At 44.6% G+C, this 142,456-nt stretch overlaps 7 protein-coding genes across 10 annotated transcripts; 5 read left to right on the top strand and 2 right to left on the bottom strand.

Annotated features, from left to right (window-relative positions):
• Positions 1–11,523: 11,523 nt before the first annotated feature.
• Positions 11,524–13,298, bottom strand: her6 (hairy-related 6). Its single transcript, XM_077014765.1, has 4 exons — positions 13,002–13,298; positions 12,800–12,895; positions 12,572–12,659; positions 11,524–12,326 (listed from the first exon to the last, which is right to left on the bottom strand). The coding sequence occupies exons 1-4, from the start codon at positions 13,107–13,109 to the stop codon at positions 11,806–11,808; spliced, it is 813 nt and encodes a 270-aa protein (XP_076870880.1). The 5' UTR covers positions 13,110–13,298; the 3' UTR covers positions 11,524–11,805.
• Positions 13,299–71,329: 58,031 nt separating this feature from the next.
• opa1 (OPA1 mitochondrial dynamin like GTPase) lies at positions 71,330–97,668 on the bottom strand. Of its 2 annotated transcripts, XM_077014763.1 has the most exons (30): positions 97,500–97,668; positions 95,798–96,116; positions 94,978–95,074; positions 94,731–94,838; positions 93,888–93,935; positions 92,923–93,011; positions 90,082–90,135; positions 89,898–90,002; positions 89,697–89,783; positions 89,471–89,584; positions 89,115–89,195; positions 88,926–89,000; positions 88,732–88,803; positions 88,554–88,653; positions 88,326–88,456; positions 88,018–88,090; positions 87,856–87,928; positions 87,663–87,778; positions 86,528–86,592; positions 86,232–86,312; positions 85,309–85,470; positions 84,745–84,897; positions 84,355–84,463; positions 84,161–84,240; positions 83,911–84,051; positions 83,645–83,761; positions 83,385–83,478; positions 83,091–83,201; positions 73,876–73,948; positions 71,330–73,664 (listed from the first exon to the last, which is right to left on the bottom strand). In XM_077014763.1, exons 1-29 carry the CDS (start codon positions 97,526–97,528, stop codon positions 73,884–73,886), a joined length of 2,949 nt encoding a protein of 982 aa, XP_076870878.1. In that variant the 5' UTR covers positions 97,529–97,668; the 3' UTR covers positions 71,330–73,664; positions 73,876–73,883. The 2 variants fall into 2 exon arrangements, with proteins under 2 accessions (XP_076870878.1, XP_076870879.1); XM_077014764.1 differs by lacking the exon at positions 93,888–93,935.
• A 6,523-nt stretch (positions 97,669–104,191) lies between these two features.
• lnp1 (leukemia NUP98 fusion partner 1) lies at positions 104,192–107,603 on the top strand. The gene is made up of 4 exons (XM_077013634.1): positions 104,192–104,590; positions 106,154–106,360; positions 106,475–106,579; positions 106,944–107,603. The coding sequence occupies exons 1-4, from the start codon at positions 104,435–104,437 to the stop codon at positions 107,070–107,072; spliced, it is 597 nt and encodes a 198-aa protein (XP_076869749.1). The 5' UTR covers positions 104,192–104,434; the 3' UTR covers positions 107,073–107,603.
• Positions 107,604–108,359: 756 nt separating this feature from the next.
• tmem45a (transmembrane protein 45a) lies at positions 108,360–112,962 on the top strand. The gene is made up of 6 exons (XM_077014761.1): positions 108,360–108,618; positions 110,314–110,524; positions 110,824–111,036; positions 111,132–111,316; positions 111,879–112,021; positions 112,287–112,962. The coding sequence occupies exons 2-6, from the start codon at positions 110,329–110,331 to the stop codon at positions 112,381–112,383; spliced, it is 834 nt and encodes a 277-aa protein (XP_076870876.1). The 5' UTR covers positions 108,360–108,618; positions 110,314–110,328; the 3' UTR covers positions 112,384–112,962.
• Positions 112,963–113,483: 521 nt separating this feature from the next.
• Positions 113,484–116,053, top strand: sft2d2a (SFT2 domain containing 2a). The gene is made up of 8 exons (XM_077013633.1): positions 113,484–113,655; positions 113,877–113,966; positions 114,276–114,361; positions 114,473–114,554; positions 114,975–115,010; positions 115,161–115,219; positions 115,336–115,365; positions 115,550–116,053. The coding sequence occupies exons 1-8, from the start codon at positions 113,590–113,592 to the stop codon at positions 115,599–115,601; spliced, it is 501 nt and encodes a 166-aa protein (XP_076869748.1). The 5' UTR covers positions 113,484–113,589; the 3' UTR covers positions 115,602–116,053.
• Positions 116,054–116,147: 94 nt separating this feature from the next.
• Positions 116,148–131,898, top strand: chd1l (chromodomain helicase DNA binding protein 1-like). Its single transcript, XM_077014760.1, has 25 exons — positions 116,148–116,335; positions 117,386–117,498; positions 117,679–117,785; positions 118,045–118,159; positions 118,478–118,509; positions 118,598–118,679; positions 118,778–118,940; positions 119,484–119,639; positions 119,816–119,908; positions 120,421–120,517; positions 120,633–120,706; positions 124,800–124,910; positions 125,840–125,954; positions 126,414–126,570; positions 126,711–126,882; positions 126,983–127,128; positions 127,816–127,979; positions 128,249–128,448; positions 128,616–128,714; positions 128,823–128,893; positions 129,149–129,263; positions 130,250–130,358; positions 130,530–130,814; positions 131,432–131,513; positions 131,633–131,898. The coding sequence occupies exons 1-25, from the start codon at positions 116,242–116,244 to the stop codon at positions 131,753–131,755; spliced, it is 3,075 nt and encodes a 1,024-aa protein (XP_076870875.1). The 5' UTR covers positions 116,148–116,241; the 3' UTR covers positions 131,756–131,898.
• Positions 131,899–133,063: 1,165 nt separating this feature from the next.
• traf3ip2l (TRAF3 interacting protein 2-like) lies at positions 133,064–140,777 on the top strand. Of its 3 annotated transcripts, none has more exons than XM_077014757.1 (10): positions 133,064–133,216; positions 134,298–134,393; positions 134,717–135,366; positions 136,705–136,747; positions 136,894–136,955; positions 137,439–137,536; positions 137,811–137,879; positions 138,213–138,326; positions 138,419–138,493; positions 138,814–140,777. In XM_077014757.1, the coding sequence occupies exons 2-10, from the start codon at positions 134,356–134,358 to the stop codon at positions 138,958–138,960; spliced, it is 1,296 nt and encodes a 431-aa protein (XP_076870872.1). In that variant the 5' UTR covers positions 133,064–133,216; positions 134,298–134,355; the 3' UTR covers positions 138,961–140,777. The 3 variants fall into 3 exon arrangements, with proteins under 3 accessions (XP_076870872.1, XP_076870873.1, XP_076870874.1); XM_077014758.1 differs by lacking the exon at positions 133,064–133,216 and adding an exon at positions 133,968–134,059; XM_077014759.1 differs by lacking the exon at positions 133,064–133,216 and having other exon boundaries at positions 134,689–135,366.
• The last annotated feature ends 1,679 nt before the right edge of the window (positions 140,778–142,456 follow it).

The raw sequence follows: 142,456 nt of genomic DNA, 5'->3' as shown, positions 1-142,456 counted from the left end.
GATAAAATATGAGAACTATGACAGCATATTTTTAAAGTATACAATCACACCAAAATAATTAATATGATATCAATGATATCAACCTAAATATATAAACCCTGCCAACATTTTCATATTCACTCCCCATGCTGCTCTGTAATATAGCCTCAAGTCAGGGCTTTGGAGATTGAAATACATTTTTCTACCTCCATTATCATCTGTTTTAATCCCATTTGCGGCACTCTCTTGGGGCACAAAGAGAGCTGGGCCTGCCAGAAGCTCTGGCCAGCATTCTCCTCAGAACACCCATGGAATTGGGGTTATGATTAGAACGTCAGTGATGTCGTTGAAAGCAGAGCTGGTGCCCAGTGGGTACCTGGAATACTGTGACTGCTTAGCCAGCGATCCTCAGTCTAAACAGGACACAAAGACACCCCCCCCCCCAAAAAAAAAATTAGACCACAATGAATATTTAAGGGAAAAAAAACAAGACTATTCAGTTCTATTTTAAGAAACTGTTCAGCTTTTTTTCTCCTTTTCTTTAGTTGTATTATCCAGCTTGGTTTCAAATGTGCCGAGGTCTGTAATTCTGCCACTTTGAAAAGGTCAGTGTAAATGGATTGGCATACGCTTGTGAAAAAGAACTGGCCACAGAGGACATATAGAGGTGCTCCATCAATCGGTGGTCCAACTTAGGCTTGGAACAAAATGTTTGCAGCTATTCCCTAATGAGCTGAATCAGCAGAAAAACAAAACGGCAACAATTATTAGTTTACAGACTTAGCAGGGGTGAATAGAGAAGTCCAAATAGAAGTCATTACACATTGACACAGTAGCAGAAGGTCAGATGTGGTTCAGCATTTAACAAATAGAAAGAGCTAAAATAATTAACCAGGACAAACTATTAATCTCAAAATTAGACAAGCAGGGTAAAGAAGAGCCTGCCGAACCACAGGTGATCCATCACAATTAGTTCACTAGGTTGTACAGACTTTACTTCAGTTCCATCCTCTTCTCCATTCAAAGTTTAGGCTGTTTATCCAAAGATACACCTAAATAATAATAACATAAATAAAAGTACATCACACATACAGTGCTTTAATATTAGATTAAACCATGTGGCTACTAAACAAGCACAGTTGCACAAGCAAATGATTTAAGTTCTTCTTTCCCTTGTTGATAGTCCTACATCAAACTGAATACCAAACTTGATCCTAAATTGGTTATATTTTATATCAGTGTGGGTGGGCACTTGGTTAAAAATAATAAACTATACATTTATGCACATGATGCTATTGTTTTTTCCATAATCATCACTGAATTTGTGAATTTGCATAGATTCTCTCTCTGATTTATGACAATCTGTGCAATTTCTCTAATGGATAAACACTGATTTGAACACATATACTGTAGCTCTCAATGTTCAAGGCTCTTTCACAAAATTTCATAATAAATAAAATATAGTAAATTAATAGTAAAAAGAAAACTATTGTATAGATTGTTTCTAAGATGTTAAAAATGTTTAAGATTAAAGGTGAAGATGTTTACTCTTTCTGAATGTTGTCATAGCACTCGACTGTTTTGTCCTGTGTTCCATAGAAATAAGGACACAGCATTTGAGTTCGAATGGTCACTGAGGTCTTGTCAAACAGATCGCACTTATCACTTTAACAAATAGAAGCTCAAGGGCCCTCGACTCTCACGGATTCCAACCACAAAGCCTTGGAATGTACCCGTCCTGAGCATCAGCTATCTTACAGACATCAGCTAGCTTACTCACATTAATATATAAGCATACGTACTGGACTGCTGGTGGGAAAGCTATGCCTAGCTTGGCGTGGGGCAAGAGGGGGTGAGCAGAGGCCCTTTGAGCCTTTGTGTTCGACGGCAGGGTAACTCAGTAAGGCTGTTTTGAATGAGAAAGAGCACCCACCTCGGAGGGACAGCCCAGGCAGCCGGTCCATGAAAGATGGGTTGGCAGGCGAGCGGCGCGGCCGGGACCCAAAGCGGCCACAGAGGGAGCAGCGTGGGGACAGCGCGATACATGGCAGAGCCCCCCTGGCACCTCACGCCAGCTCAGCTTTCCACGCCACTCACTCTCTGCCCCGGGTCTGCCACCGGCGCTCCTCCAACGCCCCTCCGCACACCCGGGATAATCCTGCGGAGAAAATGAAGCCTACACAGGTGGTCCCCCCGGCCAAAGCACCCCTGCCTCTGGCTGCACCAGGCGTCTTTAACCGCCATCCCATCTATAGTTCTCCAGCCTCCAGGCCACAAATGGTTAGATAAAACTGGGCTACAAGTGGATAGATTAAACAGATTTTTAATGATATGTGGGGGTAATGTGAGGGTAACTTAGCTGCACTGTCCCAGAGCTTCTGCTGCTCTTCAAGTTCCGCTACATTCGAGGCTTCTTCTCGTGGTGGTGGCTGTGACGTTGACATGAGCGTTCAGCTTTACATTCGTGGCCTTCTCTCTCTTATCCAATAGGTCTGATAGGGCTTTCAAAGGCCTCTACAGTTATCTTATGGATTCCAAACCATTGTATCTCTGTCATAGCTTACATAAAGCTGTGAATGCTGTCTACGTTGTTGCATTAGCTTAGCTCTTAAGACTGTTACGATAGCCTACAAGCCCTTTTTAATCAATTATAAACACACACACACACACACACACACACAGACCCACATATCACCCACAGTCAAAAAAGTCTCAAATTCTCTCTAATGTGGACAACTCAATCAGAACTTCAAAGTCAGACTGGAAACATGCCAAAATGGGAACCATTAGATGGAATTAACCAGCTACCTACACAGAGAGACTGTGGCATGAGCAAGCATGTGTAACATGTGCGTGTGTCTTCACTTCACTCCGAGGGACATTTGTTGGGACACAGGGAGAGACAGTAGACCTGCATCTATTTTACAGCTTCCTGTGTGTGAGAGACATGGCATGATCGAAGTGATGAAAGGGCCTCATTCTACCAGTTCAGACTCCACATGCATTCTTCAGGCTCACTTGAGCAGAACCTCACACACAACCGCACACACTCTCTCGTCTCTTGTGTCTGCCCCAGCCTAATAAAACTAACAAACACCCCCGCACATTTATCTTGCACCTGAATCATACACTCCAGCCACCATCTTATAGCCTGGCAATCTGTCATCATGAATCTATGGTTACCAAACTACTAGGTTGCCCATGTGCACACACACTCAGAAGCACACGCACAAACACACACACACACACACACACACACACACACACACACACACACACACACACACACACACACACACACACACACACACACACACACACACCCCTTCTCAAGTGGCCCTCTCTTCACTCTATGGGTCTTCACTTTGCTCTATTTCAAGTCACTGTCACTGTGGCCTAGAGGACCTGTGAGAGTCTGAACTGTGTGTCTTTCGTCACCTCACAGCCCACATTTAATGTGCTGCTCCTGCCTGTCTGCTGTCTGCTATTCAAGTGCTGAAAAGACAATAAATGAAAGAACATTCGAGAGAAATCCTGGCATCTGCTCCACTCACAGCGCGCCATTCCCAGCTCACCACATTGTGGGTTCTTAATTGAAAATGACCTGTGGACAGCTATGTGTTGGACAAAACCACAAAGACTACACAATAGACATGTGGCATAATTCTGATCAAGATTTCGTGTTTCTTTGACAAATGTTTTAAAAATAGCATTTTTTTTCTGAAAACCATTTCTGTGGCATTGTGATGTGTTTCTAGTTGGGTTATCAGAAAGTTTTTTTTAAGCTCAGTTCGAGGTAGGAACAGCTCCTCCACAGACGTCTCCTTCACAAGAGAGCTGCTGAGTGAGCTCTTCTGAGCAGTGGAATTTTCCCTCCTGGTGTCCACCCCAAGGTCATACAGGCACGAGTCACGCAGCTATGGAATCTTTTCACGCTTCCCCGGAACTAGACGGCAAAACAACCTATTGGCTCCTATCAGCGAAATCAACACCACCGGATGATTTCATCTCGGTGCGTGTGCGATGACCACCTGTTCAGTGCTCTCCTGCTCTGGACTGGCTCACTATTTTATGACCCTTTCTTCACATGCTTTACTCCGATTGCAGCCCAAGAACCTAACCTTTTACCAGTTTACCTCCCTGCGTTATGCAGCACTATACACTTATCTTGCCCATGGCTGCCTGTCTGTCTTCACCAGTCTCCTGGATGAACATCTCAATGGAATCCAATTCTATATGTCTGGCCTGGTCTCATATAGCACAGTGTAAAACCAAATATATTCACAGGAACTGGTTAGGGAGCTTCCACTATAACAAAAGATTTGAATTTACAAGGTGCTCTTTTTTTAAAGAACCAAATTAACTGTAACATTGGAATGTTTATGAAAAGGGCCTGTCATTTAACAGGTTGGTGTAAAAAAGGAAAGCAGATTCCCCTGAACATCTATAAATCTAGAACTATAGAACTCTTTAGTGAACAGCACATTTACATTTTTACAGCACATTGCATTGAAAGACAGCAGTTAAGTTTTTTATACTTATTAAAACAAAGAATGTACATATTTTCTGTGTCTGTGTGTTGGTGTGTGTGTTAGAATTGAGACAATTGTCAATAACAAGCATTTCAAACATACTGTATATAAGAGATTTCAAAAAATTATAACTCTACCAAATCCACTTTTGGTAGAGAAAATGCACAAATAGTCATGAATCAGAATGATGACATGTAAGAAAGCAATACAATTGCCGGAATCAGAGATGCGGGCATGGTTGATAGATCATCTCTTTGCACATAACAGTGCCTGAAAAAGCACTTTGTGCATGAGTAAAGACATGTTATTCACAAACACACCAAATAGACATGTTATTCACAAACACATCATCTATGTTTACCTTTCAGAATAAAGTTGCTTCATCATGTCACTCCGCATGTGACGTCGATAACTGGCATTGTATAACAGATAATGATGTGATGCATATGAAACTGGATACATTGGTAAAGTGCCCAAACTAGTTTTACTTTGCCATAGAATAAAACATATGGGCTTTAATAATAATGATTATGTCATCTAGAACTGAAGAAGTACACATTTGTATTTTTAGTAAGTTATATTAACCTGCACTCTAACCTTTACAGTTGAACTTAATGTGACCTTCTCTAAACCTTTAAATGACATGTTCAACTGGTCGATGTTTCAGTACTTTTTACACTGTTTTGCTGTTGCTGTTCTCTAACAAGGAGCTTAACGGCAACATTCACAATGGGTGTTTGATCCAGGAATTGACCACTAAATTTCCTGAGTCACAGAAAGGCATAGAAGTGGAAGTCCTGTGACCACATGCCACACTGATCACCACTTCATTGTGAACGGTGCCCTGTAGAACCGGATGATGAATGCCACACAATTCCAGGCACATTTAAGGGAGAAGAGAGGCACCTAAGTGTCATGTCAGACCATTCAAACCATTAATATCAGAGTGGTCTGTGTGCTAGATGACCTGTACGTGTACCTGACCACAACACCAGACACAGACGTCATCGTCTCGCACGGGCCAGGGAGCATTTACGCTGGACGAGGGACCAGTGGCCTCAGTGCTGTTCACTGATGAAAGCTGATTCACACTGAGCAGAAATGATGGCTGCCAACAATGGAATATTCAAGGGAATATTAAAAGTTATTGAGACATTGACAATTTTTATTGGGGTACACCCAACACTGTTGTTGGCTTTTGTTTCAGTAAATCGTGTGTGTGTGTGTGTGTGTGTGTGTGTGTGTGTGTTCAGCACCTTCTATTTAGCAGTAACCAATAGGTTGTGCACTTTGCTAACATATTCTGAACAATAATCTTCACAAATCGCTTATACGTCAAGAGGATACAGGCACATCAGCATTTAAACTATGTAAACAATAGAAACTGTTGATAAATGATGAGTTTCCCATGCTTAATGTATTCAAATTCAAATGGACACTGCCATCAAAAGGATAAAATGCACAATGACTAAATCTGACAGCACCTTAACACAAGAGACACCTTAAAGGGAGAAAGTCATTAGTCACAGGGTCTGAGTTTCAGTAATGCTGCATATCTCCAGTCATCAATGTGAGACTATTTGTTACAAGAAAACAGTTCCACCTCAGTTCACATTTCTGTACTTCTGTGCTCCTCAACTTTCTCAGGGACGATAATTTTACAGTCCAACTTAACATAAACTTTGATAGCTACCATGTATTTATACCTCACTGAAATACAATGAATGACAACAAACAGTGATGAAAGATCAATGTGAGGTAAAATACTTCTGCTACTTCATTAGGGAAACTGTTACGGATGTTTACTCAAATGTACCCCAGTTTCTCGTGACATTCCTTAATAAAACTAGAAAAACCAGATACAGTAGTGGCGCTATCTTAAGGCAACAGGTACAACTATAATTCCATGTGAAGAACTGCCCATGAGTCACTTCCTGCAGAAAGAGGGTTCTGTATTGTGTAAAACTGTTCCTTTGGGGGATAACATGAGACAGAGATCAGAGAAGCTGTCCCAAAGACAGACTAAGAAAGAGAGGTAAACTGTCAGGACAGAAAACACCGGACCATCTGTGATAGCAAACCTCAGGTGATCTACAACCAGATTATGGACTGAAGGATATTTGTGTGTTATTGAAGGGCTTGACGCCTCTGTGGTCTCTCAGAAACAATGAGCACAGGCAAGCGAGCGGACATACAATTCTGTAAACATAGCTTACCACAGCCAAACAAAGTGACTTGCAAGTGATACCACAAGACAAAATGATTTATCTCAGAGTACAGACACAAAATATACAAAACAATCTGTTTATCTGCGTTTATCTGTTCAACACCTGATTTCAACCTATACCTATATGCATAATTAGACTGCAACTGACGTCTCTACAATAAAATGAATTAAGCAGATTTTATAGACTACCACCAGGGGGCAACCACCAAACGTTGGCCTACACGCTGAATCTCTGCAAATGGTTAAACGGTACAATTTGCATTTAACTTAAAACAATATAAAGGTTCGTCTTTACAAATAAAGAATCAGTCTGCTGTTTACAAATGAACTATTCTCAGTGTTCTTAGTGTTCTTTCACACTGAGCTTCAGGACTCCATGTAGGTTAATGGACGGAGCCTTAATTTCTTCCCGCAGTTCTTATGGTATGATATGGTAGCCTTTAAAAAAAAACATCTTTACATGATGGACCCAACACTTAAAACACAACTTACCAAGACAAAGAGACGCTGCATTTTTTTTTTCAAGATGACTACAAGACGTCACACTTTCTCTACATAAATGGTTAGCCTGCTTTTGAGGCCCATGAATGACTGTACTGAACTCCAGAAAAGACTGAGATTTCTAAGCAGCGACACACATGACAGGCTTGGCATGTTCTCTCCGCATCAAAATGCACAGGCCCATTTCATCACGTCTGATGTAAAAGACTACCGCGATAACACCGCACGCGGTGGGCGTGAGACGAAATACCTCCACGGTGGTAAGAGTGGGCAAGGGCGGGAGCTTCTCTCTGCCAGCTCCGAAACACGAGGACGCGCACACCCTCACGCGCACGCACAAAGCTAGCATGCGCGGCACTTTAGCGCTCGTCACAGTGGGGCATTATCGCGCTGCCCAGCGATGTAGCAGTCCCGCCACTGGCTTTCCTCGGGAAAGTGGATTAAAGCAGTGGCCCACGGAAGGCACGGCGCAGTTTAAGCCGTTTCGTGAACGGTGTGAGAGGGAAGGAGATAATACCGTTTCACATCGCGGTGTCTCAGAGACTCACGGAACCTTTGCAATTGAACGCATCGCTGTCAGGGGCTGCAGAGTCCAGCGAAACAACAATGAAACCCTAAAATTAAGGGTGTCTTGGGTTGCAGACAAACGTTACAAAGAATGCGTAACAGCTACCCGTTGTAACCGAGTGTGGAGTGCTCTAACGGTCTACTACCCACACTCCATTACCTAACAGTAAAATATATACCCCAGTTCGCTTGTTTAATTGTTGGTTTTAACACATTCTTATCTGAATATTGTACAAGCTGGAAATTATGAAAACAGAAAATAAGAAAAAAAGAGTACTCCAGTGAGCTCCACATCTTTAGTTAGAATAGACAATCCAGTGCCTCTTAGTTCAGTGCCTCAGGCGATCAACAATGATCAATATAAACGGTGTTATAAGTAGGCCTAGCTATATAGCCATTAGAAATAATAACAATTAAACCATGTTTCCCTAATCACCACTCATCCCAGCCCATTCCTTCTTACAGAGGAGAAAGAGTTTGGATAAAAATTTCGATTAGATTTTTATTACTTCGTTTTGTTTTTATTTTGTTTACTCTTCCTACACTTCTCTGACCAGTCACTGCTCTATCAGTTTCTGCCCATCCTGATCAGGATGAAAACACTGGAACATATGGCCTTCTTCATTTTAATTATGGAGAGAGAACCTGTTCTCTAACTATAGGCTGGGAGAGGAGTGAGGACTGATGGGAGGTTCACCTCTCCAGAGGGGTGTGTGGTCTCTACGATGGTGGGGTGCTCGACATCGGTTGATGTTCATTTACATAGCATCTCTGGGAACTTGAAAGGTGTGATTATTGCTGTGTTGGGCAGATGTGCCTATGCCAAAGCCTTGCAGCACCCTTGTTATGTTTTGCTATAGAAAGAGATTAGATTGTTGAAACAGAACTGCCTAGCAACAAAAGCATCACTAGTAATACCTTGAAGAGTGAATATTCCCAGTGATACACATTCCTATTGTTTATTGCTCTCCAAACCGTCCTACCCATGTGTATTTTACTTCTGGTGAGAAGGATAGTAAGATGTGTAGTAAGTTCTGAAAGTCTTGATGAGAACATGTGGTGGAGGCCAAAATCCATGAGCTTCCACCTCCCTCTGAAATGAAACATGCGTGTATGCAAGTGTGTGTTTGTGAGAATTGTGTGCTAACTGCTTCTTGTCCTCTGCATCCGTGTGCACGCATAATCCTCCATAAAGCTTCCCACACGGCTCCGGTGCGCCCGGCCCAGCCTCGCTCAGCACAGCCCGGCCCCGTCTGTCAGCGTGCGCGGGCGGTCAGGCGGGCGGTCAGGCGGGCGGCAGGGCGGCGGGGCGGCAGGCCACTCGGGCAGGCAGCAGGAGAGCCGGTGCGTGTGTCAGCGAGGCGCTCTCCCACATTCCCCTGGCGGCTGGCAACGCGCCGGCCACGGGAGGGGGGTTCGCCTCGTTCTCACGACCTCTCAGGTTCCTCTGCTCATCTGGGAGCTATTCATTTCCTGCCAGAAAACAGCCTTTCCCCTGCAACTGCAGGAGGGTGTGTGTGTGTGTGTGTGTGTGTGTGTGTGTGTGTGTGTGTGTGTGTGTGTGTGTGTGTGAGAGAGAGAGAGAGAGAGAGAGAGAGAGAGAGAGAGAGAGAAGTGGAGTAGAGTGGAGTGGAGTGGAGTCTAGGCGGGGGCTTGGGATGCAGAGGGTCCAGGCCTTCGTGCTGCAAGCCCTGGGTTTAAATCATAAAGCTCTGGCTTGTCTGGGCTGCAATCAAAGACAGAGTAGTAGTGACTGTGAGCTGGGGGAGAATGAGAGGCAGAGAGAGAGCAAGATTAGACCATATGGTAGCACTTAAGATCCGCAGAGGAAGCAAAGAGGGGTCTTTCGTTTAAGGCCCCCCCTTTCTTTTTTTCCCTTTTCTCTACTGATCCTTGCATGCGCGTGGAGTGTGGGAAAAGTTAATTGACACGCATGGCGGCTAACCCCGCAGTCATGTTGTGACATGTGCACGCGGGCAGCCCAGCAGAGTGGTCACCGGGCCAGTAACCTGAGACGCTCGTAAAGCTGTCCTCCATGGGTGGAGCAGTGGGGGCTTGCTGCTGTCAGCAGAGCCAAGGCGTGGGGAGGTTGGGGGGACGGGAGGTGGGGGTGGACTCAGGCGGGCTAAACATGGCTCAGGTCTCGCCGCGTGCCTCGGGATCCAGCTGTGACCCTGGATAAACAGGAAAAGGACAAACGGGCGGCGCCTGGTGCGAGCGCCGGGCTTCCGACCACATTAGGCAGGTTGGTCCGGTCTTGTGCGTCTGCTCGCCGTGTCCAGGATGCAGACGCCCTCGCCTCCGTCCAGCATGAGCCTCACAGATTTCCCTCTCGCATCTGCTTTCAATCTCACTAGCTACTCTGGCACCACTACAAGGTGTGATGGAAATCCAGAATGAACGCACTTATCCACTCGTTGTGCCTCTTAGCGGATTGGTAATTGCAAACAACTGGAATGCAGCCTCCTAAGGAGGGCCACACTGGAATGGCTGAAGGCAACGAACACCTGGCCAACTCAGCATCAGAAATGCGATTTCCTCAAAATGTGCTTCTTTCATATAGTTCTTTACACCTAATTACACAACATCTGCCCATGGTTAAAATGGTAAACAGGTTCCCCATATACCACCTATAAAAGGCTGCATAATAAAATGTGCACCTATGTAGAGAATTTATTAAGGGAAGCAATTAACAGACATTATGAGATCAGCAAGTAAAACTGATAATATAAACACATCTCTCAGAAGATCTTTTTGCTTCTTAAACTGTTACTTTACCGTTACTTTGTTGTTTACCTAAAAGTGTTTTAAAGTTGTATTACTGTAAATGAGAACTTTACAAACTTATATAGAACATATTAATAATAAAAACATGCCAAATTTTTTTTTTAAGATTATAAAAACAAAACAACAAAATTACTCGTTTTCAGACTTCAGAAAAAGTGTTTCCATTTATCTCACCAGGTAGAGCAGATAATAAGGTGTTAGTAACACAAATATACTGTCATACTAATAAAAATATTCGTTTCTCTAGACAGGAGTGTCCTCCAAATGCGAACTTAATAATAAAAGAACTACAGACGACTACAATGTATTTACTGTGATGTAATATGCGGTATAGCTGCTAGATGGCGCTACGTGGTCATATAATAAAATCATTTCCGTGGGGAGACCAAACGTGTTCAAATCGGCGCAGTCACTTTGTAAAGTTTTTAGGATGTTTTGGTTTTTGTCTCCTCTTTAATATCATTAAATATTATTGTACGTTTGTCTGCGATTTAAAAACCCGCAGGATTTGTCAATCTGTGAGGATCTTTTAAAGATTGGTTTTTTTTGCTTTTGGGTTAGTGACATTCGTATTAGTTACATATAACGCTCAAACGGGACATGAGTCAAGACAAATACGTGTGTTTATTTGCACGACACGTCCTCGGTAAACAATGTTATAGCCTACTGTGTATACTTAGTATGCATCTAAGATTCAGACTGGCACACATACGAACACATTCGTACGTTTTGATAGCTTTAACACTCGTTTAGGTAAGAATACTTTGATTTTAAGGCCGCGTTAGAGTGGATGACTGACCAGTCTATATGTTACTACAGACACCGGAGTATTACATATACTCTAATTAGGCCTATGTTTAGCGTTTTCAGGTTTTGCCAAATAGATTTAAAAGTGCAGTGCGTTAAAATGGCATCATCAAGACAAAGGCAAACTATTTCAATACAAATTTATTAGTCTTCCAAAAAGAAGAATAGTGTGAATGCATTCAACATATCTTTGGCATCAACGTTAGAAAAGATACCGCAAATATAAAAATGCAATGAACGGACATCAACAATACAAATCTTATTTCAATATGAACTTCTCTCAATTTTGAGCTATACAAATATAGTGCATAAATCTCTTCTTAAAACACATTTCCATACAAAAAAAGTAAATCTGAAACGTTTAGTGAACAGAAGAAGCGTCAATGATATTTAAGAGTCTTGTCTCTACCAAGGCCGCCAGACGGAGTCCGAGGTGAGCGATGGTGCGCCTGGAGACACCGCCGCTGGAATGGGTGTACTGGCGTTGTTGGCATAAACTGGGATTACGGGGCCGTTCGGTGCAAATGCAGCGTTGGGGATTAAAAACGCGAACTGTCCATCTGTTGCAGGTACAAGTTGGAAGCCTCCGTATACTTTAGTTGATTCGGGTGACAAGTTGGAGGAGGACCCGTTTTTGCAGGGTACTCCGCTGAGAGGCAGCACGCCGGCTTGAGGAGCTGCGCTGGGGATCTGGACCATAGGCTGAGCGAAAGGTGGGTGAGGGGGGCCAGCAGCTATCTGGTGCTGTGTGGGGTAGTTCATGGCGTTGATCTGGGTCATACAGTTGGCCAAGTGACCCAGCAGCCGTGTCCTGACCTCGGTGTTAACCCCTTCACAGGTGGACAGGAATCGGGTGACTTCATTCATACATTCACTGAATCCTGCTCTGTATTTTCCAAGAACGGTGGGATCTGTGTTCAAAGCGGCTGTTGAGGAAACGAGATTGAGTTTGATTAGTCAACCGAACAAGCGTTTTAGCGCACTTTAAAACATTGGATTTAACTATAAAACCTATGGCAGGCCTAGATCGTTTCAGTGGGGGGGAGCTAAAAAGATACAGTTAATCATCCAGACAACAGGATCTAGTACCGTGCTCAAAACCGCAAGCGAGTGGAAGATCGCCTGAAGTAATGGCACGACGCCTAATTAGTGACTAGAAGCGAGGACTCACCAGTCATCTGCGCACGCTGCATATTTCTGAGGTGCTTCACAGTCATCTCCAGGATATCCGCCTTCTCAAGTTTAGAGTGTCTGGAGCTCTGAAGGAAATTAAAATTGAAGACGATCAGTATATCAGAAGATCTGTATGATCGCCGCGACCTATATACGTTGTATTTATTATCGCGCACTTATAGGCCTAATAATTATGCACCAGTTCTGAGGATTGCTAGATACTTACATCTTTCTTCAAAGCATCCAAGATGAGCGTTTTCAACTGTCCCAAGCTTTCGTTTATTCTGGCTCGTCTTCTTTTCTCCATAATTGGTTTAGACGACTAAAAGCAAAAGAAGCGTGTCAAAATGGTTTTCGGTATTTCGATTGATGTCCAATTTGTTGAAGCATGAATAAACCACAAAAAAACACCATCAGATAAAACATACCTTTCTATGTTCTGAAGCTGTCTTGGGTTTATCGGGTGTCGTGTTCATGCTTGCCGGGGTTGCGGCAACCGGGGAAGATGAGTTTTTTTCCATCATATCAGCAGGCATTTTTTTGCTGAAATTATCCCCGAAAACCTATAAGAAAAATCCTCCTTGAAATGTTCTGAGTGTGCGCTTTAGAATTCCACACTGCGGAATAAAAATCCTGCCGGAGCGTCCTGAGTTTAACAGTTGTGGTAATGATGCCACAGTCTCTGATGTAGCGACTGGCCGCCTGCGCGTCGCGCTACTCTTATTTATATCTCAGACTGCACGCGAACGGCTCGTGTGAAACTTCCCAAACTTTCTTTCCCACAGTAACTTTCCACCAATCAGCGTGAGGGACACGCGGCCTGGAGGGAGGATGGCTCGTGGTCGGCGCCACGCCATTGGTCGTTTGGCGTTTGAGCGGGTGGCCAATGGCGCGCGGCCGGGTTTAGGGCACAACCGAGACTGCCTTCAATCATTCCGTTTACATATTAACACTTAAAACCCAACCACCCAGCAGAAATCGCACACTCAGTAATTATAATCCAATACGCGTTCTAAAACCACTAAAACAAAGTGAATAAATCACAATCACTTCATGTGAAATCATTTGAAAGAGTGTTTTTTGTGTAATTAGTCCAAATGCCAACAAACATGGGTTGTTGAACAAATTGAATTAGGACACACACAGTAAAACATTAAACGATTCAAAACAGGGAACGTAGCGATTTATATTCGATAATGGTGAAAGAAATAAGCTAAAATATTTTACTTAGTTGATTTTTTATGTGGTTAACAGTACTACCAAAACATTTGACTGAACAACCCTTTAAACGCAACCTTTCTATAGATTGTTCTTAAATCACACGTTATTTAACACGACTGCTCTGTAGTGTTCTTCTGTGCTGAAGCTTGGCGTTTTGACATCTGTCGGCATGCGCGCGCTATTGTGAATGTGGAGCACGTGCCAGGATGTTTTATTAGCGTGGTGGTTGAGGTTTGGCTGGCGGGCTGGGGGTGGCGGTGGTGGTTTACATTAGAGGGAAGGTAAATAGCAGCTGCTGTTCTAAAAGCCTGGGAAAACCACGCCTACCGAGGGCTCGATCGGGCTTATCGGAATGCGAGGCAGTGCAAAGATATTTCTGAGTGAGAGCGCACTGTTCGGATAACGTCCTTGACTGTGCCGGACAGGAGAAGTTCTCATTTAGTTTATCATTTCGTATTATAATGGGTTGATGATCCGTTGTCAACCTTATAAATACATGCTCGTATAATACAGTTGCATTTGGCGTATGATAAAACTGAAAATCGTGTTTTAAAATGTTTAATGACTACATAAAACGTTGAGGATGAATATAGTTGAGGCGCTGAATAGCCATAAAAGAAACATAGCCACAAATGGCTATTGTGGGAAGTAACAGAAGCTCCCATCTTTACTCTGTTATCTGTACTATCATAAACTAACGAACTTGTCAGCGTAATGGGGCCGCCATAATCCGAATGAAATACGCTGGAGACGGCGGGGGATGGTGAGCCGTCTCGGGTCGTGGCGCGCGCTCGCCACCCCTCTGATACGCGCAGCTACGGCGTGATCTCCAGCTGCTGCGGAGCTCGCGACACGTGGCGCGCGAACGACGGAAGGAAGGCGCTGCTCCTGCCGGCCTGCTGCCTGCTGCCTGCGTCCTGCAGCACGTCGCGCTCGAGCTCGCCTGCTGATTATGAGTGTGATAGAACAGAAATGAGCTTTCAAAAAGATTTTCTCTCAAGTGGTTAACCGCAAAAAGTTGTAAGGATAAACACAGAGTAACGGAGATCTTGCTGAAGTCCATTCATTTGTTTTTTTTTTTTTAAGTTAACACGTTATTTTTTCTGTGGTATGTATAACGGTAATTTTAGAAAACGTAATATATTTCTAGCAAGAACACTATCAGTTCAGATGAATATGGGGTGCTTACGTTTCATCAGCGCGACAAAATAACAAAACGGAGGAGTCCAATTTCTTACTTTTAATATTCAATGTGTTTACAGAGCAGCCCTTTAAAATTTCTTTGCAGACAAATATACGTGGTGACAAAGACCAGAAGATTTAGAAAACTTTGTTCTACGCATGAGTGACTTTCTCATGCTCGGATTGCAGGTAAATCTAAATTGGGCACCGAGTTGCCAAACTCTAAAAAGAGGTATTACACAGGGGGTTATGGAATTGTCATAACCATGATTGTTTCCTGGATCTGTTAGAAATCATTTATACGTGCCTCCATAAAAACTAAAGTATTAGTGGGTATTAAACAATGAAGTAGAATGTATACATGTATAATTACACTAATTTATCATATTTAGCTTAGGAGACTTTTAATTGCTCACACAGTGTCTCTCAGGCATACACTTACATATACATACTCACACATTGCTAACAGTCTTCCTAGAGCCCCATCACAATGTCCCAGTCATTCGTATCTTTATTGAAGCTTTTTAACTGTGGACCGCCACACTGCAATAACACAATCAAAGCTCCTGATTGCAGGGCTAAAGTACGTGAGAAAGGTGGAAAAGGTGCACTCACGACCGGCCGAGACCGCTATCACGGGCTTGGGGATTGGACGTGGTGTAAACTTAATGTGTAACCTATTGGTCAGTGCTGGTGGCGATGAGAGAATGAGATCACTTGTTGACATCTCAGCTATGGCTCAGGGAGGGGTTGAGCCCTGAGCAACACGAGACTCATGGCGTCATGCAGGGATGGTGAGATGATAAGGCAACCATTTTGAAGCCCCTCTTGAGAATGCAAATCAAATCATGTTAATGTGAAGGTACAAACTTCTGTTAGATGGCAGGAGCCCACTGTACTTTTTAAAGATAAGGATAGTTTTTAGGATAGTTTGATTGCTAAAATTATCAGCTTTTAAACTGTAAACACAAATTCAGATTAAATTAGGTGTTCTATTTGCATATGCTTTTGTCTCTACGGGGTCTTCCTCCAGAGTACTGTACATGCACGCACTAGATCTGGTCACGAGAGAGAACTAGTTGAACAGGTGAAATCGAGAGCAAACTCTCAGAACCAACCGATCCTTTAAAAACACAGAGAGAAAGAAAGAGAGAGTGAAAGAGGGAGTGAGAGAGTGAGAGAGAGAGGAACGAGTGTGGCTTTGGAGGCCCTCCAGTCGTGTTCCCACGAAGCAGACGCAGTGCCCCCCCCCCCCCCCCCCCCCCCACACACACACACACACACACACACACAAATACACTATGAGTCCAGCTCACAGAGAGCCTGGGGGGGATCGGAGGTAGGGGAATGCTAAAGTGTTGATTCATAGTCTACTTCTCTCACACACACACACATGCGCGCGTTCACAACACACAAACACAGATCACTCAGGGTCACCACCAGCCTAGCAGACATTACCGCTCAGTGTATGTTTTACTCAATAGCGGCTGGGGAGCTTTTCAAAACAGGCGCCTACCGCGCTGGTGATTCAAGCCTTTCTGGGCCTGCCGCGGCTCTCGCTGCTCTCGGAGGCTAGGGAGAAGCGCGTGCCCTGGGGGGACTCTATTGAAGTGAAGCTAAGCTCTTTCTCTCCGCTGTGCCCTCCTGTGAAGCTGGGGCTACCAGGGGCTGTGTGCTCATGTGGAGGAGGCTGCCGAGACTGGGTCACAGGTCACCGAGGATGTGCATCCGGCTGCCAGACTCAGCTGGTTTGGGTGGTTTGTGAGTTAACAAGCCTGAGGCCTTATATTTTTAAGTAGCCAGATGCTAACAACAAGACTTGGTGTTCTTCTCAGATAGATAAGATGTTCTTCTTTTCTTAAATTTTTTACACTAAAGGTATATAATTCTGTGTGTGTGTGTGTGTGTGTGTGTGTCTGTGTGTGCGTGTGTGTTGAGGCTCACAATTTATCGATAGTTTATCAATAAATTTAATTGCATTTCAAATCAATGGGAACTGACTAATTTAAACACAATAGCCCATAAATGCTTAAAAACTCTTTATTATATCATCGTACGATGTTTGATATTCTGACTTTCTGAAAAAGAAGAATAATGTATTTCAGAAGATTCACAGGTAAGAGTGTTGCTGTTCCAGTATTAACAAAACTGTAAAGACATGGAATATCTTTCCATCTCTGCTGCCAGTTCCTATTTAGGTAAAGGATCTTCATCCTTCTACATTTGAATTACAGGTGCAAAACCCCACCCGTTTCCTTCTTATGGGACCACCTTGTTTACAGAAGATAAGGGTTGTTGTTTGAAGATGTGGATCTGTTACAACTGTCAGTAGTGTCTAATAATTATCTCCTAGTTTGGTGTGAGCAAACAAACAGCATCTTTGAACATGCGATTGCATCCCATCTGATCTCACAGGTGGATAATGGCGTACACATCTGAAGTAACTGCATCAGTGCTTTGCGATCATTTGCAAAAAAACAATGAGGCAATAGATATAAATCAAAACGAATGTTTAAAATATATGAAAGTTGATATCTGTATTATCATCCCTATTCAGTGTTTTATAAGCTACTAGCTATGTGGTGTAGCCTTGGAGGAGCTTCCAGCTATAACAGGTTTCTATCCAAGCCCCGCCCCAAACACACACACACACCCACACACACACACACACCCACACACACACACACACACACACACACACTTTTTTATTTATTTTAAGTATTATCTTGAGCGTTCCTTGAAGACAAAACCATTTGTTTAATGTGTTCTGTGAAAACTGTAAGGTCAAAGGGTCAATGCCAGGGCAAAATGACAGATTTTGAAAATTTGTAAAATCAATTACCATTGTTCCCATCTACCTGCTTTCTGGAGATTGTTACCATGCCACAATCCAGGTTACATGTCCAGTGCATGAGCTCTGATCCTGAAAAGAACTGTGGCCTGCCCCCCCTTACTAAACCTCCACCCGGGCCAACCATCTTCTCTCTTCCCGTGGGAGTTTGTGAAGCCAGGATAACCTTGGGACCTTGCCTGAGTCTCTGCCAGGAACATTAAAGGAGTGTTTCTCTTCCCCCCCTCTCTCTCTCTCTCTCTCTCTCTCTCTCTCTCTCTCTCTCTCTCTCTCTCTCTCTCTCTCTCTCTTCTCACCTCACCCACCCATCCACTTCTACATCTAACATTATTCTATTATACCTTTTCCCCTTTTCACTTAGCCTCATTTTGTAGACGTTTTGTAACCAATTATGCATGTCTCCTCTCTCTGTCAAACACACACACACACACACACACTTGCTCATCTTGTGCATCCTGCTACGAAAGGGGGGTAAAAAAAGCACCATTCACATGATCTCCCATGCAGCACACTATTATCTGTAGATTGTTGAGCTGCCAATTTCAATTTTGCTGCCCTATTATCAACCCCCGAAATAAATGCCTCATTTGAAAAGCAGAAATCAAACTGTCTCTATAGGAGAGATGACTGACGTTGATTGCAAACTAACTATTTAGTGCCAGGCTGCACTTTGTGTGGCTTTTGTCTCTCTCTCTCCCTTTTTTTCCCCAGGCTTTCACGCCTGTCATATTCCTTTAGTGGCGGGTAAGGTCAAGTGTGGCTGCCTGAGATCTAAAGCATTGGAAATGATGCAGCCTCCCACATTACAGCAACAATGCTGCTCACCCCTCCGCCCCACTGCTAGCAGAGCACACTCTTAATACATTTGGTTCCTTATTCTTTTACAGTTACTTTTTTACCGTTACCCCCACTCAAATAAATATCACATTTTTTTAACCGGCGGATCAGAGCAACTTAACAAGATGTGTTAAATGTGTACTTATGTGTGAAGGCATTGGTGAAAAGTTTAAACAGAAGACACAGTTAGTACTGGAACAGGCTGTGTAGACTTGAGAGGGGTTGGCCCATTATTCGTGTGCATCTTTATCAGGTAACAAACAAGCCTCCTTTCTTTGCTCTTCCATAAGCAGGGAGACATAGTCTTCTCATACATCCTCCTGCTTTTTCTCTTCTGGGCGTTTATTCTGAAATTCCCATGACATCATATGCCGCCCCGGCTGTCTTGTCTGCCGTTCTTTGTGGCACAGGCCATTCACACACACAAACACACACTCATGACCTCATCGCCGCCACATTCTCCGCGGGTTTCACCTTGCACCTGCCATGTATCCCCTGTCCCCGTCGGACATGTTACCAGCGAATCCGGCCTCTCTCTCTCCCACCCCACCCATTCACAGCTCATTGTTCCCCGCTGAACACGCCGACTGGCTCACTGAACGAGCATCGACTTTCACCCTCGGTGCTTGACACAGAGACACCCAGCCTGCACTACACTAATGGTCCAGCTTACACTGGGTTTCACTCTATGGTTTCACCCGTTAGTCTGTGGAGACACCTGGTTGTAAGTAGATGGAACTTATATAATTTGATCAACCAAAGGACTATTCAGGCTACAACTGTTATGTTAATTTGGAGCACTGAGAGAGACATGGGCAAGGTCGTTTCTAAAGCAATAAAAAGTTTCCTAAAGTAAGAACTAAATACTTGCATTGGAAGTGTTGAGTTTGGGCTTCAGTGTCCATGGTGCCCCCTACTGTTCTGGGGTGCCTGGCTGTCAGCTAATCTGCTACTTCTTTACATGACAATAAGATCAATATCCGATGATCGCTTCTTCCTTTAGACGTCCTTTAGATTTATTAGATATTTACATATCTCACAGTCTGTCGTTTGTAATTACAAAGTGCAGAGCCCTGTGCATTTGTTCAGTAGTGGCAAATCCATGAGCACTGAGAAACATGCAACAGTCTTAAAGGTGGATGTCACTGAGAGGAACAGTCATGCCTCTATGTGAAGTGGCAAGGGTCAAAGGTTCATTGTGGATACTCCCGCTCTTGTGCTCGGGGTCCCTCGACACATCTCCTTAACTGGATTACAGAGCAGGTCTGACAACATCAGGTCCTTTGATGATTAGGAGGCGTCCCGTATCTCAAAGACCATCAGAGTCCCAACCCGGACCCCACCACCTACCCCCCCTCCTCCATTCTACACACATCACACCTTCCCTAGTAGGTTGCCATAGGCACTCCAGGATTTGAATTGGTGATTGTTCCATTGTGGGAGAAAGAGAGGTCAGGAGGACACCTGAGAGAGGAGGCCCAGAAGCTCTAATCACAAACCAGGCTCGTCCCCATATGACGGCCCACTTTCCTGACCCCAGGTATCCTTGGGTCATGCTTGGCACCGGATCTAGGGGCTTGTCAGGCAGGATGTAGCAAACCGGCGGTCTGCTAAATCAAGCGGACCACAGAGGAGCTTCGCTGGGGATTATTCTGTGGGAGCAAAAATACAGCAGGGGTTGATTTTTTCCCACAGATCAGCCAATTAGTCCCCTAAGAACACAAACGAGCCGTCTCCGTCCACCGGCCCCACCGCCTTCACCCTGGCAGAGAGCGGAGAAACCTTGGCATCCGCTCCTTCCTCTGTCTCTCTCTCCCATTCAGATGCTCCCTTTCTTTGAGTTTCCCAGTCAGCCCACCTCTCCTCCAGAGCTAAGTAACTTAAATTGTCCTGGGAAAGTCAAGGCTGCCCCTCAGGACACAAAGCCAGAGCTGCTAATGAATGTTCCAGCGAAGAGATTAGGTGCAGGCGGGGCGGCCATGATGAGAGGGGATGAGAGAGTGTGTGATCTTCCTGTCCTGAGTTTATCTTTTTTTACTTTATGGCTGACATATATTGAACAATTCTAAAATAAAATGTAATTGGTTAAAATAAGAAATGTATATACTGTAATGTTTATGTGTAAGTAATACTATATTCAGCTGTACTGTGTAACTGCACCACATCCTGACTTTATTTTCATTAGGGTCACTGATGCTGCCATCACCAATTTTGGCACGACGGAGAGAAAGTTAGTATGTACCGATAACGCTGCAGAAGCTTACACTGGAGACAGAGGATGATGGATGGAGAGAGAGAAGGGTGTGATGGGATAAGGAGAGAGGTTAGATAAGGAAGACACTGGGCCTTGAGCAGACCAGGTGCAGGCCCATAGGCCCATAGGCACAGACTCAATCCTACAGAACTTTTGAAATAGAATTCCTATGGTCAATTCAGGATAGAGAATTAAACTCAAATACAGTGAGATGTCTTGACATGAGATCTCATGGCATCTCAAACATTGCCTTATCTATCTAAAACATATCACATCAGGCTAGACCTCACTCAATCTCTCTCTCTCTCTCTCTCTCTCTCTCTCTCTCTGTCTCTCTCTCTCTCTCTCCTCTCTCTCTCCTCTCTCTCTCTCTCTCTCTCTCTCTCTCTCTCTTGCTCCTACCCCTCACACTCAGGGCCCTTAGAGTAGACAAGCTTTTTAGCTCAAACTTCTGTGATTATGAGTTTATCTGAATCTAGACACATGTATCTTTCTGTCTGTGTTTGCATGCATCTGTGTCTCTTTGTACTTGGGTTTGAGTTTGACAGTCTACTCTATTGTTAGTGAATGAGTCAGATGACCCAGGCATCTCTCTAATGCTTGTTCTTATTAGCATCTCTGCTTCTCTCTCTCTCTCCCCCCCCCCCCTCTCTCTCTCTCTTTCTCTCTCTCTCTCTCTGTGAGGTAAAGTGGGAAGGTTTGAAGCAGAGGGAGGGGGAGAATGAAAACAATATTGATCCTCTCGGGCTGCAGAGGCAGTCACTCTCCCAGGAGAAACTGAGGGGCACAGTATGTTTGACCCTAAGACTACCCTGTATTCTCTTCCCCTTCTCTCTCTCTCTCTCTCTCCTCTCTCTCTCTCTCTCTCTCTCTCTCTCTCTCTCTCTCTCTCTCTCTCTCTCTCTCTCTCACTCACTCTCTATCCCTCACACTCTCTTTGTTTCTCTATCTCTCCCTCAGTCTCTCCATGCAAGACATCCTATCTCACCTCCTACCCCCCAAAACCACCCACACACACACACACACACACACACACACACACACACACACACACACACACACACACACACACACACACACACACACACACACACACACACACACATACACACACACGCACACATTCCACAATTCCACCCCCGCCTCTTTCTTTCCCTACCGTTACCTGCAGGCTCTCACTCTCCTATACTCTGTCGGCAAAGAGCGTGGTGTGTTATGGTGTGCTCTGGGTGAAAGCTACGTTTGCATGGTAAATGACAGAAATTGTAGGTGCAGCCGTATGGGGATGCAGGTCGGTAGATCTACGGTGATAGGAGGAGAGGTGCTGCTGAATATCATTTACTATACATTCAAAACATTCTGCCTTGAACTTGTGGACTTGCGGCCAAACATTCTCAAACACGGGTGTGACTATATCTGTGTGAAATGAGTTTGTGTGAGTCACTGCATACAAAAGAGCACACATAGACACACACACACACACACACACACACACACACACACACACACACACACACACACACACAGATGTACTCTAGAGTTCTAGAGTGAAGTGTTCTTTTCAAAGTAGCCTCTCTTTGGCCCTTTGGTTCTATCATAGGGGCCAGGCTCAGCGTGACACCACTCTCAAGCCTGCATTCACCCACAGGATGGGCCACCATTTGATCTCCCAAATATGTCAGAAATGTTTTCATACCTCCTATTCATGAGAGCAGCGGGCCAGGGGACCTAATCGCATAAGACATGGAATTAAACGGAGGAGCACAAGGACGTGAAGAGGTGCTTTTCCTTGGAGGAGCTAATGGAATGAGGATGGGGGGCGTCGGGGGGGGGGGGGGGGGCATGGACAAGAAAGTGGCAGGGAGGAGGGGTGGGGGGGGTCAGTGAAAAGCTTCAAAACGGCCTTAGCGCAGGGACTCTGTGTGAGAGACAAACTGTATTGACGGGTGGCGAGTGGGGGGAGTTAAAAGGGCGGGGGCCGTTATGTCACGGCTGTCAAGCCCGTGTAATGCTGACAGGCCGGCGCTTTCTGCTGCACTCTCCAACCCCCCCGACTTCCCCCCCCCCCCACCACCACCACCACCACCACCACCGCCGGCCGCTTGGCAGGGCGTCGTGCAGAGTGTGGGAACGGACGGCCCAGGCACGCGCCAGATAAGATCGCACAACAAACCACCGGGGCCTCTCTGGGGAGCACCACGCATGCTTCTCCAGGCAAACAGGCCCCTACTGGCACGCAGAGAAGCCCCCCCCCCACCCTCACCCTCACCCTCACCCCCCTCCGGGCCTGGACACGCTCACCCACACCACACACGCACGTGCAGACACACACATGCACACACACAAGCCTGCTACTGTGGAGGAGGCCAGGGAAGAGCAATGAGTGTGTCATCCCCAGTTTTCTCTCTCTCTCTCTCTCTCTCTCTCTCTCTCTCTCTCTCTCTCTCTCTCTCTCTATCTCTCTCTCTCTCTCTGAATCAGTGTGGTGAGCTTGCTGCTCTGTTTTCAGCTGCTCTTTAGACTGTGCCTATTGCTTTTTGGGCCAATTTTATTTTCGTTCACTCGCACTGCATTATTTACCACCTTCACATATTCATCAGTAGTTTTGGGTGATCTCATTTGTCCTTGTTACCATCGCTTGTGTGAGCCATTACCCTGACTCTCTCTCTCTCTCTCTCTCTCTATCTCTCTCTCTATCTCTCTCTCTCTCTTTCTCCATTCAGTTGATCTCTTCAGTGAATAATGCCATTTTTCTCAAAGTATGATCCATATCTTCAAAAAACAAAAATCACACATTATTGACATTTGCCAAAAGGTTTTTGCTCAGCTAGTATATTTTATTGAGAACATGCTAAATGCACATTGTTCAAGCAAACGTCCCATTAAAACATATTCCCACTTCAACCTGTTGCCTCTGAAGACAGCAGCAGCACTTGCTTGAAGATACTTACGCACAGGAAAAAAGCCCCACAGCGCGGTATCTGGGAGCCGTGCTGCAGACGCGAGACCCGCACTCACGTGTGCTCGCGAGCGATCCACCACGCTTCTCGCGTGTGGCTGCACTTGAGGAGTCACCGTGGTATGGCGTGAATGTGTGGCGCACTCGACAGAGAGAGAAATCAGCCCATCTGGGCCGGCAAGCCTCCCGCCGACGCTCAGACGCGCCGCGGACACCTCACGCACCAGTCGTGTTGCCATGGCGCGGATGTGCCGCGTGTGTCAGAGGGTTTTGTCATGTGGCCTCGCCGTCCATCTCCACTTTGCGTGAGCAACACGGTAGCTGAGAAACTTCCCAGCAGGCCACACTTCTTTCTTTTTTTTTGCCTTTTTCGAAAAATGACATTTTGCTTCAGAAACACAGCTCTCTGAGATAGCAGTGGTGTGTGCGCAGTAATGGAGTGGAACCCCATTATTTTTGTGAATATTGAACATTTTGAAAACTGAGATACTGAAATGAAGCTGAGGTCAAGAAACACCCCTAACTCCCTCACTCGCTCTCTCTCCCACTAACCTCCTCCTCCTCACACACAGAAGCAGCACACACACACACACACACACACACACCCAAAGGAGGTATGAGTTGCAATTCTCTCAGGTACCATGTCCTTATGGCAAACACAGAACACCCACACACATGCCTCCTTGCTTAGACACACACAGCCAGAGAAGTACTGACAGATGTGTAAACACACATACACACACTCACTCATGTGTAAACACACATACACACACTCACTCATAAACACAGGGAGCAATATGGAAGCAGTTCAGCTTTAAGGAAGGTGAACAGGAGGACTGAGCAAACGTGTTGCTGTAGCCAAGGTACCACAGTGCAGCTCCTTGGGGCAGATCCTGGGTCAGTGGTACGGCCATCCTGATTGGTGATCCTGTGCAGGGTAATTGGGGCAGATCAAACGGAGGCCATCATTAGCAGCTCTCGAGCAGCCGCTAATCCACCGCGTTCTCACACAAAGAAGAGGGGGGGTGGTGGTGCTGACAAGGATGTGTATGTGTGTGTGTTTGTGCACGCGCATGGGTGCGTGTGTGTTTGTGTGTTCGTGTGCTTGCGTGTCTGTGTGGGGGAGGGTTGGGTGCACCGCCAGGCGCCCGCCAAGCCGAGCAAAATATCTCACCCGCAGATCAAAGGGCCTCAGCATCTCTGAGCCATCCGAGGAGAGAAAAAGAAGCAGAGAAGGAGGGATAGGGTGGAGGAGGCTGGCGGGGGCTGGCGGGGGCTGGCGGAGGCTGGCGGAGGCTGGCGGAGGCGGAGGAGGTCGGGGTGAACTTCACGAGACTGGCACAGGGTAACTCACCTCATGTCTGCACCAGGACTTTGGACTGGTGAGTCAGTGAGCGTGGCAGGGTCTCAAAGCAGCACGGGCAGAAGGTCTAAAGTACTGGCCTGCTGGTGCTGGAGTCAGTGATCCCTGTAAGTGTAGGCACAGGCCTTACAGGTAGGAGAACTACCCCACAGAAAGAGCATGTTGGAGTTTGTTCAGATCACTTCAAGTGTTGCCTGTTTAATGGTGTAATCGTATCATGTGTCAAGAGTGGGGATTGCTGAATGAAAGGAGGAACATGGCAGGAGTGGATCTCCTGAAGGGAGTGTGTGTGTGTGTGTGTGTGGGGGGGGGGGGCCCTAATGCTTCCGGAAGCTTCTGAGTCAGGGTTGACACAAGGAGCCAGGTCCAACCCCTTTATGGCTTTCCTGCCTTTGTTGCTGTTCTGGGTAGATCTGGATTAGCACTGGGAAGGTTTTCAGCTTATTTCATACATTTTCTCCCAAGGCCAACGTTCGTGGTCATCTGGAGATGTTTTCATCTTGACCCTCAGCAGACGTGTAGGTTTCGGGGCTCCTCCTATAATTGCAGCTTTGCAGTTCAGTCATCGCTGTCATCAGCCACGCCCCTCGCGGATGAGATGATGGCGCCTGCTTTCATCAGTCCCTCCCACCTCTGATCTGCTTCTGCTTCCTCGGGTGTCTCGTGCTGGTCCTTTCCTTTCCTCGTGTCCCGAGACTTCTCCCCAGCCCCCCGAGGTCTAGATCAAATATGTATGGGTGGTCTGTCGCATGTGGAGGCAGGTCAGGTTTCCTGAGCACCGCCTGCCCAAGCCGAGGTTTTCATTGCCAGAAGGGTGACCTCCCGGTTCCTCTAAAATCACATCATGCGGAACGTTTATTTAGGGAAGTGCAGGGGAGAGGAAGAGGCAGGGCCACGTGGCCTTGGCCACCACATCAAAGAGAGAGAGAGAGAGAGAGAGAGAGAGAGAGAGAGAGAGAGAGAGAGAGAGAGAGTGAGAAGAAAGAAGCACTGTGCAATAATAGATTGAGAAAGATCAACAATAGAGTGCCAACAAAACTGCCCACTTCACTTCGAATGTGATGCCATGGGAGCCATGTTCTCCTCAGACTGTGGCACCTCAGATGGTTTGGCGGAAAGCTACGTCAAACGAGATGAAAGCGAACAAGTGCACACACTCTTCATGCAGAAGACCCAGTTCCAGACAGCCACCTGTTGCCCACAGTTTCACACACAGGATGAAGCAAGCAGCCCCCTGATGCTAATACCAGACAACCTCAACAGATGAGGAGAAAAGACACAGGATGTGGAATTCAGTGATCAGTGAAAGGGGTCAAAGACAGACTTCAATGGCACATTCAGTCTGGAGAAGTGATCATGGCAGCAACTGTGCACATCCAGAAAACGGCAAATGGCAGTGATTATTCATACAGTTCACTGCATAAACAGTGTCTAATGTAATGTGTCCACACATTAGACAAATCAGGTAGTCAAATTCAGGTAGTTTGACCGGAAAAACACACACACACACACACACACACACACACACACACACACACACACACACACACACACACACACACACACACACACACACACACACACACACACACACACACACGGTCACTGTGGTGAGGAGAGGGTTAACAGCATTACATGGGGATACACGTACGCCCCGCCCTCCATGACTCCACACCGGTGCGAGTGCCAAGGGTGGACCCAACCCCCTCATACACCTCCTTTCTGCCCCCCTCTACCCCTCATCTCTCCTCTCCCCTCTCATCTCCTCTCCTTTCTCCTCTCCTCGGCCAGGCTGCACCCCTGACGCAGGCTCCTGGCTTGGGCCCCGTCGGCCACGGGCTGTGGAATGTGTGAGAGCCATGTGTCAGATCCCCAGACTGTGGGAAAGTGTTGCTCTCTGCTGAACTCTCCCCCCCCTCCTCCTCCTCCTCCCTGCAGGCCTACTCACTGCTGCTCTCTTCCACACTCCCTCCCTCGCCCCCTCGCCCCCTCGCCCCCTCGCCCCCTCGCCCCCTCCCTCTCCCTCTGTCTCACTCTGGCACTCTCCCGGCGGCTGCCCTGCCCTGCGTCGGCCGCACACAGGAAACAGAGGGGGCTGCCAGAAGCGCGTCGCCTGGAACTACGACTTCCGAAGAACATTTTCACGCCAATAACCCCCCCCACCCCCACCCCCCCATCTCCTATTTTTCTCCCTCCCGCCCACTCGCTCCTCTTGCTGAGGACATCAACTGTGGAAAAGAGCCTCGTCTATTTCTCTCAAATACAGATAAGCACAGTAGACTCATTTTATGTTTTTGGGACTCCAAAGACGTTGTAAGAGTTGTACTGAAAGCACTGGCATGTCCGTGGGACATTATGATCAATTCTATCCTTTGTCTAATGCAACGTTTTAAAACTTGAGAATCACAGATCCTAATCAGTGGACATCTTGTGTTCTAATGAACACAATGGTCAAGATATCAGGAAGTGTGTAGAAAAGGCTTCTGAGTCTCTTTGAGGCCATGCGGTTACACTCCCACTTGCATTCCAAGTAAACAAAAAGTCATTACAGTGTAAGTGGGTGCCTTTTGTTTTAGGTCAACAGTTCTGACGAACGCGTGACTCAGAACTTGTGTGAGGGTTTGGAGGTGGACTTTCTGTCCTGGTCATCTGACCTAAGTAATGCTGACCGGGCGACAGATGCAACAGATGAACTGCAAAAAAGTCTGCTTATGCCTGGCCCCTTCCAGATAGTTCTGAGCACCATCTAAAAATATCACCACACACCAGTCAGGAGCCAGGCAGACACTCTCGTCTTAAACACACGCACATGCACACACAGAGCTAATAACATCAGCAGTCGCTGTGTATGTATTGGAAGTCCCTAATAACTCCTCCAGCTGTGGGTGTGTGGGAGTGTCTGTGGGAGGGTTTGTGTGTGTGTGTGTGTGTGTGTGTGTGAGAGAGAGAGAGAGTGAGAGAGAGAGAGAGAGAGAGAGAGAGAGAGACATACAGGGGGAGCAGTAACTGACTTTTTTTTAGATAACCCCACAGTTAGCAACCTGAAACACCTGATTCCATCAGGTACTGCATGAAAACTGAAACCAAAGTTTTTTATTGTCGGTTCTAAACGCAAACGCTTGGCAGCATGTGACTTTTAGGGACGCGTCTGACTGGCGGAATGTTTGGACGGTGGCCACCTTCCTGCCTGGCAGTGTGGTATTTCAAAGGCTGTTGAATTGGCACAGTAAGAATTGACTCTCTGTATGCGGTTTGAACAGAAAACCAGCAGTCTAAAGTTAGCCACTGACCCCAGGGTTCATGCTGGTAACTTCATCACCACTCCCTCAGCGTGGGAAAACCTCAACGCCAGTGACCCCTATGTATTGTGCAGTGGAGTGACACCTAACATCTGCTGAGTGGTGACCCTTCTTAATGTCTGCTGTACACCTGGGCTTATACATGGGGTCAAGATTTGATTGGCTGAATCAGGTGTGTTTCTGATCCCTGAGTATATTATTACAAAGAACACATGAGAACTAGGCTAATGTAAAATATTGTCATATATAGTTTGAAACAGTAAGTAAATATGATTTCATTATGCAGACGATCTGCTGTGCAAACCCACAATGATTTCAAATTCAAATTTCAGATCCATTGTAATTATTATACCACCGACAAGACTGCATGAAGCATTTGAGAATAAGGGCCATGTTAGCCAGCAACTGACAGCTTTGATGGGACTGTGTGACTCCTGCTTTTTGACTTAGCCACATAAGCACTGAGGACCACTTTGCCTTGCTGATCTCCAGGGACATGAGCAGATGACATCTGGCTTGAGCGTGAGCTCCATAAAACCTTCCTGTGCTTCAGGAAGGAAGGAGATTGGATGGAAGAATGTCTGAATGGACAGGGAGTCTGACAGAAGATGATCTGGTTCAGAGGTCTATCTCCAGGGTGGGAACATTTCAAGTGGAGTTAAGGAACCAGCAACAAGCAGCTGGTCTGACCACAAGAACATGCAACACAAACGAGTCCTGATGAGTGCCACTCTTTTGTGGTCAGGCCACCAAATCTGGACCTTGTGCTCCGTGTGGAAATCCTGATTCATCTACTGTAACAATAATCACTAGGCATTCTGCTGTGGCTTTGCAGGAGAGCGTTTCTAATCCCTGTTCTTTTTATGTGTAATTAATGCCGTATTTGATGGATTGCCTGGTTATGTTTAATTAATCTGAGGCATAACAGTGACATTGTGACATCAGGACTGACATTAACATTTCGCAACCCTGCTTTTACTGATTTTGACCCACAAATTTAAAATAATTGTTTTTGTATTGAAGTTGCCGAGTTATTCTCTTTGCAATATACTGCAGAACCTGCACTGCTTGAAGGTGTATTTAGTTTATAATAAGCCTAATTGATCAATCTATATCACTGATTGATCTTCAGCTTCTTCGTATTCTCCACCAGCCGGCTCTATTCAGGCACTGGAAAGAAAGGAAATTGCCACCATCTGACTAGCAGAGCTTTCAAAATCAAGTATTTTATCCAGTTCTGTGATGTCTCAAAAGCAGTTGTTTCAAATGAAGAGATTTGTGGTCAAGCTCACCTGTAGCTAAGCGTCCGGCCTAAGCTGCCATCTGCTGTGCTGGGCTGAGGCCAGTGAGTGGAGGATGGGGAGAGAGGGTTTGGGGGGGGGGGGGGGGGGGGGATGTGGGGGGGTCCAGGCCGGGGAGCAGCGTGAGTCCTTCACATGCGCCTGGGAGCTTGAATAAGCACCATGCGCCCCACACTGGCTTGGCATTCTGTCACCAGTTCGGGCCTCTCTGCTGTGTGCCAGCTCTCTTTCCCTTTTCCCACACTCTCTCCCAGGAGTGGGGCCAGTGGGTATTCCCATAGGTCACCCGCCTGGTCCACCACCAACTGACACCCCCTCCAGAACCAACGCCTCCTGGTGTAATTCCCTTCAGCGCCCCTGGCAGGGCGCAATTCAGCCGCAGAGACAGCCTCTGAAAATGGGCCAGGCTGTCCGGTGCCTCGCTGCCAAGGGGCGAACCATTGAACGCTCCGCACTGAGGGCGAGCGCCTGTCACACAATGGCTGAGGGACAGAGAGCAATGAAACGCCCGTCTGAGGCCTTCAGCCTTCACTAGGGACTGCTGGGAATGAGCGCATGCATGTGCGTGTGTGTGTGTGTGTGTGTGTGTGTGTGTGTGTGTGTGTGTGTGTGTGTGTGTGTGTGTGTGTGTGTGTGTGTGTGTGTGTGTGTGAGTGTGTGTGTGTGTGCGTGTGTGTGTGAGTGTGTGTGTGTGGGTGTGTGTGTGTGTGTGTGTGTGTGTGTGTGAGTGTGTGTGTGTGTGCGTGTGTGTCAGTGTATCTGCATGTTTGACAGAGCAGTGTAGTATACAGTGACAGCATACTGAAAGCTCTTCTAATGCAAAGCGCTGTATCCAAGGACGTGTGCTGGCAAGCTCAGTGTCTGTTTTGGAATTACACTGTAGATGTAAAACTGTCTCTTAACTTAATTGCAGTAATAACACTGACAATAATGTACAGCTAGTGATTGAATGAAGTAGTGTGTGTGCGTGTGTGTGTGTGTGTGTGTGTGTGTGCATTCTTCCATATGGTATATATGTGTGTGTGCTCCCCATGTACATATGTATGCATGTACTTGGGGTGTGTGCGTGTGTGTGTGTCTGTGTGTATGTGTGCGTGCATGCGTGCTTGTCTTGCTTATACACTATTCTTTATCTCATGGGTTTGCTTCTGTGCCATGACTGAAATCTGTGTTCTCAGCAAGACACTAGCTGAAGCTCCCACTAAAACAGATAAATAAACAGTTAAGGCTAATCGTTCCCCAGTGGGTCTGGAGCACAGACAAAGTGGTGGTTTCAAATCCCGGAAACCACAGAACAACATTAGGACCGTAAGACCGGTTGGAGCAGGGGTGCGCTGAGGATCAGGTGGAACGGGAGGCTCACGAGGAGCGCCTAGAGGGCAGTGTTGGGGTGAGCCTCGGGGGGTGGCGTCACGCCGGCCGGGCCTCACTGCCACGCAGGCCTGGCTGGTGAGCAGGTCATCTGAGAGAGGAGGGCCTTTGTTGTGTGCTCCGATCTACAGCTACCCTTTATGGCACACTCCAGATCCTTATCAGTGTGGGAAAGACTCCGCAGAAGGCGGGCACGCACGCGCATGTGTGTGTGTGTGTGTGTGTATGTGTGTGTGTGTGTGTGTCAGAAAGAGAGACAGGAGCCTGCCACTCCTGATAATGGCATAAACAACTGCCAACTCCAGGGAGCCGGGGACGTGGGTTGACAATAATAGTGACCTTTGACCTCCCATTTCCAGCAGTCACAAAAGCAAAGCCCAGGACAGAATTACAGCCAAGAGATCTCTTATCTCTACATTAATTAGATCATGAGAATACTTGCTTGTTTGCTTTACGTATTTTCATTTCTGAAAATCAAAGGTTCCATGCTTATCTAATCTGTCGAATCTTTAAGGGAAACTTCACCTTTCTCACATCCCCTTCATGTATTGGATAAATGACTTGTATTGTAATAAAGTTAATTCAGTGACATTTCCCTCAACCATACCCATCCATCCCCACTTTGTCCAGTAGTGAAATGCATGGTTTACACAATGTTCACAGGAACACAAATGTGCTTTCTTATTTCTTTGTCTAGATTATTTTTCAGATTAACCATTCTATAAGGCAAAAGGTTTTAGATGTGTTTTCTGCCTTTGCACTTTAGTGAACAATTGTATTCGTCAGCAGCCAGAACTGTTTCCCACACACATTTTTTAAATTTTGCCTATAGAGGTGCTATAGAGTAAAGAATGTTCATAGAAATGTTTGTACAAGTGCATGAATGTGAGGTGACGTCCATGCTGATATCATTCATTAACACGCATAACACTGACAAATCAGTGTAGAGGAGTAATTCATTTGATTGTGATTTAGTTTGCCTTGAGTTTGAGTTTTTAACTTGAAACTGTCAATATGTATACAAAAACTGTTTGACACATCTAGAAAATATCCTAGGCGAATATCTGAGGTAACTTCCCCTTTAAGACCAGATGACAGAGGACGTCTAGCCTCATGACTCAACCTCCTGAAGCTCTTCACCTGCGCTGGCGAGCGATTAAATGGAGGTTTAATAACTAATGAGAGACTAAAAGCCAGGGTCAAGGGTCATGAGGGCGAAGCTGCCCTTGCCCTCTGTGCCAAGCCTTGCGGCAAATGCTGATTTTGTGTTAATAGAAACTATGGAGCCAAAACAAAACAGGTTAGTGTTTCAGAGAACTGTGCAGCGCAACAAGGCTAACGCTCAATGTACATTCAGCACAGGCACATATCAACTCTTGATGATATAATCGATCCCAAGGAGAAGCTGGAGTCTGAATGAAATTTTATGGATCTCGACTTCATCATTTCTATGTGCAAATATATATTTAAAAAGCGCTATAATTTAGAGCCTTTTTGAACTTGTAGCAAAAAATACCCCTAAGGTCCTGACGTAAAGCAGGGTTGCTCTGCACACAGCAGCATGTGGGAATTGTATCGGGCCAGTGTTTTACAAGGTGAGCTGGGCTGGGGTGCTCTCTCTCTCTCTCCCAGCCTATAAAACCATGGCTCTGAGGTCATCAGCTAATCTATGGCAACTCAGGCTGTTAGCTGAGTCATGGATGAGTTCATGGAGACACTGGGAGTGGGTCTCCCTAAATCAGTCCCCACTCGAGCCCTCTGACGCCTCCTCCACTCAATTAGAGACCTAACGAGTCAGCCAGGTTAGGTGCTCAGTGAATTAACACAGCAGACTGGCCAAGGGTCTGGCACCGGTGAAATCACACCCATTAGAAAACAGAATGGAGTCATAGAACAAGCGGAGGAGCAAAAGAACGGGCGCACTTCTCCTTTGACCCTCACGGAGGAGCAGCAGGGGAAGAGGCCTGAAGCCTCAGAGCTGTGGTGGCCCCCTTTACTCTCCCCCGTTGCTCAGCGGTTTGCTGCCGTATTCAGACTTTTAAACGGCACTCGGGAGGCCCCAGCATGGCCTGCAGAGGAAATTTACAACCACACCCGATCTGCAGGGTGGGAGTCATAGAGAAGATAAAATATGCCTCGTCCAACAGTATATGGGATTTTCATCGGTCTCGTATGAGCTGAGCTAAACTAACCTCAGGCAGAGGCGAAGCATAAATATGGATCTTCAGACACAACAGGGATGACACAATTGATTAAACATACCAAGATTTTCTTCTACCTTTTTTGGACACATTTATTTTAGTCTAAGACTCCTTGAACCTGGAATGTGGGTATCTTCTCTTTATTATAATCAGCAGGGGGGACATTTTCATGCTCATTACACCCTTTCCACCTCTGTTGAAGTTTGGAAAATTATCCACTCAGGCTCTTATTCAGGCAAAATGTGCAGTTCTTAGTAGGTAATAAAATGCTGTATAAAATGTGGTTTCAGGATGGTGCTGGAGTTGGACTCTAACTGCCGGTGAAGCACACAGACCTTCAGATGAGCTGGTTCAGCCATGTGACAACCATAGCCATCAAAAGGGAGGGATGATGTATGGAAGCTGTATTTCCTGAAGTTTCACTCAGAAAGAGGAATGATGGTATGTGACAAAGCCTGGACACTCACATCAGGAGGCTATCTAGTTCAGTCATTGAAGTGTTGGGTGAATAAACACTAACTTGCACATCTGTACACACAGAGAGAGAGAGAGAAAGAGAGAGAGAGAGAGAGAGAGAGATAGAGAGAGAGAGAGCTTTTACCTCAACACCTCAATATGCTGGGAATTGATTTATTTACTTCTGAATGTGAATAACTCGTCAGCAATGTAAAACACAGCAAATGAGCCCCAAATTCCCACAAGTGTGTCATAAATCTCCAGGCTAAGTAGTGCAGGCCTTCACTTTAGAGGGTGTTAACATGTTTCACACCTTGGGGCCAGTGACTGTGGAGAAGCAGCTTCCTTTCACAAACACACACTCCTGTCTCCTCGGGCTTCATTAGGAGACCCTGCGTTCAGCAGGGTAAAGAGAATGGAGCTCTCCATCAAATTACAATCCACCCTTCTCTCCACTTTTGTTTAGTTTTCCAATCACACTATAAGTCACACTTTTTATCAGGTGGTCAGGGCAATAACTTTGGTTTCTATTGAAATATTTTGATAATGTGATAAGCCACGTTGAAAGTCATATCACCAGTGTGGAGATGTGTGATCTCTGTAAGATCTCCATGACAGACACGTTCCTGCCACTGCTGTTGACTACAGACTTGTCTTTGTGTTTTTGGTGCTGAAACAGACCTGAGACTGATGATTCTGCTTTAGGCCAGCAGCCATCTCAGTGGTAGGACAGCCGTAATCAGAAGGAACAGGTCTCAGATGGAAGTCATTTCATATCTGTTTTGCCTTAACAAGCTTAAAGGTGTGAAAGAGAAGTTTTGTTGAAAAAAGGCAGCTTCGAGGTTATGTAAATATTAAAGAAAATATTATACTCATACTCATATATAGAAAATTATGTTGAAAGAAGAAAATTCATGATAAATATTATGATAATTAATAATTACAGTGGTGTTCTTTTACCTTTTGTTTAACTAATCCTAAAGTTAGCATCTTTCCTGTTTTTTTTTTACTTTTAAACTATGTTTGAACCAATTCCAAGTGTATGGAGAATAAAAACCCTCTACAACTGAACTCTACAACCTGAAGCCAGACAACCTTTGGCCTTGTCTCGTCTGGCTTCAGGTCATCTTTAAGAACAAGAGTACTGAATTCACCACAACTTAGGATCAGGAGGTACTGAATTCACCACATCTTACTGCCCTGAAAATTTCTAGCTCTTTTTCTTTTGTGGCAATCTCCCACTGCTGAGTGAATCATCATCCACTGGGTCTTAAGCAATTTGGTTGCATGTGAGAAGTTAAGATGCTCCTGTGTGCTCCATTAAACTGCTTTCTCCTAGATTGGACCACAGGGATGATTTGGGCCAGTCTCATACTTGAGTTTTGAGTCATATTCTGCAGATGTTATATTGCAACCCTTGTCTTTCACCCACCTTCTCACTTCGTTTCAGTGAGCTTGCGCGCTCCTAACATGCTGATCTTCTCCTGTTCGTTTTTAATTAAGCGAGGCCGTGTTGGACCAGCTTCAGTGTACACATGGGCAGCCTGCAACAGTTCCTCACCCAATACAAATCCAAGGCATAGAGAGTTAAGCAGGGCACAAATACAACCAATACGCAAACATCATCTCCCGTCAAATGTGAGAAGATGGAGTGTGCAGTCTTCATCAGACACAATGGCCCGTGCCTGCCTCAAAGGGAGTTCGATAGGGAAGAACAGAGCTGCGTGTTGACCAAGAGGATCGGGATGGCAAACAGAGAGCAGCTTGGCCCTGATCCCACATCTGTCTCTCACGCTCCAGCCACTGGGCCACCAGATTTGAGGGATTGGCCTCCCTCAAGTGGGCCGAAGCTGGCCTTTAGCCTGCGCCAACACAATGTGATAAAAGGTTGTAATTAGCAATGCAGCCAGCATCAAAACCGGAGCTTAGCATAGTGGAGCCCTGGCTTTTTGGGGAATGAGAAAGACAGATTAGATGTGTGTGTGTGTGTGTGTGTGTGTGTGTGTGTGTGTGTGTGTGTGTGTGTGTGTTTACGTTCTTATGTATGTGTATGTGTGTATGTGTCAGTCTCCTCGACTTAGATCTCACTGCTAACCTGAAACACTAAGGAACACAACACATACACAGTCTCTGAGTGCAGGCATGTGTGTGTGTGTGTGTGTGTGTGTGTGTGTGTGTGTGTGTGTGTGTGTGTGTGTGTGTGTGTGTGTGTGTGTGTGTGTGTGTGTGTGACATAAAGAGAGAAAAAGATATAGTATAGTAATGAGTAAAGGGCTACACAGGGTGCAATAATACCTCAAATTTGTCAATATGATTATTTCATGTTAAAGAAGTATTAGGACATTGTTATCTCAACTAGCTTGATAAGTAAATGAGACAGCTATATTATTGTAAAACAATAGGTTCAACACTTCAACAATTACTGATTACTGATCACTGTGTTGTGCACTAGATCTGAAATCCAAAACATTCTTAGTGCAGCTTTTTTCTGACGTCTATTCTGAGCTATGAAATATGACATAATTTTTAACAAACAAACAAAAGAAAACCTTCATATAAATCCTGTGGCTAATTAAAAATTTCTCAAACATTTAATATGGAAAGTTTAATATTTGTGAATAAAGCCTGAACTATTAAATGTCACAGGTCAACATTATTTATTTCCATATTTAAAATATGTCATTACCATATTACCCCTTGAAATGCTAAAACGTAAAAAAAAAAAAAAACTTGATTCATCATAAATTCATGAGGTCGTGCATAATTGTACCTATACTGTTTTAAATTTAAATCAGACCCAATCAGATGTTTAACCTCTTGTTCCTAGTTGAAATCACATTATATTGTTTTTCTATATAAAACGTGTGTTTTGAAAACAAAGATGAAAAAGTTCAAAAATTTTTGCATCCAACAAGACAATTCAAGAAGTAGATATATTTCTAGCAGTCATTCTTTAAATGTTATGTGACATTAATTGCAAATAACAGTCTAGAAAACCATATAATGTGTAGTGTTTATAATGCATTGCATGCATTTTACATATATATGTGTAGATGCTCTTTTAAGGTGAACTGAAGGATGTACTCTTTAATTGTTTGCCCACTTTTCTGGAAGATGAGTTTAAAGTATTTACATCAAGCAACATGTTTAAGAGGCGCTCTTGTAGCCTAAGGTTCTGTGAGTGCATTGGCTACCACCACTACCAGCCACTGAAGGTTTCTTGAGTGAAGGAGCTCTTTGAAACCAAAAACCTAAAAAGGGGCAATATCAACAAAAGCTCTTTCTCTCAATAGCCTGATCGAAACATTGCCTTGTAATGACGGGATCTCGGTCTACAATAACCTGCCCCTGAAAAGCGACTGTCCCCAGGCTGAATTTGCATTCCAACAATAGTTCGCCAGTGTACAGCGTGAGTTTCACCCACTTTACAGTCTATCAGGTCCAACCAGAGGGGCAATAGCTTTGCCTAAAGACCCACCTCTTTACATCTCTATGGGACAACTCATTAGCTAAGTAGAATCCCTTCTTTTCTCTTTGCACCTTGGCCTTTTGTGCCAAAGTCAGTCTTTGTCTCTTTTAATGATCCCAAACAAGGCTCATTTTCTGGTTAATACATATTTACAACCATGTAAGGTTTTTGTGGGGACCCTGTAGTTTTATGTTGCGAGGCATCATTTCTCCTGCCATATAATCATTACCACGTTGTTAGGGAACTATTGTTCCATTATTTGAGATGTTGCTTTTCCAAACTTCAATGAGTCAGTCATTTTCAAGTAGACAGATGGCTGGACAACACATGTCATTTTTTCAGTATCAATCCCCACCCAGATTTTCCAGCTAGGGTGCATGAAGACACTTTCATTTACTGTTCAAGCTAAAGCACTGGCCACCAGGACTAAAGTATCCTGGATGTATGGACATCGCTTGAAGCAGAATACGCAAATGTTGGTCGACAATGGCAAAACATGGGATTTACAAATAAATGGCTGTGCTTCACCATAAAGAAGCACCACTCTGTCAACACAGCCAAAATACGATGGATAAAGAATGTTTCATGACCTTAGCATATAGTGAACCACAAAGGTCTTTCCAGTAAAGAGAATTACAAATGGTGTTCACCATGGGTCACATTCGCATGTACAAGCTTGGACACCAGGGTTGTGCCTGCTCTGATGAAACTGTATTGTATGTGTCAGTGTTCTCCTCCCTCCCCTCCTCTTTACAGTAAACTCCTGGGTGAGGGGTCAGGGGCTGAATGAAAAGGGCATCTGTGGTGATCCATGAAAAAAGACAAGACAAAAACAAAAGATGGAATCCCCATGCCGCCAAAGACAAAGGAGCCAGGCACAAGACCCAAGAGATTGCCCAATCATCTCCTGTCGACAATGACAAGCTCCTGAGAACAAGACAGGATAAGGAGGGGGATCGGCGGGAGATAAGCCAGGGTCTCTGCTCCAGAGCTTTGAGCACGAGTCGCTAATTCCACTCTGCTTAGCACGCAATTAATATCCCTCTCTGCCCACGGCATCAGGGCCCAGATCAGGCCTTGGAGTATCAGCACCAGCTTAAATGATGAAGAGGTGGAAATAAGTCCTGAACAGGTGCTAGAAGAAGGCTGGCAATGAAGAGGGCAAAGATGAGAAAGAGACCCTGAAATACACATCACAGAAGGAAAGGGGCTGTTCACACTGACTTGGAAGTAAATAATTAGATTTGATAATGAAAGTGAGAGCTATGATCACGCCCATTTTGCCCCATACCAATGCTAATAGGAGGGACAAGAAGGACAGTTATTCTAACTTTAGAACTTTAGAACCCCATGGAATTTTAGGATTTAATGTAAACTTGTTCTGCCTCCTAGAACGTCAGAAGCCCATGCTTGGACCTCGGTCCAAAACGTAAATTTTATGGAAAGTATCATTGTGCATTGTTGACTTCTCTGCAATTTTGACTAGCTCTCTTATAGGTAGGTATAGTAACTCAACATGAGTGAGTCAACATCATTTTGTTATATATAGGGACAGGGCCGGAGTGGGCCATTTTTTCAGCCCGGGAGTTTCGTGCCCAAATCCGGCCCAAAATTATTTTTCCATCTCAATCGGCCCAAACATGAGCCGGCCCATCGGGAATCCTCCCGAATCTCCCGATTAACCTCTCCGGCTCTGTATAGGGATCATGATGTTGAGCTACTATCATAATGTATAATTAACGTAGAAACTAAATTCATTACATTTATATGTTTACTTTTGTTTTGATTTTGACAATTAGTCCACAACACCATTTCCAAGCCAGTCAAACATGGATCATTTAGTGATTATTAAATTAGATTGGCAGCCCAATCAGTAAAAAAAAGTTTAAGCTCTGTTACGTATCCTTTCCTCTATAGATAATTAACAGGATGGCTGAGCTTTGCCAGTGGGGTTTGTGAGATTGTGTGTAAGTCTACACAATACATGCACGTAGCGTAATAATGGTACTTTTGTTCAACTGTTTTGTTGACATGGACTGGGATTATATCCTGGACCTAAATCCAAACTTTCAGGAAGACAGGAAAAGAGGAAATTCTTTCCCACAAAAAGGAACAATATAGCTATCCAACCCGAAAACGACGTTCCTGCTGACTTTTACATTACAACCAATGTAGCAAGAAGCTAATGCCCGAATAGGCTTAGCTAGTAACAAAAGTATCCAACCTCTGGGAGAGCCAGACTCTGTTCTGGTCCCATTAGAGCACCTGCCAGATAGCTCAGGAACTCCTCTTTTCCGGTGGACAGCTCAGGAGTCTAGATTAGGCTCCTGAAGGGCAGCCGTCCCCCAGACTCCCCTAGTGTTGTTCTATAATGGCCGCCCCACAGGGCACCAGGCCCTGTGTCCACAGCCCTGCAGCTATGCTCAAAGCCAAAGAGGATCTGTCCCTTCAACCCCTCAATTACCTCACCCTGGGGCCTGGTGCCCAGAGCTTACCAGTTTCCAAAGAAGAGCTGGTAGTTCCCATAGCTGAACACAAATGTAAGAGTACTCTTTAGTGGGAAAGATTTAAAATTCAATTGGCGAACCCATCAATTGAATGTTTTTATTCAAAACTACATTTAATTTTCCAGACATTCTTGTGGATCTTTTCAGTGCAAGTGCATACTTCATGAAAGGAATACCATATTAATACAATGCATCTGATCCTGTAGCCTGTGATTCAGGCCAATTTTCTGAGTGATAACCTAAAGCAAATCGATTGGCCACTGGGGTCACAGATAAGTTAGTGCCACTTTTAGCAGGTGACAGAAATGACCCGATCTACATCAATCTCTGTCCTTTCAAGCCTTCGCAAGACACACACTGCTTGATTCCCCCATCAAACTCTCCTCACACAACAAAGACAACAGATGCTGCCATCAGCACTCTCATTGAGAGGGGCCCCTCAGCGCGAGACACCAGCCCTTTCTTCAGCGTCACTCTAGGTCAACGCTGCTCCTGTGTGCTGAACTCCGCAAACATCTGACAAAAATATAGATAGCGACTGACTCTAGAAACCTTAAGGGTTTATATTATCTCAGCAGGAAATGACAGTTCATATATTGAACTGACTTTTACTACATTTGCAACATTAGAATTACAAATACAAATACAAATACACTCAAAATGCCTTCAATCTTATTATGACTTTTGTGTAGTTTTGATTGAGGAATGAACTAACACAATACTGATTACATGTATATTAAACAGGTGGTCGTCTTAACTGTATTTCACAGTCCATGATGAGTTGAGGCCTTTCAAACATTTTACCATATTTAGTGTTAAACAAGCCACATAATAGGAAAAAGTGAGAACTAAGGGTTTGCTTAGCTTGTTCCCTGTAGTTGTCATTCACACATTTGCATTTAAGTTTATCTTTTCTATTGGCTAAGTGGAATGCAATTCTGATAACAAGGCAGGAGCCCATCACATGGGTGTGGAAGAGCACCTGCGTGCATGCACACACACACACACACACACACACACACACACACACACACACACACACACACACACACACACTCCTTACCTTAAGGACAGGAAGCAGGGGGTGAGCCCCATGCTGGTGAGGTCCTGCAGGGCCATTCACAATCAGATTTAATGTTAGCAATTATGCTGCCAGCATGCAACTATGGCCACAAACAACACTTAACTGACAGTTAAGTACAGAATTTAATTGCAGCACAGATGAATAGCTTTGCTTTCTGTGAGGAGAAATTGTGAATCAGGTGATTTTTTAATGTGTTTTCTTTCACTACAAAAAAAGTAAAATAAATAAATGAATAAGCAATGCTTGTGCCTTTTGAGTTTAGGTTTGATTATTTGTTGTAATTTCATTTAGGGGAGTCAGTTTCCTGCCTCCTTACTGCATGTTATTGCTTCCAACCTGGGAACACTCATTTGACTTGAGTGCATACCTACCGCCATCCACTACAATGTACTAATTACCTCTACTTACCAGTCAAGCAGCATCACATAGTCATTAAGGAACTCGGAGGTAAAGAGTAGCTCTTGACATATGCTCACATAAATGCCAATTAGGTACATAGGCACCCCTGAACATGGTAGGCACAGAACTGAAACTGCTACTGCTGGAATTTGCTCCTGTACTTTCATCAGAGGTATTTCTGGGAAGATTTAATGAAATTTTGAAAAAGTGCCGAACAAGAAATCCAGGTTGATGAAGCAAAAATTGGTCACTAAGATGGCAGATGCGTTCAAATACAAAAGCTTGATCTTGTGGCCTTGTAAGAAAATGGAATCCCACTACCTTAGCATTAGAAATGAAACCACAATATGCGCCATGAAAATAACAAAAAGGAGCATCTCTTTTTGGTCCTTCTGCCAGCCAGCATCTATTGGAGAACACGACGGAGTGGTCAGCGTGGCAAATCTGCCATCTTCCATCATCTTGAAGGCTGCATCCAATCGCATTCATGCACAGCAGCAGGTAGCCCACTTGCTTTGGCCAGTGCGCTGACCACCTCCTTCCACTGGCCAAGGTTCCCTGACCAAGGCCATGGGTCAGCAGCCTGGCCGGACAGAGGCCGTGCTCTTGACTAATGGGGTCCAGAGTGGTCAGCGGAGTGATTAATGACTGGTCAAGCACGAGGCAGCGCCATGCCATGACAGACCCGCTGGGCATGGGACACTAAAACAGCAAAGCTTTTGTCAGGCGACATTCTCCCTATTCCTCGTGTGCAGTATTTTCTTGCCAACCTCACCCAAATGCTCCACTTGAACTTTACATTCAAGTTAGAAGGCACTGATTTGATTTTTTTTTTAGCTGAAAGCAGCTCAAGTGAAATTTGTATGTTAAAAGCATATGTTTTTCACTGAAACATGTCGGCTTTGATGTTTGCATATTGCATTTACATCAATCATAGATGTGGTATCCAAAAACTATCCAAGGGCTAGGTTAAGCAATAGCATTGTCTCTCGTCCTGTTAAGCATCGTTCATCTAATGCCAAGCCAGCTAAGTGAATCCATGGTATTGGGGCACTTCAGAAGTAAGTGTGAGGCCTTCCTTTCTCTGCTAGTTGAAGGCGAGTAAACTGTGATTGCCCTAAAGGGCATTTTGTTCTTGTTAGGCTATTATGAACAGATGGGATTTCTTTTCTATTTCTTTTTTCATACTGCATGTAAATGTTAAGACATGCAGGCTACAAAGTGAATCTTTTTCCAATTATCTCACATGAAAATCAAATCACAGAGGCCACTCTGCCATTGAGGACAGTGTGATGAGTGTTTTTAGTTTTATTTACTCTGCTGAAATCAAGAGCACGCTGGTTTTTGACAGGGCAACCTATATCTCAGAGAAGGTCCTCCTCTGGAAAGATCTGGAAACAAATGCAGCTCATGCAATGAATACAATGATCACAGATTACAAACTTTCCAGGCTCATCTGAAGGACGCCCAGCTGTCCCTTCGTGTGGGTGGACAGTTTGTCTCCTGTGGCCCTTGGAGACGGGCCTCAAAAGCCCTTAGCCCCTTTAAGCTAATTGGCCGTGGGCTGGGCCTAAAAATTATTGACAGTTGTGTGATATACTGCCTGCATTGTGTCTTTTTCCCCATTGTGTGTCACGGTAAATAATGCCGGCAGATATGGAGAGCGCCCTGGTAGAAGATCAGCATGGTTCCTCGGGTGATCCTCTCTGCAGGTAGCAAGTTCTTCTGCAGTGTCCCGCTGCTGGAATTAGTAGATGGCCAGTCTCTCATTCAGCTAGTGTCAGGCGCGGGCCCCTGATGAGAGATTTGTTGATAACTCGATTAGGGCCTTGGATACAGGGCATGGTAGCAGAGCGAGAGAGCAGAGGGAGGCCCCCACTCCTGTTCCTTAAACTCCCCTTGCAGTATGTTGTAAACCCAACACAATCTCACAAGCTTGACACAAACTTTCCTTAGCCAGGCCAGGTGAGTGAGCTTAGCACAAAGCCGAGTGTCAGTGAGAAGCAGAGATCCTAATTAAAGCTGTGCTAAAATTCCTTAATTAATTTGGAACCTTCAAAAGCAGCTTCTTGATCCTAGGTAGAGCGAGGTATTATTCACAATTCCAGCCTGGATATATCTCAATACCCAGCTCCACTCCTGGAATAATCCGGTTTTGTTAGTGTCAGGACGAGGACCGTTTTCCTTCTTAGCCTCCTCATTAAGTTGGATTTCTATCAAAAGGACCAATCCCACAGGAAATTGCCATGCTGAAGCTCCTATGCACTTATGCAGGTAAGGTCAATCACAAATCCGCTTGGGCATTAATTAAACAAAGAAGAAAGAAATAAGAGTTAATGTGTTTTGCTGTGTAATCAAACTGTCATAACTTGGGCCATCAGCTCTAAAGCATCTAGAACAACTGTGTTTAAAAACAACTTCAACCAACATAAAATCACAATTCACAACTCATATTACACATAAGTTGATTAAATTCATATGAACACGATCATAAACAACTCTACTTTTTAAGTTGTTACAGAACTAACACATAATAGTACAAGAATCTGTGTGTGATTCTCTCTGCATTGCACTGATCTGCTTTTTAATGCAGCCTGCCTCTTAACTGTCTGTCATGTTTTTCCCATACCACGGGGGGGGCCACAGGGCCACGTCCCAGCTGTCCAGGCACACACACGTGCTAACTCGACCCCCCCCACCCGCACGCTCGCCGCTGCACGGCAGCCCCAGACAGGATGTAGCACATGTGTATCATATTAAGGACGTCTCTTCCGAGGACCCATGGGTGGTATTGGATAAACAGCTGCCCTGATCCGGGGGGCCCCCAGCCTCCCCGAGCTGATATTTCACACGTCTGTACCAGGCCCCGCGCAGGTGGGAATGCCTTCACGGAGACCACGCACAAGACGCCGCTGTCGTCCCCCCACCCCAGTGGGTGAAGACAGGGGAAGCTATTCAGCTAGTGAAGCCAAACACGGTCGCACCGGGTCAGGAGACAGAGGCGGACCGGGTAGCCCAGCTCTGGCCCTCAAAGGTGCATGACTGAATGCAAGACAGGGGATACACCAAGGGGAACGTTGGACGCTATCTTAAGAGAGCCGTATGGAAAAGAAACATTATAAACAATAGGCAGAGCCAAGACTGCTAAAAAGTACAAATCAATGCACAGGTCCCTCTAGGCATGTTACTACAATGAACCAGTGTTTTTTTTTAACACACTGTTTTGCCTTTGAACATGCACACTACACGCTGATAGTTTTATCAGTAAACACAGCTGTAGAGCTCTATACACACTTAAGGATCTATTTGCATGGACGGACTCTCATGGGATTTTGACAAGAATGGGTGGGTTGTGGGCTCTATCAGCAGGGACGTGTGCAGCAGATGAGGGCATCTAACATGTCTATGGGTATTTATGTTCTTCTTTTCAACACTTTGGTGTGGTGCGATGAAAGGTCTTGCTTCAGCGGTGACTGCAATAGGCTGACCTAATGTAGCCCTAGAATTTTTTGTTTTGAAATAAGCTGCCAATCATGTTGCAATTTGATAAATATGGGCTTCAAGGAATGTCATAAATAAGGGCCTTGGTAACATTGCTTAAAAAGACCAAATGGGGAAAACAATGATTAAGATTTTATTTTTTGTGTGATGAAAAGATAAAACAGCACAAAGGCAACATCTGGTCAGCAGTGACATGCTAATCATGTCACATGTTATGACGCAGTTTCACACCACACTAATCACGAAAGAAAATTAATAATCACAGAATTGCCAAACCAGGCTAGGTCCAAACTGGTACCCGGAACAAACACTGTGGTTATGGGAACTCAGTCTACACTTGGGAGATTTTCTTGCTTTCTGACTGGAGCAGAGGAGCCATATTGGTGCTTTCTGAAGCTGTATTACTTTCTTTTGTGAACGTCTTGTTAGAAGTGGGCTGGCAATAACCTAATAGTCACATGGAAGTGATGAAAATGTCATGGAGCAACTAAATCAGAGACAGGTGCTGATGAGCTGTGCGCTCCAATAGCTCGAGACGCGTCCAGAATAGTTAATACTTGTACTCATGTAACTGTCCAATCAGATTTAGTCTATTCTGTGCATCACGTAAGATTGACAGACTTTTCTGATAAGACATACATGTACATGCTTACAACAGACCAGGGAGTAAAATCATAATAACAGAAAAATAGGTCTCTGTCCTGGAAATCTCACTTGTGTTTTTTTAGTCCTTGCAGCTGTAAGTTGTTATACAGCATGACACTGATAATGAGTGGAGCACCACGGCCGCTCCGAACGGCAGCGGTAGTGCTGAGCCCGGTAGGAGGGGGAACACCGGGGAGAGAGCATAGTTCATCTCTCCCAGCTCATCCTGCAGCACCTAAGATCATGAACGTTTTGTAGGTAAACTCTAATCACAAGATACTGTGATATATTGGAGAGCTCTAGGTTGAATACCAAGATATATTTTTACATACATTTAGAATGCAGTAGGAACTAAAGAAATGTTTGATAGGACACAGAATAATTAAATAAATAACAAAGTCGAATTCATGTTAATTCCACCACGGTACCCACATATATATATGTCAACAAATCTTTCAGGGAACCTGTATTACTTTCCTGTTTTTTTTTTTTTTTCTCTGATCAGTTATGACCAACAAACATACAACTGTAGCCATGACTCAAGCCTTGGCAGAATATATAAAATACACAACATGTTTCGAGTGATCAGACAAAACACAGATTTTTGTGTGCTACCATGTCCTGCACCACAGAACAGCACAATCATTAACCAAATCATAGCAGTAAATTTAATGGTCCTGCTCAGAAGTTTGCACACCCTTAGTTCTTAACACCGTGTACTGCCCCTTTCTGCAACAATGACAGATCGCAGCCTATTGTGATAGTGAAAGAACCCCTTTATTTCTCATGTGGTGAAGCTGCCCGTTCCTCTTGGCAAAAAAGCCTCCAGAGCCTGTAAATTCTTTGGTTGTCCATTACTAACTGCATGTTGGGTTCTCTGGAAACGTGGCCGAGTGACACTGAGGTCAGGAGACAGCTGACCCCTCCTGCTCTGCTCTCTTCTACTGCAGCCTCATGTTTCAGATCATTGTTATATCTGAAAGTGCATGTACCCCTATATCCAGCTTCCTCGCCTAACAAATGCAAAATCTCTTCCAATATTTTCTTCTGAGATGCAGTGGAGATCCACCTCTAAAGTTCAGGGCAGAGATGATGGCCTCCTCCCGGGCCTTGTTGACTCCTCTACGATTACAGCGTTTGGGTTTGTGACTGTAAAGTTCAACTTTGGCTTAAAATCTCCAAATTGCTTTTTTACAGAAGCTTTCAAGCTTCTCTCAGTGCTGTGTCATATTGTGCACAGGCTGAGCGTTGCATAGGTGAAGCAAAGGTTTGTTTCTGATAACTCTGTTATTCTAGGTGCTGATCACACCACGTTTGTTTCAGAGAACCCCGTACTGTAGTAACATTAGGATTTCTTTGCATCCTTACATGTTTATTATTAATAGAACCCCTGATTTTTTATTACGTTTAATTAGCATTTTCAAATCTTCAGAAATATCTATCAAATCCTTTTCCTGAGGTATGAAGTTGATCTCCTTCAGTTTAAACACAGTTCTTTTGTGTGCCCCATGCTTTAGTAAGCAGAGTCTACACTGCCCTGGGGGGAAATGGACAAGACCTTTGAAGAGTTCAGAAATCCATTGACTATTTATACATAAACACTAATTACACTCAAACAAGGCACATGTGTGGATACTTACGCTTCATTTCCACCTCACCCCATGTGTGTCAACTTGAGTGTATTATCTCCACCCAAACATTCAAGGGTGTGTAAACCCTTGATCAGAGCAATGGTGTGATATCAGTTATCATTGTGATTACTAAAGGATATACATGATTCTCCATCTGATAAATATTACTAAAATAATGAATAGTGCTTTATGGTATCACTCATATTTTTCTATAATACCATGAATTAGGGATCAGGTGGAGACTGGAGAAATGGCACTAAATGGTTTACTGATATAGTTTTCTGCCAGGAGTGTGTAAACACATGACCACAATTGTATAGAATCATTCATATTGTACCATGTTTTGCATTCTAATGTAAACATTGATTGTGCAGTTATATTATCTGATATTTCATAGATGACTGAGCCCTTTGAAAACATCACAGTATTAAAAAAAGCACTAACCATGTCAAAAAATCTTGTCATTAAAACACTTGCTCATATCAAATGAATTAATGACAAAAGAAATTGAATCCCGTTGTATTATTCTTTGATCCAATTTCAGGACTAAAAATAAGTAGTGAGACAAGTTGAAACATGTCCAGACTAGGACACATGTCCTCTATTGTCCCATCAAGCTCCTTTCTCAGCAGTTGAGTTCAATACAGATTGCCAGCAGTTCACCAGTTGCTGTCACACCCAAAATAACAAAAGGGATGAAGGAGAGGTTGGCAGGGGGACTTTCCACAGGGGCTCCGCTTTACATCCCAGTGGAGATCACAACACACATCCCTTATTGAGAACACACAGTAAACAAGGCCTTAGAGAAGATGGCACACCATGTAATAGGCATCTAATTCCCTTTCCAAGGGCATCAATCCCACTTGCAGTAGTGATAGATAGAACTAGTACTTTTTATGAGAAAAATGGGTTGCCATGGGCATCACGCTGGTTCAAAAAAGCAGATTAATAACTTTTCCTGCACTCTATGTGTAGAGTGTCACAATACTGAACTTAGTTCATGTAAATGTAAATACGTCTGAGGTGGACAGATGTCCATCCTGCTCAGTCCTGCTGGTAAGTTGGTGACACGTCTTTTTTGTGTCTCCACCCAGGAGTGTAGGATCGTGGGAAGATAAGTGATGTCATGGGGGTAAGTTGGCGGGGCAGCACTGGTAGTCAGGGGGAGGCGGAGAAGCCGGGGGGGGGGGGGGGGGGTAGACAGTTACATCTGTTTCATCACCCTCAGTATGTCCACCTGTTTCTCTCCATTAGAGGAAAATCTCACCCTATCATGTAGAATGATTAAAATAACTAAAATCTTAAAGCCATACAAAATGGCTCATTAATTCATTCTGGCAATATGTCTGGTAGACTATTCCATCAACACTCAGTTGTATATACTGTTTCAGAGACTCAGACAATATTTAAAGTAAAAATTCAACACACCTACTTTACCTACTCCAAACTTTAATTGGAAACCAATGCGAGTAATATATGAGCCTGCTTTTACTAGCCCTGGGGGATGGGAGGGGACTGGGTCCATTTTACAACCTGCAGCAGATGAGCGTAGCTTTGAGGAGGGGAGTTCACCATGTGTGGGAGTGATTGACAGCGAGGGGGAGCAGGAAGGCGGGACCCATCAGTCACTGCAGCGCCCTCATAGGTCCCCAGGCTCACCTGGGTGTTTGGGAATTTTTATGCAATTACCCACATAATAGGAGGTCAACATACTACATTGGCATGAGAAAAACCTGGGGCTGCTTTGGCTAGATCTTTACTGCACCTAACAGCACTTGCTAATTGTGGCCACCTCCTTAGGCACACGATGAATATTATCCTAGGCTGCAGTGCTCAAACATCAGAGAGATGACATCATTAACCTGGACCATCAAATGAAACTGGTGATGACTGCAATTAGAAAGATGAGTAATGATTACACTGCAGGATCACACAGCAGAATTGATAACAAAAAAGAATGCAAGTTCTGTATTGCTAAAGTGAGATGCGTTATGATTGTGTAGTTCATGAATTTAACATCGAGCTTCCAGCGGTAGATCTTCTTCCCGTTTCTGAGAATCACATTTTTCAGTTTTTTTCACAGCTCAGAAAGAGAAGCTAAAACATGACCATTTGTGGTGCGTGGACCCAACGGCACCAGAACCCTGAGCCAGCTGCTTAGACATGACTGGATAAGCAACACCCAGCGTGCCGTCAGTCCGACGTCCGCTGCAGTTCTAGACCCAGTCCGGTCCTCAAAAGCAGCTGTTTCAATAGGAACCTCTCACCTCCGCAGAGCACGTTTCCGCCACAGAACCAGAGCAGAGCCGAGTTGCTGTGGAACAGATCCTGACAGGATTTATTTGGGTTTGCATTAACCAAATAAACAGCAGCCTCCACAGCTGCGGGGGGGCTCTCCCCGCCTGACCTCAGCAGCACCGTGCTTCTCAGCCCCACGGGACCATGGGATGGGTCCAGCAAAGCATGCTGGGGTAGGGCTGCTTATTGTCAGCCACGGGCCTTTCCCACGGCTGGCTGAGCTCTGACTCAGAACTTGCACAGCGCCGAGTGCTGAATAGAACCACCACTGGACCCCTCCCTCCCTGCACATAAAGCAGAGCTCAAGCAAAAGGTTCCTAGAAATTGTTTAGCAGTTGATGCACCACAGGGTTCACTACTTATGTCACTCACATTCGCCGGTGCAGAAGAATTTAGCTGCTGAGGCAAGAATGAATTCTTTAAGGCTATAAAACCATGCATACATATATCAATTTAAAAGCAGAACAGAACAAGAATGCCACACATACAAAAGCACATTAGAGCAAGACGCCAAACGGCATCAACGTTTCATTTCCGAGGCCTCTCTCTTCTGGCTGTATGGGGCTGTGTGGATCGCAGGGCTGGCCCACACAATGCCGGGCCCTGCCTTCAGCCAGCGGTCTCATTAAAAGTGATTTAAACCTGCAGCTCAGTGAGCCACCACTCCCTCTCATTTCTCCCCTGCCTTCCTTCCTTCCTGCCAGAGCCCCAGTGAGTGCACCAGCACCACCACTCCCCCTAAACTGGACAGATGGGGCGAGGGGGGTCCCGGGGCAGGTAGGCATCTCTAGAATGCGTGGGTGTCTGGGGGGTCTTAGCGTGGGGCTGAATTGTGAATGGGTGACTCCCACCCACACCCACAGAGAGAAGCTGGATGGGGTTATTGTCCCCACTCCACCCACGACCCCTCCTTCTCCGGCTTCAGGGCCCAGCCCACCATGCTGAGTGGGTGAATCTTGGGGGCCCTGACGCCTACACACACCTGCAGATACAGAGGCAAATGTGTATTGTTCCCCCCACCCCAAACTCATCTCATTGGTTTCATGTTTGAATCCCAAAGGTAATGCAAACTTACAGAAACAAAAGCTTCAGGACAGATGTCGAACACAAATTCTGGATGCGCACTCAGAACCGAACACTTCAACAAGAAAACAGAAATTTCTTTAAAAGTCCCACAATTTTGATATCAGGATTCACACTTCAACTAAAAGAGGTACCACTCCAATATGTTTCAGGAGAAAGAAGCTGTTTCACAACTATTAAAATGCTTACAGAATAAGACAGCTTGCTGAGGTTGTAAGTGCACAAACAGCACTCGGTCTTAGCTGCTCCGTCCAGACTAAGTGCGTTTCCAAGAGTGCAATTTCCTGCCTATAAAGAATCTTCACCACCCATCTGACATCGGACTGTGTCGGCTCACAAAGACCAGAACTCCCAGGGTGTTTGAACATGTTGTGAGAGGTCACTCATAAGCACATATGATTAGGTGGGAAGAAATGGAGGTGTTCTAAATCTTCGTCTGAATGGCCCGTCGTCACCCCAGAGCCAGTTGAATGTGGGTCCAAATTACACGGCTGGGCCGCAAGCGGGCAATCACAGGGGTGTTAGTGGGGTTATGAGCGACAGAATGGAGCATGCACGAGTGTGTCGGAGAGTGTGCGAGCGCGCGTGTGTGTGTGTATGTGTGTGTGCGACTGGGCTCAAGCATGCTGTGAAGTACTTGGTAATTTGCACCTTTTCCTTTTCTTTCATAGATCAAGAAAGATCATGGCCACACACCCTTGGAGAACTGGTATGTTCTCAAGCCCAAATTGGGAGTAATTGCATAAACCGGACTGTATCCAAGATCATGGGTACTGGCTTCTCCATGGCAGGCTGCTGGGAGTGAGGCCGAGGGCGACTGCCAGCGGCTCCGTCTGGGCGCGGAGGCTGGGCTGCTTTGCGCGACAGACAGTGCCGTTATGTGGGCGATTCCCAGGAACCAGGCTGGGCTCCCCTTCGCCAGGCCAGACGGCTCGAGAGATGTGATTTGGGGGGGAAGGGGGGTGGGGGGTGCGCGCCCACGCGTGACACGAGTTTGTCATGGGAACGGGAGAAGGAGTGAGGTTACACCTCTGAGCCTTCGAGGCACATGCCACACACAGGAACGAGAGGCAAGACGAGGAGAGACAAAGTGTCTCACTCTTACGCTTCACCCTCCCTTCTGACTATCTCACTTTTGATCAAAAGAGGCTTTCTCACCAGATACATGTCAGGCCAAGTGTCTCTTGAAACGGCTCTGTCTGGAACATCACTGCCATGCCATCACTGATTCATGGTCGGGCTTAAGGCAGTCTCACTAAGTGGACTATTAGCTCACTTTCTCTGATTGTGTTTCCAACCTATTTGAAAAATTATTGCTTTGCAGTGACAGAATAACTTTCTTCATTTACTCCTAAACCAGGCTTGTCAGGGCAAGATGAGTAGTGTAGTGTGTGGCGTGTGTGTAGTTATTTTTCCACATTTGTGGCTAAGAAGCTCCAGGAAAGAGATTAGACCCCTTTTGAAAAATATGATAAATCCTGGTGTGTCTAGCTCAAGAAATTGCAGGTAAACTAAAATGAATCAAATCAACTATGAAATCAAATCCATTATAAAATTCTCATTTCAAAACAGACAAATGTCATCATAAACATCAGAGAACACCTCCACCCTCGAGCTCAGGTAAAACATGTCACCCACAGTCCCACTGCCTTGGTCCCCCTGGCCATGCCCAGACCTGTGCCCTAGAGTGACGTGACAAATGGGATTATCCCCCGTCGACAAGACGCTGATCCGGGTCCGGCCAAGCCCCCCACTCCCGCCTTGTGTACTGGGGGATCCCCCGCCACAGTCAGACTCTCCCCCACCTTGACCAGAGCCCTAATCTGTCAGACAGGGCCAAGGATCTGCATTAGGCTAATCCACTGGGGGCGTAGGCCATGCCAGAGAGGCTCCTGCAGGACCCGGCCGGTCCTGTTTACTCCGCACATCTGAGTCAACAGCAGCACTGAGCCACACAGCGCTCATCTCTTTAGGACTTGGCCAGGTTTGTCTTTGACATTAACAAGGCTGCACCTCCATAACAGACTTCCAGTGGGATAATCCACATGGTAAACATAGTACGAAAACACATAAGTCGTCTGGACTCGGGGGTGGAGCTCTGTCCCACATCAGCGTCTGAGACTTACAGTATGTTAATGTCACTGGACATCTGTGGTTGGGTCCTGAGGTGTGTGCCTGAGTCTTCCATAAATTAATTAATAAGCACACTGATATTTTTATTGCAGTTATTATGATATGGTTAGGGTACTGCTGGGGCTGTGGTTTGTTAAGAAAAGAGTTAAGAGAAGCAGAGAAAGTGAACTTCAACAAAACAATAAAAAAATAAAATAAAATACTGATTGTAATATTGTATTCATTGTACATTTAATGAATTTTGTTGAACTGAATTGAAATTAAATGAGCTAAATTAAAAACTACACCTAAAAATGGCTTAAATGGTGCATTTTCCATGCATGCATTAAACAAGACTTTTGAACTAGTTCTTGTTTACTAAAATGGTTTGACTGTTTTCAAGAGTGACTGATCCCATAATTTCCCTGAAGGAACCTGTTAAAGGAATTAATAAAGTATAAATCAATCAATCTCTGGTGGTGGTCAAATTGATAAATTGATTTTCTTTATTGTCATCTTAGGTTATCCAAACTGAATGCAAATGTTCAGAGAAGAAAACAGCTAGTTTAATTTGTAAATGATCAAGTGTACTTTTTATCTTTTCTCTGTTATGGTACATTCTCCATACATGTTCTATTATTTTTAGCCTTGAATGGGCAATAGCTCCCTCTTGTGGTAGAATTTTGCAAAGTCATATTTCTACATGAAGTAGATTAAAAAAAATGGTTGTTGAATGGTTGTTGGGCATCCAACAAAGAGTCAATATGCAGTCAAGTTTATGATAAATTCAATTGTGTTTGGCAGAAGCACAATTTAACCTGCTGGATCAGTTAACAAAAAATTCGATCATTAATAATAATTGAGACTAGAAAAACTGCCAATTCATTGGTTTCAAGAAGTGTAATATGACACCCAGATCAATGGGATTGGAAAGGAGCCGGTAGCAGGTCCCGCACTGCTCGTGTCATAGACAGTGCCTCCTCACCCCAGGGCCAAGGAGCTTTGACTGCAGCTCACGTTGCCCCTCTCAGTGCCTGGATTGGGTTGCCTTCCCTGTGGAGTCCTGCAAGCTGATCCAAGGACCAGTACCTGCCTCCAGAGACTTCTTGGACTGCAGACACAGCCATTCACATGGAAACAATGTCTGTCAGGACCAAACATTATGTCAGAATACCAGCTTTACCAAAGAGGGGACGGGGGTTTCCAGAAAGAAAGGCAGATATTTCGGGAACTATAGTGAAATTTACAGCTATATGAATAAGGTCAAGAATAAAAAGGGGGCATTAATTTTAATGCATTTGAAAAAAAAAAGAAAAGAAAAGAGGTTCCCAGAGTAGCGTGTCACCTACAGGTCTTTGTTTGGAGGTTTCTGAAGAGTGCTATATACCCCGAGGAGCACACTGAAGACAGGGAACAATGCGTCTGACTGCCCTTGAGGACTTTCACCCATGAAACCAAGCGGGTCGAGTCAAGGATCAGCTTACAAACTCAGCTACCACGACAACAAGTTAGCGGGCACACAAGGCTCTCTATAATGCAACGTGCTGTGTAAATGCTGAATCTGCTGTTGGAGAGACACAGAGGACAGAACAGGGCCACAAAATGCATCAGAATGGAAAACATCAAAACACACACAACTGTAAGGAAGGAATATGCTGATATATATGCAAATTAATGTTATATTATTTCATAAGAAGAATAATGAATCTGCCATCATCATAATATCTGGTGATGAATCATTCAGGAACTCGTATGAGTCTTTGTCTGCCTAATTTCCCTCCAGTGAACATTCAAACATTCCTGTGTGAGGTTATACAGATTAATGTTCTCTATCACTCACATTCTGAAATATCTCCACAGTAACTAGTAATTATTTTTTTGGGTATGTGGCATAACTATCTTTCACTCTTCTTTTTGCTTGTGCAACATGTAACAACATGTAACTTTTAGGCAAAAATATTTTTTGTCAGTGTTGGGGGACAGCCGTTCAGTGTGTCAGTGTTGGGGGACAGCCGTTCAGTGTGTCAGTGTTGGGGGACAACCGTTCAGTGTGTCAGTGTTGGGGGACAGCCGTTCAGTGTGTCAGTGTTGGGGGACAGCCGTTAAGTGTGTCAGTGTTGGGGGACAGCCATTCAGTGTGTCAGTGTTGGGGGACAGCCGTTCAGTGTGTCAGTGTTGGGGGACAGAAGTTCAGTGTGTAAGTGTTGGGGACAGGCGTTCAGTGTGTAAATGTTGGGGACAGGCGTTCAATTACTCAGCATGGATCTCATTTCCCCTTCTCTATGTCTCTCACTCATTCCTCATTTGTAGAGCATCTAAGAGTCATAATCGAAGCAGCCATGCTGTGTGTGCTATTCCAGGGGCCACAAAGTCTTTAATCCCTTCATACATATCCCATGAAGCCATCTTACGTGAAGTGTGTGTGTGTGTTTGTGTGTGTGTGTGAGAGAGAGAGAGAGAGAGAGAGAGAGAGAGAGAGAGAGAGAGAGAGAGAGAGAGAGAGAGAGAGAAGACTGCCCCAACTACCCTTACTACGCTGGGGTGGGGGCAAAATTAAAAAGATTACTTCAGTGATACTAACTGGGGGTCCTCTTTTCTTCTTTCCCAACATACCAGGCCTTCACCCCAGCTCCCCTGAGCTCCTGAACCCAGTGAGCATAAGACATCAGAGGTCTCCTCTTTTGTTGATTTTCGTGAATGAATTTTTGCATGCTGAATATCTTTAAGCCAACTTGGTGAGGATTCACTCTGATGTTACTCTCATTGTGGACAGGGTGTCCCACTTGTTCTATGTAACAGTGTCTGCTCATTTATGGCCAGCAACAAAGGGCCAAAATACACATGCTTATGTTCAAGAGTCTGTTTGTCCCTCATATTAACTGAAAAAAAAGATCATATAAATGAATAATGAATAAAAGTTCTGGGTCAGAGCCTTTATTCAACCATAGATTTACGTTTTTGAATGCATCTTTATTATATCCACAAATGCATTACAATCACTTTCTGAATATGCCCATGAACATTTTAAGGCTTAAAAACAATGGCAGGTGATGAAATCATGTGTTCTTTGACTTTTTCTATACGTCAACATCATTACAAAAAGGAAAGTGTAGTCTTCTTCCTGCTAATTTCTTAAATAGTGCCTGAGATTCCACTTCCCCTAAAGGACTTCTTACAAATGAAGGGGAAGGTTAACCAAGTCAAGTGAAGAAGCTGAAGTCACGCTGCCAAACGCCAGAGTGACCCCTCACTCTGGCACACACACCACAGCCGCCATGGACAGCCTGAGAGGCAGACAATGGGAAGAGCCTCTCTGGTTGAAATGCCTCTCAGGGCTCCAGAACAGTTCCGAGAGGGCCCATCACGGGGGGCCCCACGGGCTTCAGTGTCCTCCATACATTCCCCCTCTCCAGTCTCAGCCGCTTCCAAGGCTGCTGGCTTCCGCCTCCTTACCCCCCCCCCCCCCCCACCCAAAAAATCGCCCCAATCGACATTGTGGCCGCGCAGAAAAGACAGGCCCAGACAGCTTCCACTAGGACACCCAGAAGAGAAAGAAAGCCTGTCTTCTAAGGCCCTTGAAAAGCCAGTAGGACAGTCGATAGGCCAGATGTTGGTTGCAGGCGAGATAGAGGAAGAAGGAGAAACAGGAGAAGATGGAGGATGAAAGCAGGGAAGCCTTGGGCAGGACTTCAGAGGGACAACCTCTCTCAAACCACACTGCTTCCTTTTCAGGGGGTCTCTCCGAAATCTGTCCTCCCATAGCAACCTCTGCTGTGTCCCTGCAGTAGCTCTGAGGATTCTGGGATTTTTTTTTCTTTCACCCTTACGCAAACCTCCCTGGTAGCCCAAGATCCCTGCTCTGGCTAGCTAAAGTTTCTGGTCCAGTGGTCATGGATAAGGCCACCATTAACTGCGTCCCTGTATGAGGAGCACGCGGGACAAAAGACGCAACACGGTGTCCCAACCCTCAGACAAGGCTGGAAACAAACGGTACAGGGCCGGCACAGAATAGAATCATCCGGCCGGTGTCACTGAATACATTTACCTACCTCAGAGAGCTTTCAGCAGCTCGCCTTTGTTTTACGCCGGGAAGAGGGGAGCGATGAATGGATTGTGGGAAGGGGCGGGGCTATCGGCATGTGATGCGGAATTGCGGGGATCTCCACAGCGACCATCCACGACGCCTCCGAAAAAAGGAAAAAAAAAAAAGTCCACCCCACAGTTTGTTCTCAGGACACAAGAGGGAGGGTTTTCCCGAAAACAATACAGCATTCTTTTGCACACCATCTCTTCTTTGAGATTTGTTTTTACTTGTTTTTCTCCCTTGACTTTGTTTCATCCGATTTCCTCAGCGTGCTGGCTTTACGGTAATGAAATGTTTTAAGAGGGAGTGTAAACTCACCATCTCTGACTCGAGCGTTGTTGAAGAGTTTATACAAATCATTAAGATCTGTAAGACTCATCCCGTCAACAAACTGATGAAAAGCTCACCACATAAGCTCCCTGAATAAATAAACACGCTCTTGTGCAGGTCTTGTCTAATACAGAGCCAGTTTCTCATTTCATGAATGTGCATTTTCAAAGGTAAAAATAAAGAAAGAAATATTTCATATGAGTCATACAGCTGTTTAACATGTAATTATGAATTGTGAGCATAATGCTTATCTTTTTAGTATTGAGAACATTCGGAAGTTAAAAGAATCAGTTCTACTTATGTGTCTGGATCAGAAATGCACATGAATTAAATTCCAATTATCAATCCACTGGAACGTAATTACTTTGTAGTTTCTGGTGTGAGCTTTTTGCCTTGATAATCCCCACAATCCACTGGGTTTGATTCAGTCATCTTTTCAGTGATATTCTAATCCATTTGCTCTTTGAGGTTTTGTAGAAGTCACAGTCTGTGGTCGCAAGCACAAAGACGACTTGCTGGTGTATGACATTAAAGGTATTGTGAGCTGCTCCATACTTGAACAGTTCTCTATACTGCTCTGTAGCCTGTGAAAGTGTGTGTTTTCATCCTTGTTGTCATGGCAATTTTGTTTCCTCCTCTCAGCCATCTCGTCCTCCCATGTACCCATTTAAGGTGGAGATGAATTCTGCCTTCTGGGCTTTGTGTTCTACACAACTGTATATCCAGCAGAGCTGCTTGTGTCACCACCTGCGCTTTGAAATATGAGCTGTAAAAAGAGCACGGCGTTACTTTAATAGGAGGTGACTTGACTGAAATACGCTTTAATGGCCCAGAGAACAGGAGAAGGTCTGAAGTATAACTCAACAGCCACATCAGAACGCATTAAAAGTGTTCAATCAGCGTCTCAACATGAGTTAGCAAGGCGCAGATGGGAGCATCACGCCACCTGTATGCTCCAACAGATACTTTCAGGGTCGTGTAACATAAGCCATGTCTAACTTTATAGAGACCTCAGCCAAGACAACGATACCTCAAATCAAAGGGTGCAACAGGTAGCACATCACATTTCACATGGTCTTTTAATCTTGTCCTTCCCAAACTCACAAGAACTAAAAGAGAAGTGTGTATTACAGGAGAACATTTGTACCAACAGTGATCTCACTGTACAACTGTTCTTCACCATGTCAGGGCATCATTGTGTCCTGAGCCACTAACTGAAGACTCTCATTGATTATCATTTACACCACTAAACACTCCCACTTTGTCCTTTATAGTGATACATAATGCACATCTTCTTAAATGTAATATAGTTTAAGGACCGTCTACAAAAAGCCGACACCTTGACCTATATGTATGTATATCACACAAGACATCCTACTTTATTCTGTGAACATAGACAATATGTGGTTTATTGTTATTCTATGGACTTTGTCTTCATTTCCATAATTATTCTATTATAATACACATACTGTATATCCATCTCTATATCCAATTATTTTCTTAAAGCCAATCAAGAGTCTACAGCATGTATGAACACACCTCTCCAGGAAAACATGCTATAAACTGAAGGCTCCTTCTGGGTGGTTCATTTCTTATTTTGGTTTTTTTTTCCAGATATAATATTCTTTAGTCAGATGGACTAAATTTACAATTACGCTGTTGCATATTTAGTTTGCAGTCAACTAACTTGTGTGAAAGAGATTTCTCAGACTGTCACTGATCTGTCTAGGATTGGGGGGGGGGAAGTAATGGGGTTTGAGGGAACCCCATTCTAGATTAAGGAATAAATCAAGGATAATTTACATGTTCAACTAGATGCCTTTTATTAAATGTGGCACTTGTATTGTACCCAGATGCTGCCTAACTAGATTTGCTTGTAGATTTTTCGAGTTTTCTTGACACACAAAAAGTTGGGCCCATGTATCCAGAAGCCACCCCCACACATGCCCCGCGTCAACAAAAGGCAGACAGTTCCTGGCCTCTTGTGACGGCAGAGAGAAAGAGCCCAAGACTCCAGCAGACGACATCCTGTCTTTCTTCAATGGGCCTGTGTCACTTATGACAAATTGGGCCCTTTAGCCAGACTACCTGCGTGTGTTCTGAATTCAGTCCTTCACTGACGTTACGCACCCCCCCCCCCCCCACACACACACACACAATTGCCCCTCCCTTTTTTGTTTTCTTTTTAGGCCGTCTCTCCTCTCTACTCTCTCTTTCTGTCTCTCTCTCTGTCTCAAGTGGTTTTGGAGGTGTCCTGGGAACCTGGCAAGCAGCCCCGCAGTGTACTGAAGACAGCTCGTGAATTAGCCCTTATTAGTCTCCTGCCTGACATCCAGACCAGCAGTGACTTGTCAGAGAAGCCATCGCCCACAATGGGAACCTCCTTAAGCAGCTGAGTGAAGCAGGCAGGCGGAGGACCAGGGGGAGGCAGCCGCTCACCCAAGCAAGTGGAGTTAAGTGACCCCTAACACAAACTCTCTCTTTCAGTGTCTCGCAATTCTGGCAAATCCATGAGAATCTTTCCTTGTACCCTGTGATACATCATACTCAAAGCGTTAACTACAGACCTGGAAATTGGGATTATTCGATTCAAAATGATGGGCTTGTGATTTTCCTGGTACACACCCAGGCCCCCTCTGAGCTGCAGGAACGTGCCCACGCTGTGAACTCTTTCCAGTCAGGTTCCCACAGGTCAGCCGCATACCTGGGAGAGTCTGTGGGCTGGGAGCAGGCTGAGCTGCGATAAATCACCCTGGAGGGCATGCACCAGACACAGCTCCCCCTCATACCAGTGCCCTCATTACCCAGAGGTCATAGCCCACTCCCCTCCCTCGCCACAACCCCCGCCCACTTCCTGCCCCCCCCCCCCCCCCCCCCCCTCCGCACGCCACGCTGAGACGCAGCCCCGGGTGGACGAAGGCGGCCGGCCCACATCCTGTAGGCCACAGCCGAGGCCGCGCGAGACAGCCCGCACCCTCCGTGGACCTCTCCGGGCCATTCATTAACCGCCGGCTCCTTCATTCAGGCAGGAGCAGCCGCAGCCTGGGAGTGGTGGCGGCATCCTGCCCCACTCCCCCCTGGGTGTGTCTCCTGAGGAGGCCCAGAGTTTAATCTCACATGAGTCACTCGCTCATAAAGCATGCCACCCGCCTGGAGATGTGACACCTCCTTCCCAGGGAAGGGATGATGTCACAGACTCGGTCCATCAGCACAGTACACTTGGCCCTCGCCCTGTGACCACTCCTACATTAGGGTGAAATAGTTTAAAATCTCCACTGGAGTTGAGGAGCATCTTTGTTGACCCCCCCCCCCCCCCTCTTCCCCCAGAAGAAAAATCAAAAACAAGAAACAAACCAAAAAAAAAAAAAAACTAAAACCACCGACCTTATGTGTTTGGTTCAGGCCGACTGAGATGTCAGCACCACAGTCTGAGTCACATCCAGAACACATGGCCCACTTACGAGAGAAGACGTCTCTAGGACTCTAGCAAGGCAGACGGAATGGAATTCCAGCTCTCCTCGTCTGCCTCCGCATGGCCAACAGGTCGTCCTGATCACGCTCAGCACCGACGTCCTTCACAGGCCTGGCTCGCTTCCTCAGCCACCTGCATCGTGTTAGCGGATCACCGTCTTTAATCTGGCTCTGCCCTGCATAGAGCAGGCCTGGCTTACATCCGCTGGCACACACGTTCCTTCTTTTCCATCTGTTCTATTAGCTAAAGCACACAGAAAGCAGCACAGCTCAGAGCAGCAGCAGAACACAGCGTGCGTCGCACCAGCCAAACTACAAACCTACAAGCACGATCTGAAGATCAGCTATTAAACATTTTCCTGCAGTTTTTGTAAAGCAACTGATAATTGTTGTAGGATTATAACTTAAAGTGAGGAAGCACTTGTTCGTGTGAGGTTACTTTTTCCCCTTTGGTCAGTGCAGCTAAAAGAAAACTCAAGCATTCCCTCATTCAACATGAGAGTTGCTTCTTAAAAAGCAAGAGAAGTGATAACTGTGATAAACACTGTTCAGTCCCTCTCAGTCTAATTTTTGTCACCTATAGTGAAGATTTAATGGAATTATAATTTGTAAAATAATGTAACTATTTGATCTGTCTTTACGTACATGACACAATGTGTCACTAGTTTTTTTCCTCCACAACATATCCCTACAGTCAGTGGAAGTTCCGCAACGAGATTACTACGCACTAGACCAAATATTCATAATATTCAAAAACCAAGAACAGAAAAACCAATAAACAAATGTTGAAACAAATTTTAAAAATCAAGGAAACAACCATTTCCCTTTGCCCATGGCTCTTTTTCTTGGATCAACTTTAGTAAATATGGTCCAAACAAGGCTCAAGACAACAACTTGAGCATGACCTTGATATATGCAGCCAAATCCATCTGTGTGTACCACTGTTTAATTCAGTGGGGTGCACTGGTCTGAAATGATCAGAAAATCTAGCTGATCTAGTGTTGTTATCACAGATGCCCCGATAAGGGCAACTGACAAAGAGTGTTTCTAGGATCTAAGAGCTGGTGGTAGTGGGGCAGTGGGGGGGTATGTGGATGTTGATCTGGGGCAGATGGCGGCTGAAGAAGCCTCAGTGACTGCAGGAAAGCTCAGCACAAACAGCATTGTGCAGAAGTTCTCCTTCATGCCTGCGTGTGTTTCGGAGAAGAGCGGGCCGGCATCCTGCCAAATTAGCCTGGAACTGCGGGGAGAGCGCATTCTCGTCTTTCACTCCTGTGCTTTCTCGTCCTGACCACTCGCCCACATGGGGTCTTTTGTCAGTGGTCAGCAACGCACACAATAACTACCCAGGGGCCCCGGGGCCCAGACCCGCAAGAGACCGGTGCTGACGACAGAGCCGAGCGCTGAAGCCTCTCGGTGGGTTGTTGACACCAGGCCTGACCCCGGCCTGAGGCTCAGGGGGTCAGCGCTAGTCTGTCCAGAAGAGAGAAAGGACGGCTCAGCCCAGACGCCCGTGGACTGACCACCCAGGGAAAGACAGGGCAGCTGGGTTAGAATTCAGATTCTCTTTGATGCTATAGTGCTTAGGAAAGTGTGCGTTCTATAAAACAAGTCAAAGTGAAACATTCAACCTGCACAGATTCATATGGTCCTGTTGAAGCTTCGCAGATCAAGGAAATAAAATTTATCCACCTGACTTCAAAGTGTACTTAGAAATAATGTGTTCAAAATGTAAACTCACAATAATCAGAATCCCCACCATTTCACTAAAAATCCTCTCTATGTTCTATTTAATTTATATTCATTTAAAAGATGGACCAGTGATCCATCAATCAAACGTGTGTTCTTCGGGCGATGAATGACATCCTTCCTGTTTATCTAAGCTCAGCAGTCTCATCACCTCAGCATGTGACTGATAACGGGCCCTGACACGAGAAACCTGCCCTTCCTCATAATCAGGCGGTGTCCTGGTCAAAATGGCCGTGTGATAAGAGCACGGAGGACAGCTGATTATCTTTAGCCCGCCCCATCAATCCTTCTCTCATCCATCCCAGCCGACAGTGTTTGACTGCCCTCAAACGTTTGAGGAAGCCCTGCTGGAGATAGGCCTTATCAGGGCCACGCCATCCTGCCTTCGTCTACCCATCCATTCATCAGCTGCTCACCAGCCTGGAAGAGCACCTCACTCACTCCGGCTCTGGCCTTCTCCCCTGCACACGCCATCCTTGTGCTGTTTAACAAACGCACCTACCTTTCCTGTATTCACGCTCAATTTCTATGTAGTTTAAGATTTTTACGTATTTTTTAAATAAAAAGCTGCCTCTACTCTCAAAGCAAAATGTTGAGGGAAAAAAAAACAGCAAAACACTGCTGTGCAAAAATCTATTTTCTTAATGGATCTCTAAAGACAGCGGGTAAGGCGTTTTTTGCTGTATGTACAAAAAGTCCAGTGGAGATCACATGGTCCTCAGGGAGGAAGCAGGCCGGTCCCTCTTGTTTTTTTATCTTCAAAGCAGACGTGAGGAGAGACTCATAGATCCATGTGCCTCCCACCTCCTCCCTCTGTGTTCCTTACAGTTAAAGCTAACACAACTGGCCAATTAACACTGAATCGTAGCATACTTCTCTGCTGATCTGGCCCAGATTAATGGCTGGCCACTGGTTCCTCTCCCTCAGGCCATTCATCAGACTACACAAGTAGGTCACTTCACAGCCAAGCATGTGGCCAAGTCCACTGGGGCCCGGTCCTTACCCAAGGTTCCACTTGCATTTAATTGCCACTTTTGGTCTGTGACCTGAAATAGCTCCAACGGCGGCGGGACTCGGCGATGCCAAGGTTTACGACATCGCTCCGAATTATAGCTAAGATGCTGTGAATGGCTGAGAATTCACTGCTTCTTAACTTTAGAGTCAAAAATGTTTGTTTTCTTAACATTAATCACTGACCTTCACATATAGAAGAAAGCCTTCTATGGAATCTCATGACAAATAAAAATAAAAGTGTTCAACTGTACTGTATTATTCCTGTAATGTCTCAGGATCTGATTTCCATGAGTTAATGCCCTCTTATCACAGACAGAATGCAAAACCTCACTTCAAATTAAGCTGCATTTTCAATAGCTTTCAAGAAATGTTGTTTTTTAATATACTGTATACTGTGGGCCATGCTTAAGAGGTAGTGTCAAGTATCCAGTTGTACCAAAATGAGAAAATGTCATTACTGGAGTAACATGTCTTCTATTTTCTTTTGACCAACATTAGTTCAGCCAAAATGTGATTAGTGGGTGTATGTTCACTCAGAAGCCATGATGAAATTATGAGTGGTCTGGGGCCAACAGTTCAAACAGAATTAGTGGCTTGCAACTCCTCTGAGAAGGAGTCTAACAACATTAGCTGCACTTGTTAACTCACTCGGCCCAGACATTTATTGGCCCTAATTGAGCACTGTGTCCACATCTCGAGACTCTAGTGAATATGAAACTGCTTCACCTAACTGTGTTGACAGGATACCATCCCTCTATCTCGGATAGACATGCACTATTCCACAAGACAGGTCTTGATATAACGCATGAATAGCTAGGCGCATTTTAGTGGTACGAATCAAATAATATATAGGCTAATGACACATATTTCAATTCCTTAGATAAATTGAAATAGTGCAGTTTTGTAAGCAATCTCCAGTCCTGACATCTACAGGAAAACGATGCAGCATCACCCGACGCTTAGATCAAACCGTACTTTTAACAATCTGTCCTTAAACAGCCATTTCTGAAGACAGATATAGCGAGCGGTAGGGGTCGCATTTCAAAGGTGCGGCCAGTCTGACCTTTGGGCTCCTCCGTCTTTCAGCGTTGGCCTTTGTCAGACCGCCGGACAAAGCGCAGGGAGCTCAGACTAGCAGCTGAGCTGATTAGTGGAGTGGACCCTGCAGCGACCTCCTCCCCACGAGTCACCGGGGGTCCTGAGGGGCCAAGGTCAGCGTCCAGCGTGACCCCTCTGGACTCCAGCCATGTTTGGACATGTCCAAGCACAAAGCGCGGCCAGCTCTAATCCAGCAGATTAGCATACGGCCAGAACAGAAGAGGGCAGAGGGCCCCCGTACCAGCACACCCACTGGAGTGAACACTGAAGCAGTGGAGGGTGTTGGCATGGAGATGGGACACACGGTCCGAGGACAGACACGGTCTCCATGTCACTCTTAATGATGGATTTGTAGACCTACATTATGACAAGTAGGGATGATCTTTTTTGTGGTGCTTGTTGCTGCAGGTTAAGCTGGATTTGGTGGGTCTTTTCAGATGTGCAGTCTGCTCTCTCAGACCTGGAGACTCTCCTTTCACCTACTGCTCACCAGATAGGATGGTGAAAACCAGAATTTGTTTTTTTTGCCACCCACGAATTTCACCCTCAATCCTGCTTCTGATGTAATCCCACATCACACAGTATACATACATATTTTATCATGTATCTGCAGTGCATAGGTCATGAGCAATGCTGCAAACATGTTCCATCCGAGTCTACCATGAGCACAGCCCCTTACCATATGGAAAGTAGACATTTTACACTTACAAATAATAACTAGAAGTAGAAAATATGTGTAATTTCAATACCACCTTGTTTACAACGCTTAAAATGTGCTTCAGTTAAATTACTATTTTCATAAGAATACAAATAGTATTGATGAGTGATTTTAAGTTGCTAGGTCATAATGGAAGCTTTCGTATGATTGAGCCCAGAATCAAGCCTAGTCACACCTCCCACTCATAGCAGGCAGTTTGCCCAGCTGGGTTTGGGCCAGGGCCATCAATCCCACATGCCTCCCCTGCTGCCTCAGTGGCCCACAAGCTCATTTCCTATCAGGCATGTGGGGCAGGAGGGGCGGGTGTCACGCCGTGTAACGCTCTGTCGCTCCTGCGTGTTCTCATTCAGCACAGAGGTCGTGTGTCAGGGGTTAGAGGTCATGTTTGAGGGTGTGGAGGGGTTAGGGTGGCCTCAGGCAGGTAGACTCTTAATTGGTCTGCAGAGAATTTTTGTGGCTTTGACAGGCTGGTTTACGACAGGCTTGGAAGGACTTGCAGCAAATGAGGATATAGAATGAAGGGGTGTGAACTGTCGTCGGGTTAAGATTTTAGAATAAAAGCCTGCATACAGCTGTGCCTGCGTGTACGTGTAATAAGGTTTCAATAAAGTTTTCAAAGCCTCATACAGGGCTCTACAGCCAACATTTCCCATCAGACTGAACTCATCATAAAACATGACATTTTGGAATGAAAGTAAACAATAATCGCTGTTAGTTCACAATTTAAACAATATGAGCAGAACCAAATTCGCACTAATAAAATCAACCCTGAAAGCAAGTCACAAGAACACGACGAGGAAACATTACCACGATGCCTATAGCAGCAGCCACGGTGGGAGCCCCCAACTTTGTCTAGCCTAACAATGAGCTAGCTCTAACATCCCTACAAAACCCCTCCCTCCCCAGAGACACACGCACGCATGCACACACACACACACACACACACACACACACACACACACACACACACACACACACACACACACACTGCCTCCCACAGTTCTCTCCCATGCATCCCTGGAAAGCCTCCTTATCCATCCTTGCCAATTTGTTGACATAACTCTGCCATTACCTCAGCGGAGAGCCATCACAGAGCGCAGGATAATTTCATTAACAAGAGAAGGACTGCAGCTGCATGAGGATGGGGAGACAGAGGGAGCGCAAGTGGGAGAAAGTGTGTGGGGGGGGGGGGGTGTTGGTGGGTGGAGGGGGGGTTTCACCCCCTTTTTCCTCAGTGAATGACAGGAATGCAGCGAGTAGTGTGTGTGTGTGTGTGTGTGTGTGTGTGTGTGTGTGTGTGAAAGGCAGCATATGCAGCTGTGTAGAAACAGCGCTGAGAGGGAGAGTAATAAATACTGTCACACTGCTCCAGTGTTCTGTAACCCGCTGAGTGCTCAATAAGAGCAGGCCTCTCTCAGGTCGTTAACCACCCAACGTCAGCCCCTGCACGGGGCCGGAGAGCCAACGGGTCAGGGCCGGGCTGCAGCGATGACGTGCCATGCCTAATCCCTGGGAACAGAGCACGTCTTCACCCCGAGTCAATTCACTATTACACAAGCGCTGCTGTGATGATCATGTGTGGTCGTGAAACGTTTTTTATTTCTTTAGCATTTACTACTAGCCCGTTTACGTAACACAAGACCTGAAAGCTACAACACACTGCTTTCTACATCACTTTGGCTACACAAAATACTAATAGCCAAAAAGGGGGATAGTAATTTGTTGCTACTTAGACCTGGAATCTATCACAATGTGTTGTGGTAGTGGATTGGCCTGTTTGCTCAGGGTGAGTCCAGGCACCCATGGAGCACATTATCCACCTATTAAAGCCCTGTAATTATTTACCTTCTTCCTCTAAAAAAGGGCAACGTCACCCAGATAAAGAAGAGCCTCTCGCCTTGCAAGTGCTATTTGATTTGAGGCTGGAGTGGGCTCAGGCCAGAATGACTACAGTTGCTCCGTATTGTCAGAGCAAACATTCCTGAGCATAGGATCACAGCAATGGGTGCACACACACACACGTACACACACAAACACAACCCCCAACACGCTCCCACACACACACACCCACCCGCGTTTGCAGAGGCCCATTCGAGTCCCCTGGTTGCAGAGGGCAGGTCCTGGTCTGGCAGGGGCCAAACAGTCACCGTGGACAATGAGCACAATGCCCATTAGACAGCGTCTGTCAAAGGCTGCAGGGCGTGTTCCAGCCAGCCCCCAAGGCCTTGAGCCAATATTTGAGCAGTGCTGGGCACATGAGGGGCAACCTGGGAGGCAGGATAGGGTGACGGAAGTGCCCTTGCGGGGCCAAACATGTAGGCTGTTCCTTCCGAGAGGCAGGTGAGCAAACACAGATGCAGTCACAGAAAACGACATTTATATAGTGTGTACGCTGGACGTCAATGGCGAGCGTAGAGGAGTCGGCTCCGTGCCTCCATGTCTGAGTTTCTGCATCTCGTGAGCACTTGGCTTAATCTCATGTTGTCTCACTGGAATCAGGCACACTGTGACTACGGTTTGAGAAAGCGTGACTCTGCAGGCAGTCAAAAGGAAAGAAATTCCTGACCCAAAGCATTTTATATTTTCATACTACATTTACTATTATTGGTTAATAAGTTGTTTAATTGTAGGTAAAGGAGATGTCCTAACCAGGCAGGATTTAATGCATTTCCACATTCTGCAACTTTGTGACCAACAGCCCCAAACAATTAAGAAAACAACTCGAGATTGTTCCCTTTAATTCAATGCCAATGCAGCTACACAACAGATGCAGTGTAACAAGCGTGCAGGCCAGTCCAAAGCACCATGCAAGCTTAGCGGTGTTTGCAAAGGGTTTTAGACTCTGCTAAGACACCATTCTTGCCTGTCAAGTAATGTCACCAGACTGCGTTTGGTGCAGCCACGCTATAGCACTTACGGCGTCAATGCGGCCCTCAGATTCCACCATGCTGGAACAAGTGGCCGGGGCCCCGGAGGAGAGGCCACACTGGGAGGGACCTCCAGCCCCGTGGATACACTTTCATCCTGGCAACGAATCCCCTCAACGCTCCCTTCCCCATCCCAAACAGCAGTGTTTATCTAAAGGATAAGCGAGCTGAGCCAGGACCTCACCTGCTGGCCCGGAGGTTGCCATGAATACCCCAATAATCTCCCTAAGTCCATGCAAACTCACCCAGGCCAGAGTTGGTAGTAACCACGCCCCCCTTCCACCACAACCCAAAAAAAAAAGGAACACTGTTGCGGATCCGTTTTCCATGGCGACGGCCCTTATCTTCACATAAGAGTGGGTGTCATGATGCGAGGCCCCCCCCCCTCCCCTCCAGCAAACTGCTGTGTTTACCGCCCCATTACAGGATGGCCAGCATGGTGAATAAAACTCCCAACAGTAAGCGTTAGAATGCGTGTCCGCTTCGCAATCAACATGACGGGACCGCTTTGTCTCGCGCATGGAAAACAGAGATTAGTGAGACGAATTATAGATTTGCCATCGGGAAGCCATTAAATGCCCCCCGCTCTGCAAACAAAGGGGTTAATTCATTTATAGCATTCCAGGCCTTAAGACGGTGACATCATCTTAGTGATTTTCCCACTTTTTCCATCGAGATGAACGGTGGTGAGGAAAAGAACACGGGAGCCGACGCATGAGGAAGTTCATCAGGACCACGATCAACTTCTCCCTTACGTATCGAGGCTGAGAGCGGCATGTTGGGGGTAATATCAGTGCTAAATGCGTATAGTAATTTATAGCTTGTGCAGTCGTACACTAGGGGGATGGGATGGAGATAACTGACCTTTGTGACTTGGCCAAAATCCCCATGGGCCTAATTCAGTGGGGGAACGGACCCCACAGCAGCAATGGGAAGATGCCTCAAACATAATGAACACAATGGACAATTGTACTATGGGTTCCTCCTGCCTTTAGAGCATCAGGGACAGTGAAGGGAGAATACAGCCTGTTGCTTTCTCAGGAAGGACTTCAGTGTGGACACAAAAGTGTTGGATCAGTCATTAGAGAATTTCATTAGTACACACCTTTCGTTTTCCTTAATAGGTTAAACACCTTATTGACATGTTGGTTGTGTTAATCATATGAAATATGGCTCCAAAACAATGTAAACATACCAGACAGTTAAGTGTAATTCTATTTATTTGTTAAGGGCAATTTGACAGGTAAACTAAACACAACATTTTAAAAAGCCCCCTTAAAATCCTGGAGATTTTACGCACCCTCAATTTTGTAATTTTCAATAACAAATAAAGGTTCGTTTACAGTGGTCATGGATAATTACATAAATCTTCATTAACATTACAAACTTAAAGTTAAGCCCGAAATGCAATATCTAAAAAACTGACTCAACAAACATCAGCGATGCAGTGGAGCAGTCTGGAGTGGACTAGCCAGCATTTGATATCTTTGTGTGTGGCGTTATAAAGAGCTGAACGCTGCCCTGGCTTGGCCCTTCATCAGCTGTAGTCTGCAGGATGGAGACAGTGCAAAGCCCACGGGGAAGGCCCACTGCTGAAGACAAGGCTGCAAACAAATGGTAACATGGCCAAAAGTGCCCGATCACTGAACTGTTGAATTTATTTCCCTTTCCCGAGCTTTATTCAGCGGGTGACTCCGCGCCCACCCTCTACGGAGCCCCCGAAAAGACCGGGTGGTGGGCTGGGAGGAAGGTAAAAGAAAGCGAGAAAGAACAAGTGACTCCTTTTGGGCCAAGGAGAAATGAAGCTTTGTGAGGGGCAGCGGCGGTGGGACATTTGACAGGTCTTTACCAGTCTTCCACTCTTTTGTGTCGGTCACATAATGGAGCAAAACACAAACTGAGCCACTGTGGCGTTGTGGCCCAAGCTATTAGTCAACGTGACTGCCTTTGGACATGCTAATGGCTGTATAGTGTGTCCTCCCCCCTCCTCAGAAGGCGGTTATCTGATAGCACAAAGGCATTCTGCTAGAGGTTGACTTCTCCATTCGCCCCTATTGAGATGCTGTACAGAGTCATTAGGTTAAAGCGTCTTTCTCCAAACACCTCCCTCCCCAACCACCCCTTTTTTTTTTGCCTTTCTCTTTTTAACAAGCAGGGAATATAATCGTTCTCCGAAGGCACACAAGCAGCCAGTCAAGGCTGAAGCGTATGCGTGTATACGGCCCTCAGGTGTTGTAAAGGATATAGAAAAAAAAACAGAACCCCACTACCACCCCTCAACTCCCTCCGCCACCCTGCAGCGAGGTTGCGATGCCAGTAACAATCAGACTCTTGTGAAATGGGAGAGGATGCCCAGGAGTTACAGACCTCTCGCCCGACCCCCCCCCCCCCCCCATCCCCTTATTGAGCAGCAGGGCTGGGCCGGTGGGCTTCAGGGCCCCACACTTCCACGCTGCCCACGGGTCCGGCTCGGTAGCCGCATCTCCCATGAGCACAGGGGCCAGGGAGCAGGTAGGCGGGAACCCGAGAACAGACGGCCCTCCAACAAGCGGCGCGGGTCACGTCATTGGCTGCAGGACATGCACATATCCAACACGGGCCCGTGCGTGTGTGCGCATCACACTCGATATGTAAGCATGCCTTTCACCAGGACTCCACGCACAAGAGCAGTCGTGAAGGGCAAACACAGCTACCGAACTCACCAGCATGAAGTCAAAGAAATCTAATAACAGAAAACTGAAAACTAATCTAAATGCTCTTTACACTTTGACTGGCTTGCACACCTTTATTTCACATTATAATTACAAACTAATACATGTTTAAGTGAGTTGAAGACCAAACAGCAGGTGGACCAATGATGGCATTATATTACAGTAAAAGTGGGCACTTGGCACGCTTGTTCACATAGGAAGCATTAAGTTAAGCTTTGACATTTTTAATACGATAAATGACCAAACTAATTAAACTAATCAGACTGGTCCCTTTCTCTTTCACTCTGTTCAAGTTCAGATAATTGAGTGCTAAATAATGCAACATGGTAGAAATATTCCTCATTTTACTCACTTGCAAAAAACAATATCTAATGCAAGATTAAGCTTGATTTGAACTGAGCTCATCCTGTCATTATATTTATTTGAAGTGAGCACATCATCCTCAATGTCTTTTTAGAGTTTGTCCCAGCAGTACAAGTTGCATGTGCCATACTGTACCATTAAACACTAACCACTAACCTACTACAAAGGTAGGCGGAGAGGTAGATAGAAAATATTAAATGTTTTGAAATTAATGTTTATCCTTGCTTTTACCATCTTAAGTATTTTAAATCGAACTGAAACATCGAATTAATAATATCTGTTTTATTTTACCTTCTTAAACACCAATTTAATAAATAAACCGCATTTGAGGGCATACAACATGCAAATATCGCAATCTACAACACAGGAGAAAAAGGTTTTAACAAGACTGTGGATATATTCCTGTACATGTTTTGATCTCTCCCCTTCCTCTCAAGGCAGACCATGATTTCAGCTTTAAACATGTACACAGTGCATATTCACCCACTTACACACATGAGCCCTCTTCAAGAAACCTTTCCGCCATGTGGTTAGGACATCATACTAGATTATGCAAAATCCAGGTAAACAGCAGAAAGAGGAGAGAGAGTGATGTTGGAAAAATATGTGCATTGCCAGGGGAGAATAAATGAAAAACCTATGAGTTTAGGATAGAAAACAATCAAGAAAGACCAACAGTTGGAGAGGAGAAGAGATGATGACAGAGGAGGAGAGGAGAAGGGACAGGATGAGAGGGGAGGAGAGGATATGAGAGAAGAGAGTAGAAGAGATGAGAGGGGAGTATAGGGGAGTAGAGGGGAGAGGAGAGGGGAGGAGAAGATAGGGGAGGGGAGTAGAGGGGAGGAGAAGATAGGGGAGGGGAGTAGAGGGGAGAGGAGAGGGGAGGGGAGGAGAAGATAGGGGAGGGGAGTAGAGGGGAGGAGAAGATAGGGGAGAGGAGTAGAGGGGAGGAGAAGATAGGGGAGGGGAGTAGAGGGGAGGAGAAGATAGGGGAGGGGAGTAGAGGGGAGGAGAAGATAGGGGAGGGGAGTAGAGGGGAGGGGACAGGGGAGGAGAAGATAGGGGAGGGGAGTAGAGGGGAGAGGAGAGGGGAGGAGAAGATAGGGGAGGGGAGTAGAGGGGAGAGGGGAGGAGAAGATAGGGGAGGGGAGTAGAGGGGAGAGGAGAGGGGAGGAGAAGATAGGGGAGGGGAGTAGAGGGGAGAGGAGAGGGGAAGAGAATATAGGGGAGTAGAGGGGAGAGGAGAGGGGAGGAGAAGATAGGGGAGGGGAGTAGAGGGGAGAGGAGAGGGGAGAAGAAGATAGGGGAGGGGAGTAGAGGGGAGAGGAGAGGGGAAGAGAAGATAGGGGAGGGGAGTAGAGGGGAGGGGAGAGGGGAGGAGAAGATAGGGGAGGGGAGTAGAGGGGAGAGGAGAGGGGAGGAGAAGATAGGGGAGGGGAGTAGAGGGGAGAGGAGAGGGGAGGAGAAGATAGGGGAGGGGAGTAGAGGGGAGAGGAGAGGGGAGGAGAAGATAGGGGAGGGGAGTAGAGGGGAGAGGAGAGGGGAGGAGAAGATAGGGGAGGGGAGTAGAGGGGAGAGGAGAGGGGAGGAGAAGATAGGGGAGGGGAGTAGAGGGGAGAGGAGAGGGGAGGAGAAGATAGGGGAGGGGAGTAGAGGGGAGAGGAGAGGGGAGGAGAAGATAGGGGAGGGGAGTAGAGGGGAGAGGGGAAATGAGCTGTCCAGAAAGAAGGGGGCAACACAAAGTGCCAGACACAGACAGCAGTCTCTCATCAGCACTCTGACCATGAAGTAGGTCATTTTCATCTAAATCTTCAAGATGAAGGTCCCACAGGCTTTTGTGAACATCAGAATCATACCACACATTAACACACATTAGGTACACAACAACTGTGTCAAACGACACCCCCCCCCCCCACCCCCAAATAAAAATTGGGATCACAAAGGTGATGGTTAAGTGCTGTTTCAATAAAGGGCATGTCAGAAGTGGCCCGAGTGCTGAGACGATGCTGAGTACAGAACTACTCACACTCACACTCTCACGGCTCCGTTAACTGTGTTTAATAAGGCAGGCCAAGAAGATGGAGGAAAATAAGTTCCTATTTCCTGCCAAGAGGTCTCTCTCTGTATATATACCCCTCTGTGTCTCTTTATCGCTCTGCCTCTCCCTCTATCTTTCTCTCTTCCCACAGAACCACACTCACCTCCCCACTGTGTGTGAACCTTGTTTCAGGTGAACACTTTCCAGGTCTTTATGTGCTGTATGAGAAAGCAGAAAGCACAGGACAGACGTCCCTGTCTGCAGCTCCGTCTACTGTCTACATGGTAAAGGGCTTCCAACACGACTCACTTGTTTTCCCAGGGGTGACCTTTAAAGACATGTAGCAGAGTTCTGCTGCGAAAAGAGTGTGTGCACACGTGTGTGTGTGTGTGTGTGTGTGTGTGTGTGTGTGTGTGTGTGTGTGTGTGTGTGTAATGATGGAAGAGCAGTAAGGGTTAAAAACAGAGGAAAACAGGTGGGCTCGTCATTTACATAGCACAACAAAATGATGTCTTGTCCAACCAGTGCATTTTCCCTCAAGGACAATGATGGCATCCAACATTTCTGAAAGAAGAAAAAAAGAAGAAAACTGAAGAATACAGTTGAAAACAGAAGGAGAAGAAGAAAATAGAAGGATAGTTGCATCATAAGTAACACAGAAATAAATATATTTCAACCCTAAATGTTATCTAAAACAACATTGATGGTATTTAAGAAGTAAAACACACTACAGTTTTATTCAAACCCTAGAATAAAAGCTCCAGAAACTCAGTACCTGTCACACTATTTCTCTTTGTGAAGAGCTTCTATGAAAGCTTCAAGTTTCTCCTGAATTTCTCGTACTTTTTCTGCAGAAGAAGTGAAAGAAAATGTGCCCATTAATTCATGTTCCAGCAGCACAGCTGCAGATCCAGGATGCTGACCGATGAGAACATCTGTAACCCGAGGCTCAGACATCTCTCATGAAGCATATGGGACACGGGACCTACCCTCTACCTACCCTAGAAGAGCAAAGAAAACACCTCTGCCATCTTTTGAGAGTAACAGTCTCGTCATAAGCTCCTGTGGTTTGGTGGCCCCTCTCTCTCTGTAACCTAAACAGCATATGGTAGCCACTGTCCGTTTGGTACTCAAAAGGTCTACACCATCCTAGCTGCACTGATGAAGAGGTGGTGTTCCATTGCTGCTTCAGCTCCACAGACCACTTCAAAGCCTTGTCCCCTCCGGGCTCACGGTGGTATGCAGTCAGGAGAAGGAAAGACATAGAGGGGCAAAGCTCATATTAACAGCCCCTGTGTGCAGGGGAACGGTGTAGTCCAGTCTACACGCTGGAACAGCTCTTTCACTGGGGCTCCTTCTCAGAATATCCCCCTTCTATTAAAAAATGAAACATGAATATATCGTTGTCAAAAAGTCGTATCGGATCATCTCAAGACAACAGGCCACGGGGTCGCTCGCACCTAAAGACGCAGATGTAAAACGCGACTGCGTACATTTGCCCGTGATCCATTGTCCCCCCCCATAATTTAACCACAGTGGCTTAAAAGGGCTTTTCACATGGACAATCAACTCCAAACGTGGGCCTGTAACCGAATCCTGCCCTGAGAGGCTCGTGCAGCCGTTTTACAAGCACTGGGGTAGTGGGCTTCCCCTTTTCTGCAGAGGGGCCAGGGATGAAAGGAGAAAGACCGCCTTTGTAGACGCTCTGACACCTCTGTGGTCTGAAATCCAACACTCTGACCCTTCACGTACACACACAGGCACACGCACGTGTGCAATCTCTCACAAATAATTTCAGCCCCTGAAACATGACCCTACAGCACCTTGCCCACACACTTACGCACGCACACACACACATGCACACAAAGGCAAACGCACACTTTTGGCAGACGTCGGCAGTAGCCCAGCCTTTGATACTCGGTTCGAGAGCAAGCGTATGAAAGAACGAGGAGGTGGAGATTAGGGGAGGTGATGGAGGCGTTAGGGAGTGGGAGAGGGCACCGTGACACGGCAGGTGTAGAGCTCAACCTCAAAGCCGGACAGATCAGCTCCCGAGATGCTGGCAGGAACACTGCGCTCCGTCACAGTCGGAGCTGTCGAAACCCGGCTCAACAGTTCAACTGTCAAACACCCTGGGACACACAGCCAAGCAGAGTGCCACACAGTCCACTAAAAGCTCCAGAATGATCTGGGAGGAGCTCCTGTATTAGCCGGGAAGACACGCAGCACGGTTTACAACTCCCAACAGCAACTCGACTTTATTTTACTGGGAATTTACACAAACAGCGATGCTGTGAAAAAGAGTAAAGTAAATTGACATAGTCCAAGATGACATGCCCGAAAGAGAAAAAACAAAACCAAACAAAAAAACAAACAACAAAAACAGAAGGCGGAGAGGCCAGAATAGGCCAGGACAGGACAGATTTTCAATATGCTTACAACATCCACACCAACAGCACGTTTGTAGCCGTGCGTCCGATCCAGTCTTAAGGAAGAAAGCCAGAGCGAAAGAAGGCGGCCCGGTCTGTGTGCACACTGGCTTAACGGGTCTGAAAAGACAGCGAGCAACAGATATTTATTTCTTTCCACCATCTGTTTGTTCCACATGGAAGAACGCAGGATGACGTTGGGGCAGAGGAGCCGGGCAGAATGAGGCTTTATTTTCACCGCACACTGAAATGCGACACAGAAGAAAAGGAATGAACAGAGTGGTTCCTTGGCCTGCTCCTGTGTGTCCGAGAGCAGGCTCTAAACTCCATTTAGGCCCTTGTTTACCTAAGAGATGAGCTTCTGGACACATCCATTCATGAGTCCCTGCTCTTTATGTGGTCATGAATATTCCCATAATCCTTTGGCCCATATCCCAGCAGCCTCTCTTTTCCCAGAAGGGAGAAGGGGGATGGCTTTCACTCTTTCAGGGTTCCTCCTCAATCCCTTCTTTCAAAGGGGCTCTTGCCTGATCTCCACGTGAAATGATATCTCTTTCACTCTGGCTCTCTCGGAGCCCTAAGCCCCCCGCCCCACCGCGGCAGAAGGCTGAAGAAAGCCTTTAATTGACCTGTAATTAGACTGTGAAACAGTGTGACCAAGGAGAAGAGACGAGCGAGAGAGAGAGAGAAAAAAAAAAAGAGTGAGTTGTGGCGCAGGACGCTGCCTCAGAGGGCCAGGGAGAGCCAGCGGCCGGTCCAAACCCATCTCGCGCCCGTAAAGGCCACTTCCTCCATCGCGCAGGACCGCCTGCAGAGGACGAAGTGGCAGAGAAATTAAAACGTGGCAACAGCTTTCTCTGCAGTTCCCTCTCTCCGGCCCGGCCCCCAGACGTCCGGGACGGGGTTCAGAGGGCGGCGGCCGCACGAGTTTCCAGAGACCCGACGTGTCGTTTCAAAGGTGGGACGTCTCTGAAAGAGGAGGACGGCCTGGGCGATACGGTCCACGCAGGACGGCGAGCAGAGACGCGGCGGCCATTTGTTTTGTCCATAGGACAACATTAGCTGTAAAAGACAGCAGGTGGGGGACACGGAGGTGGCACATAAAACAGCGTGTCGGCGGGTCGGCAGGCCAGCAGAGGCAGCGCTACAAATCAAGCAGACTTATCTTGAAACCAGATGGCTGTGAGAAGCAGAGCATTTGCAGGCCAGCTCCACTGTGGAGACTTGAGTTCAACACGAGGGCGAAGAACACCGTGTTAAAGACAAGCAGGACAGCGAAGGGGGACTGAAGAAGTACAAGTCTGAGGAGAACCCTGAACAAGACGCGTCATTCGCTTGCTTGTTTACTCGCGTCATTCGCTTGCTTGTTTACTTGGGGGGGGGGGGGGGGTGGGGGGGGGGGGGGGGGTGATTCGAAAGTTGGCTCGTTTACAAACAGCAAACCCTCGACAATACAAGTAAAGCAAAGCCCAGCCCTGCAATAGCATTTACCAAATAATAAATTGGCCAACCCTACTGAACACCTAGTACGGACACGTCCCTCATCCCCGAAATGGAGACGGGCACTTTGCTAGGCAGCCTGGTGCCAGCCCAGGTGGGCAGACTAACCCTGTGCTGAACCCCTCACCTACCTCACTGCTGGCCTTTAATAAGCATTTCATTACAGACTAGAAACGGCTGCCAAACAGAGGGGCAAGGGAGGGCCCCGAACAGCCAAGAGGGAGCCGTAGGGACAATGGAGGACTGTCCCCCCCTCTGAGAGACGGAGCGTGTTTCAGATAGAGGGACTGTGCGTGTGTGAGGCAGGAGGGGAGAGGGGTGTGTGCAGGTGGGACTGTTCTAATATCCATGTGTCAGTCAAAGCCGCACCTCTGACCCTGAATGGCTAGCGCACGCACACACGCGCATGAAACACAGGTGGCCAGGTGAGAAACACCCAACACCCAGTGCTTCGTTCGAGCATCCCAACCTCTCCCACAAACAATGTCAGCTCCATCGCCACCGATACGTCAATGTACAGCAGCCGTTGCCGACAGTGTAAACACTGCCAAATTCCTTAATGACTCAACAAGCCTCCTCACGACACCTCAGCCCTGGTAGGGGATTAGTCTGAGCTGGATGGGGAACCCGATACCGTGCCTGGTAGATGAATCACTTATCTTGGCAGAGTGCGGGCCAAACTTAAGTCCTTTTTTGATTTAACAGATTATTAAGCTGAGAAATGCCCTCCTGATAAAGGCCGTACGACTGGTCTTGGAGATGCGCGGTGTGCCGGCGGTCTTTTTAAGCGATGTTTGGAAGACTCGGCACATCCACGGGGACCAAGACATGACAGAGCGGCTTGGAATCCTGACCAGAAAGCGAGGCACTGAAAACTGCTCCATTTTTACCTCTGGAGGGAGGGAATGTATGGTTTTCCTATTAGCCTATAACAGGCTATCTGACAGACAGATAATGTAGTGCACAGAAGTCAGCGCGAGAAGAGCTCTGCGGGAGAACCACCGAGCAGCAGCCGTGGCCAGGCCTGCCCCAGAGGCCAGGCCTGCCCCAGAGGCCAGGTCTGCCCCAGAGGCCAGGTCTGCCCCAGAGGCCAGGCCTGCCCCAGAGGCCAGGCCTGCCCCAGAGGCCAGGTCTGCCCCAGAGGCCAGGTCTGCCCAAGAGGCCAGGTCTGCCCCAGAGGCCAGGTCTGCCCCAGAGGCCAGGTCTGCCCCAGAGGCCAGGCCTGCCCCAGAGGCCAGGTCTGCCCCAGAGGCGAGGCCTGCCCCAGAGGCGAGGCCTGCCCCAGAGGCCAGGCCTGCCCCAGAGGCCAGGTCTGCCCCAGAGGCGAGGCCTGCCCCAGAGGCCAGGTCTGCCCCAGAGGCGAGGCCTGCCCCAGAGGCCAGGTCTGCCCCAGAGGCGAGGCCTGCCCCAGAGGCATCCTGCTGCTCCCTCCGCTGGCTGCAGGACCTTGGCGGTTCAGACACTCCAAGCAACAGTGAAACTGAGAGCTGAAAAAACAAAGAACAGACAGACACAGAGAGAGAGAGATATAGAGGGAAGAGAGAGAGAGATATATAGAGGGAAGAGAGAGAGAGATATATAGAGGGAGAGAGAGAGATATATATAGAGGGAGAGAGAGAGAGAGAGAGAGAGAGAGAGAGAGAGAGAGAGAGAGAGACTCCTGGAGTTATTTTTCGTTTATGGGCGGATGAATGCTGAGAGATTTATTTGCATGGAGCTGTGTGTCTGAGCGCGTCGAGGGAAAGGGGGGTGACGCGGATGTGTCGGAAAGGGAGACTGGTGCTCAGGCTATGAGAGAGAGAGCAGCCTCGTCTGGGGCCTGCGGGGGGGGGAAGGGTCTTCTCTCCAGCTGTTTCAGAGGCGGAAGTGACCCCCCTCCACCCACCACCCTGATGGAGGGAAGCATAAATGTCTTTGTGACTGCAGGGGCAGGTCCGACACATGCTTTTCCCATCAGACACACGGAGGGGCCCGTGAACGGTGGGAGAGGAAGAGTGGGAGAGGAAGAGCACCATGAGGAAAAGGCCCCAGCGCTGGCCACACATGAAAGGCAGCCTGACACGCTTCCACATTAAATATTACTCGACATGTCAGAGTGTGCCATTTTGTGCTCAGGCCTGCACGGATGAGGATATCTTGGCTGACAGTCAGTCCCTGACTGCCGCTTTGTCAGGAACCACCTTAAGTTGCATATAAATCAACGGGTGGGGTGGGGGGGGTTGGAGACACGAACACCGGATGTTTCTCTCCATAGACGTGCAGACACAATGAGGTGATCACATGCTTCCATGGGTGAAGGACTGATTTATAGATCGGTAGTCTAAAAAAAAAAAAAGGCAATTCATTTTCTCAGGCACACATACGTTTACCTTTTGGGGCCAACTCACGCGCTGCCAAAGGCTCCTGGGTGATTAATATGAGCCGTTCCTTTAGCTTGGCAAACGCAGCCCGACGTTGCTGCAACGTATCCGTGCTGACATCTCCACATCCAGAAGATAAGACACACATGGTCAACAGTCCACGGCTGCCTTCACATCCACCGCTCGGATAAGCCGTCGGGCGGAGGAGCGCGCCGGCCGGGCCAGACGCCCCGCGCCGATTAGATAAAGGCGAAAGGGGGGCCGCGTTAACACGTGGAGAAGAACGTGCGGAGTAAATGCGCAGAAGAGAGGGCTCGTGCAGGACCTGGCGCCCGGCGCAAACACACTTCAGTCCTAAGTACACACGCGGCCCCGCGGGGCATACAGTATATCAGCAGCACAAGCCCAGGAAGTGAGGGAGACAGACAGAGCAAAGAAAAGTTATCTGTCCCGTGTCCCACTTTCAGCACGGAGCAGAGAAAAGGGAGGACGGGGGTCAAGAAGGAGGCATACGAGAAGAACCACGGGTCACTTCCCAGAGATGTCCTGACACAGGACAGGGACATGGGAGAGGTGAAGACCACACCAGTGCAGTAACTGAAGTCCCACCTCCTAAAGGAAACGCTCCAAGACGCTTTCTGTCGTAACATTTCAATCATTGTGTGGTTAGAATATTGTGTAGGTTATAAAGTGTGTGGTAAACAAACCACACAAAATAGTAATGTTGTTCCTCCGAGTCAATGCCAAGAGAAAAGCTAAGACAGACTATGACTCAGAGGACAAACTGATGTGTAAAAAGATGAAAGATCACCAGAAACATGTTATTATGGCTTCAGTCACTATTATGGCTTCAGTCACTCCTAAAGTATCTTTTACAAAAGGCAAATTAAATATCTATAACAACCATACTCTTTCAGTGCAAAGAAATAACATATGACTAAGATTTATGGCTCTTAAGTACCTAGACAAAGATAATTATTATGGCAGTTTACAAAACAGTTTTCCAACATTTAAAAATGGGGAGAAGGTTATTGGTCGACAGCCAAATCCCTTCCAGTGTTGAGGTCCTGAAACGTCAGCAGAGTGAAGGCTACAGGCTGCAGTAACTGAATCAAGTCTATTAGGTGAATTACAGAAGCTTTAGTGACGCTGTCTCCTTCTGACACGCCTGCAGCTGCATATGAGGAGAGCAGGTTGTGCTGTAGCACAGACACACACAGGTGCTCACACCTCCCCGCTGATGCTCCACACACACAAACACACACACCTCCCCGCTGATGCTCCACACATATATATATATATATATATTAGTATATACTATATACTGTGTGTGTGTGTGTGTGTGTGTGTGTGTGTGTGTGTGTGTGTTCAGGCAGATTTTAGTAAAATATGAAATAAAAGCCTATTCAGATTTACAAGAGCTAAACAAATTTTTTAAACAGTACATTTTCAGCATGTTTTTAGTTTTTCATGAGATGTTCATGGTCACCAGAGCCAAAAGGTTAAAGAGGACATGATTCTCCAACGGAGATCACTCTAACTGCTCCTGGTCACAACGGCCTGGCGTTTTCACTGTTCTTTGGAAGGTCAGAGTGAGCGCGGTGCTCCCTGACGGAGGCTGAGGAGGTCTGGCCAGCGTGCTGCAGCTCACACCCCCCTCAGACCACATCACAAGCACCAGGAACACGATGCCACCGCGTGCAGGAATGGCAGCAGGGCTGGGCAGGTCCAGGAATGCCTCCCTGAAGAGGGGACCGCAGCCGCCACCTCTCCAAACCTGCCCGACGCCCTCGGGAACGGAGATGAAAAAAAACGGCACGCGGCAAAGCGGAGCCAGGTGAATTATTCATCTGAGACATGATGACATTGTGATGAATGCGTTCCTCGGACTTCCATTAGCGCTACTTCTTTATTGACAATAACGTGCCTAAAACCTACATTCAGTCAAGCAGATGCCACATTATCTGACTGCTTGTGTATAAGGCCTGACAAAAACGAAGCCCTGCTCAACCACACACTGAAGCGTTCAGGATGACCCACGGAGCTGGTGAAGTGCGGCCCAGTCCCGGAGCGTTACTATTAGTCATCCGAAGCCAGTGCTTCACAGGTCCCGCTCTTTTGTAAACACACTACAGAGGCCAGCCATGTGCCTGGTGCGTCTGTGACTCCAGGCCCCACGCTACCTCACGCCCGAGCACGTCCCCATTAGCATATCGGCCTCTTCGTGGGAGGTCAAGCTCGCGTTTTCTCCCAAGTGTTGACTGTCCGCTGGGCAACGTCACGCCCTGAAGCACAGGAATCCGCTCAGAGGCCGACCCACTGCAGAGCGTCGCGGGGGAGCCGCACCGGGACCGGAGTCCTGCGGCTTTGGATTTGAGCGCGTCCAGCAGTCCCGGCCGAACGGGGCAGGTGGAGCCAACACGTCTGGACTTGTTTCATCTTCTTCTTCCCTTCTCTCCACTATTGTACCCAACGGGTCTCATGCCAACGGCAAAACTGTTGCTACAAAAACACTCACTTTTCTGGATGGTGGGTTCAAAGCAGCCACGTGTTTAACTGTTTAAGGACTGATTAGAGACGCCAGAAACGACAGCAGGAGGGGCGTCCTCACGGGCCGGCGTGTCAACCGTGGAGCGCACACCGCCAGATAGGGCACGGGCCTCCGCCCTGATCGCCGACCCGCACGGGTCACCCGGAGCGCTGCCACGAGAGCGTCCTTCCTCCGAGAGAGCCCCGAGCTTTCCCAGCGCCGGGCCGCCACTCGGCAGCCGGCCGAGAAAGAGGCGGGCTGCGTGACCCGCACGCAGGAAGGTGCTCCGCACGCCCCCTCGCTGTCTACAGGCACACTCCAGCTAGTGGGGGGGGGCGTTACTTCGCCCTGCGTTATTAGAGTAATAACAGCTTAGTAGCAGTCGTGCGCGCTCGTGAAGCGTGGACGCTCGCGCGTATGTACATGCCCGTGCACGCGTGTCTTCGATTCTGGGCATGTCAGCTTTGCCTCCGCAAAATGCTACGCTAATCACGCGGCGGTTTAACGGGGAGCGGGGGGGGTGGACATGGCAGACGGCAGGCAGCACGTAGCCAGGAGATATCACGCCCCCTCTCTCCCTCCTTCACGCCGCATGGCAATTAAGGACTCAGGCCTTAGGAAGAGAAGAGAAGCAGGGAATGAAAGGGGATCATGAGCTGGAATTGTCTCATTTTAATTGTACAACAGCGCGCTTGGGCTTGGGCAGGGCTTGGGAGGGCAGGGTGGGGTTCAACAGCTTCTATTTCATGTGTGTAATAAACAAGCCCAGAGCATAAACAATAAGAATTAAAGCAAGTTTCAACAGTCTTTTAAAAATCTGTTAAAAGCTGTTTAAGTGTGTCTGTTAGAAAAAGTTTTTTTATATTTAAAATTTTTTTTTTTAATGTAAAAGATAAAAAAAAACTCAACATTAAAAAACATTCATGTCATAAAACCAAAAGTCAAAACACATGGGTGAGATTTGACAGAGTCTAATGAGTCTCATCACATGACAAGAAAAAGGTGCTTGTTTTTCAGGACATCATTGCCCTCTAGTGGCCATGCCCTAAATATATATGTTGAGAAAATCCAGGAACAAGGGCTGAGGGACTCTTACTGCCTATGTAGGATGAGTTTGTGAAGTGGTTGGGCTCTTTCTAAGGCATGGTGGCAGATATAGCGATGCACTTACTGAGGTCTTCGGCAAGCTGAACTCTCCTGCCTGTGATCAAGTGCTTCTTCTTCTCACCATCCTCCCCAAAGTCTTCTAGCACCTCTTTCACATTCTTCTCCAAGCGCCGCACTGAGGAACAAGCCAAAGAACAACGTCTTTAAAACAATTAGGCCACAGTGAATGATCACACAGACACAGAGAGAAGTTCACAGATTGGCACTGAAACCCTTAGACAACACACTCTATACCATTCAACTCCAGACCTTATTTTAAATAAAGTCCTATGGCTGACTATCAGGCTTTCACACTCACCCTCCGTGTTGGTGAGCTGCTGTCGAAGAGTGTTAGCTGTGATGCCCAACATCCTCTGGATCCTCCAGAACAGAACCACGTCATTGCACTCCAGCTAGAGGAGGCAAACACAGTTTCTGCCTAACGATGCACCCAACAGGCTGTAATTCTGTTTTGTCAACACTTAAGTCTCTGACTTTTCGAATTCCTGATATTTCACAACATACAGTACTTAAGCCCTGTGCCGTGTTAAAACAGACGTGAACAACGTGAAGCCGTACCTCAGAGTCGACAAAGTGCCTCTGGTAGTAGTAGAAACCCCTTCGGCAGAGATTACAGTGGAACAGGGCCTTCTGCAGAAAGTGTCGTCGGTATAGTTGATGCCAGGTGTCCTTGATCTAAAAGCATGAAACGGATCAAAAACAATGAAGCAACACATTCTGCTTTTCATGGCTGACGCTACAGATGCGTACAAAGTAAGAAAGCTGCGTTCTACGAGGGAACAGAAAAACACAGGGTTTGGTTTTTTCGTCAGGGTCCCACTGACCAACACGGGGTCCACCTCCACCCCTCGAGCCTCCAGGTTCTTGCGGACGGTGGTGACCTCGTCGTTGGCCAGGTAGGCCGTGTGCTCCTCGTTGAGCTTCAGCAGGCGGTCCAGCTCGTTCTTGGTTTCGTTGCGGACGTGCTATGAGACAGAACCGACCGAGGCGTGAGCGGCATTCGCGTAGCTAAACAGCAACGCGGTCAAGGAGAGCAATAAAGCTGAGTGGAGGAGTTTGTGGACGGCCCCTAACTTGTTCTGGCGAGCGATTGATCCACCTTGTCCATCTCTGCTTCCAGTTTGGCCCCACCATGTCGGCTATCACCGACTCGGCTACGAAAGAAAGATGGAGGTGGGGGAGTGAATGGCACAACGCAAAGTTACGCACAGCAGGACCAGCGAGACGTGCGCAAGAGTGGGGGAGGGGGTGGAGAAGGTGGAGCTCACTGTCTTTGAGGCGCGACTGTAGCGTCTCCTCCATGAACTCGATGGCGGCGTCCCACTGCGGCTTGTCTGTGATGGAGCGGTCCTCCAGGGCGTTGTGCTGGATCACTCGCTGCACCAGGAGAAGAAGATGGAGGCTTACTGCTCTCAGACACCACCCACACCAACTTCTCCCAAAGTTAGAAGCAGACTTCACGAGTTTAACAGGCTGCCTCTTACTGAACTGTCTACACGCACGTGGGGCACCTTACAACATGCACTCGTGTATTAGGAAAACTACCTTTAAGAAAGATTAACAGAGCTGATTAAGGGCGAGTTTGGTTTTAACAGGTGTGATTAGTGCCGGTCCGCGTGTGTAGTAAGGGGCATGTGGACAGCCAGGCGCGTCTTTACCAAGCTGTCCATGGCACTCTCGTTCCACTTGTGTCTCTTGATGCTCTCATCTTTGACGGCTTCTTTGAGCTTGTCGAAGATGTCGTCCTGATCTTTCCCTTTGTACTCCGCCATGAACCGAGCAAACTCCTCCTGCAGCGTCTCCCAGGCAACCTGCGCGGTGACAGAGCGGCAACAATGAACACACACAATGAAGGACCCGGTTGGACTGCCTGGAGTCTGGCTGGACACTTTTGGGCTTTGAGCAGTAAAAAGTGTAAAGCTTTTATGGGGTCTTTTTGTTATTCTTGCTGGAAGGTTCTGTAAAAGCTATAAACAGATTTGTTTTCAAGTACGAACAATTTCTTTCAAACACGGAACTGATCCTTTGATCATTTATTTTTTATACACCTTGCCTAGTGATCAACACATTTACATATTAGTTTGATTAAGTTTAGCCATGGACACATTATTGGATTGACGCCATCAGAACTGCATTAGCCTTAAAGAAGCGCCCTGAGTGAAAGTGTTGGGGCAGACGCTCCTGGGCGGAGCTACACCGCCTACAGGGCGGAGCTACTCCACCTCCAGGGCCTTGTGTGGCAGCTGCTTGTCTGTCCACTGCTTCAGTTTGATGTCCACCGTGGTGTTGAAGGTGCCTGAGGTCATGGTCTGGGCAGCAGGCAGGTAGATGTTCTCAATAACATGCGTGGACACTCTCTCCCACAGCTTCTTCTGCAAGATGGACTCCCTGCGTTAGAAACAAGGAGGAGAAGCCACAGGAGACCTTTTTGAGGATATGATGTGAAAACTATAGTAAATTAATTAGCTTAAGGCCATACATTTAAATTATCGACATGGAACCCTTTCTTGGTTGGAGCTGGTGAAAATGACAATATTTTCTTAATGTATCATATTTCTCAGAATTGTTTTGATGGTGAATATTTTGACAATGAGACAAATGGCAGAATATCCTATGGATAATAACCTGGCTCATTTATCATGGAGGACCGGTCATATTTCATATCTTCCTGTTTGCTTTGTTCGACTACAGCATATCAATACACACATCTCCAATACAGCCACCTAGAGAGGCCCAGAGAAGCAGCCCTATGGCTATTCATCACCACATTGATCTGAGAGGATGATGGAGCTCACTGCGGCCTTTACAAACATCTGATCTGTTGGGTTTTTTTTTTTTTATGCTGGCCCCTCATGGTTTGGATTCAAAACTCCACACGGTGCTAGCAGCTACACATCTTAGCTTTTTATGCTAAACGCGTCCCAAGGAAAAGGCACGTGAGGGCCAGATCATTGCTTAGACATGAAAGAGCAGTAAAACTGTGCCAGGCTCAACTGTACATTCATTTAGATTTAATATGGGTATTAAAACATGACAGTTGCTATGGAAGAGAACAGCAGCGTGGAAAGAGTAAGGACTGGGAGGACGACACGTTATAAACTTCAAAGATACTTCAAAGATACTTCAGAGGAGACATGTTGAGTACTTGCCAGTGTTTTGGCGTGACCTGGCTCAAGCTGATGACCTCATCCAGGATCTCATTTTTGGCCTTTTCAAAGAGCTCGTTCTGTGGACGAAGGTCAACATCTCGTCTTTATTTCAACGTGAAGCCAGTCCCGTGCTGCATATCACTACTTACAGTCAACAGCACACGGTGTCCCGGAGCACTTTAATGGGGACTGGTGGCACGGCGAGGCCGTGTGTCGGTGTAGCATGAGTGACACGGCTCGCTACACCGCTCTGCCACTAATAAGTCGGCTTGCGTCATGGTCTGCCTCTTACCCTGTCCAGCTCCCGTAACCGTGGGTAATTATTCTTCCACTCTGTCTCCAGGTTGAAGCGCGAAGCTGCTCGGTGACAGGAAGAAAGTTTACTTCAGGACACATCGAAAGACGTCTCAACATCATCAAGACATACATTTCACACACCAGCACTGCAGTTATCAAGAGTGGTTACTGCTGGCTATTACATGAACTTGCAATTATCATTTACCCAACCCATTTACATGTATTGCCACAATTTGAAATTCCATATTCACATGCTCAAGACAATTCTAAATTTAGCGTATTTAAAGCCAGGGTACGTGAGCCGACATTTTAAAGCATCCCACATAGCCGACATTCACATCCACAGAAAACGCGAAGGAGGCTTTTAAAAGGGAAAAAAAACAGGAAATTCATCACAGCAAGTAGAAAGCACACCCAAAACTTCCTTAAGACAGCGACTTTAGCCCTTAGCATTCCCGCCGCACTTCCTCTCCTCCCCAGAGGCCTCCGGATCCAGCAGCGAGGCCATGATCAATGCCCCCGGAGGCGGGCGTGCTCGGCGTCAGCCCGGCTGAGCCCCCTGGGGCCCGGCGCACCGCGCGGGCCGCCCGTCTCGCCCGCACAATGGAGACGACGCTAATTGCCCCGGTTATCGGGCCGGCCCCCGGCACAGCGGCCGCGATCGATTGCCCACACAAAAGGGTTGTGGAGCGTCCCACGTCAGGCGATAAATCTCACGGCTGACGGGAGCGAGCGCTTAATTGGCCGGGAGGAGTCGTGCCGCGCGACGGGCCAGGTCTGGTTCTCCGTGGTGGGGGGGGAGGGAGGCATGATGGACTGGTGGGATTCGCAGCAGACGCTCTTGGGAGGCTGTCGAGCGGAGGTGGGCTTAACAGGTAAGGGGCCCTCATGCCACCCTTTGAGGTTCCTATTACACCCAGGGCCCCGGAGGGACGGCGTCTATGCCGGCTCACAAAACGCCCCTGACAATCTTAAACGCTCATTAAGGCTTTGAGAGAAGAGGATGGAGCATGTGGACCAGGCAATGCGCAGCTCCTGACTGAGAGCTTCCATAAGGCAGCGGGCCGAGCGGCCCTGCAGGGGTAACCCAAACTCCACGCCCCCGAGCAGGTACAGGGACCTACGGTTACCTTTGAACGCATCTGCCTGCTGTTCCACTGATTCCCGCACCATTTTCCAGAAGCAGTCAGACACCGCCAGACTCAGGTTCTTTGTGGTTACCTGGTGGGTCTTCAGCATGCCGTCTCTGCAGAGGAACAGCCTTGAGGATTAACCTTCACACCCAGAGAACCACAACCACATACAGCCACAACGAATTCCCACCTCAGCAGTCTGGATTTCTGAAAGAAGTCCTCTTCATAGTCTTTAATGGATTCTATGCTTTCATTACTACTGCCTAGGGGAAGAAAATGAAATGATTTATCACGTTTAAATGAACAGAATGTATAGTTATTATAGGTGATTTTCAAATATAAACTGTATTACCTTTGCCAGTCACTACAGCAAAGTAACCCAAAGCCTTCATAGGAAACAGCTTGCCCTCAACTATTTGCTGGATCTACATAAAAGGGGGAAAAAATCAAGGAAAAAAGGACATTACTGGAAAGAAGTAATGGACATTTACACTCACATGTTAATAACTTCTCAGATAGTAGTGTTACTATAGTGTTGCAGATAGTAATCAAGCTATGCTATACCTCCACCTAGTGGACCAAAAGGTAATTAACATGCCAAAAGAAATGGAAGTTCCAAAAGGGTACATCACACGCCCCTGAAGGACACGGGTGACTTACTCGGCTTGGGCTGGCTAGATTCTTCTCTGCCAGGTCCACTTTGGTCAGAACAAAAATGGTGCGTCTGCCATGAGGGTCCATCTGGCTGACCAGGTCGGTGACTATACTGCGCTCTGCATCGACCGAACCATCTGGAAGAGAACGTGAACACCACGAGGTCCGTGAGGGCCGACGCACGCCATGCTCACGCGGGATTTCTGGAACCGCAGCGGAGTGCTGGAGACTCACCCTGAATGCATAAAATGATGGCGTTTGGGTTCTGCATGTAGGCTCTGCTGATGCTGAAGATGGTGTCCTTGGTGTCTGAAGCCATGCCAGTGGTCACAGTCTGAATCCAAGACATGGTGTCAAACGGGGCTTTCATTCCGTATGAAATCAATATACATTTATTTCCGATTCAACTTACGCTGATTACTCCTGGTAGGTCCACCAGAACCATTCTCTGGATGCCTGGGCCTTTTACATTTAAAGATATAGTCTAGCAAAAAAAAACACAAAAGAAATTAACTAACTGTAAAAAGTTCTGAAAATCTAAATCCAATTTAAAGTTAGGTCTAATGGAGAAAAGTGTGTGTGTGTGTGTGTGTGTGTGTGTCCCACCTCAGGACTGACTGTTTGGCCCTCCTTCACACTCTTCCTCATCCTCAGCTCAATTTCATGCCTCAACGCTGCAAGCTAAAATAAACGTACATGACTCTAGATCAGGGGCTGCAGGTGAGGCCATTAGGAGTCATTCAATATAGTGGAGACTAACAGCTGTTAGCGTGTGGTATGGTTTAAGTGACTTACGTCCTCCTCTTTTGCCAGGTCAAACTCACGAGAGCTGTCTTTGAACATGGCTACATGATGAGGCCCTTCGCTCAGTGTCACCTGGAGCCAAACAGTGAACGGTTGACGTCATGAAGGCAAGACATGAAAACACAACCAAAGGTAAAACCCCCCAAAAATGGAAAAACCTTCAATCCATGCATTCAAGCCTGTAGCATGTTGGGGCCAACAAGTAGACACTACTGGCTACATTAAAGCCCTCTTCACTCTCACCATTTAAAGAACTACACGTCCACCCATGATCAGTGGGTCTTGCAGCATAGGTGAGCTGGGTAATGGAGTTCATTAAATCCTGGGCTTGGATTCATTTGGCTCACCTTGACAGGAGACCTGGTCATCATCTCTCCTGAGCCTCGGGGGAAGATCCGAGCCTGAGCGATCATCTCCAACACGCTGGTCTTTCCTGCACTCTGGTCCCCTACGACCACCACCTAGAAGACATGGGTCAGGGCAGGAGCGCCCCAGGAAGCACTGCGTCATAACCGCCCTCAGGGTTTTCACGAGTTAAAAGAGAACAAACGGGGCACCACAACAACCACTCACCCTTGGCAAGTGATCCTGGGTATTGTAGTTGGAGTCGTAGTCTGACAGAATGTCCAGGACCTCAGAGTACATGTCAATCAGCGACTTCTGTGCAGGAACGGGTGAGATGTGTAAATGGGTGACCTAAGTATCACCGTGACAGCATGCTACGCGGGACGAAAGTGTCCCGCAGGAAGAGCGAGGTGTGGCGCGGCGGCTGACCTGGAGCTTCCTCTGGTGAATGCCTTTGTCATCCTTCTGTAGCACCACCTTCCTCAGCTCCTTGTTCTCCTTCTCCAGACGTTCTAGCATACGCTGGTACTTCATCTGTGGGAAACGCCATTTCAGAGCTGCTGAACTTCCTTAAAATTACGATTGTGGATTCAGTAGATGGGCCGAAACACACCTGGGTGCGAAGAAGCTCTTCTTGGAGTTGGTCGACTTTTTCTTTATCCGACGACTACGGAAACAGAAGGAGTGGTGTCAGGACGTGGCCTGGTTATTCCTACATCAGGCCGCTGCACTGTGCCCCTGCCTAGACGTCACACACAAGGCCCTCATGCACCCAGCGTCCCAGCAGAGGAAGGCCTGGCTAATGCAAATCACTGATTCCACTCATTCTTGGTTGGCTATAATCGCTCAATGGAACAAATCATCACGTTATACAGAAGGCAAAGAAAAGAAGGCCTGGAAAAGATGGCAGAATTATCAATCAGGAATCAACAGAGAGGACTCCGTCTCCATCCCACACATGTAATGCATTTCTCATATTGGAAAGCACACCACACACTGCAAGCCACTTATAAAGGAGTCTGCGATGGTCAGCGTTGCAGTGGAAAGCGCCTCAAGACAAACATGGCACATTCACACAGGGACAGGTGATCTCTGCAGAATGTACACTATCTGTGGCAGCCGGTGGGGCAGGTTAAACCCGCGGCCTGCCTGCTCCTCCCTCAGCAGCTAGAGACGGTGCTGAACGTGCAGCAGAGACACACTACTCCATGCAGCGCATCTCAGCACTACGCTAGCTTTTGATGGTCAAATAACAGCTGCTTGGATAAATGGAAGGAGAAGGAAGAATGCTTTACATTCCTAAAAAAGGATATTGGGCTAGTGTAACGTCTTAGTGAAGTGCAGGGGCCTCCTGGGCAGGGTAGAGAGGTGGAGAACTGAGAGCTAAGGGTTGTCAGTGTTGTTCTCTGCTGGGTACGTGCTGGACACGTGTGGGCAGAGATGAAGGCCTTTAACGATGAGTGCTTGGGACACAGTGGGAGGAAAACAGCTAATGAACTCATCAAGGGTTCAAATTTTAATTGCTGTGGCAAATTAGGAATAGCAGGTGAGCTAAGATTACTGCCTACTGTATTTTGCAATTCCTATATAAATCTGTAGCAGCAATAAATGTTAGGCAATTTTCAAAATCAAACCGCGAATGCTACAAATACATAGAGAATACCCGCATATAAAGACAAATGTACACATGCCTTAATCTCACCTTAGTACACCGTTATATATATAACAATGTATCTATTACACGTATTGAAGGTGACGGGTAAATGTGGTTGGAAGGGGAGTCTGTGTCCAAATCCAAGAACCCAGTAGAAGGTTCCGGGCCATAGCATAACACTATCAAGCAGTGGTTCTCAACCAGTCTGTAATTACCCAGCTCTTACCACAACGGCATTTGTACTCAATTTAGAATCTAATAAACCATATATAACCAAAGCGCAGTTAAGAATTGTCATAAATTGCTCAGAAGGATCAAACTTCCCCATGTTGTGCAGCTGAGGAGAACTTCGGTTCGACGGCTAGTTTGAAGACTGGCTTGAGAAGCACAGCAGTGGAGGTGCTGATGTGGACCGTCACCTTGCGTTTGGGGTTCGGGGCCTGGGTGGGGGGCGGGCTCGGGGCCGGGCGGGGCGGGGCCTCAGACGGCGGCCGCGAATTACTGGCCGCCGCCGCCCGCCAAACCTCCTCTTCGTGCTGCTGGATCTGTTGCTGAATGAGAATGAGCTCGCTGAGCAGCCCCTGCTGAGGGACGGCACAGTGAGAAACAGGGGGAGACAGCTGTCAATCAACCTGCCAACTAATCATATCATCCGAAGGCCCATGGGCGGGACGTTCCAGTGGAAGTCCACTGTAAGTAAAGACAGCTGTCTGTGAGATACAGAAATATAATGTATTGCCACTGCAGGCAGCACGGTTCATCTTGGCATTTATTCTCCACTCTTGACTTGCAGAATGTCAACTTAACAAGAGCAGCAGAGGCATCAATGCAACAGCCAGCAGCTGAGTGCAAGTACGTAATCTTCAACTAAAACACCGATGCAGGAGCCAGTGCACTCGAACCGTGGTGGGAACAGATGGATTAATTAGTGCTACTGTAATCTGACATGTTTGTTCCTAAAACGGGCAGGAGAGTTTCCTTTAAACATTCGGACGCAAGCTCAAAACATGTATGGGATTCTGCTAGTAATGAGAACACAGCAAGACCAGTAGTGTTTTATATATTTAGGGTTTTATGCAACAAGAAACAAAGCTTATTGAAGCTGCCCTTTGCGGCTTACCGGATGACATCTAGGTTATATAAAAGGTCTGTGTGTTTCCTCTTAAAACAGACCACTATCAGACATTGGGCAAATACTGTTTTGATTATAGTGGCCAATTCAAGAGCAATGGAGAGACTTTACGATTGGGCTGTGTGCGAATTATGGACATCAGCAGAACCCTGGCATGCCTCACGTGAGACGACCTGACTGAGCAGGCCAGGAGCTGAAGGAGCTGGAGGAGCTTATGTCAATGGGAAGCAAGAGGCTGCTGCCCAAAAGCAGGCAAAACGGTGAGTGTGAGTGTGTGTTTGTGTGTGTGTATGAATAAATGAAGACACACATTCAAACAGGGCTGCATCATCAGACATGCATCCGAATCCAAAACCACAACACAATATGACAGACAGTACTGCACACAGTAATGACGCATGTTCATTCTTGGCTACTGTTTGGCATTAACCAGAAACTACACTAAACAACCAACGTTTGACCTATTTGTAGTGAAATGGCAAATATGTAATAAAAATGGTAGAAATCAGATGTAATGTGAAGTATGTGGGCATGGCAGTGGGCTCATCTGGAGGTCATTATGAAAGAACCCCTCTGTTCGTCACGCTAAACCAGCCAGACCCCAGCGACGCCCTGTACGGGCCTGAGACGGAGCCACAAGGCACACGCGGGCCACAGGAAGCACTTGCCTTCTTAAACTGCTTGTCGGCACTGTCAGTCATGCCGGCCGTCGCCGACTGCATCTCGGGCGCTTTGAGGGACGTCTCACCCGTGGTTTCTGGAGAGGGAAGAAAGACATTAGCCCGCAAATGCAGCGCTTCATTTGACAACGGCCTGTCAACGTTTCAGGGAAATAGATTATTAGATTAAGCTGTGGCATTTATTCACATGCTAAAGAGGTTGTCGGGTTGCTTTTCTCCAGCGCCACATCCAGATTTGAAAATGTCCACAGTAAGAAAGCATATTAACTAGAGCATCTGAATATATCATATATCCTCATAAGAAGTGGGTGGATGATAAATACACTATGGCATCTTCTAAAGGGGCTATGTGAAGGAGCAGCCAAGGAACTAAACAGGACCTCTATTCCCATCTGAGGAGGTACACATGCTTAACGTAAACCCAACCGCGTTCCCAGCAGAGCCCACAGCTGAGAGACGCACAGTGGGCTTAAACAGAAGAAAAGCCCGGGGGTGAAAGGTGCAGAGGTGTTTCAGAGAAAGTGATGTAGTGACATGTAATGTAGACAAGGAAAAGCCAGACAAAATAAAAACTACAATGCAACGAAGATGTTGTTAGTTAGGTCAGTGAACCATTCGTCAGTAGAAAGCACTTTTTTTGACTGTTCATACTGAAACTGAACAAAACCAAGTTTACTTCACTACAATGCTGTTATTACACTCTGTGGTCTGCGATTTATTTCTCTTATCTATAAACATTAATAAAATCACCCGATGACAACTCCATCCAGTGAGTCCAATCATGTCAGTGATTTGTAGACTAATCTAAAGCCTAGAAGGAACGTCTTGGCCCGCCTGGTCCTTAGTGGCACAGACCCCTTCAGGCTGTCTCCACTAGGGGGCAGCATTACAGCCAGCAGCTTTCATATTTGCGCGGGACGAGAGAGGGAGCGGACCGTGTGCCGTTTACACACCTAACAACAGACGCAGACCAGAAGCTCCAATGACTTCACTACGCACACCTGTGAAAACGTGGAGGGAGGGAGGGAGGGAAGGAGGGAAACAAGATCAACAAATGAAATGGGGGTGAAAAACTCAAAACTCATGGCAGCAGAAGGCTGGAATTCTTACGCTCGAGCCCCTGTGGACATGCGGTGCAGTAGCATGGTATACTATAAAGGCAACACACATCACTGGACCCCAAACAACAGGCATTCAATGATTGTTCACCAATAACACCACATGTGAATATTAAAGTACATCAGCAAACTGAGGTACGACGTGCTTCCCCATCTCCCGAATAAAGAAGCTATCCTGAGCAATAAAGCAAAACGGAAACCATTATCCACATGTGAATTAACAACTGGTTGATGAACAATCAGAGTTGATCGTTTTTTCGACCAACTCAACAGGTAAATAAATGGTGTGATTTGTATGAAGATTTATTTATAGCAACAAATCTTGAACCATGACTGGTTAAGTTACATTAACTCCGCAAGTTGGTGTAAACTTGACTTGGAATCTTAAATTTGAAACAACTGTTGGATGTTGTACGATTCGTCTTTACGTGTACTGTACTACTGCTCAGCAATGGTGAAAACGGAGAAGAAGGAAGAATTAGCCATTTAAACCTTAGGCTCCAATCAGGAATTGAAGAAACGAATATAGAAACCTCAAACAGTAGGGTGTTTGGGTTTCTATTATCAAACAACACTATTTCCTAGTTCTGTGCTGTTCCAAACAATTCCAGATTGCAGCTTAAAGGTGTGAGTAGCAGATGCTTTGATCCTGAGGTACCACAGAATTCCGCGGCTCACCGCTGGAGAGAAGACTCTTAAGGAACGTGAAGTTCTCCCCTATCTTCTCCATGTCTGGGAGCAGCTTTGCAATCTCCTCCATTTCAGGCAAAGCACTGGCTAGTTTGTCTTGATCGAGAGGAGAGGAACATGTCATTATTAGAATGTAAATGGCACAGATCTGTATCCACATGCTAATTCATTTAAATTAATCAAACAGACACAGGTAACTGCAGACCTCATAAAAGCTGATCTCAGAGTCGCTCACCTAAGTCGAAATTCTCACTCAGCTCCCACACAAAGTCGGGGACTATCCATGTGTATTCGCTCAGATCAGGAAACATGTCCTTCCATTCATCATATGTCTGGAAATCATAAGAAATAGATGCACTTGTATTAAGGCAGGGAACACCGCACAGTGTGTGCATAGTGCTTTTGGACATTTAGGGTATTCATGCCGTGACGTGATTACAAAATGATGACAGTCATGGCACTTGATGACAACTGGGAACAAATTACCAATAAAAGTGTTTCTAAACAAGCATGTGTTCCTTGACAATGAACTACTGAGCATCAGCAGTTTAAATAAAGGCTCCTGTTATAAACCTTATTGGTACAAAAGAAAATCTGAAATGGTTTCTGCTAGGAAAGATGACTTAATAAACCTGAAACCTGATAGCTTACAGGCTGCAGTGTAGGTTATGTTTCACATTGGAGGCACTAGTGCTGGAGGACAGTTTAATCTGAACGTGGTTCTGTATGTCATGTTGTTTGCTGTGCAAACACAACACAAGGTAATGCAGAGGTGAAACTCACTGCTCGCTTTCTACACAGAATGAGGTATACTAGTCTTTTGAACCTTAAAATGTGGCTGGCTTTTTAACACCTTTAATTAGAGGATCTGTCAAATTTGGTATGTTACACAGGCCTAAATGCACCGTGACCTTTATGAATATCACATAGCCTATATCTTATGAACACATCAAACATAACGTAAGAAAGAATCTCATAACAAGCCAATCGCAGCTGTTGAACAAAACTATGGGGAACAAAGCCCGAATTACATAAAGAAATACATTCAAATCCACCTTCTTAGCAGTGTAGCCACCTCCGACGGCGGAGCCCAGCAGGATGTAGCGCAGCTTGAGCAGCCTGGCGGCCAGACGGGCCACCCAGAAGGAGCGGTGCTGCTGGTGCCCGGGGCCGGCTGGCCGGGCCCGGCCGGGACGCAAGGGCAGCCTGGAGAGGGAGGTGTAGTGGCGCGCAGCCGTGCAGTGAGGGGGCCGCTGAGGGTTGGAGCCCTGTGACGAGCGGTGGTGGATGGCGCGGGAAAGAGGGTGCAGCTTCTGCAGGGGCAGGCGGAACCTCACCCCCGATCTGGAGGGGAGCAGATTCCTGCATGCTATGCTAAAGGGAAAACAGACAGTGGTTTGCTACAAGTGCCAGCACATATTCCTATGTCACACAGCAGGTAGCGTAATTATTTTATGTTTTATAGGTTATAACAATTTGTTAATAAACTTTTATTTCAGGTGTTATTTTTAAGTGTTATATAATATTATCAACATAATGATATAATTTCATAATGATGCACCTAATGAATATTGCAGGTAAATAATTAATACGAAAGACAATATAAGCTAAAGAACTGAAATGTTTGATCCCACCACAAGAGATATTCAGAAAGAATTGTTAAAGATTAAGTGCATGTCCAGAATATGGATACATCAAACTATTCAAGACCGTATCATATTCCCTCTACTGGAGAGCAAGATGCTGCTTACATGTGAGCATTAAATCATCATAACATACAGAAATCTAGAAAGATTGTCAGTTACTTAGTTTTTGTTTGTTTGTTGGTGATCTCGAGATAACAAACGTTATCTTGACAGCGTGTGGAAATACACAAGTCTAATTAGTCATGATAAAAATCAGAGTAATGCATCAGCTTTTATGTTAATCAGGGAGTCACAGAACAGGAAACAGTCACAAATATGCAGTCGCAGACATCAGTGTTCACAGTGCATAAAACTAAAAGAGAAATGTCCTGTTCTCTGTTTATTCGCACAAGCCATTGTAATCATAAGACCATACTCGTTGAAAATTTACAGAAAAGTGATCCAGATATACTATAAAGTTATTGACATAGTCATAGTCAGCTGGTATTGCTGGCATTTTGAACCTTATGTTAAGCACCACACATTACTGAAAAGAATTGAGTTCGTACAATATCATCACGACTTGGTACTGAGAAATATAACAATACCCCATCTGCTCAGCTAGGTAGATAACCTATCTAACCTACGATACCACCATCCTAACAAATGAGGTCGTCCAGCTGACTGAACACTCTTAGCCCGCATGTTTACTGTGGGGTATGCACTATTAAACTGTCAACCCCTAGACACACAGCTCCATAACTGTGTTGAACACGGCCACGTTAACGTTGCTCACCACCACGACCCTCACAGACAAACCCAGTCACACCTGCGGTTATGAGACACTAACACACGGGCTACCGACTCCTGAACGGTTACACGGCAGCCAGCCAAGCGAGTAGGTAGCTAGAAAACTACCTAACGTCCCATTAGACTGATAAAAACGCAAAGAAACAATGTCAACGACTGTCAGGACATAGAAGGACCAAAGGAGACCTCGACGGACGCGGGGCGGTTTAGTGTGTGAGGAGCACAAGTGCGCGTGCCCTCCTTAGCTACAGCCAACACTAGCTAGGCTAGCTAACCACCAGGATATCTACACATTCAGACAGCTGGCTAGATTGTATCTTACCAGGAAATTGTACTTCCAGCGCGCAACATTATGTTATAAACTATTAGAGATCTTAAGATATATCGGGACGTTTATCAAGCCAACATGTAATTCATCTTTCCAGATGAGGAACATTAGACAGTTTGCTAGCTAGAAAGGGCATTGCAAGCGCTCTAATCATCAGTGTCAACGGAGCGAGGTTGTATATCCGGGTTACAAAATAAAAGTCCTCGTTAATGTAAATGTTTTTTAAAAGCTAGGTCAGTTTTCATGGTCTCGGAGACCTGCACATTGAGAATCTTACGTCCAAAACCATAGTACAACTACATACTATTAATTACTATGTTCCTATTTCATTAATATGTACTGTTAATTCGAAGGAAGACTGATCTTTATTTTGGACACTTCCAAGTGTTGTTTCCAACCTTTACATGGGTTAAATATAATAAGTTTAAAAAATCCAGTAAGACTGAATGGCATTAAGAAAAAAACGACATTATAATGCCACATATTTATTATATCACTTTTCAGTACAGAAAGTTCTCTTGGAATCAATAAAGTGTTGTGTCCTATTTAGAATACAGAAGAATAAAAAAATTTAATAGCCTCATATTTATTTATTCATTCATTTTACTAACAGTATGTGTGTTTGTTGCATTGTGTGATTACCAGAGGTGGGGACTCGAGTCACATGACTTGGACTCGAGTCAGACTCGAGTCATTAATATTAAGACTTTTGACTTGACTTGAAAAAATATTCAGAGACTTAGACTTGACTTGGACTTTTACACCAATAACTTGGGACTTGAATTGGACTTGAACCTGTTTACTTGCAAAGACTTGATTTTTTAACCCCAAATCTAAATTTTAAAACGCATATTAATATTTATAAAGTGCGCCCCATTAATTTCATTTCCGTCCTTCTGACGCAGACCGGTCCTCTGCTTTTCCACACTCTGTACGTGTGTGTGTGCATGAGCTGCAGCACAACCAATCAAATGGGGGATTGGCGAACGTAAATTTTTACCGGGCGGGGTGTAAAATGGACACAAATTAAGTATTATATCGCGATCGATCGATCGCCAGTGGTTGGTGCCAGAGCGAACTAGTAACTCATTGAATCATAGATGTGGATCAGAGGTAAATAAACTAGATTTTTTTCCGGCGTGAGAAATCGGATGTGTGGCGTGAGAGCGTGTGAAGTCGGTCAAATGCGTGTGTCTCACGCTCAATGCGTGAGGGTTGGCAACCCTGGGTTCTGTATCTGAACTCGGGGAAGAGAGCCTCTCTCTGTCACCATCATAATATCCAGTTCTATCTCAGCATGGATTGTGTATTTGAAGACATCTACATCGAGAAAAAAATATATTGACAAAAGTGGAGCGAGTTTTCAGCTATGGGGACATCATTCATCGTGCACAAATGACATACAGACTTTTGGCCAGCAAATGCAATGCAGAATAGTTTACTGAAATGTCTAAAGTTGCAGATTCCTGTTAATTGTTCAGTTCTTATATTTGTTTGTCTTGTGTCACTCACACATGGACACACATGTTCTCCAAGAAACCAGATAAGAGAAGAGAGGGAAAATGCTGTTATGGTTCTTTGTATTGTACTGTGAAAATATCAGCACTTTTTATTTGAACATGGAGTTCTACTTATGACTTTTTCACAGAATATTTATTTCTGGAAAATTGTAGTTTAAAGTATGAATATTTTTGCAGCTAAGTTTAACAAATTGAACTGTGCAATAAAGAGGTGTAATTTTAATTTTTTTAATACTTCGTGTTTTCAGTTGCACATGTTTTATCAAGATTTGAGGAGAATTTAGATTTAAAAAAGAATTTACAATTTAAATTTATTTACATTTAAAATATACCTGCAACATTGGTAAAAAAAAAAAAAAAAGACTCGAAAGGACTTGAAATTCCAAGTTTCAGACTTGGGACTTGACTTGACTGTTGTCTGTCTTGACTCGAGACTTGACTTGACTTGAGTGTCTTTGCTTGAGACTTGACTCGGGACTTGAGGTATAAAGACTTGGACTTACTTGAGACTTGCAAAACACTGACTTGGTCCCACCTCTGGTGATTACTGTGATTTATCAGAACACCCAATGTTCATCTGCAATATCTGAGACTGGTCATAGCACACAAGAAAAAATGTTGTCTTTGATAATAGATCTCACACAGCCAGCCAATATTTCTCTTCCCCTATTAATCCTACACCCTCATTAGTGCAAATACAGCCCTTCACCCTCTCAATGTTCTGATTAGCTGTGGCTACCTGCTCTTCAGTTTCACCAGAGGTGGGACCAAGTCAGTGTTTTGCAAGTCTCAAGTAAGTCCAAGTCTTTATACCTCAAGTCCCGAGTCAAGTCTCAAGCAAAGACACTCAAGTCAAGTCAAGTCTCGAGTCAAGACAGACAACAGTCAAGTCAAGTCCCAAGTCTGAAACTTGGAATTTCAAGTCCTTTCGAGTCTTTTTTTTTTTTTTTTACCAATGTTGCAGGTATATTTTAAATGTAAATAAATTTAAATTGTAAATTCTTTTTTAAATCTAAATTCTCCTCAAATCTTGATAAAACATGTGCAACTGAAAACACGAAGTATTAAAAAAATTAAAATTACACCTCTTTATTGCACAGTTCAATTTGTTAAACTTAGCTGCAAAAATATTCATACTTTAAACTACAATTTTCCAGAAATAAATATTCTGTGAAAAAGTCATAAGTAGAACTCCATGTTCAAATAAAAAGTGCTGATATTTTCACAGTACAATACAAAGAACCATAACAGCATTTTCCCTCTCTTCTCTTATCTGGTTTCTTGGAGAACATGTGTGTCCATGTGTGAGTGACACAAGACAAACAAATATAAGAACTGAACAATTAACAGGAATCTGCAACTTTAGACATTTCAGTAAACTATTCTGCATTGCATTTGCTGGCCAAAAGTCTGTATGTCATTTGTGCACGATGAATGATGTCCCCATAGCTGAAAACTCGCTCCACTTTTGTCAATATATTTTTTTCTCGATGTAGATGTCTTCAAATACACAATCCATGCTGAGATAGAACTGGATATTATGATGGTGACAGAGAGAGGCTCTCTTCCCCGAGTTCAGATACAGAACCCAGGGTTGCCAACCCTCACGCATTGAGCGTGAGACACACGCATTTGACCGACTTCACACGCTCTCACGCCACACATCCGATTTCTCACGCCGGAAAAAAATCTAGTTTATTTACCTCTGATCCACATCTATGATTCAATGAGTTACTAGTTCGCTCTGGCACCAACCACTGGCGATCGATCGATCGCGATATAATACTTAATTTGTGTCCATTTTACACCCCGCCCGGTAAAAATTTACGTTCGCCAATCCCCCATTTGATTGGTTGTGCTGCAGCTCATGCACACACACACGTACAGAGTGTGGAAAAGCAGAGGACCGGTCTGCGTCAGAAGGACGGAAATGAAATTAATGGGGCGCACTTTATAAATATTAATATGCGTTTTAAAATTTAGATTTGGGGTTAAAAAATCAAGTCTTTGCAAGTAAACAGGTTCAAGTCCAATTCAAGTCCCAAGTTATTGGTGTAAAAGTCCAAGTCAAGTCTAAGTCTCTGAATATTTTTTCAAGTCAAGTCAAAAGTCTTAATATTAATGACTCGAGTCTGACTCGAGTCCAAGTCATGTGACTCGAGTCCCCACCTCTGAGTTTCACTATATATCTTTCAATTCCCTGTGCAACACTGTTCCATTAAACGTCTTCTTGCTCTGCCACCTTTCCATGTACAAATTGCTCTTATTGTCTGTGTGATCTATATCTTTGCAAAAATAATTCTTAGTCTCCTGTTTTTGCTTTGCTTAACAGCTAGCTGTTTTTTTTTTTTTTTATTTACTTCCTGGTTTTGCCTCCCCTTCAGTTGTTGCTATTTCATGTGCTAGTTCCTTGTTGCTAGTTTCTTTCATTCACTTATGTAGTTTGTATTAGTATTCAGTATTCATTTTTTTTGGTTGCTCTGTATTTTGTAAATTCTCTTCACCTCTCTCATCAATTTGCTCATTTGCATAGCAAAACCTATTGTAATATCAGTATTACAGACAGCAATATTATGATATTGATTGACATATTGATTGTGCCAACGTATATTGTAGCATGATGTTGTTGTACTATCTACTAATATAGCTGTCTTGTCACTCTGATATGATTTTATGGTCTTAGTGTCCCAACGCTTGTGGGAAGTATCTAGGCTCAAATACTCTAGCCGTATACCTCAGTTTCTCAGCCAATCTTCTGGGGGCGTTTAAAATTAAAATGCTACCACTGACAGATAACAAGGATGCTTTTGTACACCATAGCACAGCTGTATACAGATTTTATATATCATAAATTTTATAATGTGCTGTTTCTTTGGATTCTTTGCATCTTTGCATTTTTGCATTAGACAGAAAATACATCATGTGTGCATTAGACACCTTTTTTCTTTGATGACAAAACATATTCACAAAACTACAGCACAGCATTCAGCTTTCACCAAATGTCAGTATCCACTGCAAATAAATCCTATAAATACGCAAGACTTTGTTTATGAGGCCTAATTACTCATTTACAGATAATATTGTGGGTATAATCAAACATTGGCAGCTGCACAATCAAATACAAATGCAAGGAAACCTAAGAAATTGGTTTACTAGTTTATTAGACATGTTTACTAGTCCAGTGTCCTCAATACACCCCCTCCATCTGACATATCAAATACACAATGTACCCAGCCATTGAGATTTCTGGTCAATCGTAGCTTTTCATTGGAGCATGAGACGCGATCAATCTGTGTGTGTGCAAAACAATGTAGGCTATCATTGCCAGAGGTGAACATTCCAAGTTCAGAAAGTAAAACTCCTTCCCAGGATTTTATTCAAGCTTGCTGGATTTTGTAATTAGTGCCAAGTAAAATTAGTGGAACGAACACAATCCAGGGAGCCTGAGCAAAATCTTGGTGAGGACTTTTATTTTCTGAACCTGGAATGTCCTCCTCTGATCTGCTGACAGTCTCATTATATTAAAAACTGCCATGGATAAACCAATAATTTGCATGCACATTACAAACTTCAAATTACATAGGACCATAACATGATATTAGATAGACATAAAGCTCTTTACAGACAGGACTTCCCTATCTGTTAGAGTTTGCACAATCCCTAATAAAATGATGTGACAGAGCTTTGAAGTGAGCCAAGCAGGCACCTTAAGCCTGTATTAGCACGACAATCACTTTTCTGAGCTTACTGATATATACTACAGGATAAGTATGTTACAAGATCTCCAGGTTAGTCCAGGTCTGCCTGTGTAAAAGGTCACAGTCACGATGAAGAGTCAGCATCTTTAGACACTTCCTTTTCCTTGAACCCTTTGAATAACACTATGGGGAGGCTAGTCATGGTGAATGGTCATTCTCTGTTTACACACCTGAAATGATCGATGGGTGATTGCATAGAAATTTATGGCATTGTCAAAAATTCTTGAATTAGAGACATGTTTTTTAATTTATAGTAAATGTAAGACTCTAGCATTGTTATCCTTGACATATCCATCCCAGCGGAGTCTGGGCTTGTTTTTGGGCTGTAGTACTTAGTATTACTTCATACAATTGTTGTAATTCCAGTATTTATCAGATATATGTATAGCTCAGTGACCACTCCTCGTTTTGCGGTTGTTGTTGTTGTTGTTGTTGTTGTTATTGTGGCTGCAGCTACCATTGTTGTTCTAGTACAGCAGACATATATTACCCTTCTAGCATTGTGCATGGCAAATGCCCCATGTTGTAGAATTCTCTCCCCTACTGTACTGCACTGCCCCACATCATGATGGTATAAACAACTGGAGCAGGACAGTAGACAGAGCTGAAGGGAAGCTGTTGTGTGCCCCAGATTTGTCTTTAATGAAGGGGGTTTGTCATATTCTCCAGAACAGGGTCAGCCCAAAATACACTGCCTGGAAAGAAAAGGAGGCTACTAATCCAGCATCAGCTAGTCAGCACACTCAACGCTTCCCACAAAGGTGAAACTCATTGGGTATTTTCTGCAATATGTTACAGTTTTCATATAGATAATGTAGAAGCTGATAAATACAGACAATTTTTATGTAAACATATATACAGACTATAATTTACAAACCGTGTGGGCCAATTAAAAGGTTGCAGCTCAGAGTTTGAGCTGTGTGTATGTGACTGTGACAAAATAAATGATGTTTGCAGTAGAATCTGTCACTGGTCTTTACTGCTGCAGTCCATAATTATTGGCAGGCTTCATGAGTTCAGTGAGTGGAAAGTATGAGAGAACTGGTGTGTGGCTGTGTTTGTGTGATTGGGCCCCCTAGGCTCCATGCTCTGTAATGGAAAGTTTTTTAAAAGCAGACCACCACCATATGTGCGCACTCTCTCTCTCTCCCTATCTCTCTCTCAAGAGAAAGAGAGACACACACACACATGTATACACACACCAATTCAGATTCCTGTATCCACACATCAGGTCTTTCTTTCCTTCTCTCTCTCACCTCCCTACCTCCTTCTTCGATATTAACTAGATTACACACAACTCACTATTTAAAGACTTGAATAAAAGCTGTGAGTTTATTTTTGGGCCAGCTTAGAGCAACAAACCCAACACACTGAGCCCACCTAATCACCCTGGGGGATCTGTTCACCACCTACTGCCCAGCCCAGCCCAGCCCAGCCCAGCCCAGCCAACACGCTCCATCTCCTCGCCTCTCCATCTCAGACTGCCTCAGCTCCGCCCCAAAGAGCAGCAAGCCCAGCACCCGTGCTCCAGTGGCGGCTGCAGCCCTACCCAGCACGCCTGACTGACGGTCAAAGTCCCGTCTGCTTTCTCCCCTTCTGGTCCCGCACACCAGGCGTCAAGCTGTCGCTCCGACTGCTTCCCGCAATCGTTATGGACAACGAGGACGACGACGATGGCAACTTCACCAAGTGGATGAGCAGCTACTGGGGACACGGGTCTGGTGAGGATCGGGCCAAAGAGAAGAAGAGAAGCTTCCGAAGGCCCAGACGCCCCACAGACGGCAGACGGGCATCAATGCCATGCATGGTAGGAAGGCACTCGGAGGACGGGATGAATGGGCACATCTGGGGTACTGCGGCCTGCTGAGGGTGCATGACAGTAACGTACTATAGAGGAAATACAGGCTTTACTTTCTGCATTGCACTGCACTAGTAAGCAAAGCCTCTGCATCTGCATTTTTAGACAAAATTGGAAAGCAATGTAAAGTAACAACATAATCTTGCTGAATGCTTTATAGGTTTGGGATTAAGCATTTTATGTACATTTGGGTATACTGCATAATGTGTGTTCAGAGCAACTCATTCTGAGTGTGGAAATGTGTACATTTTGATCATATGCCATCCAGCAGTTCAGTTGAGCTTATAATTATTGTGTCAACAAATACAATACTGCAAGAATAGACAAATTGTGTGAGGCATAGGAAGACTAACAAAGACAAAGTGACAAAACTGCTAATGACTGCAAATAAATGCTAATAATAATCAAGCTATAATATACCAGTAGAAAATACTAATAAACATCATCAAGCTGATCAATGTGATGTTTATCCACTTAAAAAGAGTATATAAACATGTTAAACTGAAACACAATAAAACAAATTGTCATTCAGATTTGTCATTCAGTAATATAAGCATTCAAATTTAAATGTCAAAGAATACATTTTCATATATTTACCTGGTTTTCGAGGCGAAAATGCTTTGGCGGGATTAAGATTTGGCATGTGAGCCCCTTCCAGGTCCGTTCCAGCTGAAGGTGATGGGGTTGATCTATGCCAACTGATTTGTGGCCAGTCTTGCATGGTTCTGTCACTCGACAATTGTCACGCAATTGTCTCTTTGTTCCTCTCCCTCAATCTCCCTCTATCTCTTTCCATCTTTTTCCTACACATACAACAAACATATACATCACCCCCTTCATGCATGTCTTCAGACGTCTTCACAGAAACGTATGTAAAAGAAGCAACAATGTAACATAGCTCATTAAAAACATTAAGCCATAGCTTGTAATTGCCATTTGTGTAATGAGAACAACATACTGTTTTATCTGTTCTATAATTAAGTGAGAACTGGATTTCAGTTGGGTTCTTTTTCTGGAACCCCCGTATAAGAGGGAATCGCATGAGAGTCTCACAAAGGTTTCCATGAAGAGGTGCCTAATAAAGTAACTGGTTCAGGCTGTGACTGACAGGGCAGAGTTCATGAGTGATGTGCTAGTCAAACCAATCTGTCTGATTTGTCCTCCAAGCGTGATGCTAGCCCACGGTGTGGAGCGGCCTGCAGTTCAAAACGATGTGGAGTTCATATTCCTGTGGAGAGGGTGCATGCTGGCTGCTAAACCTTGATGCCTGCCCAGGCTGCTAGCTGCAGGGCAAAATGCAGCAATGGGAACCGGATACACAGAGCTTTTAGAAAGCTTTTATACTAACGTGCTTATCAAAAAGCATGCAAAAACAAAATGAAAGCATACATGTTCTTGTTAAGGTTTGTTTATTTGAAGTCTGACATTTGAAAGGTGAATTAGCCTTGAGGAAACTGAATTGGGCTGGTGTCTCTCTGGCTCTTCTCTCGGTCTTCTCTCCTTCTGTCTCAGTCACAGCTGGAGTCTTCACAGCTAAAACAGCTCCACACCGCCACCATGCTCCCATCTCCCTCCACGGAGGAGCGTGCCCACCCCCGCCCTCGCCGTGTCTCATCCGACGACAACAGCTGGACGACAGGGTCGGGTGGCGGCCCTGTCCCGGGACTGTCCGAATCTTTCGAGATGCTTCACTTACGCAAGCACAGAATCATGTCACTGGTGGGTGAGGGGACCAGGCAGGGCTAATTAATAAAGTGGCCTTCGTACCAGGCGTGTGTGTGTGTGTGTGTGTGTGTGTGTATAATTTGGTCATAATGTTCTATTTGTTTGTAGAATGATGCGAATAATGCGTGTTTGATCTGCCATGAGAAACTGTGCAATGGAGGAGCAGCAGGAGGTGCCCAAAGCTCCCACTACTCCCAGCGCCTCCACAGAGAGGTAAGGGCCATGGCAATGCAGGCGCCCAGCGTACACATGTATGCACAGCACCAGGAGACCCAGTAACTCATTCAGATGAAACAGCAGGTTGTCAGCATCATTCTTTCTTGTCCCATATGGTGCTGGGCCAGTTTTCGTTTGTTCATTCAAACAATAAGTAAAGATGGAAATAAAGGTGGATGGCACAGCTTGTCCTACTCTCTGCCCAAACATCTAGATCTTCATGATATCAGGCTAATATTATTCCACATAGTCCATCCATGAGACCCGTGTCCAGTAACTTATTCATTCATGGGCACTTATAGTTCCCGTACGAGCCAGCAGTGACATTAGGAACCTTGTTTCTGATTGGTGGTTTGGAAAGGTGACGAGACCAGGACAGGAGGCACGGCCTCGCAGTGTGAGCACCACGACCATCTGCGAACGAAGGAAGGAAGTGCGGGAAGAAACACGCCTGCCCTGGCACCAGCTGCCCCTGCGCAGACAACGCTGAGGCATCATGGGAAGATCTAAGATGCAAGAGAAGATGTACATTCCAACTTTCGGTGAAAATGAGTCATTGCTCAGTATGGTAAATGTTGGCTCCTGTATCACTGTTTTGAGGTGGTTCACTATCATGTTGTGGTAATTTATGTTCACATTATTTGTGTAGGATGTGTATGAGCCGGTATCTAGACTGTAAATATGTCTACATCTTCTGTGTGGTCTATACTGGTCTGTACAACGGTTGCCTGAAATATGGCAGCTTTGTGCACATAATGCACTAACCCTATAACCCTAGGTCATAAATGCGACCTTCTGTAGATATGTGCTGCCCTGCCATCTCCTTTCTCTCTTCATCTTTTCCTCTGAATAACTGTTTTAATGCAGACAATGTAAACATTTGCTTGCTCTGATGGCAGTTCCTCCTTGTTTAGTTTTTAATCTTTCTTTACTTCCTGCGAAGTAGTGACCCCACCCCAATTTACGACTGTAAATATTTTCGAAATTATGAAATTATTAAGTGGTATCATTCATAGATTAAATTCATACAATTTGTTTACTTTGTATATGGTATGTGAATTTAATTTCCATTTAACTCTAGGTTATTTCCCCTGAACGCCAGCCACTGTCAAATGGGGTAATAAAACCCATGGTCAGCGGCACAGCCGTTTTGTGTACATTGATTCAGGAGTTCGAAAAGCCCGAATCTGCCCCAAAGCGGCCCGGTTCGGGCACGTTCGCCGGGCTCCTTTTGTCCTTGCAAAATATGTTGTGAGAAGCGTGACTTCGTGCACGTACACAAACACCACATTTCTAGTCCCGCCCTATAATTACAAATCCAGCAAAACATATTTTAAAATTCGGCTTTCTAGTTTTATACAGAACAATCTTTACCTCTGACTGACTCTGTTAATAAAGTACAGGTCAAAAAGAAACACACACACACAGTTATCCAGCCATTATCCAGTCATTTGACGACCGTTTTCGAGTGGGAAATTTGATTCCTCATAACTGTGAGTTAATGGGAGATCTAAAAACAGCAGGACGAGGTTCTGAATAAGCGATTCGTATAAGTTTCCAGCAGCTATGGCGGGGGGATAGGGTTGAATTATTAGCCCGAATAGCGGTTTCCATATCTCAAAGTACTTAATCCCGTAGCAGGCGGGTAGAAATGCACACGTGGAATTCGTACAAGTCCTTGATTGAAGGGGCGACTAACCAATCAAAATGGAAAAGAATGACGTTTGCTTAGGGATTTAAACCAATCTCTGACTTATACGGGAGGGTCCCTCGACATTCCCGTAAAAGAGTCCTTAAGAAAAGCTAGTTGGGAAAACAGCTGGAAATGTGACGAGATTTTAACACGGAGGGTTTAACTAGACATCTAGCGGAAAGGATATGACAGCGTTTTATCTAACTTTGGTTCTGTAAGATGCTTCAGTACATAGAGGAGTTAATTATCATTTAAGAGTTTTCATTTCAAATGCGAGGGAGGCAGTTTCTCTGTAGTCTGTACTCCGGTTATTTAACAAATAGCCGCCCCGCTTGGTTGTAAGGTAAGTAAAAAAAAAAAAATAATCAAACGCCACATAGTCCGGCTTTTTATTTACAGGATTTAATAGTTCTAAATGCGAGTTCTTGTATTTTAGTGATTGAAAACCTGTTGTTGGATGGGTTGTTTGGTTTATTGTTTGTTTTTGTCAAGAAAATTTGTTTACGAGTTCGGAACGACTTTTGTAAACTTCTCAAACTCTTGGGCATGAAATTGAGGAGCGATGAGCAAGAGAAATCTGAGTGTATGAGTGTATGAACACGCTCAGCTGGGCAGCTTCGCCTTGTGTTTTGATTTTTTATCAGACCACTCAGGACCTAATCAAAACATCTCAACACAAGATCACTTTATTTAAATCCGCTTCAGTCATGAAACGTTGTTGGATCATCCAGACCAACCGGGGTCTGCTAAAGTTTTAGTGTAATCTGTCATCGGTACGTGAAAAGTAAACCTTTCTCCAAGCTATTTATTTGCGTCGGGCAGTTTGTTTTAGGTCTACATAATGTAACGTTTTCACTGTAACAAAGGGGAAAACCCCCAACCCTTTATGGAGGTTATGTTGGACAGATGTAGCATATAGTTCACATCATTCTGTGTGATTTAACATAATATGAAATAAAGCTATACTAACGTGAAGTCCTGTTAATTTCTGGGATTGGGTGTCCTTACATTTATATTTATTATTAAATGACCCGAGATGAAAGTCACGACGGATTAAAAATATCTTGTTTCCTTCTTTTGATATAGACTCTATTGATATTGGAGCCACTGCGCTTCTATGAAAGATGCGACTATAAATAAGCGCAAGCACGCCAGCCAATCAGACGGCATACTCGCCCTTCGTTGTAGAGTCGCTTAGGCCATCTGGTTTCCATGGCGATGGCGCCACATCCTGGACGATGCTTAGTCGGGGAACCTGCCGACAGCAATCAAAGAGGGGATTCAAACCTGTATTCAGGAGATATCAAAATAATCCCTAATCTTGGAAAGCAAAAAATAATAACCAGAAGATTATTAAAGTATTATCATACATCTTTCAAAACAGGCACAATATTTATTATACTTTGTCCAAGTAGCTACTGAAAGAATTTAGTAGCTGAAATGAAATTGAACCAGTTGGAGAAGCTTGTTTTGACACTATACGGTATTTGACGAAATAAAGAAAAACACACAATATAGCAATCACACAATCCAAAGGTCCTGTGGGATTTCCATACATTGAAGGCTGATTGATATATGTATGGTGCTCTGCTATATAAAATATATTGATCTTCCTTTAACTATAACCCCTGCTTTTAGGGACAACTGCTTGTTGAGAGCAGCTGTGAAAATTGAGAATTCACAGGATTTTGAATGAGGAAAATATTGTTCTTGCTTTGTACGTTGGCTGGTGCAGTTTGGCCACTAGAGGGTGCTGTTAAACAAAAATATGAACGCTGGTGAAGTAAATGGATTCTATTGGGCTGTCATGTTTTCATTATCACTGTAATGTCTCTTTCATGTGTACATTTAAGCTCATCTCACTATAAAATGGAGAAATGGACAGAAACACATTCCCACATCTTCATGGCCCTGGTTCAGTCTGACCTTGAGGAGCATGAAAAATCTCATATTAGGTTTACCAACCCAGGGAGATTTGTAAAGTGATGGGGAGAACGCTGAGGAATAAGTTGCATCTCATAACTTGTTGCAATTTCAGGACCTATGAGACGACATGGGGAATTTTAAGGGCCACGCTCTACCAGGCAGTTTCTTTCTGATCGCTGGCTTGTGGTGGGCAGTGAAGCACTCGCTGTGGTACACCACCCGCAGGAACAAGAGTGCTGGTGCAGGAAGGCTCGCCACCCGCGCCTCCCAACACCGCCTTGAAATCGTCGAGGGAGCCGTAATGCTCTCCTTCTCCGTTATTGGTAAGCTAGACTCGCACGCTTGCATACATTTCAGATTAAACAGATGCACGCCTCGTCTGTGTGTTCTTCAGATCATTCGTGGTTATGACACATCCGCCACAGTTGCTTTACCACCTTGTATCCAGACAAACAATATTGTGACCCTTATGCAAATATTTCTTTGTTTACTGCTCCCATGAACTGCTGCTATTACTGTAATATTTCATGGATTCCTGGCATCAAAACATTTCATAATGATCCTGACATCAGATCAGATCTACCTTTGTTCCTAACACTACACGTCTGACCCGCTCTTACAGGGATGTTAGGAGAGCAGTTTGCAGCAGGTGGGCCAAAGCTCCACCTGTACGACTCCTCCACCGAGCACTGGGACAAACTGATGAACTGGCAGCACACAACCATGTACCTGTTCTTCGCGCTGGCAGGGGCCACCACCCTCACGGTCCACAGCACCGACGCAGCGCCCCTGGCCCTGGACCGCCTGCTACTGGGCCTGGCTTTCTTTAATGAAGGTGGGCGCTGGACTGCATAACACAATTTGCTGCATGACCAGATTCATGCAGGACGAAACCTTGCGTTACTAAACTAGACATTTGACTGCTTGCAGGGTTCTTATTCCTCTATCACCTCCACGGGAGAGACATGCTAGATGTCCACGTGCACATTCTCCTGCTGTATGCGGCCTTTGGAGGCGCTCTCACCTGCCTCCTGGAGACCTTCAACAGGGGAAACATACTCCTGGAGCTCTTGCGGGCCACCCTCTGTGTGCTGCAGGGCAGCTGGTTCTGGCAGGTGTGTGTGTGTGTGTCTCACCACTCTACCTCAGGTTGTGTGTTCTCATGAACTTTTTCCATGTTTCACATGGGGTGTTTCACAATGTCGTCCTGATGCACATCCCAAAATTCCATGGTACTGGAGTCGACCAGCGTGTAGGAGCACAGGAAGATGCAGCCTTATACAAATGTAGCTTAGCATTAAAGTGTGTGTGTTGACTACAAAATGTATATCACATGAAATATTAAGTGGATTTCTTTTTTAGGTAATCATGGGTAAGACAGAAATCGTCACTGAAGCATTTCACTGTGTTGTTGCAAAATCAAGGATTATCTTATTTAGCTATCCAAATCCTTATAAAACAAAATGTTAATAAGACTGATAACACTTGAGTTGTCAGTTTTTTTGTAATACCACTTGGAAGAACAGGGATAGCATTTCAGAAGAGAGAAGCACAATCTCCAGGGTCACTTTCCACGAGTGTGAAGGGAAGCGTTGAAGCCTGCACATATGTGTAAGCCTTTGTAATCAGCTTGTTGTGTTGATAACACTGTTTCCTGCCATCTGTCCTTTTATGCAGATCGCCTTTGTGCTGTACCCACCCAGTGAGGTAAAGTGGGATTTGTCAGACCACAACAACATGATGTTCATTACCATGTGTTACAGCTGGCATCTCGCCTTTGCCCTGCTCACGGTGGCCGTGACACACAGCGCTGTTCTTTGGTGAGCTCAGATTCTCACATTCTAGCTTTGACCGTTTATTATTGGCAGGAGTTCAGCCTGCCATGGATTAATGTCATCTTGGGCATCCAATGCATCCACTAAATTCACATATACACTGCACAATACAAACGCACACATCTATTATGCACATAATACTGTCCTCATATGTTATGTAAAGGCAAATTATTCACAGAGGTCCCAATTTATTCACTTGGATCACTTGGAACTGGACTGAATACCAGTTAATACTGATTCTCTTCCCTAGTGTGGTTCGGTCTAAGCTCCGGAGAATGCCACCTATGGAGATGGGTCTTCTGAAACCACGAGAAAGAGAAGGAGAGTCTGAAGATGAGATTTTATAAGTGTTTGACACCCATATGCACTCATCTGCTGACCTTGGAGCCACATTATTAAAAACGGTGGCAGTCTTCAGTGCGTAGGCCTGTCATGCCATACTGGATCCCAGGATCCCACTATTGGTGCCATAATGCTATATCCAAATATGGTGCATTCTCTTCTTTAAACACCATATCCCACTTTTATGTGTCTTAATTCTACTGCCTCTTTCTACTGTTAATGTATGGACATCTCTCTGATGCAGTCATTTTGCTTAGAAAACACAATGTATATTTTGAGATTTTTGGTTACAGAAGCCATATAAATGAGTTACATATTATTTTCATGTACTGCTTAGACTTTTTACTGTATTCTTTGATATGACATCACCTGTGACTCTAATGTATTAAGATGACACATCTTGAGTACTTTAGGTAGGCCTCTGATATGCAAGGAAAGAGCTCCATAAAAATTGTATGTAAATGATGGCCTTAGCTAACATTTTTATTTATGTTTTGCATATCCAGGGCTGCCTTAGAGATTTTCTATTGCAAAAAAAAAAAAAAAAACATGTGGAGGTTCACTGGCCAGATGCTGGAGTTGTACTGTTACATTTGCTTTATGTATTAGTTACTTTGAGAAGAAACTGTGTGCAATCTGGGAAGAACCTTGAATTACAGCATTTTTGTATTTATTATCATTTATTAGTATATTTAGTAAATGTAATGGACATTTTAAAGTTTTTTTTAATGACTTAAGTTATAGATACTGTTTTGTCTGTAACTGTTGATGGTATGTGCCTCATTATTTTTTCATTATTCTGCATGCGTTTTTAGTTTGCTAGAATTACATTTTCGGTATCTTTTGGAAGTGAGTTCTGTATTATTTAGATTTTGTGTTTAATAAATTATTTTGGTTATGTTCTTATCATTGTACTGTACAATTGCTAAATAAATGTTGTGTTGCCGAAAACTATTTTACCAACTGAAATGGTCAGGGGCATGTCGGACATTATATCGAACTACTACTATTTTACAGAATTGTGATAGAATAATCACAGGAAGGCAATTCGGTTAATACGACACTTACCACTGTGTGGCGCTACGTTGATAATACATTTGTAGTGTTTTCAGGTACTTTACGAGACACATCTGGCTGTGGACCCATGAAAATTTACAGGGACTCACTGGAAACTAAGCCATAAAGTTAATAAGCAGGTTTGGCGTTTGCCTATGGATAAATTAAGGGCATTTCTGAGTGGTCGTGATGAAACCAACGACAATCGCACAATACTTCAGGTAAAGTTAACTTCTCTTTACAAGCTCACTGAATTGTAATCGCTGCTCCACGTCAACACGTTTGCGTGGGCTAATGGAGAAAATTACATTAAGTGTTTCCAAGATTTTTTAACGGATTTATACGACATTGTTAAGAGTGTGACGTTGTTATAAATGTTCTTTATGGAAGACTTTATGGCACCACTACAGCATGATGTGGACATGTCACCTCTCACTTCCAGGCGGCGAATGAAGCCTCTACGTTGGGATGGGGCACACGTGTGAAAGGATTCGTTATTTGTATGGTCATAGGATTAGTTTGTTCCGTCCTGGTTGGTATTTTTAATCAGTTTGAGCGTTTATTGTTTTAAAATAAGCTTCTTGGGGAGATAAACGTGAAGTTTGAATTGTACTTTACGACTTTAAAACTTCCTGGAGGATTTTTGTTGCAAAGAGGCAGAGCTGTGTCACCGGTCCGACCAGCTATGAGGAATGTAACTAATAGGAATGCACTATTCATACCTATAGGGGAACACGTGTATTTACGTGTATTTTTTGTTTAAAACAAACAAAAAAGAAGAAGAAAACTTATTACTTGTTCTGGGTCTGTCCTTATTTTTCTCATTTATTATCTGAACTAGGGAGTGTGCTGTCTGTTCATTCCCAGGGTAGGCATGATTCTCTTCATTGTCTTTTACACATTCGGGAATGTTTGCGCTATAATGAGGTGAGTGTCCACTTTTATAGATTCAAGTTACTAATAATACTAGAAATAAGGTTTGAGGTGATATCTTCCGATTTGTAACCACTGATTGGTGGAATGTGATCACACCTACAGCACTTTATTTCTAATGGGACCTGTGAAACAGGTGAAGAGGATGTGCGATAAAACCAGAGCCTTCGCAACAACTGTCATGATAGTAAGTGGATTTTACCATTGCTATTATTTTAACCTGTTTTGCTGCTTACAAAGAATGTTTTATGTTCATGAATGTGTTTGCAGTTTTCTGTATTTTCCCGAATATGTTCTGTATTTTGCCTTTCCTCATATTTGAACCTTTTTCTGAATGCTCGAAGTTCAATTATTTACATTTATCACATTTTCAATTTTGCATCAAATTATTACATGCAAATACTGTTCGATCAAATCCAGGTAAACAAGATGAAACTCTGATGTTATTATTCCTTTACAAAAGTCACTGCACCTGCTTGTAAAAGCTTAGTGAGAAGATTATTCTGTGTGACTTCAATTGCTGACACGCTGTACGTTTTTTAAATAACTAGTCAACTAATTAGTTCTTAAAAACTAGTCATTTTTAAATTTGATTTTACCCCCATAGACATGCCTGGTGCTTACTCTGTGTGCAACCTTTTGGGTAAGTTATTTAAGCAATTGCATATACCACTGTGAACTGATCCTAACTTTAAACTTAAAAGTAATCTCAATGGAAGGTAACAAACAAAGCTTAACTTATTCCATCAATTCCTAACAAACCTAAATACACTTTTTAAAATGTCTTTCACAGTGGAAGATATTTGCACTGAGTTTGCTGTTTGTTATTTTGCAAGCCCTCGCATTTACTTGGTAAGGACTGCAAAAACCTGCTGGTAACATGCAATATATAAAGTTTAATGGTTGCTGTAGTTGAAACTATTATATTTACTATAAATTATTCCCTTGTGCTTTTTTCATGCTCACAGGTATGGACTCTCATACATCCCATTTGCAAGGTGTGTTCAATTCTGAATCACAGTCATACTCATTCACAGGGCATTATCATTATCAAATGAATGAAAATGGAGATATAACATTTAATGTGGAATATTTTATATTGAAGAGGACTTAATAATCTGAAATTCTGATCACTCAAACCCCACACCAACATTCCATTTATTGTGTCTCTGTGTTCACCAGGGATGCCATTCTGAAGTTTTTTTCCATGGCATGCACCATGTGTACCAAGTGAAGAACCCTTGGCATAGTTTACTTTTCCTCAAGGCTCCTCAGCACAAGATTTGTCTTGATGTTGGATCCAGTGGTTTACAGCTTATTGACTGTATCTACAGTTTTTAATATAAGATGAGCCCTTCACATATGAACTGGGAGCAGTGTGGTACAGCTAAAGTGTCATTGGTAAACATGTTTTATTTTTGTAATTTTGTTTGTATCTTGAAACTAAAGATCACTTTGGGGAAATGAAGTTTGTGGGTATTTGGGCCTCATGAAGGGCTATGTCAACAGGCCACTGTGTTGTTGTACATATTATTTGTAGCTATGTTGCACTATTTTTGTTCTGATTTATGAAGTTTTTAAAAATACATTCTCAGAATAAATACTAGGTCATGGAGTATATTTATTGTCATAGTGAATTTGTATCTGCCAGCGTTAAATAAATTACTACGCTTTTTTGTTCAACTATCTCCTATCTTTTATTTTGAAATACAACACATTTCATAAGACACGTGATATGAACTTAAATGGTCATTGGATAATTTCAGGTCCATTTCCGGAAATAAGCGCGTGTGGTGTCCAATAAACAAAGTTCTTCACATGCAACTTCAGGTTTTTTAATATAATTAGAGCAGTTGGAATTTTAGGAAACAAAAATGTCAAGGTTTCTTCAAGCGATCAAAAGTAGGAAACTGGACACAGACAAGTCGGAATTACTCGAAAAAGACCTGAAAACGTGGGGACTGGAAGGTCTGTTTGTCTTAGCCTGCTAGGTGGCTAACTTGCTAGCTGGCGCCGAAATCTGCGACCACCGAATTGTGTGACTGGACTGAACATCAAGTTAACTTGTTAAACATTTGACCTACACTATTGGATTAACAGATTTAAACATGCAGCTGTAAGGAAGCAAATGATTGAGTACCCATGTGCGGTCATCGGAATATGAGACCCCACTGTAACTTAATCATTATACTTAATAATTAATAAATCAGATAAACATCAAATATTTACATGTGATGTAGCATCCTTTAACATTAATTTGCACAAATGTATTTATATCTGGGACAAAACAGAGCCAGCAGCACAGACATCAGAGATGGTCACCTGTGTGCTGCTGGTGCTGCAGTCACAGAACTCAGTTCATGTAAAACATTACATAGGTCTAAATCACATGACAATTATGCTTGCAGACACAATCAAACATTTTAGAAGGTTAAATATAATTTCACGTAACTTAGTAAGAAACCGTTGTTTGTTAAACTAATCTTACATTTTTGCACACATGAGCACCATATGGTGCAACAGTTCTGCTGTAGCATAATTCGATGGTCACAGATTCCTGTACATCTGTTTCTGTAAATACATGGATTTCCTGTCACTCATTTTGGACATGACCATTTTGGATATCTTCTCTTGCAGTACCAGTTTAGTTGACCACTCACTCTTTGCATTTCATCTGTCAGGAAATCCTTAATGACATAATCTCAATTGCTGACCGGTGTCGTGTTCAGGACACTTTTTTGTGTCCATTTAAAATCAGCTTTCCATTTCAGATGAGGTTGAAAAATCTCCTATGTAGTTTTATGAACAACATGTAAGCCCAGAAACGTACAGGGTGCACTCAAAGCTGAGCTTAAAAAATTACATTGCTACTATGCAATATTTGGTGGTAAATATTTTCTGAATACAGCAGACATTTTGTGTTGCTTTATTTCTTTTTTCAGTAGCTTTTCTTCAAGAATTTTGGGTGGGCTTTTGGCAAAACCAGCAAACATGCATATGTTCTGTTTCCTATATCAGGAATTCAGCTGCGACCCTACCAGTTGCATGGAGTGCGGTGGCTGGCTGACTGCCTGAGCAATCTGGAAGGATGCATCCTTGGTGATGAAATGGGTTTAGGCAAGACCTGCCAGGTCAGCAGTGACACACACACTGGGGTTTATTCATTTATTTATACTGCATATGTAAACAACAACATGCAATAACATTTTCCTTTATCAAATAACAATATAACAATAATTTCCTCCGACACTTAAGCTGCAGTGATGTATCAGAATTGTTGTATATAGAATACGTGTTTTCCTGTGCTGCAGACCATCTCCTTGCTGGTGTATGCTCGTGGTTATCTCGGTATGAAAGGCCCCTTTCTGGTTCTTTGTCCACTATCGGTCATGGAGAATTGGAGAGGAGAGTTGGAGCGGTAATGCATGGCATTCTGTTGGCCTTTTGTTAGATTTACATGTGTTTGTTTTGTGTTCAGACAGACGGTGATTTCCGCAGCGCAGATGAAATGCTCAAAATACACCTTACTCTTTAACTACATTATGTCATACATAATGCAGTATGTGTCAAAGTGTAAAATGCATTCTCCCAAGAAAACTGTACGTTTCATACCTGCCACTAGATGCTGATAGTATGAAGGCTCTGAGAATGTGTATCATGTGCCTGGCTCTCTCTAGCTTCAGCCCTGGTCTGTCTGTGCTGTGTTACACTGGAGATAAGGACAGGAGGGCGGAACTACAGACAAGAATGTTGGAAGACACACATTTCCACATCTTACTAACCACTTATGAGGTCAGAATGCAAACTTAAGGCACCGCTAGTTGCTGAGTGTAAACATCAAATTGTCATCACAATATCTGTTTATATTAGTGCTGTCAATTCCAGGTGCCGCGATTAAAAGTCCTCACCAGGATTTTGCTCAGGCTTCCTGGATTGTGTTGATTCCACTAATTTTACCTGGATTGCTAATTAGAAAATCTAGCAAGCTTGAGCAAAATCCTGGTGAGGACTTTTAATCGTGGCACCTGGAATTGACAGCACTAGTTTATATATTTATATATTTCATATAAAATGCCAAGTAGCCCATTATTTTTTTCTTTTTTTCTGTAGATATGCCTAAAAGATGCAAAAATACTCAAAAGGTGATTGTTACCTTTTTTTTGTTACTTTTCAAGTACATAAATAGATCATGTTGTTTTATGAATCAATAACTGTCCTTTCCCCCTTTAGGAGGAAATGGAAAATTCTGGTTGTAGATGAGGCTCACAGACTGAAAAACCAGAACTCACTCCTTTACCAGACCCTTTCAGAGGTAAGCTGCATTCATTGAAACCTTTACTTCTTTATTGCTGTATTTCTATATTATTTCTATAGTGCATTTCTCTCTCCCTCTCTCCCATTCTCTCCTAGTTCTCTGTGGGCTTCAGACTTTTGTTAACAGGAACTCCTATCCAGAATAATCTTCAGGAGGTCTACTCCCTCCTCAGCTTCATCCAGCCCAGTATTTTCCCAAGTGAGGCCACAGAGGACTTTGTCAGGGCCTATGCAGAAGTGCAGGCTCAACACGCTCTAGGTGCAGTATGTTCCTAAAGTCACTCATGCAAAGCTTCCCATGTGTACATCGGCGTTTCATTTGTTCAGAGATTCTACTTATTAAATTGGCTGTAAGATGGTCCCTCATCCAGCAACCAACCAAACCAGCAAAGCAAAGCAGCAATAACCCTACCAGATTAACAACATGTTTATTCATTATTATTATTATTATTATTATTATTATTATTATTATTATTATTATTATTATTATTAACCCTCCTATTATGTGCATCCTTTTCAAACAGCCGTACTGTTTAGGGTCACTTTAATTTGTTTGGTGATAATTTGAGAAGGTTCATTTATGAATCATTATAATGGTTATGATCTTAGTCCAACCACATAGTTGCACTTTTGTCAAACAAGGTATGAATGTCCTGAGCCCACTGATCAGTCTTCATGTGTTATACTCACTCTCAGACTTGTCTTTGCAATCAGAATCAAAATGGTTTGTTAATGGCAGTTTAATGTGAACGCTTCACTGTGATCGTGTTTGTCCACGTTACTCGTGCTGGCGTGCCTACAGCTGAGGAACTCCACCAGGTGCTCCAGCCCTTCCTGCTACGCAGAGTCAAGACAGAGGTGGCGGCCGACCTGCCCAAGAAGACGGAGCTGCTGGTTTATCATGGAATGTCTGCCCTGCAGAAGAAATACTACAAGGCCATTCTGATGAAAGACCTGGGTGAGGCTAAAGTACATTTGAGGAAAACCGGAAGTGTGAACAACGGGGTTCCTTATCTTAATGGGCAGGTTAAATGTGCATTGCATGCACAAATGCGTGTTCGGTGCACATGCTACACAAATGCGTGTGCGGTGCACATGCTACACAAATGCTTTTAAATGTCTTCCTGGTTTTAGATGCATTTGGAAGCGATCAGACCAATAAGACCCGCCTTCTGAACATTTTAATGCAGCTACGGAAGTGTGTCAACCACCCCTACCTGTTCGACGGTAATAACTGACAAGTGCATCTCTTTGCCTAAATATTTCTGTTTTTTATATTCTTTTATAATAAAAATGTTGTTAATATGTATAGCAGCACCATCACTGCCTGAACAAATGGGCAGATTAGTAGTTCATCAAACAAGTGTGTCTTATCTACAGCCTTAGCTTTGCTGTCATTCAAATAAGACCCATCTACAAAGAGAAGTCAATAGTCCAACGGGTCTCTGCTTTGCAGACAAGGTCCTGGGTGTATTGACAAGTTCATCTCTAGAGACTCAGGCTCATCTCTTCATAATGTATCTGCCCATCTGTAACACCTGGACCTCCTCACCTCTTTAACCTGAGTGCTGTTTTCTCCCTCTCTGGCTCCTGCTCCTGTCAGACTGACACACACACACACACACACACACTCGTTCTCTCTGACTCTATCCCTTTTTCTCTTTCTCTCTGCCTTCTTCTCTCTGACTCACTCTCTCCCTCTCCGACAATCACACGTTTTCTCTCACTCTCTCTCTAAGGTGTGGAGCCTGAGCCATTTGAGATAGGAGAGCACTTGGTGGAGGCCAGTGGAAAGCTGTCTCTACTGGACACCATGCTTGCACATCTGTTGGAAGGGTACACTTCACACGCCTGAGTTTGGCTTGACAATCTCTATATCATGAACCTAGCAGAAGAGGAGAAGCAGAGGTGAACGGAGCTTGAATCCTTATTTGTGTATGTTTGACTCCAGGGGGCACCGTGTTCTGCTGTTCTCTCAAATGACCAGAATGTTGGACATTATGCAAGACTACTTGGAATATAGAGGTAACAACCTTTGCAGCATAGACTCACTTACACAGCAGATGTGCAGTTCTGCTATTAAACACAGGCCCCTGCTGTATGAAAGGAGCACTAAAATGAGAATAACATGCTACATTTATTGTTTAGCAATTTGTTCTTTGCTTAAAATGACATACAAACCTTCAAAATGATGCCATAGCTAAGAAATGAGAAAATACTCCACATGTAAAGTAACATGCACCCTTCACGTGTAAACTAACATGCACCCTTCACGTGTTAACTAACATGCACCCTTCACATGTTAACTAACATGCACCCTTCACATGTTAACTAACATGCACCCTTCACATGTTAACTAACATGCACCCTTCACATGTAAAGTAACACACACTCTTCACTTGTAGGGTAACATGACACCCTTCACATGTAAAGTAACATGCACCCTTCACATGTAAAGTAACATGCACCCTTCACGTGTAAAGTAACATGCGCCCTTGACGTGTAGGGTAACATGCGCCCTTGACGTGTAAGGTAACATGCGCCCTTGACGTGTAAGGTAACATGCGCCCTTCACGTGTAAGGTAACATGCGCCCTTGACGTGTAAGGTAACATGCGCCCTTGACGTGTAAGGTAACATGCGCCCTTCACGTGTAAGGTAACATGCGCCCTTCACGTGTAAGGTAACATGCACCCTTCACGTGTAGGGTAACATGCACCCTTATTTTGCCATAATAACAGCATTAAGTCTTCTACTGCAATGTTCGATGAAGTGGTGGATCACAGATTAGAGTGTCTGAGACCATATTGGCCCACACAGGAGACTGTGCAGAGATGTCGGTCTCTACTTATGGACCGTCTGCTTCCTCTCAACCACAGGGTTTCAGTGGGCAGAACAGGTCTGAGAGGTCATGGCAAAGGCCCGACTCTGTAATCACAGATTTTGTGCAGATTTGGAGAGATGCTTATGATCATTGTGCTGCTGGAAAATCCAATTCTGACCCGGTTTTAGCTTCCTGGGAGAAGCTGCCAATTTCAGTTTAAAATCTCCTGCTGTTTGAAGGAGGCCATTATCCCATTTTCCTGGCAAGCTTCCTCAGGCTATCAGGGTCAAACGTCCAGTAATATTTCGTTAAATCCCGACGCTTAACATTTTTTTTTCTGCTTCTGGCAGAACTTCAAAATAGCTTGCAAAGATGGTGGTGATATTTGGTTGTAGTTTTCAAATGTTGTGACCATGAACCTTGGAGAATTATTTAGCTCTCAAACCAAAGTCACTACCACACTCACTATGTGTGGGGTGAATACGCACCTTTCTCCTCTACGCAGCTTCAGTGACATAGTGAGCATTTTCAGTTGTCAAAAGTGTATTGGCAGGAAGTCATTGAAAACCACTTAAGAGTTCATAAAGTCAACTTGAAAAAGTAGAATTTTAGTTGGAGTACATGTATTTAATTTGAATTTTAGAAGCATTTTATAAAATATTGCTTTACTAAAAGTATCAGTATCAGACTTTATTAGCAAAGTATTATTGCAGACACAGGAAATTTGTCTTTGGCTGTACAGTAGTGCGTAGTGCACAGCAGAATTTACAATCATATAAGCATAAGTTCATAACTCTTTGAAACATTCACATGTGGATGTGCATACATACACTTGCATGCATACAAATATATAGAGAAAAGGAATATAAAAATCCATAAATATGAAAAGGGTGAACATATAATATTGTATATGATAACAGACATATAATTAAAACAGTAGTGCAGAGTGGTATTAGCATAGAAAAACACTTGAAGTATATTCAGTTTAATGAGAATAATGGCATGGTGGAAGAGAGATTTCTCTTCTATCTTTTAGTCTGGTAGTTTTGACACTCATAAGACTGAAGGGCCTCTCTCCAGGATGGAATTAAGAGTGATGAAGGATCAGCATTGATTTTCTTTGCAACTTCATAGGTCTGCTGGTGAACGGGTCAGGATGATGGGTCTTTTCCGCAGATCTCAGGATGTGCTGTAGTTTGTCAAGGTCATGTTTAGTAGCAAAGCTGCGGAACTTGTTATAGAGATGCTGATGACTGATTCTGTGGTTGCCGTGCAGCAATTCGTGGAGGAAGTTGAGCTTCTAGGAAGTGTCTCCTCGTCTGGGCTTTTATGGAGTTAATACTGGTGTCCCACTTCAGGTCTCTGGTGACCATAGTTCCCAGAAACCTGGTCACCACAGCTGCCATGGTATGGTGGGGGGATGTCAGTGAGGTGCTCCTCGTGAAGTCCACCGTTTTGAGTGTGTTCTTCTTCAGGGTGTTCTAACTCCACGCGACCAGCCAACATGCAGCCTCGTCACGGTCTTAGATGAGACGCGACTCCAGTGTCATGTGCAGGCTTCAGGACGGTGACCCAGGGCTCTCTGAACATGCAGTTGTACAGTGATGAGAGCAGCAGGGGGTGCAGGAAGGAACTTTAAACAGCTCCCGTTATCTGTTGAATATCTGCATGAAGGTGCTGGTTGGTCTTTCAAACAGAAGGAAGAAAAGCCTCTTTTTTTGGCCCCACATCCTGTTCACAGACTGTACGTGCAGGTAAAGTCGGCATACAACGAGCAGGTGCTGGTAGTTGGACTCCTGTATGGGGTACAAGTTTGACATCTGAGCCTGACCTTTTCCAACCTGCAGTAACATGCATGCAGCTCTTTAGCTACCTGACATCCCATTATCTGGCTTCTTTTTTCATACCTGCTGATGTCTTGCAGACTGGGGTTGAATCTTTGTTTACAGTTTATAGAAGTGGTTCCTTCTGGCTGTTGTGATCTCATGTCTGCAGATCACCTGGTAGAGTACGCAGAGAAAGGTGCTAACCTCTGTGGGCATGGCTTCCATTCTCACAGAGCACACATACTGCCATATTGATTCATTTGGAAGATAACTGTATCTACCAAATACACTAAAAGCAAATGTGTTCTTCGTCTGGATGTACGTGGTGTCATCTTTACTTCTGTTGGACTTCTGCTTATGGGTTAGCTCAATGCAGCTATCTGATTTTAGCAGTAAACCACGGTTTGACGTTGTATTTGAGGTTCCTGTCAAAATACAGCTAATGTGGTATATCACTGTCAGTATGCTCCTCCAGATTGCTATTTGCACGCTCAAAGAAACTATAATTTTCTGGCTGAACTGTAGTCTAGACCTAGACCTATACCTAGACCTCTTCATCCATTTCTTTACTGCTCCAACCACAGATATGGCAGATCGTAGTTTTTTGCATTTTGGTATTTAGAAAATGAGCTAGACAGTGATCAAACCTGCCTTCGATTGCACAGAAAGCAGGGTGGCATGCAATGTTTTGAAAGAGTGGATGTCTGAACCAGACAAGCTTTCCCTTGAGGGACAGTGTGTTCGTGCTTCCCTCTGGTAACCTGTTCAGCAAAAGAGCTGTGTCTGATCCACAGGCCGCGGAAAGAATGTAACAACCACAACAAATGAGGAAAATTCCCCCTAGGTATAAAAGGTGACACTCTTATTCTGATAAACAAAATGTACCTAGGATTTACCAAAATTTGTACCAAAATTTAACAGGGTTTTGTGGGGGCAAGTGACAATGAGATGGTAGAATGCCCAAGGCTACAACAGCAGTCCATGGAGGTTTTTTTTACGGTAGCAAAGTGTTCTGCCTGAGCTGCTACGCCTGTGGAAACATTTTTGGCTGACACTTCACAGAATTCAGGATTAACAGAAAGGCTTAAACAATGAGCATGTTTATTCATTTTGATCAAAGTCAATAAAATGAGAAGTCAGTCATAGTTGTTTGTTCTCAACATTAATTTCCCAGAAAATTGTATAGGGTTTATTTCATCTTGACAGTTTTAATTCATGTGTTTCTGCATTTGCTACAGAGAGCCTTACTTTGAAGTACCTTACAAAGCATTTTGCATTAGTTTAAAAATGAAGTTTGTTAGTTTTTGTTACATTACATTGAACATCTTTGCAGCCATATAATACATGTTCTTGCTAGTGTTGTGTGATCTAGATGCGGTTTGACTCTCACATCCTGTGTTTGCTACTGTGTACGCATACACAGGCCGTGTGCTCTGACGCATGATCACTGTGGCCTCCCACTCCTGCAGGTTACAGTTATGAGCGGCTGGATGGCTCCGTGCGCGGGGAGGAGCGCAATCTGGCCATCAAGAACTTCAGCACCAAAGATGTTTTCATCTTCCTCCTCAGCACCAAAGCAGGTGGGTTCGTGGATTCTTAAAGGGTGCCATGACATCTGACTGGTGCACAATTCACAAGTGGGGAGGCGGAGGTTTATAATAATAATAATAAATATTATTTGGCTTTGGTTTTTTTGAACATCAAACATGAATATTTGAGATTAGTCAGTTCTCTCAAACAACCCAAAATTTAGCATTTAGAATTTTCTCAGTGGGTTAAAATTAAAATAACATTTTTCATTTTTTCCTTAGATAACAAACCAAAATCTGAAATACTGTGGTTAGATTTTGTTTTGATTTCCATTTCAGTGGAAATGCTACTCTGTGGGGTATGACATTCTCCTGAGTAAAATGTGTTCTCATTTTCTTCACACCCAGCTCACTTTATTGGCCATTAGAGCAGGACAGGCACTTCTCAGACAGGAAGGCTGTGTCTATCACTCTTCCCACTGCTTCCTGTCTGTCTTCTCACCAGCGCATGGTACCAAAAGCCCAGGGGGAAGCGCTGGTCTTTTTTTTTATCGAGGAGGCTGATAGGAATATCAGTAAGCCAGTTTGGAGTGTCTTTGTCTGCATCTGTCATGCAGGGCATGGGTTTTTAGTCTTTACAAATCGCTGCTGGTATATGATATAGGGCTTTGTGCTGCTGACTATGACTAAATTAGAGGAGAAAATTGCTATTTTAATTATAAGAGATTGGATACTTGACTCTTCACCTGAGATTAACTTTGGAAAATTGCACAAGATTCTAAATAGGTTTTAGTGATTTGCATTTTGTAAATGTGATGTGCATTTTTATAAGCGTCAACTCCTCACACATGATAGGGTGAACACATGCTAATGTTTCTCATGTCCTTACGGTAGCGACTGTGTAAAGGGTCCTAGCACCGGCCTTTCCCAGGTCTCATGTGGTGCTCTTGTTCCCTGGCCCGCTATTGTGTATTGGACAGGTGGGGTCGGAATGAACCTGACTGCAGCAGACACTGTGATTTTCATGGATAGTGATTTCAATCCGCAGAACGACCTACAGGCGGCAGCTCGGGCTCACCGGATTGGACAGACAAGGTACTTCTGGATTAGCATGTTGAGAAACTGTTCTAATGGTGTGTTGCATTAATGTGGTGTTTACTGCTGATGGGAAGCCAAGTGTGTGATGAAGTATATAATGCAAACTGCTCCCCTGACCGAGCTAGCGCTGATTCTCACGGTCCAGTTTTCTGCCTTTTTGTAATATTCTGGTTCATTATGTTCATCAGCTTGTAAATGCTTTCGGAAAATGTCTTTAATGTTGTTGCTTCCATTTACTAAGGCCCTCATCTGGACTTAATTATTCATCTTTACTGCATGGGTTTTCTTTTTAATAAATGAATTTATTTGTATTTTAAAAAGGTCACACTAACTTGCATCTCACGCACGTTAAATAAAAATGATAATAGTCTCAGCTTTGTTACAGTGCAGAAATATTGCGCCTAGTTCACATGGGGTTTCACATCAGCACGCGTGGTCACACTCCACCCTCTGCAGGGCCGTGAAAGTGATCCGGCTCCTGGGCAGGGACACGGTGGAGGAGATCGTGTACTCCCGCGCCGTGATGAAACTGCGCCTCACCAGCACGGTGATTGAAGAGGGGCGCTTCTCTCTACTGGAGCAGCCCCAGGGGCCAGCGGCCACGGCCATGCAGGTGCGTCTCCCCGCTCTCACCACCCCCCCCCCCCCCCCCCCCTCACCAGCCCACCCCCCTCGCTCCTGTGCATCCTGTGAGATCACCTCCCCCTCTCCTGACCATCGCTCCTCCATCTGCGCGTACCGCTGTGCCTGCAGTTGAGTGAGATTCTGAAGTTCGGGGTGGACAAGCTGCTGTCGACGGAGGAGAGCTCTGTTCAGGATGTGGACCTGGAGCTGATCCTGGGTCAGTCTCGGGGCGGCCGCTGGTTGACGGACGAAGAGCACGCGGCGTCCAGCAGGGAAGACGAGCGTGACGAGCAGGGACAGAGTAGGAAGTCCATTTCTCCCATGTTCAGTAACGTACAATACTAAATGAGCAGTCTGTCCAACCTTGTTTCTTCCTGGGGGTTTTTTCTTCCCTTTCTTAGACCATATGTACTACTTTGAGGGCAAGGACTATTCCAAAGACCCCAGCACTGAGGACCAGAGCACGTTTGAGCTGCTGCTGGAGGGGCAGTTAGCTCAGCTGGAGGATGCTGGGAAAGAGAGCCGCACGCTACGTCACAGAGCAGGGGTACGTCACCCGCCCGGTCTACTCCCACGCAATGAATGAATGAATGAATGAATGAATGATTGATACTCCCACGCAGCGCTGCAGGAATGATAAACTGGCAGGAGTTCTGAACTTCCACATTCAGAACCTCGGGTTAGATATGTAATATTAAAATCATGTGAAATATAAACGCATTTTTATAAATGTGAACATACACATTTTTGACACTATGAGTTCACACTTTATCCAGCATTCACTGTTCTGTTTATTAACACTTACCGTAAAGCTGCTTTAAACAATTTCAACTCTAACTTCCACCAGGCTTAGCCGACAAAGGCACACACCCTGTTCCTTCAGTCCTGTGATCTCCATTCAAGCCTTTTAAGACCTTCATTTGAAGGACACACAGACCTCAAGCTTAGCCCGCCCGCCCTTTGTGCTGTGTCCACCCACAAAATAATTGACGACCAAGCAGGATTGTCCTCCGGTAGAGACATTTCCTGTTCGTTTAATACAGATGTTTTAGTTGCTGATTACAAAGCCCAGCCATAGATACACACCCACAGTATCTGGATATAAAGATGGTGCAGGCAAAGGTTCTTAAAAGAAACCACTTACAGCAACATTAAGTTTTGGATATTAGCAGGTGCTTGATTGGTGATAACAGAATGTTCCAGAATGTTCACTAACACACTCGTTGGTCCGTAGGGTCTATTGTCTGGGCCCCTAGCAACTCCGGCGAGGAGAAAAAGGCCTCTGACGGAGGCTGAGCTGGAGCAGAGGCGTGAGAAGAGACAGGAAGCTGCTGCAAAGAGAGCCAAGCTACAGGAAGAGAAGAGAAGACAACGGGAAGAACAAAAATACAAGAAGAAGTATGAAGCCGCTAACCCTGGTTAAAGAAGCGCTTTGTTTGCGTGAAGCATTTCTTTAAGTCCAATCGTTTTTGCAGCTCAACCTCTATTATGAAGTCCCTCTATGACTGAAAGTGGCATGGTGTAGAAATAGAAGCATGAACATCAGAGCACAAAAGGATTTCAGTATTTGGGTCTTAAAGTGCTGTGTGTGTGTGTGTGTGTGTGTGTGTTTGTGTTTGTGTGTGTGTGTGTGTGTGTGTGTGTGTGTGTGTGTGTGTGTGTGGCAGAATGGCATGGTGGGCCTCATGCAGGTATAAATCCCCGTGCTTGCCCTCCGCTGATAGCGAGGGTGAGGACGTGGATGATGAAGATGATGATGGCAGTGTGACGTCAACAGACTCCGAGCACACCGCCATTCACTATGTACTCGGTGATGTCACCCACCCTCAGGCCGAGCGAGAAGACGCCATTATCGTTCATTGCGTTGGTATGCATTTATTACTCTGCGTTTAATGGCTTTGTAATGTTCTCATCATCATAATGATTCATCAGTGGAGGCTGAACAACATTAAGCCATTGGGTAGGAGACCCTTTCAATTACTCCATCATAAAAAACATCAATTCTTGAGCTATTTTCTGCATCTGTGTGCGTAGATGACTCTGGACGCTGGGGACGAGGAGGGCTGTTCACAGCTCTCGAGGTCCGAACAGATGAAGCGAAGAAGCAGTATGAACTAGCGGGGGACATGGACGGTGGGGACGTGCCTGAGCCAATCAGCAGCCAGGCCAGCTCTTGTGTTACCAAGTGTTTGGTAGCTTTTTTTTATTCATGATTTTTTAATGGCCTTTACTCCTTTGTAGACTTAGAACTTGGGAGTGTGCTGCTGTTCCCCATTGACGACAGACAGTCGAGATTGGGTGGACAGGACTACGTGAGTCAGCCTCACATCACTCTGTCCCTGTACTTCACACTCAGCCACTCGCACTGTGTTTATTTTCTGTACCCTACGGCATGAATGACAATGTAGCTCCCTCGCTCTCTTTTCTTTTCACAGGAATGTGCTAGTCTCTCTGTCCGTTCCTTGTTTTTATGTCCTTCAGTAGGAAAAAAAAAAAGTCTTAGGATCAACCTAAAATATCACTGAATGTATTCCAGTCTCACAGCCTGTTGTTTCTTGTTGCTATAGCTGGCACTCATTGTTGCCCAGCAGAGAGATAAAGCTAACAACCTGTCAGGCATTCGCCTCACCTCCTTGGAGGAGGGCCTTCGGAAGGTCTACAGAGCTGCCAAGCAAAAGAAAGGTACCTTTTACATTTCCTGCGTTTGGTAGACAGTATTATCCAGAACAACTTACATATTTATGACTATGACAGTACTTGTGCTGCTTGGAAATCAAACCCATGTCCTTGGTTACACCAGCACCTCCCTGTGCCCTCCCTACCAGGGGAGGTGGAGAACCACAAAGGCCACTCTGTTTCAGCCAGCATACGGTTGACGCTCTGCTGGTACTAATCTCTGCCCTGCAAGGAAAATTGCATTCAGTAAATGTGTGTGTGTGTGTGTGTGTGTGTGTGTGTGTGTGTGTGTGTGTGTGTGTGTGTGTGTATACACACACATATATGGAGAAGATTTGAGGTAAGTAACTAACTGCAGTGTACGTAGAGATATAAAAATTGTACACAAAGTTTCCAGAGAAAACAGGACTTTTTGGACAGAGGTCCTTCAGTTGTGCAAGTAGAGTGCACTTATTTCTTTTTTGTTCTTAAGGTTTTATGTTATCTTTGCAGTAGCAGTACTGCATCTATGGACAGGGATTATTTTAATACTCTCTGAAATGGTGTTCATAATCAGGTCTGCATGAAGTCACCCTTAAACAAATAAGCACTTCCCTCTCTATAAATGAGCTTGAGATGCCATCTAATGAGCATCACACTACCGTGGTCTTATAATGAGAACAAAACAGGATTTTTCAGATTTCAGGTCAAGACGAGAACAAAAAAATAATCAACCCCAGAATCAAAGCTGAAGCTCAAAGCTCCAAGTGGAGAAATGAACTAATGAATCACTAACGTGAGATAAGCATCACTGAACGTGAACAACATGCCAGCTGCTACGAATTGGCACCTTTCTGACGAAGAGGCGTGTTTTTGAAGTCCTCCCTCTCTGTTTTCTACTTTCACCTTTTTAGAAGTACAGAACCCAGTGTGGGTGAATGGCAAATGAGAAACAGTACTTGTTGATTTCAACTTGTTTTATGCAACAATGCAATGTTATTGTTCGCCAACAGCTAGCGTCCATCTCCCTCGAATTGGTCATTCCACCAAAGGCTTCAACTGGTATGGCACTGAAAGGCTGATCCGTAAATACCTCGCCTCACGAGGCATCCCTACTTTCATGTATCCTGATGAACCTCTGTAGGTCACATTAATGAAGACAACCTGCTGGATGATTCTTTTGGGACACGTGTTTATAAACTGAATGTTTCTGAATGTTAAAAACATATTGTTTATTGTGTGTTGGTAATCGTAACCCCAGTAAGCTTAGCATATCCTTAACAACATTGTTAGATACTACTACAGGCGAAAAACCTCACACTCTTCAGCGACAACCTCTTCCACAAATCCATGCACATCAGCCTCGGGACCAGCACCTTCAGCAGTAGACCGTCCTGGTCCCTCAAGCTCACTCAGTCCTGGTGATGCTGGGGAGAAAGCTGAGTCTCCAGAGGTTGCTGGAAGATCTCCTCAGAGCGGAGAAGCTCCTGGGTTGGCTGACTTCATGAGAGGGGTCCGTGTGTTCTTCTACAACGTGGCTGCCACAGAGAGAAAAAGACTTGCACGCTATCTTCTCACATATCCTTTTATGTCTGCAGTGCTAAACATGACGGCAAACGGTTTTCTTTCATTTTGTACTATCTAAGTCTAATGTAGGTTTAAATTAGAATACCAGTTCTTGAGGTCTTGGCAAGGGCATTTGTGAAACTGCGCATCAACTATCATAGCAGAACTCCTAGGGGTCTTTCATTTTTTAAGTTGTTTTTAGGTCACTGCTCCTATTTTTAAGGCTGTTGTGGGCACTGCTTGAGAAGGATTTTAAAAGCTGTGAGATGCAGGGTGAAGCTGAAAATGAGCCGGTCCCTATTTATTGGTTCCAAATTGGTGAGCTAGATCCAGCAGAAAGTCCGTGGTGACTGACTGTGTGCTGAAGGCAAAAGTGTATCTACACCAAGCAGTTAGCAGGCTGCTCTCGGCATGATTGGCACCTGTGGTAAATGACCGATATGCCCTCTAGCACATCAGATCTGGACTGAGCTGGGAGAGTCCAGCATAATGTAGCACAAACGCATCACGAAAAATACCAGTGTGGATTCAAGCTTGTGTTCCTGTCAAAATGCCTTTGTGGATCAAATTGGGGACTTGTCCTCAAACGGCGTTTCACGTGACTGACTTTATCCTTAACAACCCTGTACGTATGACGGCGACGAAGAGGACATCATGAGCTCACGGGTCACTCACATTGTGGCGGAGGTGGAAAGTCCAGTTCATACACAGGTACTTCATACGAAGCCACACAGTCAAGGGAACTGATGGGTCATCTTCATTGTGGTAGGTAAAAACGATTCACCAAGGTGTAGGTATGACCAGTCCATTTGTTCATGCTGTCATTTTAGGAATTAAAGGATTTGATGTGCCAGTATTCTCAGACACTCCTTGTAAAGAAGAAATGGTTGGAGTCTTGCTTTGCTAAACAAGGCAAAGTCAGTGCTTCTAAATATATCCATCATTTAAAGTAATATGACTGTTTATTTCCTACTTTTTGTAATAATATTTCCCTGTCTGTCTTGTACAACATCTCCTATGATTTTCTACATTACATGACACATTGACTTTGTAATATAAGTGGAAATAATAATAAAAAAATATATATCAATTTAAAGGATCTGATTTTTTTCTATTTATATTGAGTGATTGTCTGCTCTGATCATTCTTTGTATTATTATTCATAATGTATTTCATTTACAGACCTTTTTGCATACTTTTATGCCTGAGACAGCCGTGTAAAAAAAAAAAAAAAAAAGTATAGGTGTGAATACCCAGGGAGACACACGTACGACAGTGGAGTGCCCCTACCTTTACTCTTGGTCTTTTGCCAAGATGTTCACTTCCTAAGGTTGTCCTGACAACATGACGAATGAACTCTGTTCTCTCTACAGCATCCTTAACTTCACTGAAGTGTGTCGAAAAACCTTAATCGACATAATAGACATTGTTACTGTCTAGTTGTTAAATCGTTTTAAAGATTAGATTATAAAGTGGTACGTGTATTTTCTATTACTTAATTATGAAACACTGCGCAAATTTGCAATTTGTATCATCTGTGCTGTTTGGACATATACAGTGACTACTGTGATTGCTATCAAGGGAGAAAAAATATCTTACTTTTATTTCCGGACTTGTAAATGCTCAAAATGTTCCAACCTCAAAACTGTCACTTGTAAATGCACATCAGCATTTCCACCGTATCCTGTCATCAATCTCCCCATGACTGCGTTTCCCTTCAGTCATCCTTAATGTCCAGAAGCTTAAGATGTAAAATGTGAGTGTGTGTGTGCGTGTATGTATGTGTGTGTATATATGTGTATATATATATAATGTAACTTCAAGTCATCCACACTTCATGTTCAGATAGGAAGCAAAACTGATTGTGAATCAATTTCATCATCTGCTCTTGTGCAAATAGAACAGACAACAGGTAGAAATTAAAGATTTCAAAACATTTTATTAATTGAGATCTAGGATGTTATTTTAGTGTTCCCTTTATTTTTTTGAGCAGTATATATATATATATATATATATATATATATATATATATATATATATATATATATATATATATATATATATATATATAATATGCTATAATATAATTCTCATGTATCTCATGTATACCACCTGTCAAGTTTTCATTCATAAGTCATTAATTCATGTTTCGTAAATTTACATCCGGAACAAAAAAGGAAGATAATGCATTCAACTACAGTGTGGAAAAACTCCGGTTTCTACGTACATGTACAGTCACCAGTGCTTGGGGACTTTCTGCTTGAGAAAGTAGGCGGACCGACTGAACTGAGTTAGTGAAACTTGACGAGGCCGACACGTGCTGCTCTATATTCGTACGAAACATCTTACCTTTAATATTGGTCCAAGCGTCGTCGTGGATTATTCCACAAAGGTTTGGCGTTTGGAAAACAAATGTAAGTTTTATCCACTGTTTTATCCAGTTTAGGTAAAGTTATAGGGCAAGTGTAGTCCAGAGAAACAAACGATTTCATTACGGATTGCTTAGAGACATCTAGGTGAATTGGTCAGATTTTCTTGCCCGTTTGTCTAAGTGTGATTTTATTCAGACTTTATTCGCACAGGTTTCATCATGCTCTCAAATAACATAGGCTTATCTGGTTTTGTGTTAAACATTATGATTCGTAATGTTACGGTTTCGTGGGAATAAAGAAGTAAAGAGTTAAGAAGTAAAGATTATTTTCCTCTTCAAGTCCGAAAGCGGCTTCACTGGGTGTTTCCCAGTTCTTACAGGTGTTGGAACTGGTATTCAGAGTGGGGTTCAGGGTACCAGCAGATCTCTGGCCCTAAAGAACTGTGATAGTGACTGCGTCTATCATCTCAGTCAGTTGGGTTTCCACGGTACTAAACGCAAATTCCGCTTAATCTGTAGAAATTATATTGCACACGACAAATAGTGCTAAACATTGGTAGAAAAATCCCCTCCTTATCCAACTCACTCATCAGTTTTCATTAACGCCCTGTAAATGCTTTCTGCCAATTAACACTTAATATAAACAGTTTAAAATGTGTGCATTATTACAAATATAAAGTTTGTAACAAATACAACGTTTGCTAAAGTTTGCATAACCAAAATGAAAAACAAACATAACACAACTAACGATTTTTTTTGACGAATTTTAATTCGTCAAAACCAAACAATAACATCCGATATTGGTCAGGATGCACAGAGAAAGAAGGACACGGCTTTATCTATGCAAAGCAGCACACTCATTTGTGTCCCACTGGGGTGCTAACAGGTCACTCTTCTGGAGAATCTTCATATTACTGAACGTTTATTAATAAATGCTACACGTGTGGTCGATGTGCTTCGCAGTTTAAAGAAGGAAAAGTGTTTATTTTCTAACTGCAGCATTATGTGATACCAGTGTTGCAAAATTCTTCATTGCGATAAAAAAAATTAAATACTTTACATCTCTATTTTAGAAAGCTATATGGATATGCATGTCATGTATAAATATGGGTATTTACTTGTAGGTCTCTGTACACACGAAGGCCTTGAGATGAAGTCAGCCCATTTGTTATCCACAGAACGATGTTGAAGAGTCTGCACTACTCCTTTACTTCTCATAGGTAGAGTCAGTTTATTCCCTCTGGATTAAGATCTGCTTATTTTTAGGAGAGAGTGTTGCACTGCTGCTAATGCACTAATGTAGTCTCACTGTGACAACTGGTAAACATTTTAAGCCTTATAACATCTTTACCATTTACTACACCACCAATTCATTGTCATCAAGTTAACACATGGGATGGGGTTCAGAAGAAACTGAAACTTTAACTCAATACTAGAAGCATGTTTTACATGGATGACCTTTCTTTTAGACATTTAATTACATGATGCGATTATGCGGAAGCTATTTTTTGTCAGTCCTCAGGAACATTTCTCAATCCCTTAGCTGCAATTTTCCATCATTCAACGTCGAAGAGGAGGAAGAAAAGAGAATGAGTAAAAGTGACACTGAGGAGACCCTCCCACACTCCAGGCCGGGCCCTGAAGCAAGCAGCATTGGACCTCCAGCTGACTGCTCGTTGCCTAGGAACAAGTCGTCTCACGGCAGAATGGTTGCTCATGGCGACTCCTGCAGCAGCATAAGTAGTGATGGCCAGTCCAGCTACATCCCCTACCAGCCTCCCCTGGGCCTCCCGTCAGGGTACAGTCCTCAGACCCCCTTCCCCAGCCAGGTGGAGGGTTGTTTCAGCACCCAGGAGCCCCGCAGTAAGGACTGGCTACAGCCCGGCTCATACAGCAGCTTCGTGGGGGGATACTCCAGGGGCAGCAATCCGTCCTGCCTAGTGTCGGGAGATTACCGCACAGACTGGAGTGAAGTCCGCTCCTCTTCTTTGTTGGAGAGGAACAGTCCAGGTGTGAGCAGTTTGGAGCAACCCCACTCTCTGCACTCCATCCCTACAACTTTAGCCCAGCATGGTTTCTACCTGGACACATGTTCATGCTACTATGGGCCATCATGTGGTGGATCGGACCAACGTGACTCTCACTGGGGGAATGCACATGCCATGTCCTATCACGTTCCAAGCTCTTCTTCATGTAAGTGCCGTGACTCTTGTCACATACAATGTGTTTTTGATTTATATGTGAGGTGCCTGGACAGGTTATTTTCACTATCCTCAGTTAAGGGTAATGTAAATAAATGTAAATAAATATTCTGCAAAGCATTTGCATGAATTAGGAAGTAGAGGCAAGTTCTTGGTTTCTAATTATTCATTTTGTTCTCTCACAGGTGTATAGATATTTTCAACTCCTTTCAAATTTGTGAAATATAATGTGACTTTCTCTGAAACGTAATAATGTCATAAACAACACTAAAGTAATGTAAATGGGTAACGGATACCTAAGAAAATAACCCCAATAATACAATTACTACAGCATCGCAAATGAACACAAGAGCTCCAACCATAAACCATGGTTGGGTAAGGGCTGTGGACTGCGTTGTGCTTTGCTCTTACACTGTGTTTACAGTGGTACATGTCTCATTGCTGACAACAGCGTGTCAGAACCCTAAACAGATTTGTAAGCTCGGCACACTGTGATACATCACCCTTCACAGTCTTTGTGTTCTTACTTCTTGTTTCTTCTGCCCTCTCTATTCTCTTTTAATTTCAATTTTAATGTTTGTATCCTCTGGCACAAGTGTTAGTGCGCAATACCCACCAAAGTCTCCTTTTATTCGGACTGCGTCCAGATGCCGAAGACATTGTATGTGTAACAGTGTGCAAGACTGTGTGGTAGTAAAAGGCTGCTGGTATCAGAGGTCATACAGGCTGCGGAGCCATGATGACACTCCACATGAGGGGATGTTCTTTACAGAATTAGCACATTTACTGATTTTGGCACCAGAGTATAGAATATCTGATAAGTTAGGACAGGAAGTTCTTCATCTGATTTCATGCCAAATTTCTGTCTGCCTCTAAAGTCTCTTGAGGTTGCTGAACCTTCACAGAAATGTAAATGTGGCCTTCAAGACTGTGCTTAGCTTTCACTGCGCTTGGCCCCTGATTCTCCTACTGTGTGCTTCTACAATTCAGTCTGAACATTTTTCTTCTTCTTTGAGCACTTGAATGTTTACTGTCTCCCATTTCAAAACTTGATTCATTTTTTATTTGAATGAGTTGATTTCTGTTATTTTATTTGAGATTAAAGTAGTGGAATATCTTAGTGTTTATTGGTATCATGGTCTTTTGTCCATGTCATTGATTTCCACATCTGATCATCTTTGTAATCATGGAAGCTCTCTGGTTCGTGTCCTACGTGCCCACTGTGGGCAGGTGTCAGCTATACTGCATATGATGTGTCTGTAAGCCTGAACTCCTCCCTCGCTGTCTATCTCACACACTTTCTCTCTGTATCCCTCTGTGTCTTTCTCAGGTCCCAAGAACAGCAAACAGTCAGATCAAGAATTTATTCACAGGTAATATTTTCTTTGGTTTTGAGTATAAAAACATGTCACTCAGGAACAGATTTTGGTGTAAGAGGAGATTAAACCACTTAGTGGAACATTTCTGTGCCTGTGTTGTTTCCTTCCTGATTGTTTTGTGTGATCCCCTCTGATAACAGGGACACATTTCACCCTGGGCAAAAGAGTGTTCCAAGCACAACACCTCTCTCCCTGAAGCAACGTGAGTAGCATTCATTCATTCGTTCATTTGTTAAGAAGTGCTAATTGACCAGTTTCTAAACACCTTCTTCCAGAGGAGTTTTGAAATTGCATTGCACTACATTTCAGTGTTGAGATCACAGTTTAGGGCATATGAAAGTTACCATTGGAATTGTACCTTAGAATGGTTAGCTGAGCTGATTGGTTTTATTGGTTTAATATTGGTTTAATATTGGTTTTAGTGTGTTTTTATTTTATTTGATGTTTCTATAAAGTACAACAGGATCATGAACATGTCTTTAGTGCAATAGTGTTTGTACAGCTGTGTGTGACATTAGCCTAACTGTCATTTTCAGTCAGTACATATTCTTGCATCATTTTCTTCTAACACCATATATACTATATAATTTCACACACATATTAGTAATTTACAGTAATCTACTGCAGTTTTGTATGCATTATTGTGTGGTTTCTGTTGTATTCCATCCAACGTCTTCTACCACAGGCAAAGTGTTTGTCACTTATGAAGCAGACTGTGATAAACATGTTAAAGAGGTCATCAATTTTGTGGCACTGCTGAGACACAATGGCTTCTACACACACGTAAGTGTACAGAGTTGTGTTTCCCAGTGTGAGTCTGAGGGAGTTAACATTGCTGTGTGCAGAGGAGGCTCGTTCTGATGAGAACACACAGCGCTCCAGTTCAGCAGAATTCAGTTTGAATCTTTGAGGCTGGCTAGACATCTCTTAAATACTGACCACAGACTGGCTTCCTGCCCTCAAGTCCTAATTGTAATTATTACAAGAGAAGAAAATAAACTTAGATTGAGTGACTTCTGCTGGTCCACAGAGTCCTGAGTGTGCTTCTTGTTTCTAGATCGACATGTTTGAACAACAGTTCAGGAGTATAAGTAAGATTGACTTCATGGAGAGGTACATTACTGAGGTACGGGGTTTCTTTTGGGACACCGTTGTCATGGTTGCTCACTGTACAGCCAGCATTGTGGGATATGTGGTATTTAACATTATGTCCTTGAATTTACCCAACCATCATCTACTGTGTAGGATGCCACTTTACATATGAGAAATATGATTCCTGAACCTGTAATCAGACATATTAAATGTAGTACACATGCATTTGCATGGAAGTAAGATATTGTTGCCATAGTTTGGTTTAAAACAAAAATGGGGTTTTAAGTTTGTCTGATCTGAAACCAAACCGAAAAGTAGGTTTGCTGTTCTCCTGGAACGTCTCATATCTGTGATCTTTTTCTCTCAGAAAGACTATCTGATTATTATCATCATCAGTCCAAAATACTATGAGATTGTCACCAGAGCCTCGTTATACATGGAAAATGATGAAACACTCAACACTGTGTACATCCACAGACAGGTGTGCTGTTTCTCCCTGATGTGTTGGTTATTCTAAAACACATAAAAGAACATCTCAGCTTCTGTTAAAAATACATTGTCTTTTGATTTCAGTTACAGAATGAATTTATTCAAAATGGGTGCAAGAATTTCAGATTTGTTCCTGTACTGTTTCCTGGGGCCAAAAAAGTAAGGTTTATTTAATATTTTATAAAGAAACAGTACAGTACACTGCACATGTGATTACTTGACCGTACAAGAATCTAGATCACGTGTATTTCTGCTATCAGCTACTGATGAAAGGGAGAAAAGGTTCACATCTCCAACAGATGTCAGATGCTCAGGACAGAGATCGGTCTGGAATCCTCCTCTGGGCTATAGTTGTTCACCTTACCACTCTAATCATTAGGAGAGTTTTCTGTGTGTTTCACTGCTGACACGTGGAGTGTATTAGCTGTGTTAATGATCAGTTTTCAGTGTTGATCTAACAGACCCTCTGTCGTCACCAGTGCCACGTGCCCTCCTGGCTCCAGAACACACACATCTTCAGCTGGCCCAGGGACAGGGATGACATACTGCGTCGGCTTATGCGAGTTGAAAAGTACAACCCACCGCCCATAGGACAACTGCCCACCATTGTCTCCATGCCAATATAGCAAGGCTGTCCTGTGTTGGCATTGTCTGTGGAGCTCTTCCCGAAGGCTTAGTAGCGGACCATCACGGCTGTGTTCTGAGCCCTGCCACGAGTGCTTATAAAGCAGGAAGTGTTTAGATGTAATGTGTTGTGTCTTAACACTCTTAAACCACGTTTGTTGTTTGTTGATTGATAGTTGTCCATAATTTATCATAGATCCAGTGAAAAAGCGCAAGATTCAACATAAACAGGAGCCCTGACAGCTTTTGTAATAAAGAATTCTGCAGCTTTTTTGTATAAATGCCTACTGCATCAAGGGACTCTTCCATGCACTTATTGAAAATGCTCAGCTGGGCATCTCTGACTTGATGAAATAGGATCTCTCTTCATTGTGCTCTCGGTTTCTTTTTCAACATCCTGACTGATAGCATCTTGTAATGCTAAACAAAATAACGGAGAGAAACCAAGGTAATTATGTGTGAATCTCCTAGGTTTCAGTTCTCACTCGGAGGAGGCTGTAACAAGGGGGTAGGAAACTCACTTTCTCATTTTCTCTATATGAGTTGCTGGAAGATTCTATGAGATACAGTAGCAGGATGTATTCTACTGCATAGAAACGAAAGAAAGCTTTTCACAAACCTGTGGATATGCTTTTAATATAAAGTGTAATTAAAAATCCTGAAGAATTCTGGTGTAGTGAGTGGAAAAAAACACCTCTACCTCTCCTTCCTCTCTAGCAGTTCGTGTATGATTTCATCCCATCCCACATGACTTCCCTCTTCATCTCTACCTACAGATAAGACCTGATTAAAATATATTATATTATAAAATATATTATATATTATATATTAAAATAAATTATATTTAAAAGTTGGAAAATTTCACCTAGTCATTGAGTGAGATTAAAGGTGCTTAGTAAATTAACTCCCCTTCAAATGATAATGTACATGAAACATAATTCAGGTAATTCTGATAATTCTCACACAGATGGTTTGTTATACAGTTGTACTGTTCTTTTAAAAACAAACTACAGTTTAGAAGAAATGTCCATAGAACGTGCACTTATTTGGAGCACTTAATTGGAGCATGGTCATATGATGCCCTGCCCATATATTTATACTCGTATCTGTACTCATATCGATACTCATATCTATACTTTTACCTATACCCATAATTTTTGAAGTTGCATGACATTAAGGTAAAATTCTGCCATGTCTGCCTTTAAAAGGCAGCATGTTTTACCACAGTAACTAAAAACCAAAAAGAAACTTTCAGAGAGGACAAAAAAAGTTTGAAAATATACCGAGTTGCAGAACTGGAAAATAACTTTTTTTGTTTAGTTGGTTGTCTTTCACTCTGTGCTCCATCATCATGGATTTCAAATGATGCAACTGAGGTTTGAATAGCAAACAAACAAAAAAAAAAAAAACTGTTTTACACTCATCAAATGAACCGTGTAAAGACTACAGCACTTTTGTACAGTTTGTCCTGTATGCCTCCTCCCCCAGCTGTCAGTCATGTCATTGTTTTCGTCATGTGCTGTTGTTGTTTTGGTTTCACTTTTCATGCCTCCTAGTTCAGTTCTCTGCTCCTCGTCATTTTACTCACCTGTTTCTAGTTTGTTTCCTTGTTAGTCTGTGTATTTAAAACATCAAGTTCAGTTCTAGCTTGCAGGTCTTTGTGTGCCTATGTGTGCGTCTCAGTGGTGATCTTTTAACGCTTGTTCTTCATTGTTTTCTGTTTAACATGTCATTTAATACTCTGAAAATTGGTAAACTGACTTTGAACTATAATAACGACGATCGTGGATTTGCCCTTAATAAATCTTGCTTTTTTTAATCTGCCTCCTGCTTGTTTCACTTCACGCTTTAATACAACAACCTCACTGGTGCACAATTCAACCCAACTCCAAATTTTCCCAGTGAAGTTGGGAATCTTGTACCTTTACTGTGAGAACAAATCAAGCCCATCGTTTGTCTGGTGTCTTGTGCACATAACAAATAAATGCTTTAAATGATTGCTTGTGAAACAAAGTCAGTTAAACTCCCAAATAAAGCACACACACACACACACACACACACACATTGTTGCACTTCAACTCTTGAACATGCTGTGTAAAGGGTGAGTCCAGCATGTCTTTCTGGTTTGATGTGGAGTAGATGATGAACAAACACTATATGGTGTATGACTGACTTGAATATAATTTAAATTCAAAGCCCCATGCAACAAACTGCATACTTTGCACACACAGAACAAACAAACACAGATTAATGTGAGTTACTCTGACTTCAAGGAAGAGCTGAAGGTTGATTTGATGCCTCTAATCAAAGTATAACCTCTCATTGTCAGGATTATTAAGAATGAATTATAATAAATGAAGTGTAACATTGTCATAAAGGTGACTGGCTTAATGAAAGGCAATAACACACATACACAGCCATAAAAATGGTGTCACCAAGTTCTCCTGTAATGCTACGTGTTGAATAATAGATTACTTGGAGGACTGATGGAGGTTGTTATTAAAACTTGGTCTCCATCTTAATCTCCCTTACAGTAGATTAAACAGACATGCCCTCTGTGTAAGACAGGATAACGCCTCTAATGTGCCATCCATCATGCATCTCAGCTGTTTAGTGATGGATGTTTCTCATTTGAGATATGAAGCTGGAGCAAGACACTTTAAAAATAATCACTGCATTTTTTGTACAGTTTATTAAAGAAAAATAAACATTATCCTTTATAAATAACTGCACCATAGTGCCATTTTTCCTATTGTTTTTCAGTCATGACATTCTGTAATATTTAAGAAACCTGGACTCATATATACTTGTATATAACAGATTAAGTTGTCTCTCACCTTGCATATCTGCTAAATTGTACAGTTATATTCAAACTTGTTTTTTTAATATCTTGGAAAACGTTTCATACTGTTTATAACTGTCTTTGATCACTATAATATTAATTTCCAACAGGCTAGCAATTAAATATTTAGAAAAAAAATCTCTTGCTTATTCAAATGATCTAAAAGTAAAATTCACATACAAACGGACTGTATTAACTAACTCAGCCACTAGGGGGCAATGCTACGCCAGGCTTTCTCGTAGTCGGGCCCATCTAACTCTCAATCGGAGGTTTCACACTTTCTATTTTTACCCTTCTGAATAATTCACTACAGAGCCATATATGATCAGTGACATTTCCTCCCCTCCAGCACTGTGACAGCGTGGTTGCATCATTTGATCCTTGATCTGGAGTTTAGAAACTGATAGAAAAAAGTAGTCTTACTATGAATAGTCTGTGCTGGGTCAGAGAATGACAGTGATGTATAATCTATAATGTGCACCCTGACCTAAAAATCCTATTCCCATTCATTGATGATCCATTTGTTTAGATAACAGAATCATGCCAAATGATACTGTCACTACACATTGTCTAGAGCATATGCTGTAATGGTCAGCTGTAATAATAAGCAAACACTCCTTATACAAGGGATTCCATATACCATTATTAAGTTCATA

Source organism: Brachyhypopomus gauderio, chromosome 8, assembly GCF_052324685.1.
Source record: "Brachyhypopomus gauderio isolate BG-103 chromosome 8, BGAUD_0.2, whole genome shotgun sequence".
NCBI classification, from domain to species: Eukaryota; Metazoa; Chordata; class Actinopteri; order Gymnotiformes; family Hypopomidae; genus Brachyhypopomus; species Brachyhypopomus gauderio.
Note: the sequence above shows the minus strand (reverse complement) of the source record. Positions and strands in the feature narration are given on the sequence as shown.

What these genes read in the sequence shown, in the direction of transcription:
- lnp1 (XM_077013634.1), top strand. Translation starts at nt 104,435, where the DNA reads ATGGACAACGAGGACGACGACGATGGCAACTTCACCAAGTGGATGAGC. An exon ending in AGCACAGAATCATGTCACTG is followed by an intron (nt 106,361 to 106,474) that starts GTGGGTGAGGGG and finishes ATTTGTTTGTAG; the next exon opens with AATGATGCGAATAATGCGTG. An exon ending in CCCAGCGCCTCCACAGAGAG is followed by an intron (nt 106,580 to 106,943) that starts GTAAGGGCCATG and finishes TGGTTTGGAAAG; the next exon opens with GTGACGAGACCAGGACAGGA.
- opa1 (XM_077014763.1), bottom strand. Translation starts at nt 97,528, where the DNA reads ATGTTGCGCGCTGGAAGTACAATTTCCTG. An exon ending in TGCTGTAGTGACTGGCAAAG is followed by an intron (nt 87,929 to 88,017) that starts GTAATACAGTTT and finishes TTCTTCCCCTAG; the next exon opens with GCAGTAGTAATGAAAGCATA. An exon ending in TGCCACACAAGGCCCTGGAG is followed by an intron (nt 84,898 to 85,308) that starts GTGGAGTAGCTC and finishes GTCACCGCGCAG; the next exon opens with GTTGCCTGGGAGACGCTGCA.
- traf3ip2l (XM_077014757.1), top strand. Translation starts at nt 134,356, where the DNA reads ATGTTGAAGAGTCTGCACTACTCCTTTACTTCTCATAG. An exon ending in GATCAAGAATTTATTCACAG is followed by an intron (nt 136,748 to 136,893) that starts GTAATATTTTCT and finishes CTCTGATAACAG; the next exon opens with GGACACATTTCACCCTGGGC. An exon ending in CTGTGTACATCCACAGACAG is followed by an intron (nt 138,327 to 138,418) that starts GTGTGCTGTTTC and finishes TTTTGATTTCAG; the next exon opens with TTACAGAATGAATTTATTCA.
- chd1l (XM_077014760.1), top strand. Translation starts at nt 116,242, where the DNA reads ATGTCAAGGTTTCTTCAAGCGATCAAAAGTAGGAAACTGGACACAGAC. An exon ending in GCGTGACGAGCAGGGACAGA is followed by an intron (nt 126,883 to 126,982) that starts GTAGGAAGTCCA and finishes TCCCTTTCTTAG; the next exon opens with ACCATATGTACTACTTTGAG. An exon ending in CTTGCACGCTATCTTCTCAC is followed by an intron (nt 130,815 to 131,431) that starts ATATCCTTTTAT and finishes ACAACCCTGTAC; the next exon opens with GTATGACGGCGACGAAGAGG.
- sft2d2a (XM_077013633.1), top strand. Translation starts at nt 113,590, where the DNA reads ATGGATAAATTAAGGGCATTTCTGAGTGGTCGTGATGAAACCAACGAC. An exon ending in TCGCAACAACTGTCATGATA is followed by an intron (nt 114,555 to 114,974) that starts GTAAGTGGATTT and finishes TTACCCCCATAG; the next exon opens with ACATGCCTGGTGCTTACTCT. An exon ending in TCATACATCCCATTTGCAAG is followed by an intron (nt 115,366 to 115,549) that starts GTGTGTTCAATT and finishes TGTGTTCACCAG; the next exon opens with GGATGCCATTCTGAAGTTTT.
- her6 (XM_077014765.1), bottom strand. Translation starts at nt 13,109, where the DNA reads ATGCCTGCTGATATGATGGAAAAAAACTCATCTTCCCCGGTTGCCGCA. An exon ending in TGGATGCTTTGAAGAAAGAT is followed by an intron (nt 12,660 to 12,799) that starts GTAAGTATCTAG and finishes AATTTCCTTCAG; the next exon opens with AGCTCCAGACACTCTAAACT. An exon ending in GCAGCGTGCGCAGATGACTG is followed by an intron (nt 12,327 to 12,571) that starts GTGAGTCCTCGC and finishes TTTCCTCAACAG; the next exon opens with CCGCTTTGAACACAGATCCC.
- tmem45a (XM_077014761.1), top strand. Translation starts at nt 110,329, where the DNA reads ATGGGGAATTTTAAGGGCCACGCTCTACCAGGCAGTTTCTTTCTGATC. An exon ending in AGGGCAGCTGGTTCTGGCAG is followed by an intron (nt 111,317 to 111,878) that starts GTGTGTGTGTGT and finishes CCTTTTATGCAG; the next exon opens with ATCGCCTTTGTGCTGTACCC. An exon ending in ACACACAGCGCTGTTCTTTG is followed by an intron (nt 112,022 to 112,286) that starts GTGAGCTCAGAT and finishes TCTCTTCCCTAG; the next exon opens with TGTGGTTCGGTCTAAGCTCC.